Source organism: Grammomys surdaster, unplaced genomic scaffold (genome assembly GCF_004785775.1).
Source record: "Grammomys surdaster isolate TR1022 unplaced genomic scaffold, NIH_TR_1.0 126531, whole genome shotgun sequence".
Classification (NCBI taxonomy): Eukaryota; Metazoa; Chordata; class Mammalia; order Rodentia; family Muridae; genus Grammomys; species Grammomys surdaster.
The window spans coordinates 14,600,282-14,705,648 of NW_021621323.1; the positions used below are offsets into that span (position 1 = coordinate 14,600,282).

Genomic DNA, 105,367 nt, shown 5'->3' on the forward strand with positions numbered 1-105,367 from the left:
AGAGAGAGAGAGAGAGAGAGAGAGAGAGAGAGAGAGAGAGAGAGAGATTGAACATGAAATGGATGGGTAGGAATGTGGTGAGGAATCTGGGAGAACTTGGGGTAAGGAAAATATTATAAAATATATTGTATAAATAAGGCTTAGGGAAGGGAGCAGAAAGACTTAAGAGTCAGACCGGTGAGTTTGTTGTGAGATTGTGTCAGAAGACACACCCATGGAATCTCATACTTCACCGCCTAATCATAAACTGAGCAAAGAAAACATGCCAAATTGGACAGGGACAAGCCCATGAGAGTTCAACCCTACACAAAGAACTACAGGCAACTAAGGAATGATGACAAGTGGGAGGAGGAGTCCCCCACCAATGAACACACCAACTGGTTACTCAATACCAAATAGCTGTAAAAACATACATACTATTACATATCTGTAACATTATACAGACTAAGACAGTTATATTTGGATGTATATGTGTGTGTATACAGATATGCATGTAATAACAATTAGTGACAAAAGAGATTTTGAATTTGAAAAAGAGAAAAGACAGTGTAGAGGAAGATTTGGTGGAAAGAAAGGGAACGGAGAAATATAATCATAATATAACCTAAAAAGTAAAAATAATTAAGAATTTAAAAATAACCAGAAAAAATAAAACCCAACCAAAAAAAATCAACTTCCTTTGGGGAATCTGTTTCTGTCATGGCTGCTTATCTCACTTTTTTAAGTGTGTGTAGGTCAAAGGATAAGTTCCAGGAATTGTATCTTTCCTTCCACTGTGACATCTGAAGATCAAACCACAGGTCAATAGAGTTCACAGCTATTATTTGTATCCACTGAACAACCTCTCCTGGTCCTTGCTGTTCTCTTAGTAGTATGCTAAGGAATTTACTTCCTTTCTTAAAAATTGCCTTATTACATTTATTTATTTATTTGTTTATTTGTTTATTTATTTACTTATGATTTATTTAATGTGTGTGTAGAGGTAGGAGGACAACTTATAAAGTCAGTTCTCTATTCCCACCATGTTGTTCCCAGATACTGAACTCAGATCATCAAGTTTGGAAGCAACTCTTGCATTCACTGAGCCATCACACTGGCCCAAAATTTATTTTCCTTCAAAACTAGTTTAATAGTCTATTCGCTTAGAGTAAAATATTTTAACCAAGTTCTTGAATTTCTTTTTTATACTGAATCCTTAAGGAAAGGGAAATACATTCACACACTGAATCTTTCTATTACAAGTACCATATACACAGGGATTGGTAGACATGGTTCATGTTAGTAACAACCCTCCTTTGCTTGATTTTACTGTTTGTGGGCTCAGGTGGCTTTCTCAGAACTAAACAGTCTTCTTTCACTGAATCATGTCCTGCTGTGAATGATTGTCTTCTCAGCCAAACAATCACTAGCTATGCCCTCTTGCAAAAGGATCATTCCAGGTGGTTTTGTTAACTTTTTTCATCCCCTCATGGAGGGGAGAAAAGAGTCCTAAGAACCTCACTTGAGTGTCCAGGCACTCCCTATCACTAGGAGTACACAATTCTGCCTTAATTGTATGTGGTCTGGAGGATGGGTATATTATATAGGCCAGGGAAGTGGGGGAGAGGACTTCCATCTACGTGACTACATGAGAACCCTCACCCTACTAGGTAAATGGTTTCCAAGTTTAGTCTATAAACGAAGTTAATTCATAGTATATAACCCCTCACCTATGTTCTAAACTCTTGGTTCCCATGAGTAATCTTTAAACAGAATTATACCTCAGTTTGTCATGGACACCTTCAAAGGATGGTTAGACATTGTTTATATCTCCTCCTGGAAAGAAATTCTGGCAATGCATGATTATTGCCTAGCTAATTTAAATGATATGTTTTAAGTCTTTGAGAATGTCACACAATATCTTTATCATATTCACCCTTTGTCTCCCAACTCCTTTCATATCTGTTCTCTACTCTTCCCTTTCCCCTCACCCAACTTGGACTTTCTATATACCCTCTACCCCAATCCATACGATTTGTGTTGACTAACTAGTCTTGGATATGAAACCTGACCTGCAGTGGGCTCAATCTAACAGATGGTCAGATTATTCATTAAAGAACATTGATTCTTCCTCTTTCTGCAGCTATCAAGTGCCGATAAATTGTCAGCTGGTACTGCTGTTCTATCTTATCTTCATCCCTCAGTGCTGGGACATCTTCCATCTTGGGCTTGGACTTTTATATGTTGTCACAATTGCTTTCAGTATCTCTGTGCAACAGGCCTGTCCTACTGTGTCTGGAAAACATCTTTTCCTCAATGTTCCCAAGCATGTTCTGAATCTTAGTATTCTTCTGTTTTCTCTTTCACAAACATCCCCTGAGCCTTGGGAGAAGGTGTGTGATGTGGCTGAGCACTCAAAATCTCTTCTCTTCAAGGGTCTCTGTTCATTTAAATCTGCTGGAGGAGCTTCACTGATGAGCGTTGGGACACACAGTGATGAATCCAAAGCATTCCTTTAAATTTTTTTCTTTCAAATAGTATAAAATATTTTTTCATTATTTAAATTGTGTTCCAGCCTCTTTGGACAGCTCACGTTCCTGTGAACAGTAGGGCCAGGCTGTGCCTGGTCTGAATGACTTCTTAAAACTCAGAATATTTGTGATTGGAAATGTGTATTATATGTACAAAAATGTGCACATAGACAGATTTGAACTTCAGCAGGAAAAATCTATAATTTGAATGTTTATCCAGATACTCCACAAACCTTGGGAAATATTCTAGGTAAAATTTCATGGAGAGAAAAGAATGATCTGGACATTTTTCAACCCCTCCTTTTCCTGTATACTTTTTATCACATTGGTCTCATACTGAATTACCTGGTAGAGGCTACACTGAACTATTACGATGAAAAAGGATTCCCAAACAAAAGATAGCTCATTTTAAAAGTTGCATCATTTGTTATTATGGGCTTTAAAGGCTTTAAAAGTCACAAATGAAGATTGATTGTTTAGTTCAAAATAACAATAGTTACAAGTGAGATTTTAGACAGGCAGGGTTGGCTGGATTTACAAGTTAGGAAGGAAACATTTGAGTGGGTATTCCTTTCCTTATCCCTTAATTCTAACCTTATAGACTAATGTTTCATTTAGAATTCCATTGGGCTCCTCTTCTGGGAGAGCCACCTGACTTCTTTAAGGTGTGTCTGATTACCAGCACTCATTTTAAACCAACTACAAGGAGAGTAGAACCCCACTAGCTCCCAAGATATCCCAAAACTCTGGACAGAAAGAAGAGCCTGTTGCTGAAGAGTTCTTTCAGTAAGTCTATGGGAATTCTGGTTCAGGGTCATATTGGAATATGAAGTTGAAAGTGTCAAGAAAAGGGAACTCATTTATGAGTTTATAATTCAAGAAAGTACATAGATCCATTTAGGGACCAGAATGGGCAGAGAAAAATGAGTTATTTGTGAAAAAACTGTTTTCTTTTGACATTACAGGGAAGCTATTCACTGATTAAAATTAAAAATAACAGTAAAAAAAGATTTAAATAAATGGAAAACATCACTCGATCCTGTTTAAATGCATATATTATATCACTAACTGGGAGTTTATATCAAACAAGATACATTAATTATTAAAACCGCTCATTTTTTTTAAATGGCCATTGACTTGTTGGAGTCCTGAGAGGCAGAAAAGCCCATACATGGAATGAGTTATGTAGGCAGCTCTGCGAGAGGAAACAGGGGAAAAGACTCCAAGCATCTGTTGAGTCTGTTCTCCAGATGTCTAAGAAGCTGCCTGGAGCATGTGCCTTGGTATCTGTAGCCGGGAGATCCTGGGATGGAGACCCATACCCTGCCATGTTTTTGTTTTGTTTTGTTTTGTTTCGTTTCGTTTTGTTTTGTTTGTTTGTTTTTTAAATTCTAGAGTCATGGTGCATGCTGGGTGAAAATGTTGATGATCCACCCTGCTTTTGGTGGGAAGGGGACAGTAAGTTCATCCATTTGTCAGATTGTTGCATTTTTAGCACATGCTAGTTATTCTTGAGATTTACAAATGATAAAAAAGAGGAAAGTTGGTCAGTCAAAGGATACACAGGGAGCTATTCTGAAATTATTACTGTTTAAATTAAGATTTAGGTAGTTCAGAACTACTGGTAACTCCAGTTCCTGAGGATCTGATGCCCTATTCTGACTTCTGTGGATATAGACACACATGAGTACATACATACAGACAGAAATTTACATATAAATAAAAGTAAATTAAATTTTAAAAAATTAAATTTGGGTGATTTAGGAAGATGGGTATAAAGGTGGTTATCAGGTCTAGACTAGAGTGCTCTGAAAGGCTTCTGAGGTAGTATTCATTAACATCAGAGGACACTGGGCTCTTGCAATAGGAAATAACAGGGCAGACAAAAGGTGACTGACGGAGAGCTGCGTTTTTTAAAGTGCCATGCAGATATCTGACAATTGGATGATTAATAGAATTGTTATCATTGCTTCTATTTCTGTTTTTACTTTTCTCTTTCAAAATTTCAGAATGAACTATAACCTAATGTCCGCAAGTGAAAATGGGTAACTTCAAATTGTGTGCATATTAAAATCTAGACCTTAGACTTAAGACCAGCATATTTAAGGACTTTTCTCTTGAGGGACATGCCTCAGGGGACAGCACTTGTGTACCATGTATGTCATTTTACTTTTCATTTCCAGTGCTGCAAACAAACAAGCAAACAAAATGTCTTCCCAGCTCTTAAGCCCTGTTAGTTTATGCATATGATTTATATGAAATTTTCCTGTGATGTGCTGGCATAACTAGAGAATATTAATGACTGTCTTTTTGTGCATTCATTTTTCAGAGACCAATAGCGTATTTTAACCTAATGTCTTATTCTATATGGGGCTAACTTCTAATTATTAAATACATTACATACTGAGCCAAGAATATGTTTAAAACTATGACATATATGACACAAAATATCAAATAGTCCTCCTTTCTACACACTCCTTCCAGTAAACATCACTGTTTTAAGCTCGGTGCTATGTTAGGAGTTGATGCCATACAAAGAATTAAAGACAAAAATTTGCTACTGAAGTAATTTAGAGAGAACAACAGAAATACTAAAAAAAAAAAACCCAAATTTTAAACAAAGTAGGAAGATTCATAGATATATGTTATAATAAAAGTCAGAATATGGCTTCTGAATAGGTGAGTGGATGCCTGGAAATTGAAAATGGTTATGAATCTACCAAAACAGTAAGATTTCTAGGTTAAAAAATAGGTAGAAAAAAAAAAGTAAAATCAGGCAGAAGTGGTACATGTGACCTTACAAGTTGAGAATTGTCTACATATATTCATCATAGTCATTAAAGATTCCAATACTCATAGGAACAATTTTAGGAAGACAGAAACTTGTAATAGAATTTTTTCATAATTTATACAAAATTACCATCAGTGTGAGTGGGGATTCTGGTGAAAGTCTCTTTCTTTTTTTTCTTTCTTTCTTTCTTTCTTTCTTTCTTTCTTTCTTTCTTTCTTTCTTTCTTTCTTTTTTTTTTAAATGAGTGATGTAGCGAATTGGTATTTTAAATGTGCTTTCTTTATGGTGTTTTTTTCACGAAGTAAGTTTATAATAGCGAGAGACTTTTCTTGAAATGTAAATGTTCCATCTTTTATCAAAACCCAACCAAATATAGCTTGTTAAAAAGCTCAGAAAGTATTGACTGGATATGTGAGATGACCCGAGTGTCAATCCATCCAGGGGGCCCAGTTAGACAGTTCTGTGAATGATTGGAGATCCTCTACCAGGAAGCTTGGAGGACACAGAGAAATACAGATTGTTCTTATCAGCTTTTCACATTAAGTTAGCAGTTCCACTGGGATGGGGATTAACTTGGCTTACTACTTCATTAGATCTCCATGGCCCTGCAGCATGGAAGCAGATGGAGAAAATGCTCCCATCATGGTTGGTTTTAGTAGCAATGAAGAGGACTGGTGAATATTTCCTCCAGGAACAGGATTGTTACAGACTTGAAACAAAATCTTTCAAATATCTTCATTACAAAAACAATGAGTACATTTTCCCCCATTCTGTCTCTCTGTCTCTGTCTCCATCTTTCTCTCTCTTTGCATGTGTGCATGTGTGTGCACACGCGTGTGTGTGTGTACATGGATCTGCCTGTTAAAATACAGTTTTAGTGATACCACATAAGGTAATGGATATTTACCATTTATAACTGTTATTACACTTTTGTAAAACCAACTATTGGTGTACATGTCTGTAACGCCCCAGAATCTGCTAAGTGTGTTTGTAAAGCCTGAACATTAGTTGTTGTTCTCTTCCATATTCCCTGGTGTTACTACAATTACAGATGCTAGACCTCAAAGCCTATTCCAAAAGTCCTTTAGGATTCTGATTCCAATGTGACACTCTTCTGAGCTTGTCATTTAGCTTCTTTTCTAAGTTTCTATTTTCTATCTTTGCAGCCTTAAGCAGATTTGCGAAATGAGTGAAGTTGGCAGATATTGAACCTTACTCTACCATTGCACACATGTTATCAGCTTTAAATGTCTCCTTTTGCCTGTCTTAGTTCCTTACCGAACCATCTCATCCAAGGATCTTCTGAGTGTATGCTGTGAGGTGTTTATTCTATTCTTTAAATTACTACAACAATTACCTGGTTAAATATTTCTGAAAAAAACCATGAAACTATATAGTTTAAAATTTGAATCATTTTATATAGAGATGAAAACCTGGTATCTCCAAAGATTTGGGATTCTTTCCCTACATCTATCAAGAATCTTCTAAGTAGTACTACTTTCAGATAACTAAAGATTCTGTAGTTTTGTTAATGTCTGTTTTTTACTGTATAATCTGTCTTACCTCTTTCTACTATTAAATTCATAGAGAGCAGTTACTAGAAATATTTTCCTGGTTTTAGTAATAAGAGATAATATCTTTGTGTTATCTCTTCTGCTCTGGCAACAGTTGAATGAGAGGTGGAACTATTATCTCATCAAGAAAATACTAACAAAGGACAATGATTTTTAAGTAACTTAAAGAGTGATTTAGGAATTTCTTGACAAACAGTTAAATTTAATTTTTAGCAGATAAGCCAGCAACACAAGTGGGAGAAAGATAAAAGAGATAGAGAGTAAATTCTATCCAAGGACAGCATTTATTTAACTTCTGATGGAGTATGATCAAGGATAGAGAATGCAATACACCATAAAAAGTTTTTAATAAATTTAGTAAGATTAAAATTATATCAAATGTCTTTCAACTACAGTGACATACAATCAATAATAGAAGAAAATTTCACAAGATTGTCATCACACAGCACTTTACCAACAACCAATGGGTCAAAAAGAGTTGTTTACAATCTAGAGACAAGGATGACTCATAGCTAAGCAACACAAGACTTATTTCGAGCAATAGATGTTCTACAGGAATATAAAAGGCAATATCTTAGACAACTAGAAGAAGGTAAAGATATTAATCTCAAAATTAGAAGAAAAAATGAAATAACTCAGACAAGAACAGAATTAAATTAAAGAGAAACTAGAAATAATTTAAAATGTATATTTAAACCTATACATAATTTCTTTGAGAAGGTGAAAAGTTGACAAACCTTTAGCTAAACCAAGGACAAAAGATGAAAATACAAATAAAATCAGAGACAAAGGTCCTGATAAAAAGTGATAATAAAATAATTGCAAGTGGTACTGGAAAGATGGCTCAATAGTTAAAAAATCACGGGCTTCTCTTCAAGAAATCTCTTGTTAGATTCTGAGGACCCATATGGAAGCTGGGAGCTGTTTGTAGATCTAGTTCCAAGCAATTCTGGATTCTGATTTCCTTGGGCAGTACATACATATTGTGCAGGCAAAACACCATGTATAAAAACTTTAATAAAAATAATAAATGATTATTGTGGATAATGATGCATCTTCAAATTAGATAATCTAGAAGAAAAAGATAATTCATTAATGCCTAAGAGTCAACTGACATCCATAAGAAATAGAACATCTAACAAACTGACCATGAAGAAGATCAAATCAGCACTCATAAATTTCCCATCAGAAAAGAAAACATAATTAGCAAACAAAGGATTGGTGATTTCAGTGACAAATTCTAGATAACCCATATTCAAACAATAGTTGCTAATCTTCTCTGAACATTAAAAAGAAGTAAACATTTCCAAATTCATTTTGCAATCTAAGAAGCACTTAGATGCCAGTAGCAAAGAGGCCACTAACAAAAACTAATCAAAGGTAAAATTCCTAATAAAACACATATGTAAATATCCCCAGCATAATATCAGGAAACCAAATATAGCATCACATAAAGGATCATAGATGTTTGTCATGTAATATTTGTTTCTGACATATGAAAATTGTTCAACATAAACACAAGGTGGGTAACTATATAAACAGGAAAGAAAAAGGGAAAGAATGAGCCAACTCCTGAAAGTTGCCCTCTGACTTACTTATGTGTTCTGTGATGTGAAGACCACACATTTATCACATGTATGTTATACAGACATACACACACACACATGTACATTAATGTTAATAATAAATAATTAAGTTTAAAAATGAACAACGGCTCTGAATATATACCTTTTAAAGGAAATGTACACACGACCAACAACTTTATAAATAGTATTCTACACCATTAAACACAAAGTGAACATAAATAAAAATACCAGTAAGATATCAACTTAAACCTTTAAGGATGGCTGTGATAAAAATGTAGAATAACAACTTCTGTTTGGAACATAGAGAAAAATGAACCCTTGTATACTACTGATAAAAATGTAAATTTTTATCACAAGCATAGCAAACAACCTATGTTTTACTATATTTTGGGATGGCTTATGATAATAAAACCTGAGCATTTATTCAAAGGAAATAAAATCTCTACTTTGGAAATTCTGGCTACTTCAGTACCTGTGACAGCAGAATTACTGCAAGCTGGAGACCAACAAGAGCTCATGACAGGAGTAGAGGGTGGGTGAGATAAGAAGCTATTGCCCACAAATTTGATATTTTGATAGGCATGAGTCTGAAGACCTATTTTACAGCATGGTGACTATAACTAATAGCCTGTTCTTGAGATTTGCTAAGATGACGCATTGGTTACTCTACTTATGCTGTGGCAAGATGCCCAACAAGAGCAACTTAAGGAAGTACAGATTTACTTTGGCCTATAATTTAAAAGAACATAGTTTACCACAGTGGGAAGTTTTGGGAGTAGGGATATGAGGAAGCTGGTCACATTGTACTTGCATTCAGGAAGCAGGGGTAGACTCTGGGTGCCTAAGGTATCTTTTTTCCAGAACAGGTGACCATTGTAGATCTTTAAATTGGGACCTTTGGAGTCTCAGTGAAGAAGAGAGAGTTAGAATTAGTTAGGCAGAAAAAGTTGGATCTTAGTCTGGAAACAAAAAAAACCAGAATCATAGTAAATAACTGCATTGTTCATGAACTGAAGCAGAAACAGGCCCGATGGTTCCAGCATCGCATCACACAGTGCAGTGTGGTTTACAGATGAGGAACATGAGAGAGTGAACATGAGAGACTCGACACTTGTCCATCAATCCCTGGATTGGCCATGTGCTACTGAAAAAAAGATATCCCTAGAACTGTTGACCCTTCTCACCTCCTCATCAGTTCCTTCCTTCTCCCAGTATGTTACTTACTTCCTGCTACAGAGACTTCAGGCTTCACAGTGCTCCATACATAGAACACCCTTGGCAATGTTTCCTTTCAGCATTCTTGGTGAATCAGAGACAAATTATAGTTTTTATGTTGATTTAATTTTCTGTACTACATGAATGCTTTACATACTCATGGCACTATCCTGCCAGGTTGGACATATGAGTTCACTAAATTCAGGCTCATTATTAACCTTCTGTTGGTTCTCCCCAAATGTTAAATATTAATAAAAGAAGATGATGTAGCCAAAGAACAAGATGACAGTTGTAAGGCTGGACCTCAACTGATTCAGCCTTCATTGCAAACATCAGCTAAAGGACATAGATACTTCTCATCAAAATATAACACTAAAATGTTTCTAGGTGGGAAGAAGATATTTGAAAGAAGCAGAGCGTTTTCAATCTAAATTATTTAAGAATATACAAGAAAGTAGCTTTCACGTGGCCTTTACCCTCCCACTGAGAATATAATTTGGATTTTCTTCAGTGTTTTGATTTTATCAAACTGAAGTTTTGTTCCATTAGTTGAGATATTTGTTTCAACAGGTAATGAATACCACATGGATATATATATATATATATATATATATATATTCCTGAGTTTTAGCTTTTCTGAAGCCCCATTGTTCATTTCACTGATTCCTTAACTAAACGCCTCTGTTTGCATTCCGCTTCACACAAAGGCATGTTTTAGGGACGTACCTCTCACAAAGAAGTATTGATGGGCCAGGAATCAGACTTCAGACAAATGAACATTTCATGATAACACAGCCTAATTGTTAAAGCCTTTCTTACTGAAAAGAATGAAAATTTCATTAGTCATCACTGTAGCTCAGCTCAAAGTCCCCCTCCACTTCCTTACAATGCACAGAAAGAACCAGAAAGAACAGCAGCTTTAAAGTTCAGCACAGAACTTTTAGAAGCTGTGGGTCTTTCTTCTGGTCTATGTGCACATGAATATGTTTTAGTAACAACAGCACCATGACTATAATTAGCATCTTAAATATAATTTAAAGGATTATAGTGCCTTAACAGTGTTAGATATATATGTGCAATTCATCTTAGAAGCAGCCTGGAGTTGAAGCTGATGAATGTCCTTGACCTTAGTTTTCTTCTTTGAAAAGTTAAGAGATTTATAGTTCCAACTCAGGTTATATGAATTTAAAGAAATACAATTTTCATTAGTAACAATTATTTCCATAGACATTTTGATTTTAATATATTTTCTGCATGTAACAAAGCTATATATTGATCACTCAATTAAATGAAAAAAGTGAAGGAAGAGTCTTACAGGCTTCATCTGTAGACAAAAATCTACCAGACAATCAATGACTTCTGAGAGAAGAATAGAGATAAATCTCATAATAGATTTTTCAAATCCAAGTGGTCAGCTCTGAAATTATATATACAAGCAACCCTGAGTGGATTCAGCAAGTAGTACTCATGTATTTATGCATCCAAACACACACACACACACACACACACACACTTAACAATAACAAAGAAGGAGGGGACATGAATTTGAGAGGGGGTGAGGCTGGGAATAAATGATAGGAATTGGAGGGGGGAAAACAAAGAAAGAACATGATGTAGTTATATTTTGATTTAAAAAAGAAAATGTGTTTAAAGAAAACAATAAAGAGAAGATACAGTGAGTATCTAATCAAGATGAAAAATCTTGATGTTAATTAGGTAAGGCTGCTAAATTCATTATGCAGCTGAATAGCATATTGTGTCAAATTAGTAAACTGATAAAAAAAAGAATAGATGAGGCTGGAGAACACATGACAATCGTCAGCATTACATTTAGGCAGGCATGTTAATAGATCCAAGAATTATGTGAAAGAGATGGCACACAAGTTCATGTTCGAGTTGGCTCTTAAACTCACTTAACAGGCTGGGGCTCAGGATAATCTTTTAAGCTTTTTCTTCACACAACAAGGAGCTTTTTTTTTTCTGATTCTAGATAAATCTCCTGATCAAAATTATCTAGCTTACCACCTCATTCTGAAAAATTTGTCAGTCCTTAAACATCGCACTCTCAGTTCTAAATAGTGCTTGTTTCCCAAGTCCTTCACAAACTCAGCCTCCTCCATTGACTTGGTCCAAAGTTTGTTCCTCAAACACAAGCATGCCACTGTCTCTCACTCTTTGCAATTATGAACCCCTCTGCTTAGGATGCTGTGCTCCAGAATTCTATATGTTCACTCTCTTTTGGATGACTACATATAAGTGACATACAAAGCAGTTGACAAAGCCATGAACAAATCTGGACCCATTGCCTGGTACTCTATAGTTCCCAAGCAAAAGTAATGTTTATGATTTTAACTGAAAAAAAGAAAAAGAAAAATCCAAGGGAGAATCACATTCTGGGACACATGAAACTTGAACTTTAGTAGTCATAGATACAATTTTATTTTAATATAGCTGTATGTATTTTCCTTGATTTTTTTCTAGCATTAAGATATACCTTAGCTTGGATAATTTATCAGCAATATAAATCTATTTCTTATAGTTCTGGAGGCTGGAAAGGACTGAAGGTTTATGCCTCACAGATGGTGACTTGTCACTGTAATTAATTAAACCTGGGAGAAAAGGTGGAAGGCTCATGAAGCTTCTACTATAAAGACAGAAACATCTCTAAGGAGAAACCATTATGATCCAACCACCAAGGTTCTACCTGTACATACCATCACTTTGAAGTTTTTGGTAAACATCTGAGTTTTGGCACAGAGGATACTTACATCCCAAATATATCGCCATTTTTTGGAAGAAAGGAATCCTGGGGACTGGGTAGAACTAACATAAGTAAACTCAAAAGGGATCAGACATGGCTAGCTCAAGCAGCAGCACTATATAGTTAGAGAAATGGGAAGAGAAGAAGGCTACAAAATCATAGAAACATTCAAAGTGTAAATTAAATTTTTAGCTCCTTAGTAAAATAATGCTCCAACTAATATTACCATTTCAAAATTAAAGACCTAATGTCCCAAAAATTACAGCTATCTAGTCTACATACTTATATAATTCATTTATTTATTCACTCAATAGATATTTGTGATCAATTTAAAGAGTCAATCATTCAAGAAGTACAGCCCTTGTAATCATGTGCTTTATAGGGTCTACTGCAAGCAGGGAAAAGTTCTTATCTGTCTGAATAAACACAAAGGAAATTCTGTTGTGGGATAGACAGTAAAGCTAGGGGATGTAGATAGGATTTAAATACTTGAAGTGAAATGATATTGAGGAAATCCAACAGACACTCCAAGAATCAGCATGGGTATAATCCTTCAGACAATAATATGCTCTTTGTAATTCTCATCTTTAGGTTAAAAAGATCATTACCAAAGCTATGTTCTGCTTTCTCACACCGTGTTGAATTTCATTTCCTTGGAAGAAATTCTATTAAAATTATACAAGATACATCATAGACCTTGTCCATGCCCTGAGAAGGAAGGGAGATGGTTTGCATGAGCCTTACCGTGAAGCTGCGTCTTCTTGGGGAGTAGAATGTGGTAGAGGAGGAATAACAGTATTGGGATGGGAGCATCTCAAGAACTCCAAGGTTACTAAGAGATGCTAGGGATATAGGTCTTTCCATGGCTTGGTACCCAGATAGACTTAGTAAAGCAAGAAGCAATGCAAAAGCAATGAAAACAGACTGGTTTGTATTAATTTGTTTAAATGGATGTCAGCGGGTAACATAATTTGCATCAGATGGCCTACTTGTGACACACCTGGATTCAAAAATAAAATCACTTGAGTTATGAACTTCACCTATTTCCTTTTACACAATTGAGTTCACCTGCTGACACTTTTATGAACGATCATTCTTAAATTTTTCTTTAATGTTTTTTGAGATACAGTCTCACTACATAGGCCTAGGTGGCCTGAAGCTCATTGTTTGAGATCTGCTTGCCTTTGTCTCAAGAGTGCTAGGATTAAGGAGGTATATAACCACATCTAGAGTGGTCCATGAATCTTAACTCCAGTCTCCATAAAGCCTCCTATTCAGAAGTATTTTCCAAAGTGAGGTCCTTTATGATTATGACAGGTTTATTTTAGAGTTATTGTACGCTTTCAGATTCATGAATTCCCACAGATCAAGGGAATTATAAGGACATAAAGCTCTGGTCATTCACGTGTGAGTGGGACTGAGATGTCTACCACTGGACGCCAATACCGGATCCCTGCAGTCTCATATAGTCAATCACCTTGCTGGTCTAATTCAGAAGAAATGCATGGGTTTTCTGACTAGCTATAATTAACCAAATGATTAACACATACAGGACTGAGATATGAATACCTTTGGACAAGAAAGAGATTTTAAGGTTTAAGCCTCTGGTTTTGTCTCTGGTAGCAGCAATTTTTTTTTCTTTATTGGTCAAGGACTGATGACTATTGGTCTCCTCTGTCTCATCAGCTGTGCTGGAAGTCAGGGAGAAAGCAGAGTCCTGTATCTCTGAACCATAGAAAAGGAACCAAGAACTACAATGACTAGGACATTGCATGGGCTGAAAAATACCAAGCCCAGATCTTGGGTATCAGAGATGGTCTTCCTAGAAGAAATGTTACATACCCTCAGCCACAAATATGCTGGTAGTATGAGCTGATAGGCAAAGATAAGACCCATAGGCATGAAAATATAGATCTTTTTAGGAATGCCATACTCCAATAATGAGAATGGTGATCCAGCCAAAGTAATCATTCAGAATATCTTCTACCCTTCCTATCTAGCACTTAAGATAACATGAGGCTATGTATATGATTTTACATGTGGTATTTAAATTTTTCACCTTACCTACTTCCTCCTATGTTCACACCATGTGACACAAAATAGACATTTAGTGTTTGTTAAATTAAGGGAAGAATGAATGGAAGGAAGGTGAGGCAGAACGGAGAAAAAAAGAGATTCCAATAGCCAGAAAACTAGATGAAGTGTTGTTGGCCATAGGGAGGTGTTTCTAGCATCGTCAGAGAACATTCAGGCAGCAGAGAGATTACAGTTTGCATCTTGGAAAGAGCATACATAATGCATTATGAAGAATGGGTTTGGAAAGCGTAGAGTTAAGCTGTGAACTTATCACTGGGTGTATTCTTGTGGTAGATACAAAAAGAAATGTGTAAAAACTAGTAATCAGTTACATAAGGAGACAGAGAAAACTGAAGCCCTGAAGGCTGATCAGCAGGTCTGTTTGCACACTGGGCAGCTAGATCCACTATATAGAAAAACAATTCTCTTTGTTTCTGGCAAGGCAAGAAGAAATGGTAGGTTTGATTTTAAGAATATTAAATTAATAATGCTCTAGTTCATGTTGGGTACATTTCTGAGAATGTTCTCGTGAAGAGATAAAGGTCTGTGGTCCATCAGAGCACACCCATTGAAAGTACACCTACAAAGCCAGCTTACACCAGGTCTCAAAGGCCTCTCTTGTAAGCCAGTTCTAATCAGTTCATAAACTGAGAAGAAAATCATTGAGGAATAAGTGATAGCTCTGAAAAATCATATTTTCTTCAAAGATTGTTAACGACAAAAGGATGGGGAGAGGACCTAATAAGAAGACAGCTCTACAGGTCTCTATGTCCTGAGTTCATCTTCAGCTAACTGCTAAAATGGTTTGGAAAAACTTTGTGTTGTTTGTTTTCTTTGAGTCTTTTAGAGTAAGAACCACACATAGCAGATAACATGATGTAAGAAGAATGAATTCATCGTGTCATAAGGTTTTACACAGACAATTGCCTTCCACTTCCAATTTAAGTTGGTTCACTGTAGTGGGCAAGACTTAATAACAGACCCTTCTTTCCTTGTGAAGGATACTAATATTTCCAAATAACCATCCAGTGACCTATAGAGAAAGCAGCTCCTGTTCCTTGGGTGTATATTCTTTGGCTACATTAATATTCAAACAATGTTTTAAAAAGAAGTTTAATTACCAAGTGTTTCTTTTAGTTACAGTATAACCTTTGGCATGAATTGCCTTTCATTGTACCTATTTCTGGCATTTTTGTTAAAGAGCAGACCCTTCCTGTAAGTATTTGATAAGTTTCTTTAATCTCTAGTGTTATGATTAACACACACTGGGTAGAGAAGGAGAAAACTGGAAAAATAAAAGAACTGGATTTAAACATTTTAGACATTAGAAGGATGAATATTTTTATCAATCTTTGAAAAATGAGTTGATAATACAAAATCGATTCCCTATTTTGCCAGGTGATAGAGAGAGCTCCATGATCAAATGAAAAATATGATTAAGTAAAACAGTTTTAGGAATGTAAGGTAGTATCAGACTAACTACATTTTCCAGGAAGAGTGGAAAGCTTCCATGTGCTGTGGTAAGGGTCTTGACATATCCAAGACAGCAGGGATTCAAGGAAGTGATACCACAGAAAAATATCTCAACTTTCAGAATGTCTTGGTCACAGTAACATTGCACAGTTGAATAAATTAGGCCAAAAATAAAAATTATGTCATTTTGATGGCAGCAATCTTTTACCCCCATTCAGAACCTGCAATGCCATTGAAACTTTCATTCATTACATATTTGAACAATGCTCCCTGATTCTGTGAATCTCTTAGTAAGTGCAACCCTCACTCTTTGTAGCAGCTTTCTTGCTCAGTCTTTTTTTGTCTAAGGTTATTCTTTGACCATAGATCCAAACCAGCAAAATAGTTAACTCCAATAAAAATACAACTGACTAAACAATATTACCCTGTATTTTTTACTTAGTTATCATCCTGTTGTTACTTACTGCATCTACTATAAATCCTTTCTTCCTCCTAAAGTTAGAGGTATCAGCTCAGGACACCCAAGACCAAGTTCACAGCACAAAGGAGATTTATTTGCCCAGAAGGACAGAGGGCACGGCATAAGAGACAAAGACCAGAGATAGAGGATGAGGGAGAAGGGAAAGGAAACAAGAGAGAGGGGAAGGGACATTTGTCACAGGGTTCTTCCTCTACATAAAGAGGAGACAGACATGGGCTCACAGGAAAATGGTGGTTTATAAAGGGACAAAAGGATACCGGTGCTAGGATGAAGTGTTTCGTTTTAGTTGAGCATGTTAATTGGGTGAGCCAAAGGCAGCTTCTGATTGTTAGACTTCAATACTTTCATAGCTGGCCCTTGGTGGTCAGCCTCAAAAGGAGAAACTGGCCAAATAAGGGAATAGACCTTGGGACCCAGCTTCAGGAATGCAAACGAATGGTTTTTAGCAAGGGAAGGGAATAGGGTAGAAGAGCAAGACTTGCCAGAGCCATGTTCACCATATTCAGACTGACTTGATTCCATTCACTTCCAACATATTGTCTTATGTGGGGATGAAACACTCCTGTGAAGAAATGTGGACTGTAACTGAGCAGTGGGCTTGGATTGCCATTCAAATAGTATAGAATGGATACAATTTGTCTTGGATAATAAAGGATACCTATCATTTGGAACTTTTCTGGCTTACATGAAAGCGTTCCAGTACAAGGATCATATACCATCTTTATGAGGTTTAAACATCACTACGTCTAAGTTTTCTGGCTTAGATGAAAGCGTATCAGTCCAAGGATCATAAATCATCTTTATGAGGTTTAAACATCACTAGGGCTGGGCTAGAAACAAGACAAGCAGAAATAATAAAATTAATTGAATGATAATTTCTTTTACAGTTAGAGAATGTTCATGCTTTCATTTTTGAGACTTGAGACATGTACTGGCTAGCTTTATGTCAATTTGACACAAGCTAGAGTCATCAGAGTAAAGGCCGACACAGTTGAGAAAAATGCCTCCATAAGGCATTTTGTTAATTAGTGATCTATGTGGGAGGGCCCAGCCCATTGTGAATGGTATTATCTCTGGGCTGGTGGTCCTGAGGTCTTTAAGAAAGCAGCCTGAAGAAGCCACAGGAGCAAGCCAGTAAACAGCACCCTTTCATGCCTCTTTATCAACTCTTGCCTCTAGGTTCCAGCCCTACATGAGTTTCTGCCCTCACTGCTTCTGATAATGAACTGCTATATGGAACTGTGAATGAAATAAATCCTTCCTCCATAAGCTTCATGACAACACTAATAACCCTAACATAGGCTTCAGTCTTACTCTCAAAAGCCAAAGACTGGACAGGTGGAAAACTCATTCAAACAATGCAAAGACATTTACTCTGCAGACAAACAACAAAACGTCATCTCCCAGGTAGTATTGTATGTGGCTTTATACAGATCTCAGGAATCATTTACCCAAAGGTGAATACAGAAAGGCATTAAATTGTTACAAATTGCTTGAGTCTCCAGTTTTTAATAGCAGCTAGACTAAATGTGATTTAGGAAAACAACACGAAGAGAAAGGGAATACAGAGAGTTGGTGGGGGTAAAATTCGGGAGGTATCAAAACTAGCCCTTACCTAGTTAAGTGTCTTAACTTAGATCAGTGATGTGTCCTGTGAACAGTCTCCTCCTCTCTCAAACGCACCAGCTGGATCACCTCAAAACAGCATCTCAGTTAGGAGCTAAAGGGGTTTGCAACCCCATAGGAAGAACAGTATCAACCAACCTGACCCCTCAGAGTTCCCAAGGATTAAAACACCAACCAAAGCGTACACATGGAGGGACCCATGGTTCCAGCTATTTAGGTAGCAGAGGATTACCTTATCTGGCATCACTGGGAGGGGAGGCCCTTGGTTCTGTGGAGGCTCCATGTCCCAGCATAGAGTTATGCTAGGGTGGTGAGGCAGGAGTGGGTAGGTGGGAGAGTACCCTCATAGAAGCAGGGGTGAGAAGGGATGGGATAGGGGGTTTGTGGAGGGGAAACTGTGAAGAGGGGTAACATTTGAAATGCAAATAAATAAAATAACCAATTTAAAAAGAGAGAGAAACAAACAAACAAAAAACATGCCTCTGTTGTTCCGATTTATTTAGCAAGTGAGCTGATGGCAGACTGTTGTGGCTGCATTGAAAATAAGGCTTGAGGAATAGAGCCACAGTGTTACTCTAGTGACAGTGTGCTGGGCATCAGTAAAGTGTTTGTCATCCCATGCCCTCCTAGGCAGGTTGAAGATGTAATCTTCCCTGTGCTCTCCACCATTGAGTAGAATGTTTATGATATCCCAGTGTTTGTCTGGAAGATAGGATAAGTACTTTTTCCTGTTGAGAACGAGTTGTTCCACTTTGGAATTTAAAAGATTTTCCAGGTATCGATAGTAACTTAAACCAGGAAATGAAATTTAAGTCCCACACCCTGGATATTATCTTTCAGGTATATAGTAATTCATAGTAAGGTGGTAGTAAAGTAGATTAAAATAATAACTAAGCGTTTGTATGTTACTCATTTCATCATATGAAGTTACAAATTCTCTGGTCTGTGCACATGTACCTACAGATGATACATTTAAAATATAGTAGGGGAATATGCTCACTAAGCCATGTCCTCAGTTTTCCTCAGAATTTTCAAAACACTTAAAACTGAAAGATTTACAGGTTAGGTGACATCAGTGACCATGGGAAAGCCACATCGTTCGGTGGTAAGATTTAGTCACATGCTTCCTTTCCAGCTTTGCAGGGAACTGAATGGGGTGCTGAGTTAATGCAAAGTATAAACTTGCTGGAGAGTGAGATTCTGAGATTCTTCATCATCATGGTACAGGGTATATCTGTATAGTGTGCAGTATAGGAATCGATTGCCATGTCCTGTTTGAGCTCATTGAGATGCTGGCACTGAAAGTCCGATTGCCCCTGGGCCCCTTCGGATCCAGGCATGTTTGTGTCAAGAGTCCCTGGGACTTCTTGACTCAGGATGGGCTGTTTGTTCATCCTAACTGTGAGACAGAGAAGGAAAAGAAGTGCTAAACAATCCAAGAATAAAACACTGAACTTTTGAAAATGGCTAAACTGTTTCCAGTAGTGCTTATCCTAGGATATAAAAATGTCTACCTTGGGAAACAGAAGTAGGAAGTTCTCCCATGGCAAACACATCCATGGACAGAAAGCTGAACTGGGGACTCCAGCTGACTGCCTCAACTTCCCCAGTTGTTTCTGCTGAATGTTGGTGAGGCCGTGATTTGAAAATGTTACCGTTATGTTGTTATTTGTTCTTTCTTTAAAGCCTCACCTAATGCTGTTCTGCTTGTGCAGAACTCTAACGACTAGAAACTTCAGCCGACGGCTTCAATTGTTCATATATAACACACTATGGTATGCTTTCAGAATTCTGCCATATATCACATATACGCAAGCCACGTGCATTATTTATAGCAGATTACTTAACAGCTGTACATTACTACAGCAGTAGCAGCGGGATAAGGCTTCAAACCAGGCTGTACCCTACTCTACCCCTTTTGATTTTTAGCTATAATTATACGTCTTATGTGGCAAAGATGAAAGAACTATTGATATGAACATCTCTGCAGTGAAACACTTCAGTATTATATAGCTCTAGCATGTTATTTCTTTTGCTTCTTTCTCGACTGAAGTGACTTAATTTTGTGTCTTATTTTACATACAATATCACATATATTATAAGCTACTTCACATCACTGGCGGAGGACCTAGCATCTTTGCTCAATTCCAATCCCACACTTACTTATCTCTTATTTTGAGCCATTAAACCATGCCCTGACCCAGACCATCACCATTTTTCTTAGTAAGGTACATGTATTATTTGACATGAGGATACCTTCAGAGATTCTGAAATTAGTGCAATATTGTTTTCAAAGCTGTCTAGGTTTCATTGAGGGCTTGTTTATTAAATAAGAGAATATCTCCATATAAAATGAGAATTAATGACAATGGGTCTTCATACTTTCGGCACTCTTAAGCTCTCAGAAGAAAGCTTAGGCATAGTTTATATCATTTTCTGTGAATAGGGAAATATATCAATATATAAATGCAGATGCACATATGTGTTGAATCACCTGTTGAACAGAAAACAGCGTGGGATGGATAGCTCTAAAACAGAGATTAGACATCTCTTTAATTTAGTAAAGACTTTATAAAACTGCAAAAAAATAACTAATCATGATAGTCTCAGAATATACTTTATTTAATAATCAAATAAATACTCAGAAAGCTGAAGTCATTCTTTTCCAAATTCTCTTAATTAGACAGATGACAGCAAGATGATCATCTCCTAACCGAGAACTACCAACCAATACTCAGCATGTGTTAAACATTCTTTATATGAGTGTAGTGCATGTTCTAGTTCCTTGAGAATGTATAATTTAGCTTCCAAATTTTCACAGTTTTCCACTGTATTATGTGTCCTTGTAACAAAGATACATCATTCTGAGATAGCCAGATATGGTATGCCCTAGTATAAACAGAAAAGCTAAAATAACTATGTAGGATACTAATTAACCATATAATGTAAAGTAAAAGAAGGAACAATTAATAAATGAGAAGGAGAAATTTTAAAGATCTAGTGTAGAAAAATGTTGTGTTAGAATAGAAAAGCATCAGATTAGCATAAGGAATGTATCCAAACACTGCATGCATTCTTATACTTGGCTCCAAAATATCAGATTCGCTTTAACTATGTTACATTCACCTTCTAAATCGTATGTTTAGTTAAGGACAGGAATAGCTTCATATTCTAGGAGGGATACTCAAAGATAGTACTGTTCCTTTCTTTGTGAGTGAGTCTACTTTCTAGCAGATGTAGCTACAACTAAATAGGACAGGGTTCTCAGATACAGTACACTTTCTGTTCCCTGGTAAGCAAACATAGCTGGTGAGAATTGCAAGTGGACACCTAAACTTTTAAGTAGTCATGGACGTCTAATCGCTTGCTACAGTAATTATAACATCTACAGTTTAGAGCGATGGATGAATGTTCTTAACTCCTGAGATCTCTGCTGAGTAAGGCTGTGATTAAATATTCTATTACCTGTTCACTGTTACACTACTCCTGCACGCCAGCTTCATGAACATAAATATAATTACGGATATCTGTGATTTACATTGCTTATAAAAACTTGTGAATCTTCCCACAGAAAAATGAGACTTGGAAAATTCCAGCAGCAGGCAGGATACAACACAGGTTTATTGTAAGTAGGCAATATTTCCTTGCCTGAGTTTCCAAATACTCTTGTTAGTAAAAAGAGTTCATCTTCTTTCAGAAGATATACATTTCTACTTTCAAATAAATACTCTTTAATCTATTGTTTATTTGAGATTGATCATATCATGTAATTACTCAGCGGCCTTTCTCAATCACATATTATATCTCAAACATTTACAACAAATGTCTTTAATAGTTATTTATCTCTCTTCAAGTTTCTATTAAGAAATACAAGTTTTCTGTTTTGTACAAAGCTTATATATAGCAGTAAAAATAGGTTCTGTTTGAATACATACATACATACATATATATATATATATATATATGTATATATATATGATTTCAGATTTTTAAGATTAATTTTTATTATTTTTTACTTATGTGTCTCTCTGTGTGGTATATGCTACATGTGTAGAGGAGCCTGTGGCTGAAAAAAGAAGGTGCTGGATCTTCTGGAGTTGAGGTTTCAGGTAGTTGTGAAGCACCTGACATGTATGCTGGAAACAGAACTTGGGTTCTTTTGAACAAGCATGTTGATTTGCTGAGCCACCTCTGTAGGATTGAAAGTTCCCATTTAGGACACTTTCTAAAACATACTAGTAAACAAATTATGCTAGGCATATAAGATGGTTCTAGTAGTCTTTACATTTTGGCAAAATTACAGCCTTATTCAATTTAACTATTTATTGAGGCTTTTTAAAAAAATTTTACTCATAATGTCATCAATTGCTAATAACCAATTTCACAGACAGAAAGCAGTCTTCTTAGAACAGAGAGATATAAGAATCACACCACAGGCTCTGATGGACAAGCTTCTCCAAGATTAGATTTGATTTTTATTTAAAGTTAAATTTAAAATAATTAAGTATTTTCAGGAACTTTCACTAATTAATGAAATCAAGTTCAACAAATACCTACTGTCTTTATCACAATTATTACAGACACTCTTATTTTATTACTTCAAGGACTTCTTTCCAAGTTACTTATTTTTCAACATTGTCAGCAAAATATTGATTCTGTTTACTGTGAAATGTCAAGTCTAGGGATAGATTTCAACTGATAAAATCACATGGTGGCAATAGCTTTTCTCAACTTCACTGACTGATCTCTTGAGCTCATCTGGCCACTGAAAATTAAAAAGAAATCTACTGAGAAACTTCTAATACAGGCATTCCTGTATTAGAACAACTAAAGGATAAAATGTTGGTTTACATCTGCTTCTTGTATTCTTATTGTTACCATGTATGCAGCGAAGGCAAACATACTGAAACCATGAGAGCAGGAGATATAAAACCCACAATACAGACGGCTTCTGTGAGTCCATGCACAAAGCTACAAACCTCCAGGCGTCCTCTTATAAGAAATAAAATTCTTATTGATTCTGTTATTATTTAATGATAATGTAATATCTGTAGATGAAAAAAATCCTTACTGCAATAAGAGACAGGTAGCATGTTCCATCTTTTAGGAGATCATAATATGTATTTTGATAATCTTCAATGATACTGATTTCTTAGTTATCACAAATATATTTAGTACATTTGACTAGACATGCATCTCCTGGTGTCAGAGATTGTTGTTAAAATTGTGTTATGACTTACATAACACAATTTTAGTATTTGTTGTGTATTTTTTCTAGTTTGCTTTAAACATTTTACATTGTTATAAAGAGTCAAATATCTATAATATTGTATGCATTCTTCACTACTTTGGAAATGTTAAAAATTCTGCTTTTCTTCTAAGAGATTATACTATTAATTCAGCATCCTGTTAATAGAATCTTGCGCCCACCTGTATGTGTATGCAAGGATAAGATGTTATTATTGGTGTTCACAAGGAATTCATATTCTAAACACAAATAATTAATTTAGGAGAAATATCTAGTCAAAGAGTTATCAATACATGAAGGAAGGGAGGGTGCTATAGGAAGGCCATCAAAACACCAGACATTTCAAAGACAGGATTTTAAAAATGGAAACAAAAGTATGTTTTAAAGTTTTTTTTTTATTTCTATCATCCAGCACACGGCCAAGCTTAGACACTTATCTGTGCTGCACAGAACAGTGAACAGTGGGAGACAGTCAGTTCAGGTGATATCTTGGGGGAAATTTAACCAAATGCTAATGAGCTTTTATTTTGTTCATTGTCTTTCTGTCTAACAAAAAATGATAGAAAAAAATGATAGTGATGGAATTTTACCCTCACTGCAAGGCATGCAAATATATACATTTGTGGGGGTTTGGGTGGCAGAAGTGGGTCTACTTACCTTTTCCTCAGTTTTGACGGTCAGTACTATACATTACCTTTTCTTACATTATATACTTTTTATTCCTTAAAATTTTTTCATGGACACCATGGCACATGCAAATGTCTAAGGCTGAAAACAATCTTCTTCATCCCCCTAACTCTGGCTGCACTTGAAATCATGTGAGATTTGTCCTGTGTCAGAAAGATGTTACTCTCTAGGAAGTAAACAGGCCAGTTGTATTTCAGTTTTTCATCCATTTCTTCCACGTTTTAACAGAATATGAACCAGATGGTGTTCTAGGCAATAAAGGTATAACAACAAACATGACCAAATAGTTTGTGAATACACTGTCATCTTTTCTTTAAAGGGAGTTTATAAGACAGTGAATGCAGAGAGTATTTTTTTTTACCAAATTAATTAGTCAAAACTAGAGGCCCTTGATATTACACAAGTGCAGTACTGTATAAATCTCCAAGGATACAAACCAAACGAGACTCTATAGCATGTCACAGACATATGATGGCAGATGTTTAATTAATAATACTACATGTTATAAAACTCTTGAAATAGAATTGCAGGGAGATGTAGCAAAAGGTTCCAAATGTTTTAGAAGGCACACTCAGTACCTGGAGAATTTTCACAACTTCCATGTTCATAATTCCAACACAGAAAATAACAGCAATCTTTTGTGATTATATTGCATCATACTGTTTTATTTTTTTAATTGAGCTTGGGGGTAGAGTATATGGGAAGTACATCAAGGTAGTAGTTTTCGGAGAATGGAATTAAAATTGAGTTACAGAAGAAATAGCAGTCCACTTTCACTTATAAATTTATTGAGGAAGAATAACATCTATGTTCGCAATAACTTCCGCAAAGACTCCAGGTTAAGTATATCCAAAGTTATATAGCATATATGGATCTAGACATCACAATTCCTGCTTTTTCTTTCATGTATTTTGTTATTGGGCCTGTCTGTGTTATTTCTACTTGAAAACTGGAAAAGGGTGATTTTCTCAGAGAATACAAAAGAATCAGTGGGACACTATGTGTAATAATGGATGGGCTTAATTAAGGAGAAAAACTAGAGCAGTCATTCTAGTCAAAAGTGTCCTCTGTGGTTGACCTAGATGTCTCCGTAGTTTAAGAGCACTAACTGCTCTTCCAAAGGTCCTGGTTTCAATTCCCAGCACCCACATGGCAGGCTATAACTCCCTGTTGCTCCAATTCTAATTTGTACTTTAATCTGCAAAAATCCTCAGGACACAAAGAAACTCTGTCTTAAAACCCCATCACCAAAATATCTTTGAAATAAGAACTGCCGGAGAGGTGGCGCAGCGGTTAAGAATTTGTATTCATCACTCACAACAGCTCAACTGTCAAGTGCTTGTGAAACCTTCATGAACATTCTTACCCAATTCTAGCCTTCTCTGAATTCTAGCCTCTCTTCCATGGTTTTGCCATACCTACAGGATGACTTTGTAATTTGATGTTTCAACTGAGGTTTTTGTTTTGTTTGTTTGTTTGTTTCAGGAGATTGTGCTATGTTCACATATGAGCATGAATGCAGGCTCTGCACCTATGGTCACTCACTTCTTCATTAGAACCAAAAGGGTGGAAAGGACATTGGAAAAAAGGAATAGGTTTCAATTTTGAGATATAAAAGTTAGCATTTTATTTTTAGTACTAAGTACTTTAAGGTAGTAGATTTAAAGCAGATTATTCTACTATTCCCATAAAATTCTCTTCAGTTCTTGACAAACTCTCTGTTCTTGCCTTGAGACAGAATCTCTTCCAAGACCACTTATAACAAATCTAGCTCACGCTAATATCTCTCCCCTTCCTTTCGCTTTGTGATTCACCTCATACTTAATTACACTTAAATAATCTATACCTATACAATCAAGTATTTTCTTAAGTGTTTGTAAGCTCCTTCTCCCTCTAAATAAGGGCAGGATCCAGGAAACACCTTGCCAAAGTTTAAGGAGATAAATTGTGTACAGTTCTTATCAAACTTTACGTAAGTTGGTCTATTAACAAATACTAGATAAATAAAACAAATTTAAAGATTGGCTTCAAGACATGCTTGGATGTGGGCTAAAGGAAGACTTAGCTTAAGAGAAACTCAGTCTTATTTTAAAGAACCCAAAAGTACGCAGTCTGCTCTAGTGTTCTGCTTCAAGGACTTGAAAAAAAAATCATTAAATTTGATCTACAGGCTGGTGGTGTAGCTCAATGATAGAACACTTGCCTAGCATGTGTGAGGTCCTAGATGCAATCTCCAGTACTATTAAGATAAAAGAATGTCCTACAAAGCTGATTAATTCTCCACCTGTTGATTATAGAGAGATAGCACCAGATTAATATTTATTAAATGCCAAGCGCTAGGAGCTCTGTCCTGTCTTATTCATGTTTTATGTTTGGTACTTCTCACAATAACTTTATGAAGTAGTTATTGCCACACTCATTTTTAAGATTTATTTTTACTATTTTTAACTATGTATATTATGTTTTGGAGGGGTTGGGGCATGCGCACATAAGTACAGGCCCTCATGAAGCTCTGAGAGATCAGATCTCCATAGAGCTGGCAATCAAACTTAGGTCCTCTTCAAAAGCAGGACATACTCTGAACTTCTGAGCCCTCTCTCCGGCCCAATATCAGAGCCATTATATGGGTAAAGAAATCAAGGCACACAGTAGTTGGCAAACACTGCTAACAAACAGTGAAACTCAGTTCAGCTCTAGGTAGTTGTGTTAAAAAGTTAATAGTTAATGATTACCAGCTAAGATATTATTTCTCACAAGCATCGACATTTTCTATAGAAATAATGTGAGTCCAAGTCTCTAGAATCATAACAAGCCCTTGAAATTAATAGTTCAATGAACTGACAAATGTAGTGTGTGTTAGGCTAGAACCCCTGCTCATCCCCTACACAAGCCAGGAGATCCCTCCTTCCCCTGACACTGCCCCACATAGAACCCTCCTCCCCTTTCTCCTACAGACTTGGAGATACCACCAGGCTAACTTGTCATTATCCTTCTTCTTGTTTGTAGCAACCAAGACTTCCCGCCCGGGGGCTCAGCTTTTGACCACATATAAACACAATCCCAGCTACTAGCTGGGCATGACATCACTCCTCTCCTAAACTCTATAAAACCCCCTTGCTTTAGTCTGGATGTGACTTAACCAGTGAGATGGGTTAAGCCACCTGAGAGCCACCTTCTAGCAAACCTGCCTTTACCTACTTGTAATCTGGTCTAATCTGGCCTATATTTGAGTCACTGAAGGAGAGAACATACCTATCAGTATGCAGCAGTAATAAGGCGAATTTAATTTACCCTGGCTGAAACTTCCTTCACAGACATGTTTTCCAGTGCAACATTTTGTAACCTGAACTGTATGGACGCTTCCTGTTAATCAGAATGGGAACTTAAAGGATGGACTGAACATGAAAACAATGCTCCCTTCTCTGAAAAGAAGTATCAAACATCATTCATTTTATCTAACCATCCTGTTGATAATATTAATATTTAAAAATAGATTGAGATTTACTTTTTTAATTTCTTGGTTTCAATAGCCAAAAGCATAATTCAAATTTAATTTATGAAAGGGCATACTAAACTTAAGTTGCAGAATGCCCTAATAGCCATATCATAGATACAAAAATCATGATCATAACTACATAAAATATTCTTGAATGGATTTTTCAATATCTGCACGTTTGATGAGAATTTTACAGTATGATAAGTTTGTACGATTTTATTAGGCACATAACCATGTGACACAAATTATAGACAAAAATCAAAATTATTTATTAAATTTCTGATGTCATTTTTTATCAAAAAGTTATATATACTTTATTAGGACAATTACTTGCAGCTGGAGCATGATATTTTAGAAAATAAAGTTTTAAAGAAGAAGCTTATATTCTCTATTGATTATCTGTTATGTTTGATACTTGTTTCCACTTTTTCTAGTGCAATTTAAATAAATAAACTATATCTCCTTAGTTCAGCTAAGGAGATTTCTAATTTATAAAAAAAGAAAAGTGCGCTATCTTCTTTGAAATAGGTATGGCCTTTGGGCACTATAATTGTTAAATAAACTTAATAAGGACAGCAATAAGGAGTATATTTTTTCCTTTATCATTACAGAAATTTCTAGTTTTTGAGGGCCAAGTCCCAAACCTGAGTCTCAAGTTGAAGCAAGGAAACAACATTAACGACACCCTGTTTTTCATTTCTGAACATTTACACACAAAATTTGCATGGAGGCCTTTTAGGTTCTGGACTTTAGGCTTGACCTGAATGGTGCCAGAAAGTTAGACCATATTCTGCTCAGTTCATGTATGTACATGTGTATATGTACATTTATGTATATCGTGTGTGTGTGTGTGTGTGTGTGTGTAGAAAAGATTACCTTACATGTTCAGAATTAAAGCAAAGGAACCTTTCCTGTTTTCTAAAGCTGTACCTCTACAGTTGACACTTCAAGGGATCGGCCTCTGATGTCTGGGATACCAGAGGCCTCAAGCTCTTTGGAAAAAGTTGTTCCTTGACCTGGACACCAACTTGTGTAATAAGTGCTGGCAAACACTTCCAGTCAGAATCAGGAAGCTAGGACCCAAGCAGACAAAACTTTAAAAGGCCCATTCATAAGAAGCTCAGGTTGGCTTTTCTGGTGCCCTTGGGCTCTCCACGTGTGCGCGAGCGTGCGCACAGTCCGGCCACTCTCCTCACGGAGCAGCTCTCTCGGGCCAACAGACAGGAAGTGGAAGAAGGGAAACCAGGCGCTCCACAGGCCCTGCTCCTTTCCAGCGCCTGAGGGGGAAAAAAAGCCGCAGACGAGGAGGAGTCTGGGCGCAGGCGCGTCTGGTGCGGCGAGCTCGGCCGCAGGTGCAGCCTCGCAGCATCTCCGCTCGCCGTCGAGGCGCGTGCGCAGCGGTGTCCCGACCGAGGCAGCGCGCGGCCGGGAGGTTTGAGTGACGTCTGGTTGGGGGAGAGCCGGGGGCGCGCGCGGGTCTGGGCGCGCTCCCGCTCCGTCGCGGCGCGCTGAGGGGGAGAGGGGGCGGGGCGCGCGGGCCCCCGCGGAGGAGCAGGCGCGCTGCGGCCCCGAGGGAGGGCACCGTGGAGCATCGCCGGTCCTAGAGCGGCCGTCTTAAGCCGGCAGGTGCGCCGCAGCTTCCCTCACGCCCAGCCTCCGAGGGCGACGACGCGCGCTCCACAGACTCTGTGCCGCGGCCAAGGCGCCCTCCAACTCCCGCGCGGCAGCCGAAGGACGCGGTAAGCGGCGGGAGTCGGCGGGAGCACGGGGACGGGGACCGGGGGCTCCGGGACACGGAGTTGTTCTCTGCCCGAGGTTTGGGGAACGCCCGCGCCCTCTGAGGCGGCCCGCGTGGAAGGCTGTGGAGAGTTCGGTCTTGTCACCCTGCAGGGTTGTCCGGGCGGCGGGAGCGAATCAAGGGGACGCCCCCGCCCATCCGGACGCGGGACCTTGCACTTGACTGAGGCCAGGATGGGCGACTGCAGCCGCCGCCGGGAACTCTCCGGCCCGCCGCGTTCCGGCTGGAGGTGTCTGAGGGGTGTGCACTGGGGAAGGGACGGTCCCGGGCCGCGCGCGCACGCGGGACCTTTCGGTGACCGCAGTAGTGGATAGAAGACCGCGCGGTGGCTCGTGGCGGACGGGAGTGCGGGGCCGGGTGAGAAGGGGACAGGCTGCGGGCAGGCGGGCCGGGGACGGCGCGCGCGGGGCGGTCGCCTGCTGCTGAGGAGCCGTGCGGCCCCCGGAATGGGCGCTGCGGGGCTGCAGGCGGAGAGCGCTGGCGCTGAGCTCTCGAGGGTGCAGTGCGTCCGGGCAAAAGGACGCTCCGAGGTGTCTCTGGTCAGCACCTGACCTGTGCGCTCCCGGGCACTGGCTTTGAGGGCTTCTAAAGTTGAGGACTGAGAACGTGCCACTCCGCAGCACTTAGGGACAGGATCACTGCTTCACCTGTACCAAGATGCTGTCCGTACCAAGGCGCGCAACATCTTTAGAATTCTGAAGGGCACGAAGGGACTGACAGCTCTGAGTCTCAGACACTCAAGAGAAGGTAGAAAGTCCTCTGTTGGGGAGTGGAATTATCACAGGCGTGACTTTCTCAACCCTAACCTGTGTCGAGTCTCCACTGTTGTGACATAGTGTCAGGACAAGGCAAAGGCTTCTATTTCATAAAAATAAAAATTAAAAATTTCCTATTAAAAATTTCCAAGTAAATCACTGGTTTGGCAGGGGGGCGGGAGGCTGGGGGATTGGTCCTCTTAGGATGTCAAGTTGTACAACTTTAAATTAATGACAGGAATGTGTTGCAGTTTGGAAAGGTACCAAATATGCCCTTGTTTCAATCTTTAATGCCACCTCCTCCCCCAAACAAATACCCACTTGAATGCAGGCTTCCTAAGCCTTGAGCCTAGATAAAAAAAGACGTTTGTTAGACAAAGTCTAGAAAGTCTTCCTTAATCAGCATTCTGATAGCATTAAGTGTCACGCATTGTCCCTAGACATTTTTTTCAATTAGTTGAAAAAAATCAGAACTTGTGTTAATCACATTAACTGTGAGTCTGCAGTTTAATTTTTCCTGAAGAAACGGTTTCTTGTTAGCTCGAGGTCCTGTGACCCTGTCTGCTCAGCAACTTAACTCTCCTAGATGGTGAATAGATCAGCATTGTCTGCTTTACCTGTCACTGGCAAGGTTAAATGCAAGTCTAACGTTGTCTGATCCATCACTATGGGAACATTTTTAAACTGTAGGGAAACAGTGTCTTGATGTTTAGAACCACAGCTCAGCTTTGTTTGGCTCATCTAAACAACTGGCCGTTTTCTCTTGTAGATGAGTGAACTCTTTGAGTCCAAACGTTACAGTTTTCGGTTTATACTGGTACTTAGAATACCTGTTATAGTAAATAAATTCAGTAAATATATTTTAAGAGAAGATTTTGTAAGATCTGATTTTGATAAGAGTTATAGTTAAGATTTCTAGTTATTTAAATCGGGACGTTTCAAGACACCCATGAGCAGCCCTGAGTTTAGTTATCATTTAAATATTGCTGTGAAACTTACCATCAGTTCTCAGACACATTTTCAAAATACTTTATAGACCTGCATATCAAATAATGCCATAATTAATTCACAATTTCCAGAGCATACATGAAAATTGCCAAGACACATAGCAGTGGGTACTATTGTTTGCTTATGCAATATATATTATTCTGACAGTATATGAGTTGGTGCTTATTTTCATACAAAAATTTTCTGAGTTACCCTACAGTATTAATAACCAGAGCTTCAAAACAGCCAGCAACAAAAATAAATAACTAAAATAAGCATTTTGCAAACCTTGCTCTGACTACAGAAGTTACTGCATATACTATTTATTTATTTATTTATTTATTTATTATGCTGGGTGTCTTTCTAAGTGTGAATCTATAGAGGAACCAACAATACCATTTGTTGATATATACAGAACCATTTTGCTTGCTTTTCCTGGTCTTAGTCTGTTGGTCTGAAGTACTAGAATGGAGTAGAGGTACCATTCTTCTTTATATGCTTTGTCTGGGTCTTCTTTCTGTTATCAGCTATCACTTTCTGCTGCTGCCAGGCTGGGAGTGGGTCCTGATGCTGTATTATCCATTGCCTTTTTTTTTTTTTTTGTCCTCTCGAAATGGTGTATCTATTGCCAAGTACAAAGCCCACAGATTCTGTGACAGATAAGTTTTGTTCATGTCCTCTTTGTTGTACTATGGGCTGAGTGATTGATATTCTCAGAAAAGTGACCTGTGTATGAAAGATTTTAATGTGTTTATATACAGAAAATTTTGTACAAGAGAACTGTTGAAGAAGAGTATCTTCACTCTAGACAATTTGGCTGGGTTTTTTTGTTTGTTTTTGTTTTTTGGGTTTTTTTTTAAAATTGAATCGGCACTTTAAAATTTTGTTTTACTGTTTTTAAAATGTGGGCTTGGGTTATTTTTCTTTTATGTACTTCTTTCTGCCATTAAAACTCATTAACTTGGTGTGGCATTAATAGTTCCCTATCCTGGAAGCTAAGTAAAAGTGTAATTTGATAATCCTGCTAACCATACTGGATGCTTGTTAAATTATTTAAATGTTACTTTGCATATCTGCCTACATAACCAAATCAGTTTGAAAAGAAAAGTTTATTAGTTTTAAAAACAGTGGTAGTCATATGTTCTTATTGTGAAGCATTTTGTGAACATATATGCTTTCCTCCATCAAGTATTTATTAATAGTATTAACAATCTGTACACTGAGATTATGCAGATTATTCAAACTGAAGTAGTTACTGGTCTAAGGGGGAAGTCTAGAGGTACATGACCAAGGGCTATAGGAACATTTGTTTTTAGTTGTGGGGAAGTACAGTGTCTTGACATTTGAACAACAGCTTAATCCACTATAACATGTTATACACATCTGAGACAACTTAGGAAACTAATATTAATAAAATAGAAGAGCACTGTCATTTAAGTGCTGTGGTATAAGTGTGATCAGAATGCCTGAGTAGGGATTTTGTAATGGTTAGTTATCAATTCAGGAAGACTTGAAAGGATTCCTGCAAGGGGACATGAAGTCCAGAGTAGTACACATAAGATCCTGCATATTTGTTTGACTCCCTGAGGTGTTTGGTTCTCTCTATGCAGAATTGCTTTTAAAGGAGATATGATGTGTTGAGAGGTGAACTATAGCACTCTAGAGTGATGGACCTCAGACAGCTGAGACAGGAACATCTGTTAAGTATTGGGATGACCTTGACAAGAGGACCTCTAACTTTGGAAGTGTTACTAGAATGAAGAAGAGAGAGAACCAGTACCAAGGTAATTACATGGTAGACTCTAGAAGAGTGGGTTGTGGATGTGATGGTGAAATATGGAGGAAGGCTGGGATAAGAAACATGCTTGAGAAGCAAAGGTGTCAGGTTCATCTTGGGCCATATAGAGTCTGAAGTGCTGTAAGTCCATTATAGATGTGCACTCAGTGAGTCATGTAACAAAAATTTTGAGAAGACAGTTTCTAGGTTAGATAGTAAACAGGTAGATTAATGGATGGATGCATGAATAACAGATGTAGTATAATTGTAAACATTGAAAGTTGGTAGACATACCAGGGGAGGTACCAAGATTTGGAAGGAAAATAGACAACTAGGGAGAACCTAAAATTTGACAACTGGTTTGAGAAACATTTATAAGGTGTTCAATTTATAATATTTTACTTGAGAAGCCAATGGATTAACCAACATTGAAAAATTTGAAGGGAGCAGAGAAGTGAGTTCATCTAGGTCCAAGAAGTTGGCTCCAGAGTTCTAGGGGTCTGCTAAGTTTCCAGAACAGTTTCTGTTCGAGCTGTACTGTGTTTAAACACCAACTGTCTCCCAAACCAAGGTTCTTGGTATTTGACATATACCTTGGATGATCTCACAATGTATTGGTTGTTCATTTTAATAAGCCTATAAGCAGAAACAAAAGCGAACATAGATATAAAAACGTAACAAACTATAATGTTGTATCAAATGATTCAGAAGATGTTTTTCAGTTATCCAGGGCTTTAAACTCAACATTGTGAACAAGTAATGATTAACCTGTGTGATCATGGAAGAATGATCATTGAGTTTGTTTTCTTCCCCTCTTCCCCTGAAATTTATTATAGTAATATATAAATACACTTGTTTTCTATCTTAGTTTTTTCTCTACTTGGATGAAGTAGTTATGTTTCATATCCACGATAAACACATACAATTAAATTTGCATTGTACATACATAAATATCATGCTTTGTAACTAGTGAATATTTTAGGAGTAAAATGTTTACATACATAAATTCGTTTGGCAACCAGCCAACACCCGAACACAATAAATCTTGTTTATACATTAACTGGAAAGTATAATGATGATTATTTGTTATATGTAATTATATTTAGCTCAAATTAGTAAATCTTAGTCCATTCTCTCTATGGTTAATTCACATTTTGTGTGTGTGTGTGTGTGTGTGTGTGTGTGTGTGTGTAGCACTCTCAGTAGTATGTGGCTTTAGAACAAATAAATTTAATGAATTTCAATGTTTATTGTTGTAAAGGTAAAGTGAAATTAGCTTTGCTGATGGCTGGCCATACCTCTTTGGAAGTCTCTAGCCACATTTTTTGCTATCAGTACCTTTCTTTTTTTTGGCAGAGTTGACTTCCCATGACTTTTTTTCCCCCACTCTGCTTACCATACAGTACACAGTCCTATTAATTGCAAATAGTAGAGAACTGTGTGATTTCAGTTTAAGATTTTTTTTCTATTCCATATTTTTCACAAACCTATTTCTTCTCACTTCATGCTTATGGTCTTTCTTATTACTACCTTAGAGAGACAGCAAATCCAAATTGAACTTTGCTTAGAGACAAGTGTTACATGTAGGTAGGCGTTAAGCCAAGTTGAAATTTGCTTAGAGAGGAGTGTTAAATGTAGATAGGCTTTAATTATTGTATAGTAGCCAGAACAACAATGCTAGTTTTGAATTGATGAGTTGTATGGTATCTAGGATAGCATATGTCAGTTGCTGGTTTTAGGCTTGGCAGTTGCCGGTTTTAGGCTTGGCAGTTGCCTAAGTTTTAAAATATTTTAGTAGTTGGGAAGACTGTATAGTAGGAACATTTTGGAGATCTTCGCTATGGCCTTAGAATATTTATGCGACTTTTTAATGCATAAAATATTTTAAAGATTCTATCATGTTTTAACTATTACATTAAGTATGACATGTTTTAATAAGAGGAAACTATGGGACTAATATTTCTCCAAGTGAAAAAAATTCATGTGTGTGCCCAGGTATTAAAAAGTAAAATTATGTGTACAAATTTGCTACACCTTCTCTGAGATTTTCTTTATGTTGGGAAAATTGAATCATATGTATTTTAAAACTTAAAAGGACCTGAAGGATATAGGGCAAATATTTAACATTTGTAAAAATACATTTAAGGGCTAGGGAGATAGTTCAGTAAGGTAAGCATTTATTCACAAGCTTCAGCTTGAGTTTAGCTTGAGTTCGGATCTTTAAAATGTACCTATACCCAGAAATGGGAGTGTTTCTGCAAAGCCAACATTCCTATGGTGAGATGGGAAGGAGAGACAAGAGAACCCCTGGATACTCACAGGCTATCAAGCCTGATATACACAGTTAAAAATAACAATACGCAAATCAAGAGACCTTATCTCAGACAAGGTGGAGAGGGTTGAAATCCAAGGTTGTCTTCTGACCTCTGCACATGTGCCAGGAACACAGGCACACATATACTATACTACATATATGCACAACACACAGATTCTTAAAGTAATATAGTTGATATTTTTCTATATTAGTTACATACCTTTTGAATCATATGAATACTGTTTTCAGAAAAAAAATGTAGCTGATGATTTAAAATTTAAATAAATAAACTAAAGGACATTGCTATTCAAAGCAACAACAAAGAACATCCAAGGGAAGGATCCTCTTTGAGTAACCTATTTGAAATTCAAAGCTTGTTATTCAGCTTAAGTACACACATAAAAACAAAAACACTTGGGCATACCTCTATAATTGAATGTAATGCAACCATCAGATTTTTTTTACAGTCTTTTTGTATAGCACACCAATATCAGATTTGTAGTCCTCTAGTCTCGGCTTCCAGAATACTGTGTGTCCCCACACTTAGCTCCATTATAAAATTTAAACACCATTTCAAATATTCTTACTGTTATACTACGCCATTGCCATAACAATATTGATAATGTAGAAGAATAGCAAGAGGCCTTTTTTTCTTTAATTTCTGGCAATGACATAAATGAGTATGTGCTGAGGTCTTAGTATTCTGAAAGACCTGCTCAACATTGCAGGTTTTGTGAAACTTTCCCTAAGAAAAATGGCCTGTGTGCTTTCCATAGCTTTATCTATTGTCCACTTGGTCTTTATACTGAGTAGGGCTTAAGAGCAAACTAGTCAAACAGGTTTGCCTGTTTATTTGACAAGGATTGGGGAAGCAGGGAAAGGATATGCTTTTATGGATAAGGGCAATGCTGAAGCTGTTTTTTAAGGAAATTAATGCTAATCGCTACCTCTGTTTTCTCTTGACTTTGAAAATATTTAAGAATATGTCTTAGTAGAGACATGAATAGGATAAAGGAATCTAGAAGGAGAAATAAGAATCAGCGAATAAGATCTAAGTGAGGATAACAGAGAAAGTGAAAACTGTATTGGAACAAAAAAACATTCAAAGAGAAGCAGTCAGACTTGTGTTATGCTTTCTTTGAGCTGGCTGTGCCACACCAAGAAACCAGAGTATTGATCTGGGGTTGAATGCAATTAAAGCAAAGGCTTGCCTGTGGTATTGTCATCCTATGTGGAGATCTGTCATTCCCAGGTCAAGCTATTACTAGGAATATTTGTAAATGGGATGTAGTTCTGAGTCTAGCCTTATCTTCGGTATGATAATTATATTTTAGAAAATAATAAAATACTATATCACACAGACTTTTGTTTTTGAAACAAGGTTTCATGTAGCTCAGGCTGTTTGAAACTCACTAACTGGTAGAAGATGACCTTGAACTGCTGCTGATCTCTAGTCTCTATTTCCTAGAGAGCTAGGATTAAAGAGTATGTATAACTATTCCAAACTAGCTTGTTTGTCTTTCTGTAGTTTATTAAACTGTTATATGTATGTTCTATCATTGTATTCTTGACCTGCTTCAGGTATCTTGCCAAGAGGTAGTAGAATTTTATTATAAGCATTTTGGGGGGTAACCAGTAAAGTCTTTTGCTGAGAGCTATGTGCTGGAGCTACCAAACACCTTGTTTTCTGAAATCCTTTCATAGTACTGTGGAAATTACATAATAAAGTATTCTTGAGGCCTCACCATCATGTCTGTTCCTTTCTATCTTTCTGAAGGCTCCCACCCCACTCTGTGACAATGTTCTTCATCTGTTTTTCAGGGTATTCCTCTGTATTTTCTGGGCATTTTTCAGAACTTAAATTTCTCAAACCTTAATTGGCAAGGGTTATTCATGCTCAGAGACTAACTTTCTCTTTATGAATACATGATCTGGAGTTCCAGCTATAACATCTTTTCATCTACTATTTGAAAAACTTAAGTGTTCAAACTCAATTTGCAAACTATGACTGGCACTGCTGTCTACATTAGCCAAGTGACTTGATTTTGGAGTTAACTCATGAGTATCCTTCTTTTGTCTCCCTTATTTAGTCTGACTCACTATTTTATTTTATCTTCTTAATAAAGTCCTACCTTGATATTGCTTGAAACTTTCATTCAACTTGTGCTGTCTTCATGTAGTCTCCTCACTTCTCAGCTATAACTCATCACTGCCTTTCTCCCACCTTTGCCTTGGTTCCCATGTAATCACTATCTGCTTACTTGCTGCAAATCCTTTACTTTCTTTCAGGGCCATTTGACTATGCCCTCTGTTTTCATCTGAAAACACCAAGTCTTTAGTCAACATGCCTACACATTGTTTAGCTGTACTCTGAATACCCTTATAAGACTTAATGCATCTGTGCCTTCAGGGATTTGCTTTGGGACATTTCAGTTCTAAAGTGCCCTAGCTTTCTATGGAAAGATAGGCTATAAGGAGAAGAATGAAGTGAGAACTGGGAAGTAGAGAGTAGGAAAGAGACAGAAAGAGACATTTGGGACTATAACCTTTGTGCCAGACACACATTTTACCACTGAACTACATCCCCAGTCTTCTCTCTATAATTTCAAATATTCATCTAACAAGCTTTTGACCTTCAAGTTACACTTCAGATTATTGTATTATTGTATCTTTAAACTTATTTTTTTTAAAACTTTACTCTGCATATGTTGATGAGAGTTTAACATTTACTTCTGTCTACCTTCTCCCTCTTAAGTGAATACAGGTCCGTATACCACCTTGGATAAACATTCTCACCAAAGATACAATATTCATACATCATTGAATGTTATTTTTAGCTCCATACAAGGTACTGAAGGAAGAGAGTTGTCCTAGTTTCTTGTTTATATGTTGATCCTTTTGCTGTTTTCTCCCAGACTAGATCATTCATACCTGAAATGTTTCTTTCTTTGGATTTGGGGACTCAAGTATTTTGAAGACTTCTCTTTTACATAGTCAGTCATAGTGGGAAGGTCTTATTCATAGAAAAGTCATGTCACAGAAGTCTTTATAACGATCGCATTCATGCATGGGTATTTTTCTTTGAATTTATGTGGTACTTCTTGTAGATCAGTGTGTATTTCCAAATAATTCTGAGTGAGGTTAATTACAAGAAGTAATTAGCAGTATTTAAATGGACTTGGTTTTTGTTTCATATATATGTTTGAGAGTAAGTGTGTCCAGTGCCATAAAATGGTAGTTGGGTGTACATTAATTACATAGACCAGAAAGAAGACTTGGAAGCCTTCTAATTCCCTCACCTGGACTTTTATAATTGCTACAGATGTTTAAAAGGTTATCCAGCTGGATTGTTTTGTTTTTTACCCTCTTCCTTTTTTCCAAGTTTCTCCTTTGGTAATTATCAAAATTCTTGCTTAAAATAACTCCCCTTCCATTTCTTTCTGGGCAGGGCAGTAGGAAAAGGGATAAGATTAAAGATATAGTTTAAGATTAGGATAAAATTTTAATATATTTTAGCCCAGAATAAAAAGGAATAAAAAGAAAAAAACATGAAATATGAAGACTATTAAAACTTTTATATAAATTACCTGTCTATGAATCAGGAAGGTCCCATAGGACCTGAAAACAATCTAGGTTATTGGTACTGTTCTTAGTTGCCTACAATAGATAGATGGCAGAGCACTATTGCTAAAGATACCACAGAGTTTGATTGTGGAACATAGAGAAATCAAGCTGGAAGTAACTAGGAAACTCCCTCCAGACTAGCTTCTATAATTCTAGAAGTTAGTATTCAGGCTATTAAGAGAAAGAAGACATTAGTGGTTTCATACTGGTCCCTGTGCACTTATACAGTAATGAGAGTCCTGTAACTAGACTAACCAAGAGCTCTCTTAATTGAATCAGTTTGAGGTCAGTTCCACAGGAGGCAATTCATACTTGTTACTATAAACATACTTAAAACCTATGATTAGGGAAGTTATAGGCTCCAGCAGGAACCTACTATTGCTGTTTTGATAAATGGTTACTTCTGTCATACTGCTTTCTAAATACTTTATGCCCATAAATTTGTACTATAAATTTGTGCTACTCTCAACCTTAGCCAGAGAAGCTTCTTATTGAATTGGGAAATGGTTAATGCAGAGATTAAAAGCTATCCAAAGTATTGATAATAATGACTGCAAATTCTTAGGCATAGTTGGGGCATTTATATGAATTCCTTATCCCCAGGGCTCAGGGAACAGGGTGGAAGAGGTAACAGAGGTAGAGAATGAGAAAGAATGCTATATCCTTTGATCATGATATGGCTGTAGCTCATGTGAACTTACCAGTTTACCTGTGTAAGATCTGCTCAAGATAAAGCCATTAAAAATTCCAAAACGGATGGTAGAGGGCCTACCAAGACTCCAGCTGTAGCTGAGGAGCTCTTCGAAGTTGATAGCTATTGGGTGGAGAGTAACTTTTCTTTGGGAAAAGGAAATAGCTATTGGTAGGTTGTTCATGCCCCAGTGGATTGTACATATAGCCAATACTAATTGGACTAAGTGATTTTAAACAATAACAAAAGCAAAGAATGTTATGTGTCATTTTGATCATCCATAAAGGCTGATCAAAGGGTATGTATTACTTAAATGTTATCTTTTAAATAAGTCCATTTTGGAATGTTGTTCCAATGTTTTAAACTGTGCACAATACATTCAAACAAGTTTTCTGGGTATCATTGCTTTGCTCCCTTCTTTTTAATCTGTGTATTGTCCTTTTGGAGATAAAGTTCTTCTCTTTCTTAGGGAGTCCTTATGCCAGATCCTACCGATGGATCTACAGCTGGGTAGTAGGGCCAAGAACATGGCCTGATACCTGTTGTTGGATCCTTTGTGGTAGTTATTCAGCCTTTATGGGCCCTGAACACTTTTTGCTTTCTAAATACATACATACATACATACATACATACTACATACCTACATACTTACATACTTACATATCTACCTACATACATATGTATAGTGAATACACACATATGTAATATATGTATTATATATATGTAAGTACTTTTTAGAGACATTGTTCCTTTTTCTATAAAGGCAAGAATTTGGACTCATTTATATTTAGTACTTAAATTGGGACTCCAGTTGATTTTTAGATGAAAATACTATTAAATGGGTTTCTAATCACTTTACATGAAATATTTTAATTACTGTGTTTAAGAATGCTTACATTAGTTTTACAAAACCAGTAGTCAAAGCAGTGGTATACAAAAGACTGCTCAGTATATGTTCATTGTGGATATATTTGTATTATCTTAGATGCATAGAAGACACAAAAACTGTACATGTTTCCCTGGTTTGTATATGTTCATTGTGGATATATTTGTATTATCTTAGATGCATAGAAGACACAAAAACTGTACATGTTTCCCTGGTTTGTAAAGGAGCATCAGAGAAGTGCATTGTGTCTTTTGAATAACCTGCCCAAGTCTTAAGCCCCTGGGGAACAAGTTTGTCATTTTTCAATCAATTTAAGAAGTATATAAGGAACTTCTCACACTGCATGAGTTGGGATTTTATGAAAATAGGCAAGTTTGTTATTTGTTTACTAATAAGACTTTCATGGAATAAAATACAGAAATACCTAGAATTCAGGTTTTAGGTCAATGAAAACCTATTTAGTAATAGGAATTAAAGGATATTTTTGAGAAGTAGAAGAAAGGGTCCCATGCATTTCAAGACATTTCTGTAACATTAAGAATTTCCGGGAGGCAGAGACAGGCGTATTTCTGAGTTCCAGGCCAGCCTGGTCTACAAAAACCCTGTCTGGAAAAACCAAAAAACCAAAATCAAAAACAAAAACAAAAAACATATAAAAGCTTTAGCCGGGCTGTGGTGGTGCACGCCTTTAATCCCAGCACTTGGGAGGCAGAGGCAGGCGAATTTCTGAGTTCGAGGCCAGCCTGGTCTACAGAGTGAGTTCCAGGACAGCCAGGGCTACACAGAGAAACCCTGTCTCGAAAAACCAAAATAAATAAATAAATAAAAGAATTTCCAAGTAATTGTGAATTGGAAAGACTTTACATGTGTAGAACTGCACTATGGAAGATTAAAGTTTGACCTAGATTTCCTTCGGATTTACCTGATGTATTCCACTAAAAACAAACAAACAAACAAACAAAGAGGTACTAATGTATAGAATTCCAGGCTACACTGGGCTAATATGTGAAAACTTGTCTCAAAACAAAATTATTGTGGACTATTAGATTGAAAAAGAGCAAAGTTACATTAATCCCCAGGGTTCAAGGACTCGAATAGGTTCTTCAGAAGACCCAATGTATTTCTCTGAGTCTCATTTATTTACAGGGAATAATTTTGTGACTTTTATGCATCTGATTATAATATCAACAAAATCCTAATTACAGAACTGTAAAATGTTACGCCACAGCATTTTAAAACATAAAGCATACTTTAAAAAGTTATAAATACTTGTTAGGAGTTTAAACCTTAGTCTCAGTTAAGACTTTGCTGATGTTTAAGAATGGAGTCAGACTCAAAGAATTTCTGTGTTTGCTGGATGTTGATCACATGCAGAGGCATGGAAATAATTAACACAAAGCTTGTCTGGTCTTAGAAATCTGTAGTAAAGAAACCTAAGTCTTTACGATGTGTGTGTGGGTGATGAGTTAGTTATAACTAAGACATGATAAGCATTCAAAGTGATTTAATTACATCTCTTTTTTTTAAATGAAAAGGAACATTACTTTTAACTGTGTTTTTATCGTTACCACTGATTGTCAGAAAATGGTTCTTGAGTCAGTACTTTCAACATCTCCTGTGAGCTTGCTAAAAACATAATCTGTGGCTCATCCCAGATCTGTGAAGTTATACCTTGTGAGGACAAACCTGGTATCTGTTTGCATAAGCTTTCCTGTTGCTTTTGATGCTGGCTACTTTTGAGGCTCACTAACTAATAACAGATGCCTAGTTGGTTCATATCCCCAAGTGGTGAAAAATGGTGTTCATTTTGAGATGAACTGCTTGGCTCAGATTTTAAGACTGTATTGATCAACAGTTCCCTGTTAATTTTTATAACTTAAACTTATGATATAATACTTTCACTTATTTAATTGGTTGTGTAGTTTTAGTTCAATTAATACATGCATACTCATTATTATGTCTAAAACCTGAGATTCGTTGTCATTTTGTAGACTTTGCTCTTTTAGTTACCCAGTAGAGGTAGTTGTTCTCAGCTTCATCACAGGATAACAGGAGCAGAACAAAATGTTAAATCCTGAACCTCAGATGGGCATGATGGTCCCTGTCTTAATCCCAGGACTTGGGAGGCAGAGACAGGAATATCTATGTGTGTTCTTAGCCAGCCTGATCTACAAAACAATTCCAGGACAGCCAGGGATCCCTATCAAGGAAAAACAAATAAACAAACTCTAGGGGGGGACCTGGTCTCTAGAATTTCTGTGAACTTGATTATGGCAACAATCAAGTTTTTAGCCATCTTTAGCTTTTAAAAGCATCCCAGTGTACACTTAGAGTTGAACTGTAGCAACATGCTTAAAGATTGGGTATTTATCAAGCCAGTTAAAACATTACATATTAAGTCCATTAGATATTTACATTATTTTAAGCATATTGGCCTCTGTGTATTTGTGATTGAAAAATAATCTGCTTCCTTGTAGGTTTGCATTGCTGACTGCTTGACTGTGATCTTGCCTTGACTGTTTTAGGACTGTTAACATGTAGAGTAGATCCTGGCCTATGTTGACAGTATATTTACTTTATATAAGTTACCAGCAGTCTCATGTCCCTAGAGAGCTTATCTTAGAACTACATAGATTGGGATTCCCACTCCTGTTTTTTTAAAAGCATAATTTGTCTTTTAACATGTCTTATGAAGTGTGTGTTCATACTGAAGAGTCTATGTAACCTAAATTTGGAAGTCAACTTGAATTCATTTCTCATTTGAAAATTTAGTATTACATTGATTTGATCTTAGCTGTTTTATGAATCAAATGATAGCATATCAATTTTGTTAAACTTATACATTTCCTTCTTTTATACCCACTGACCCCTAATGCATGTTGTAAGTTATTTTCCTATATCTTTCAAAATTTATTCATAAATCAGGTTTGGGCAAGTTTTATAATAGTAAAGTATGCTCAAGATCTTCCAATCTGATAGTGTCACTTAGATAATTAAGCTCAAAGAAATAAAAATACTTAGTTTAATTTAAAAGTTTGCTAATGACAAGATTTATGGGTACATGCTATTTTTATTTATTTCATAATAATTGATTAGAAAACTATTTCCATACTTCAAATATGAACTAACTAAAAAGAAAGTTTGGGTCCTGGAATATTCTTCCATGCCAAAATCCGTAGTCATTTACAACTATTTTAATTACATTTCTAAATGGGTGTTGATATATTTTATTAAGAAATTTCACTTTAGTAATACACTAACAACATTAGCTAATATGAATTTATTAGATGAGATCAGGAAAACTCAGTCTAAAAGAATGACAATGACAGGATGGCCAAGTGTTAACTGTTGTAGCAGTACTAAAAGCATTATTAATGTACCCTTGGAGACTGCAGGAAGAAGCTCATAAATGTTTTGTGATTGGTCAACTGTTTATTCTGTATTTCTTAAGATTCAAGATGTACATTGTACTTTTTTGAATTCCTCAAGAGCTATATTTTAACTCAGCCCTTGCTAGTTTGCACCTACAGTTTCTTCAATTGTGTCACTTGTATAACTCTGCACTGCAGTGTTAGGTGCTAGATTGTTACCAGTCAGTCTGATAGAGAATGGCATAGCAGTCTTCAGCTGCTTATTTAAAATAGGCCACAGCTTATTTGCTGAAGAGACCTTGGAATCTGTGTTTTTAGTTAGCACTTGAGGTGTGTCTTTCGGGCCCTAAAATTTGAGGATAATTTCACCTAGGTGATTAAAATTTGACTTTTAAGTAGATAAATTTACTATGATCTGGCATAAGTGGATATGAGGTCTCAAGTACAGTGCTTGTTGATATTCATATTGTCCTGTCTTCCTGTCCTCTCTATAGCCTTGCTTCTATTTTTTCTTCCACTTGTTGGTTGAGGAAAAACTGTCCCTGTGGACAGGAGCCAGCTACTACCGATAAAGGAAACGGGTTGAGTTTCTCATTACAGCTTTGCCACCTGTACTGTAGATGTAAGGAAGGAGATAACTGAGGGTAGTTATAGTGAGGAGTGGTGAGTATGTCTTACTTGGGTTGTTACAAAGGCAATAGTAATACTGCATTCCTTACAACTTTTTAAAAAGTTACTGACAGTGTTTAATTTTTTTGGCATTTCATTTTATACAAAACAAGATCTGCCAGTTTGTAGCACTTCCAAACAGCTATATCATTCTGACTTTCTATAATGGAATGTTAGCATAAAGGATAATACAATATGAATATAATATTTTTATCATGACCTTCAAATTAGTTCTTAATCACAGAAAAGTTTTTTTTTAATGACTGTGTTAGAAATTTTGACCAGAAACTTAAGTCAGGGAAACTCAAAATCACTTATTTTTTACATTTGTGAAATACACTACATTCTTTCTTTTTATCCAGAGTTTTTGTCTCATATCTGTAGATAAATTGTGTATACCTGGAAATTATATACAAACAAGCATACAAATATTCTGTTTTTTTTTGTTTTCTGAGTAAATAAAAACAAAAACTTAGAAAAGTGGTACATTTTGAAAATCTAGTTATCTATTCATTACTTACTGATGGTCAACCTGAGATTTGTCAGTGTATGACTTTCATTCAGATTGCAGTTCAGTTATTTCAGAGTTCCCAGCATATATTTTTCATTTTAATTTAATTTAATTTTTATGTGTATGGGTGCTTTGCTTTCATGTTTCTCTAAAAACCACAGTATGGTCATGGTGCTCTAGAAATGTAGAAGAGGGTGTCAGATCTCCCTGGAACTGGAGTTATAGACAGTTGTGAGCTGCCACATGGATGCTGAGAATCAGACTTGGGTCCTTTGGAAGGACAAGCAGTGTTGCTAACCACTGAGCAATCTTTCTAGACCTTCCTCCCCACTTCTTTTCTTTAAGGTGGGAGCTAACTGATAGTACAGGCAATACCCTTCTAAATGGTGTGTTCTCTTCCACCCCAAGCTGAGAAGCTGCTACTCTGTGACAGGATATTTACTTTCAGTGGCTTATTTGCAGATAGCTACCCATAATTTACTTTACTTTAGAACACCAGGTATTATTTTCTTGTGAAAGTAATAACCATAGAAATACAGCTGGGTTTTATCCATTATGTGAGTGGTGTGTATGTGTGTGTATGTGTGTGTGTGAGTTAGTGTGAGTGTATGAATTGGATGGATTTATGCATGAGTGTGAACCTTTACCCTCTCTTTATGTAGCAGGATAAAGTGGATTCATTTACTAGGTGTTAGCCTTTGTCAAGTTCTTACCTTCTCAACCTTATTTCATAAAACCAGAGCAACTGTCTTAGTGTACATGAAGTAATGCATATATATGTGTATATATACATACACACATGATGTATGAATGTATGTATGTATGTATGTATGTATGTATGTATAGGAATTACAAGGTCAGAGTTATAAGGTGAGCCACTTGCTTGATTTGCTCTGGATTTCCCAGTTTTAGCATTGAAATGTCCATCCCTTGGGGACTCCCTTAATTCTGGGAAGACCTTGATGATTCATCACCCTGGTGCTATAGACAGAGACAGTACAGTGGCTTGAGAGGGCAGCTTAGCTCCTCATAGACAGTAACCTGGCATAACCAGAGAGGTATGGCATTTCTGGCTCTAAGCATCTTTGTAGTTACACTTTTCCAGGTTTACTCGTTGGAGTGCATTTGTCTGGAGTACTAATAATTACCACAATCTCATTCCACATAGGAGGCATGTAAGAGTGATAACTATTAAGGCAAAAATTGGAAATAGCACACAGTGTTTATACTCCTGTAACCAGAGCTCTTAGGGAAGAAATCTGGATGCTAAAAGCCCCAACATGCTGGACCTGGCCAATGGTCCCGATACACTAGTTACAGAAACAGAATTTTAAAGCAGCAATATGTTCAATGTAGTTATGTTGAGAAGAGAAACTAGTAAGAGGGTACAGTGACCCTCTTTTTTGAAGAAGCTCACAGGAGCATTAGATTTAGAGAACAAGGTTCTTGCCCAGCATTGTCTCTGATCAGGTCTTGAAAGTTGATCTCAGAAAGAAGCTAAAGGGATTCAGGTAATGATTACTTCCATTTTGGGCTGAGACTGTCAGTCCTAGACCATTGCTTCCACTTTATTTGCGAGGGGCCTTTATTTTATACAGGGATAAAATGACCAAAAGATAGCAATTTAGCCAAAATAAGGGAGACAGACAAAACAATAGTAAGAATATTGGTTTTTCTTCTAGTTTCACTACTTGTGGGCTCCAGTGAGGAGTCAATAATTTTTAGCATTAGAGGTTTCTAGACCTTTGCTTCACTATATCTCCTGTAGGAAAACTACATGACTATGTGACTGAAACTAGATACTGAGAAATACTCACTTTCATTGTTCTGTCCATGAGCCAAGTTGAAGTAGAGAATGTTATTCCTTGAAAAGAGAACAAAGGCCATGGTCGTTCTCTTATGTCTCAGTACAGCATCTAGCACATCTCAGAATGTTTTAGTGAATTTTCTGCTGTTGTGATTGAGTGTAATGGTTATTCTCTTGGCTGTTTATAGCAGTGCTGTGATTATTGTAGTTACTTAAGAAAGAAAAGTAGAGCCTCTAAACTCAAGGAAAAGCTCTTAATTGTCAGCAACAATGTGACTACTGGCTACAGTCACAGCTCTACACTGCTTCGCTGGAGTAGCCTTAGGAGTTGTCTTCAGAAATATTTAGTCCGGTGAAGCTCGGCTATTTGACTTTGCCACAGAAAATAAATTTAGGACCAGTCAACATGAAGTAGGGTTAGAGTTTATTAGAAAAAGATTTTAATATGATATAAGCACATGATTTAATAGGTGCCAGAGAAAGGGTAAGACAAACCCAAGTGTGGGTATGGGCTTTTGGGGGAGGCATGTTTAAATGCCTTTACAATAATCATATATATGATTTGAGTGGCTTCTTAAGTTATCAGTTTTGCTTTACAGCTCCATTCAAACATGGTCTGGTATAATTGTTTGCTTGCTGTTTTGCCTGATGTAAAATAAATCACTATTCTTTTCAATATAAAATGTCAAGGGCTGTCATATGTCATTGGATTTGTTGTATCATAGTTAATCTAGAATCATGGTAATTCTAAAATCCTCTGAAAATGATCTGAAATCATCAATTCTAATGCATGAATCAACCAATACTTAACTCAAGGTGTTTTGAGGAACATGAAATTTGTAAATGCCTATAGATATGGGATTTAGTACCACATCATGTTTTGTAAATAAAACCTACCTATAAAGTTTTATTTAAAAATGAACCTTAAATTATTATTATTTATTCCTGTCTCTTATATCTGAAGTGAGGCCATGGTAGATGAAGGGAATGGGAGAGGGGGGAAATGGTGACCCTCACTAAGGCACCGAGTGGGAAAGCCATAAATAGAGAGAGTAGAGGCCATATTATCCCCTCTCTCTGGGACTAAGCCTCAGATTTCTCCAACCCTGAGGTCCCCTATCACCTGAAGTCCCTAAGATGAGGCCCAGGGCCCCTTACCTTCCTCCTAACATATTATATCATCACTTTAAAAATAGATATAGGATCTTGCCATCCCTTCTTGTTTGGCTCTTCCTGACACTGTTGAAAGTACCTGGGCAGCTGTGCAAATGGCCATGAGAGGTATATGAAGTGAGGAGAGCACTGGGCCCCTGAACCCAGTTTTAAGGAGGAGGAGGCCCCTGAACTCAGTTTTAAGGAGGAGGAGGGGTCCAGGCCAAGAAGGGGAAATAGTGCAAGGCAGAGCCCAAGCTGCATTGGGGGTTCAGCATTCAGCAAGGAAGGGGTGAGGAGTAAAGATTCTTCCCCACCTCAGGAGTGGCTGTGTACATAATGGAGGTGGACTCAGTCCTAGGCAAGGTTGGAGGCAACTCCTTTTCCCCAGGGGCGAGTTGCCTAGCCATGTTCCCATGATGGCTGAACACACATAATGTGCTTATTTTCAGTAATGTGGAGAAAGACTTTGTACTTACCCTGTTAACTAGAAAGGGTAGGAGAAATGTCTGTCTTAAAGTGTACATCCCTCTGACTTGAGGTTGACACTCTGTTTGAAGGTGGCACATATACAGTATGGTCTAGGACATATTCATTCACCAAACCCTTCTTCAGTATGCTCTTGGACTTTTCTTTTGAGAGTCATTCATTTGAATGATGCCTGAATTAACACAATGCATAACAAATAAGATGTTATGTAAATACAGACCATCAGAATATTTGGTGTACTTAGAAATAAAAAAAATATATACTAAAGGTCATTTTACCTGTGACGTAAAATTCTACAGAATTTTTGAACTACTACTTAATGTTTTTTGAAGTGTGACCCCTCTTGGAAACCTTTAATCACAATTGAGAATACTACCATTAAATTAAAATGATTTAAGTAACAATTGTGTTCAGATACACCTGGAAATTAAAAATTGCCACTCTTCCTGGAATTAACATGACATTTATTAAGAATAAGAATTTATTATTACTATTTTATAAGTAGTATTCAAAGAAGTAATATCAAGTGTCTTTAGGCTTTCCAGAAGTTATTGTCTGAGTAAAAATTTTTTACTTTACTGATAAAGTTATATATTTTCAAATTGGTCTTAATATGTATTATGTTTCAATTTCTTCCAATTCTGTACATAATAATATTGTTATTTTAAGTGAAGGCTTTTTTGAAACACATATTAGGCTAATGTTTTAAAAGAATTAGATCATTAGAAATTTTGGAAAATACAGTATCTGTGATTGTTTTGAATGGCAAGCCTCTCTATGATGTTTTAAGTCATTTTCTGGTTGTCTTTGCAGCTATGAAGTCTTACACACCATATTTCATGCTCCTGTGGAGTGCTGTTGGAATAGCAAGGGCTGCTAAAATCATCATTGTGCCGCCAATTATGTTTGAAAGCCATTTGTACATTTTCAAGACGTTAGCATCAGCCTTGCACGAGAGAGGCCATCACACTGTGTTCCTCCTCTCAGAAGGCAGAGACATTGCCCCATCTAATCACTACAGCCTCCAGCGATACCCAGGGATCTTCAACAGTACCACCTCAGATGCTTTCCTGCAGTCTAAAATGCGGAATATTTTCTCTGGGAGATTGACAGCAGTTGAACTGGTTGACATACTGGATCACTATACTAAGAATTGTGACATGATGGTTGGCAACCAAGTCCTAATCCAGGGTTTGAAAAAAGAAAAGTTTGACCTACTACTGGTTGACCCCAATGATATGTGTGGATTTGTGATCGCTCATCTTTTAGGCGTTAAATATGCTGTATTTTCTACTGGCCTTTGGTATCCTGCTGAAGTAGGAGCGCCTGCTCCTTTAGCTTATGTCCCAGAGTTTAACTCACTTCTCACAGACCGCATGAACTTCCTGGAAAGGATGAAAAATACTGGCGTTTACCTCATATCCAGAATGGGGGTTAGCTTTCTGGTTCTTCCGAAATATGAGAGGATAATGCAGAAGTACAACCTGCTGCCTGCAAAGTCTATGTATGACTTGGTTCATGGATCCAGCCTATGGATGTTGTGTACTGACATAGCACTGGAGTTTCCAAGACCCACCCTGCCTAACGTTGTATATGTTGGAGGAATCCTAACAAAGCCGGCCAGCCCATTGCCAGAAGTAAGGTTTGCTGAACTCCTTGGTAATTTTTTTTTTTTTAACTACAAGGGTCAATTTTTATTCTGATAGAAAAAGTATTGGTTAGTATCACATTAAGAGCCCTCTTTATCTGTGGATCCTTCACTCCGTAGGATTCACATGCTTTGAGTGAGTGTATCTGTAATATCAAGAGGCTCTCTGTCCTGTGGAGTCAACATACTACATAGGAACTAGATTTTTTAAGCAATAATATAGTCGATGAGTTGAATATACTTAGCTGTGTAGTTTTAACAAGCATAATTTATTTTGCTTTTAATTAAACACTCTGTTCCTCACAAATAGTATGCTGAAGACTATGTTTAGTAAACTCAGTAAAAATTGAAAGAATAAAGGTACTTCTCTGGCGTTCAGAATTACTGATTTTTGTACAGCATTAAAGAGAGCAGTAAAACATATTTATAATATTGTTTTTACCTTTCATCTGGAAGGTAGTTAGTAAATGTTTTCATTGTAGTTTTTAAGATAAACAAGTCAGAGCAAGCTAAAGTATATTTTCTCTGAAAAGCACCTGTTGGGAATTTATAACTAGAACATTTCTATCCTATAGTTGAAATGACTATTAATTTCAAAGTAGGAAAACAGCTGATTTAAATTAGTAACAAATGTAACATGCCCTAATGTAGTTTAATTTCAAAGACAAAATTAATGGTACTTTAAAAGCATCCATCTCCTCAAGCCTGCATTTTTTGCATGTCAAACCATCAACAAAATTCATTGTTCTTTAGAAATTTCTATTCCATCCTACTTTGTTTTAATTAGCTACTTAAACTAGAATAGGTCACTTACATATGAATTAAAAATTTTTCTAAGTTCAGAGTAGCTCAGTGTTTGCTACCACTTATAACAGTATTAGAGCTTATATAATTTTTTGGTCTCATACCTGAAAATAGACACCTGCACAAATGATTAGTTTCCACTGTAGACTGTAATATAAGTCTCTCAGGCCCTCAATGAAGAGAAAACCCAGATTGTCTCCTGTAGGGATTACATAGAAATGATCCCTAGGTAGTATTTTCTTACAGTGTAATCAAGTAACCGGAATGTAGATGTGAGATTTTCTGATACAACCATTTGAGTGATACTTAAGAGATTACATGGTATAGTCCATGTGACATGGAAGCCCAGAAATATTGGCTTCCTGTACAGTAGAGTGTTAGCACCTTGAATTGCTGAAGCCACTGGAGTGTCAAGGGCAAAGCTGCACTCTTTAACAACTGTAGAGGATGAGAATTAACCTTAGCTTATCTCAGCCATTCATGAATTTGTTTGACTCTGATTTCAGTCCTTAAACATTCCCCTGCCAGAGTCACTTTGTGACCTATCACTCTTCTTCCTAATGATAAAGTCAGGTCTTAGAAGTAGCTTCTTGAGGATTTAGTGAGCAAATCTGTCTTTACCTTAAGATGGTCATTTATAATGTCACAGATGTTGCTTTGCTCTTTCCAGAGCTTCATCATTTCCCAGTGAGAACAGCCCATCACTTTTGGTCTGAGTACTTTCTCTCTTTGTCTCCTCACTCTCTTGATTAGAGAAAGATCTGCTGATTGTTCTTCCCCCTCTTTCAGTTTCTGTGCATATTTCTAGAGTTGCATCACATTTAACAACCAACTATAGGTATGCAAGACTATTTTATGCTGCCTTTTTTGTGTGCATTCTGTATTTATTAAAATATGTACATTTTTCAATAGTCTTATTGTTACTACCTTGGTTCCCTCTGTTCATTCATATCTTACTAGCTTGAATATTGCATTTCTTTTTAAACTTAAAATAAAATTACTTATTTTATGTGTATGAATGTTTTGGCTGCATATATGTCTGTGTACTATATGCATTAATTACAGATGATTTTGGGAATTGACTATGGTCCTTTAGAAGAGTAGTCAGCACTTTTAACCACTATCCCTAGGCCATCTTGTTTCTTTTCAAAACCAATTTGACTGGATTTTTTGAACCTTATTAACATATTAGTCAAAATGTTTTTAGACTTAACTTGTTAACATTAGCTGATCTACTTTATGAGCTCATCGCTTCTTTTTTTCCTCATTGAGTTTTCTGCAATGATTATCGTGAAATTGTGCTTCTATTTAGCAGCAGCTTCTTGTATCTACTGGTTTGGTTACACATACAGTTGAACATACACAGTGTACATTATATACTGTTACATGATTAGTAGCATGGAAGGTTTAGATTCTAAATGCTGGATTAGTTTTTCAGTGTACCATCTATAGTATGAATATTTTGACAAATATATATCTTACTCTTTTTGGTTCTCCTACTCTGTTGAAATTTTATATGGGTATAGAATATGTCTTCCTACTGAGCTTTCTGTAGTTATGTCTGAGATAAGCTATATAATAGTGTTGTAAAAGTTAATGAGATTTTCAGGTGTTTTTAGGGTTACAGGACATGTTTATGACACTAAAACAAGAGGGTCCAGCAAACAGCTGGTGAGAAATGTTATCTAATAATAACTCTCCAGCTGTTGATTGCCTTAGTATTTTAGATTGAGAACATATTTGATTTTCTAGTTGTCTGGAAATGACTTGACACTAAAATTTGAATTTTGTAACATGAGAGGAAGAAATAGAAAAAAAACTTCTAAAAGATGTTATTCAAAACTTCTATTATGTTTGAGTATGTAGAAATTATTGTGAATGGACCAGTTCCATTCAGTAAATTTTTCTGTCTTCAAAATACAGAGAAAAGACAGAATAATTTATTAATATGTCAGAGAGATTTTAAGAGTTTGAATGGCTCATTGAAAGTCAGAATCTGGCAATCCACTTGTAGTGTCAATTGCTGTGTTATTGATTAGTTTGTCAAGATGACTATACCCTTTGTGACTCACATTATTATTCCTTTACAGATGTAATTGTGTATATAGATATATACACAAGTGTGTATACAGATATATGTATATCTGTATATAGATAGGTGTTCTTCTGTCTTATTTGATATCAATGGTTTTGAGTGCTTAGTATGAGAATCAGTTGAAAATATTTGTACTCCTACATTTTAGAGATTCTATTTTGATTGTAGATACAAAATTTTAATAATAAAATGTTGTGTTGATATAGTATGAAGAAATTGTTGACCTGGAAATCCAAGTTATTCAGAAAGTTAGAAATGTGGCCAGAGAAACCACTTCTGATATACCATCAATGCCTGGCTGTCCACAGTAAGGTTGTAAAAATCTGGATTAAGGGGAAGACCATCTGGGTTAGGTCACATCCTCGCCCAGGGTTATCTACTGTTATTATGAGTCAGTAGAAAACACGGATGCCAATTTTCTAAAAGATAGTTTACGTTTGCCTAGAAAGAGGTCTTTGAAGAGAACTCTACTTAACTGGGCACTTTAATATTAAGTATAAATGAAATAATGACATATGGAGTGGGTACAGCTTGTAGTATTTTTATTGGGTGCTATAGATACGTTTATTTAGGGAGTCTATTATTAACTTGAAATGTTTCCTATGACAACTTTATATATGTTTTATCATTGGAAGCAGTTGTTTAGCTCTGCCAGGCTACTAATATTTGTCAATTTTCAGTTTCTACCATACTGAATTCTAGTAGCATCTAACTATTCGACCTTTACTGTTAGTTTGACAAATTTTGTGTTTCTTTAACATGAAAGTGAATACTTCAAATGGTGTCATTTTTGTACCCTGAATATGTGAACAGTATCAGACTCTCAATAAATGTTTTATATTAGGTGAAGCCAGTAGAAGTAGCTGCCAAAAGATAAGATTATTCATCTGATGACTCAGTGTTAAAGAGTAAAACCACTGTCTGTTCCAAATTTAATACCTACATATTATTCTGCAAAGCAATTAAAACTTCCAGACCAATTTATTTTAGTGAACAAAAATAGATGTACTAATGATTTTGATTGATAACACTCAACTGATGAACTAAAATGCTTCTCTGCTCATTTGGGATACACTCAGAAAGAGGGTTGGTAATGAAAGAGACCTTTACTTCCTGTCTGGAAGGCTGACTTTAGCTGGTATGCTGCACTTTAGGTACACCACAGCATTATTTTATCTCCAGTTAAAGAATATTACTGTCATCTTCATTTGACCAGTTCTGTGGATATTTTTAAGTTATAGAAATACAATCATGGAGAGGGCTACAGGAAAGAGATAAGAACGGAATGTCAAAGACAGGATCACGATGCTCCCCTTATTGTTGGCACCATATGCTTGCTCTATTTTTCATATATCCTCATACCAAGCCAAAGATTTCTAATTTTAAATTAAACTAGCCACTGTCAGTCAGTTTGATACATTTATTTCTTATTGTATGTTCTTAAATGAAAAGAATACTTTATTTTTTACTTTACATATTAAATAACATAATAGAATATTGCAATAGAGTTTGACACACAAGATAATGATATATTTTAAAATTTGGTTACAAAAACACAAAGCAAGTATTTTCTAAATTTTCTTAAATAGGTCAGTGTGACAACTGTACTTAGTAACCAGTCTTGTCTAATTTCTACTGTACTCATATTCGATCCAATTAAAGAAAGCCCAAATTTACAATGACTGCCTCACAGAAATAACACATATTTGATTATTTTAGAATGCAAAGTGGTTGTTTTGCTGCTTCAGTACCAGAAAGTTGGCTTCACATATCCACCAAAGAAAGGAAGGAAGGAAATGATAGAGTTGAAACTAGGAAGAATAGCTTTAGACTCTCTTTCATAGCTTTTTTCATTTCCTTTCTAAATTTTAGACTAATGTGTGTCCTTCACCTTCAGCTCATATTTTAACAGAGAGAATAGAGTAAGTGTGGGCTCGTGAAAGATGGGTACTACCAAAGGCTAACAACCTGCCTTTTGACTGTGTTTGAGGAGTGCTTTATACTAAGTATCCAAGTACTATTCAACAATATTGTACCAAACATAAAAGTGCAAAACATGAAGTTTTCAGTAGGTGATGGTCCATTGTTTTAATGCCATTGTTGCCATGTCTTCAGCTTTTTTAGTGTAAAGACAGCAGTATCAAACTAATGGACTTTGGTGGTTGACCACCACCCATGGCGGTACTTGATGGTGATACTGATGTTCTTACTATTGCTTTACTAAGTTGTAAATACTGAAGCATTAATTACTTCCTTTTTCCCCATGGTAAATAGCAGAATTCATCTTAGGATAGCAATGGAATTGCAGGGTAAAGTGTACATTTCTATGGCTTTATTTTTATGCAGTCTCTCTGATAACCTATATCAGTTTTCTTACTGAAGTAGAAGGGAAAAATACCAGTAAATAGGAGTCATTGTCCTTAGGCTCTCCAGAAGTGACTTCATAATGAGCAGAAACTAAAACTTACTAGAATAACTTTATGGGAAAGTAATGGCACTGTGCTTCAGGGAGCTAGAGTCTTTAGCTTCTGAGGCTTGATCTGTGGTTTTTAAGGCTCCTCTCTTCTGGCTCACACATGTCCATTTTCCCCTTTCTGTGCCTCTCAGTCTTGACGGAGCTGAGGTAAATTTTATGTGGGTTAATTATGCCTTCATTGTAGATAGGAATCCTACCCAGATTCTCTATTATATTCAAACTCTGATTATTCTAGTCCAGAAACCTTAGAAATAGCAAATATAGTTCTTTTTACTAAGTTTAAGGTTGCAGGCACATTAGCCAGTCCAAATTTACATTATGAATTCTGGCATCCATATCACATGTGGTTTTGTGGTTTTGTACTCTTTGTATTCTCATTAACTCTTAAGTATTGGTCCCTCAGAATTCTTTGATGTTAATGTCAGTACACTAGTGTAGGCAACTTACTAAGTATGGGGAGTTCAAAAAAATTGTTCAGGTTCCCTGGTGGTCAAAAGCTGTTGGTAGGGGAAGACAAGCTACTCCTTGAGAACCACTAGTTCTCAATCCATGTAATCTCTGTATTTTAGGCATTATACTGATTTTGTATTTAGCATTATTTCTGCTACAGATTTTCTTTGCTTTCCTATACCAAAATATTTATATATATATATATCTAAATGTCAACACCGTAACCCCTTATTTTATTTATTTATTTATTTATTTATTTATTTATTTATTATTTTTTTACTGCACTCTAAGCTTCTGACCTTAAATTCTACTTTACAGGGCAAAGTGTAAATTTTTATGGCTTTATTTTTATTCAGTCTATGTAGATCCCTATATCTGTTTTCTTTCTGAAGTAGAGGGGGGAAAAGGCCTATAGTTGACTTAGAACTTATTGTGTAGCCCAAGGCAGTCTCAACATTGTGATCCATTTGCCTCAGCTTCTCGAATGCTGGGTATATGGGCAGGAACAAGCATACCTGGCTTGCCAAAGTATAATTTATAAAGCAGCGTAGGTAGCTATGTTGGAATCCTTTTTATTGGGAGATTTGAGTATTCTGATTCAGCCAGAGTTTAGTTAATTACTTGGTTAACAGAGTATACATTATAGAAAGTGCTATGAGAAGTGAGTGTTGAGATCATAGTAAGACAAATAAGCATGTCTTTCCTTGTTGTGAGAGAGGCCACTGGCTTAAATGTAGTGTCTCTTATGGCTTGGTTTTGATAGGAACCTAAGGAGAATTAATATGTTCAGTTATAAGAGGGAAACCAATTGTCCTTCATAGATACTATTTTCCCTTTATTTCCTTCTAATTTTTTTACTTAACTACTTGGATCCATAATATAGTAAAATAAACTTACTGACGTTGACCTGATTTTATAGTTCAGTGAATATAGCAACTGCTAAATAAATACCTCTGGAATGGAATAGCTTTGTATACAATTAGAGAAAGGTCCATTTTATAATAGTTAAAGATTTTATTTATATCACCTTTTAAGAAAACACTAGAATCTATCTTTTTTTAATTTTCCGGAAAGAATAATGGATAATAAAAATCAGTTTACATTTGTGGACTGAATTATTTTATCTCATTTATTTTAATTGCATAATTATATATATGTATGTGTTCTTATGTGGGCGTGTATGCACATGCTGTGCTGTATGTGTGAAGGTGAGAGGACAACTTGTATGACTTGTTCTCCCCTTCCATTGTGTGTATCCAGGTGAATAAGCTCTGATTACCAGGGTAGGTAGCAGATGCCATTACCTGCTGAGTTGTCTCACCCAGGCCTGATTTATTCATCATCATCAAATTGTAAATGAGTCAGTAGTGAGGCTTGAATTATTGTTTTGTCTGTTTTTCTTAGTTTATGATTTGTACAAGACAGTGACATGTTTACAACATCTCCATATGTCATATATGTAAGAACTCCCCAGTCTTAGCCCATTGTTACCCACTCCCCCCCATCCTCTGTCTTCTTTTTCTAATTACTTTTTCTTGTCTATATTTTTGAAGCTTTTTCCACTTTAAATAAGATGTAAAAAAGAACATTTTGAGCACCTTCCATACATTCTTATTTCTGGTAGTGTATTGTTGGCAAGGCAAAATTATGGATAGCTTCAATAGTTTTAGTCATAAAAAAGCTTGGAAGTGATAAAGAGAATGGAAAACCACTGCTTTATAATTTGTATATTAATGAAGCATATATTATATATATATATATATATATATATATACATATATATATATATACACACACACACAATAATTAGAAATGGCATTGATTTGTTAAAAACTAATAATCATTTATTAATTGATCAACATCTAGGCTGTTTTCAATATCTGGCTATTATGAATAGAGCAGCAATGAACATAGATGAGCAAGTATCTCTCTGGTAAGATATAGAGTTTTTTGGGTATTTACCCATGAACAGTATAGGCGAATCTTATGGTCAGTTCAGCTTATGGTATAATTTGTTTTATTGATCTAGGCCACCCTGAGTAGGGTAAGATGAAATCTCCAAGTGTTTTTTATTTATATTTTCCTAGTGACTAAAGATGTAGAGCCATTGTTTAAGTGCTATCTTGGCCATTTGTGTTTCAACTTTTGACAAGACTCTCTTGGTTTACTTCAGTACACCATTTTTACATTGGATTGTTTGTTTCCTTGATGGTCAGATTTTTGTTGTTTTTTGTTTGTTTGTTTGTTTGTTTATTTTATATACTAACCCTCTGTCAGATGTAAATTATAAAGATTGCCCCTGCTTTCTCTATGCTACTTTTCTGATCAAATTATGGTGTCCTTTGCCGTGCCAAAGCTTTTGAGCTTCATGGGATCCAGTTTATTAACTGTTCGTCTTAATGCCTGTTCTACTAGGATCCTGTTCAGAATGTCCATTTCTTTGACAATGAATTCAAGCCTATATACCCTACATTTTCTTTTGCCAAATTCAGGATGAACTCAGAAAGTGATAGTGCACACAGTCTGCACAGGCTCCAACCAGACAAAAATCCTATCACTGAGAAGGAGGCGTGGACACCAAATTTCACCTACAACCTAGAACTTACTTGCAATTAAAACCTGCAAGGAAAGGGAGAATCCATTTTCTCCAGAGGGTATACCTAAATCACCTTCCAGGGCAGGCTCCATGTCCAGGAGTAGTTGGCTAGCTTAAAATTTTCTCCATGGTTATTTGTATGCTTTTGTTTTGTTTGTCTTATTTTTGTATTTTTTTTCTCTTTTTGTCTTTCTTTGAGAAAAGGAAAAAAGAACCTGAAATTGGATGGATGAGGTTGGATGAGTTGGGGGAGGAGAAGAATATGATAAAAATATATTGTATACATTTTTTAAAATAGAAAATAAAGTAATTTTTAAACCTCTAATTACAAGCTGAAACCCCTAAGTTAACTAAGAAGACATTACATTTGGAAAAACAGGTATGCACCAAATTCTAGAAAACAATTTCATAATCTAAGTGTTTTACTGGACTTCAAGACAGAGGGTAATCCAATTCAGTAACAGTGAGTGATTTCAGTACCTCACTTTCCCCCATAAACAATAATAAATGGAGAAACAGAACTAAAGAACGTAATACATCAAATGGACCTAACGGGTACCAATTGAATATTAAACCTTAAGCTAAAGAGTATACATGTTACTAGAGCCCATAAAAGTTTCTCTAAAACAGACAATATATTACAACATAAAACAAATCTCAACAAATTTAGAGAATTTGAAATAACTGAGTGCATTTTCTGTGACCACTATGCAATTAAAGAAAATCAATAGCAAAAGAATCCCTAGTACACTGATGTCCATAGGTTTATGGGCATCCTACATATCAGATATATACATTACAGTCCTTAACAATGCCCAAATTACATTTATGAAGTAGCAACAAAATATTGGTTGGGATCATCACAACATGAGGAACTGTGTTAGAAGGTTGCAGCATTAGGAAAGTTGAGAACTACTACTTTGTAGTTTCACAAACTCAGAGAGATACAAACCAAAGCACAGAATGACGGATGTGGTAAAGTGATAATAAAGAAAGAAATAATTTTATTTTTTTTACAACACAAAGGAGTGTTTCTGAGTTTTTTACTGAAATTAGATCTTAAACAAAATTTTAGAGGAGCTGGAGAGATAACTCAGTGATTAAGAATAGGTACTACTCTCAGAGAGAACCCAGATGGATTTCCAGCACCCACTTAGTAAAACATCCCGTAACTTCAGCTTCAGAGAATCCAGTGTCCTCTTCTGGTCTTCAAGGGCACCTGTACACACATTCTGCATACTCACAAAGACACACAGATATACAAATAAATAAAAATAAAGATCATTCTTCTTAAAAGAGAATTTTAAAACATGAGAACACATATGAAATTTAGTTTTTTCTTAAAAAAATTATATCTCATCTTTGCTTAATAGAGGTTTTTTAAAATAAGATTTTGTAAAATACTCACGTTTTTCTTTTTAAAGCCAAATTTCAGAATATAGGGAAATGCTTCTAACTTTTTTAAAATTTTATTTTATTTTGGTAAATTTTAGATGCATATGTAATTTTTCTAGTAGTTATTTATATTTAGTTTTCAGTAAAAAGCTTGTCTATGAGATTATTTTATTTTTAGAACAGTAATTAATGTGATGTGTAATTTGGAACCACTTGCTATTGTAAAGATACTATTTTTAACAGCTGAAATGTGGTAGCCATTACAAAGAAGAAAGATAAAGAGAAAAGAACTCACTTCTGTACTAACACATGTATGGCTTTTTTTTCCCTTTCAGTTGAATGCCCAAGCCCCTACTCTTATTTTTCAAAGTAACAATGATGTTTTAATATAAATGATATAGTTCATCACACTAGATTTGCTTAGGAATAAATTTAAGAAACACTTTAAAATTATGATCTAATGGAATTCATACTGTGATTTTGTTTATTTGCAATGTCAACAGAGTAAGTTTTTAAGCAGAAGTTATATTCTATTTATCCCACATAAGTTTTTAACTGAGATGAAAAGTATTACATTAGCTTTATTCACATATTGTATATATAATCTGTACTTACATTCAAAACCCCAGGTCTTTCAGCTGAATGGGGCCTTAAAGCTTGTACATCCAGTATTTGACTATATTGTTATTCCTTTAAGACAGCAGTATTAGGCACCACTGGTTACTACCAGTTGAGGCTTCACACAGCTGTGTACTTAGCATTTAATCATGCAAAGAATTGCTAATGAGAAAATCAGACTGGACAAAGCACACCCAGTGAATCTGATACAATACCATTTTTGTTTGAGAAACATAAATAAATAATCTTCACACATTAGGGGTTTCATTAGTAAGTATTTGTGCCTGGTGTGTAAAGTAGACAAATGTTAACAATTTATTTTAACCTGCTATTAATAATTTATCACTATAATCCTTTCATAGAAATCCATGTTCTCTTTAAAACAGAACTAACCTTAGCCGTATTTCTGTCTGTATTTGACCTTTACCTTTAATATTCTAATTTTCCTTTCAATGGTGTGCTCCTTTCAATGCATGTAAAGTATCTACTGGTCTTCTCCCTTCCATTCTGTCACTCCTAGAGAGAGCCGTGATCCAATAATCCCAGAGTAGCAACCTCACTCTAGTACCTTTACTGTGTCTCAGCAGCCAACTGCTGCATTGTCCTTTCCTTTCATCAAAAGCACATCTCTACCCTTGAATGCAGTAAGTTACAGCAAAAGGAATGGCAGTTAAATTCATGATTGCAATATGGTAAGGGCTCAAAACAACCTAATGTATTACCTTTCTAGAAGTAGTAAATATTTTATGCTGAAATTTGAGTTTGAATGACAGTGAGGTGTTGAGTCAGAACAATCAATACCAGCATCGTAATTAGGCTGAAAGGTAAATGGTAGGCGATGGTGGTTCAGGAAGATTAGGTAGAATTCTTAAGGTGTCCTCGATGCTGGTGTTTCTCTGGCTGATTACAGGTGAGATTATCCCTGCAGTAATTGGAATTTATTGGAGGAAGTAAATTCTCAATTTATGCAGTTCATACTTGAATCATTATACATAGATACAGTGCATTTGACCAGTGGGGCTGACTTTCCGTTTAAGACTTGAGAAAAAAATAAGCCAAATACATGAGAAGTTAATGTCTGCAGAAAAGACTGTTGTTAGGAGTTTTTCTGGAACTTGGCCTTTGTAGACTAGCTGTGCTTCATTAATTGATACTGCCTGACCTGTGTTTTATAAACAAGAGTGGGATTAACTTGGGATGCATGAGTTTGAGTATCAGGCCTGCTACCAAGAACTACTTTCATTTTCTTAAAAGTTTCTAGACCAAGTGGTCTTCATAATAAAAAAAATGCTGATTTTGTCAATATTTAAAGCATTAGTTGTAGATCAGTTGACGTGTTTGTACTTAGAAGTTTTATCGCATTGTTATAAGAATGAAGGAGTACCATAGTGCTCTAATGGCAATCAACATTATTATTTAAATGAATATATAGTATATGCTCAATGCAGATAAGCTGTATTTTAAACAACATTTAGTGGAAAATAATCTAGAATTTAGGTACATTTCTCCTACTAAGTCCAATAACAAACCTTTGTTTAGAACTCTTATTTGGATTACAACTAAGAGCTAAAAAGTATGTCTAAACAATATTGCAAAGGCTAGAATAAATGTTACAATATTCAGGAACTAGAATTGATATCCTTGACTCACAATAACCACATTAAGCCTTTTCACTGAATTAGTTTGCCTTAATTATATATATTCTAAAGATGTAAGCTATTTTATTGTGAAACCCAGGAAAGATTAAAACAGCAACGATAAAAGGTGATATGATGAAGGCAGAAAAGGGGACAACTTGGATTCAGTTTAACTGTCAGAGAAGGAGAGAAGCTCCTCTAGAAAAACAAAGAAAAAATATACATGATTTGAAGAGACAAAGGCCCTTGGGCCATTTAGTATCATTTAGTATCATAGACCCAGAGCAAAGCATTAACCACAGGTTATATCCTTAACCTTGGAACTCTGGGCAATCCAGGAAGAGAGCACAACACACTTTCTCCAGGGCCTCCTTCAATAATAGGTTGTAGTAGTTACTTTTTTGGGTTAATGTGGCAAAATATCTGACAAAAACAACTTCTAGAAAGAAGGGTTTGTTTTTACTCATATTTTGGAAGTAGACACCACTGTGGTGGCTATTGGCTTTATGGCACCAGTTTGAAGCAGCTGACCACATTGATTCTATTGTCAGGAGAGGAGAGGTGAATGCTTCTACTCAGCCTAATTTCTCCATTCTCCTCCAGTCTGAAGCCTCAGGCCATGCAATGGCACCACTCCCCATTTAGAGTGGATATTCCCAGCCCAACTAACAAAATATAGAAACCCCAACACAGACCTTACCAAGATGCCTGTTTCCACTTTATGATTCTAATTCTCATCAGATCAAGGTTACTGATCACACAAGCTTCATGGAAACTGAAGGATCTAGATTGTAGCAATCCATAGAGGCTTCATACTTAGATGAAGAAATCCAGACTCACTCATCAAAACAGGTCCAGAGTATTCATCTGCAAACTGAAACTAGCCTTTAGAATGTTTCAATCCTTTTTATGTATATGGCCATTTTGCCTACGTGTATGTCTGTGCAGTATATTTATGCAATGCTTGTGGAGACCAGACAAGGGCGAGGGATCCCTGGGACTGGAGTTACAGATGATTGTGAGCTGCCAAGTGGGTGTGCAAACCAAACATGGGTCCTTAGCAAGTGCTCTCAACTACTGAGCCATTTCTCAGCTCCCTCAACAAATTATTTTAATGCCAACTTTATCCAGCAAAATATTTTAATACCTATGAAAGTAAATATTTTATGATTTTTTCAAATATCCCCCTATTCATAAGCAAAGCAAATGGTAACGATGATAACTGTTTAATTATTTGTTTATTATGGTGGTTCTTTCTTAGAAAAAAATATGTGCTAATAGGTTAGAGAGTGGTTTAAGGTTTAAGATATTTTCTGGAATAAATTCTTGGTGGAGGACTATTACAAATGCAAGTATAATTTTTAAGTATCATCTTTATATTTTTTCATACATTGTAAGAAATTGAAACAATTTTTAAAAAGAATAATAAGCTAAAATATATAGCCTTGTACATTCTTTGTACAAGATTAATAATATATATATCTTAAACCTCTAACATTTTTCCTGAGATCATTGAGTATGCATATGCATAAAATGATACATAATTCTTGCTTTAAACAGTAAAAAACAGCCTCCAGGTATGCTTTTGATTATGGTAATTAAGCCATACAATAACATTTAGAAGATCTGAAATAATTTGTTTATTCAGTACACAAGCTCTATTGAAACAAATTAGTTTTGTTCTGAAGAATTTTAATTCTGATGAACAGGACAAACAGTGGACTACTAACATTAACTGAAGTTTGGAAGCTATGTGACATGTTAATCATGAGCAACTGAGAATAAGCAGGGATTATGATGTTTTTTGTGAGGGTCCCAGGATGTTCTCAGTAATACTTGTGTCCTTGACTTCTGGATCTGAATGGTAGACAAGCATACTAGGCTAGACAACCTTATCACAAGATCTCAAGTAGAATAGTAAGGTCTTTGTAGGGAGTTGTAACAAAAATAATCCAGCCTGAGCGGGTCTTCGGGATGTTGCTATATCCTAACTCATTCCATCTTCTCTATAGTAATTCATTGAAGTCCCCATGTACAACATTCAGCCATTTAAAAACTCTCTCCCATGACAAAGAGTAAGGGATTTTTCCTGCTCCTCTCACGGCTGACATCTTAGTTCATTCTAACCTTTTTCATGCTGAATAGTTTCTATTTTATTAGAAAGTGCATCTTTCTCAGTAGCTGATATTTGGATTTTAATGCTGTTATTTGGAAGATCTTAGTTGGTTTCGGCTTCAATGTTTCCCATCTTTCTCTGGTCTAGTGTTCTCCTCATGTATCTCTTATTGTAAATTTTCTAGCTTCCAATCCATGGTCACTGAGGAGTTCCAAGCTCTATGTTGAAGGTGATCGTCCTCAGGCTTCTACATATACAAGAAAATAGCTAGTCCTTGTATACATCCTTGCAATAGTCTGTCTCTTTCAATGTTTGCTGAAGGCTTCCATATGAAAGACTGCTAGATATTGAGAATACAGAATAAGATGCCTTAGTGCCTGAAGTTTCCAGAATGTGATCTAAACAGTTTCTAACACTCTAGGATTCAAATGCTGGCCTACTTTGTAAAGAGAAACAAGAGAAAATAAAAGGTAGCTGGCTCTAGCTCTCTTCTACCTTCTTTACTAGACTCTACTCATTTCAACCATCCATTAACGATCAGCAGATACATATTCATTGTCAGCCAACAGTCCAGATGCCTTGGCTGAGCGAGGAATTACCTACACTCCTCAGAAAGGTCTGGGGACAGCCTACTATCTCCAAGCTTGGCTTTATGGACATTCTAATGGCCATGGCTCTCTTGGTTAACACAATGCCACTTACTAAACCTGAAAAAGGTAGCTTCTGGGATTTTATTAATTTTTAATGAATTTGTGTCATGAACTTCCCCCATTTTTTTCGCTTTATATTTCTGCTCTTTTAATATCTCTTATCCTCCCACCCCCAGCCCTCAGCATCTGATTTATTTTTAGAATTTCTATGAACAGAGACTGCTTGGTGCCAGCGTGAGCATAGACTGACACAGCTCACCATGAGCTTTAACAGTAATCTCACTGTTACTAGTTGTACATCATTGCAAGGATATTTTATTTTCTTGGTCTACAACGCGTTTATCACTGAAGTTAGAAAAACAATTCTGTTGTAAAAATAGAGAAGATGAGTTCTGTTGAGTGACTGGCATGGTGAGTGTTCTTTCTATGACTGACAAGTAGCTTCTTTCCAAAACAGAGCAGGACAGTCACTTAGAAGAAGAAAGCTGGCATAGGACTGTGTTCTGCTGGGTTTATTCATGCACATCATACTATTGCATTTTCCATGTCACTGTTAAAACATCATAGATTGATAGTTCTTAGAGGAGAATTCCTTATGGTCCTAATTCCAAAATAGGCTTGGGAATGGAGGGTATACATTTATAGTAACTGACCTAGTAACATCAAAAATTAAAAATTTAAGTGTTAAAAATATAACTTTACTCCAGGTTATATATTGACAAAATTTCTTTAAGTTGAAAATATATCTCAGAAAATATAACTAAAAAATAGGCTATACACATCTTGAAAGCAAAGCCCTGGATGTTGTGACAGTTTATTCATTGATCTCACTATTAGAGTAATTTATTTTCAAGAGTTCTGATAAATATTAGAATGTTATTCAAAGAACCTGACAGGCAAAATCATAAATTTAATAGATGGTAGTACTTGAGGTAAATTAATTTGTAATAAATTTTGTCAGTTGATAATCATGGTACAACCCTCACCCACTACCCACTTTTGGGCAGTATAGCGTTATAAATAATGTTACTTCAAAACACAATGTGGTCCCTCTTGTTTCAGTCCAGATCCATAACTTAACTTATATTGTATAAATCATAGATTCCAATTTGCAGGGTAAGGAGAAAGTTACTTTATAATTTAAAATATTAGACTTGGAAAGTTATACTATTTTAAACACAGAAAAATAGTCTCTAGTACCTTCACATCTCAATGGATGTCAGATTCAAGTTTCTTCTTACAACAATTTTAAACAATTAATTGTATTCTATGTTTCTATAACTTTTCTGCCCCCTTAAGAGCCTTGAAAACAATATATGCCTTTTGAACTAAAATAAATATTTTCTTTATCATACACTAACATAAGTCAAGCAGTAACTTTAATCCAGTTGCTTACAAGCTAAATAGTTGTGACAGGATGGGCAAGTAAATTGAAGTTCTACTTACTGAAAGGAGGTGCTGAGTTTACTCAGCTGCCGATGCTGGGTAGGTGATTCAACAGCATGCAGCTGCTCAGTCAAGTGAAAGTAGAGGAAGCAAAATATTTACAGCTCAAGATGATATAATGATAGAATTAGTAGAATAGCCTTATACTGAAGAGAAAACATCAGTAAACTTCCACACACTAAATTATAATCATATGTACATCATAATATTATGATACTAATATGTATTGGCCATACCATTACATATTTTGGTTATAACTTACTCTATTTTGTTATGTAAACTGCAAAGCATTACCATAAAGTAGACTTTCTCTTTAAAGGATGGGAATAACACCTTTTTTTGTGCTTGTTATTTCAGTGTTATTTTATTTTGTGTGTTTGGTCAGAATCTGAGGTTAGAAACTGTCAAGAAATTGCTAAGAGACATATTTTTTTCTGATTTGTTTATATAAAATAATAAAAATGATGTTTGGATACAAAATTATGACAATAGCTTTGTATACCATTAGACTTTCATATTCAAAAGGATCAAAATCAATGGTTAAAATATATTTTGGAATCTAATAATTATTAAGTAGTAGCCAGTGATAAAACCTATGAATCACTTGACTTTATTTGGAATAGGCAAGAGTGTCATTGACAAACAGCACTAAACTCTGCAATGGCAAGAGGTTGTAATGTCTCTGCCTCCTATGTGGTTCTAATAAACAGAGAGCATATGAAGCTTAGAGGAAAATATTATACTACATGTGAAGTTAATAATATTGAAGGGCTTTTAGGTAACATTAATTTAGAGTATGATTCTCTATTCCCTTGTGTATTTCTGAACTCTGTTCACATACATACCATGTACTCAGTAAAATCCTATTAGTGAGTGGATACATTTATAATTTTTGCCAGTGTGTCAGATAGAGAAACATTGCAAGAGTTTATCAATTTCTTCCTGTGAGTTATAGCTTCACAGGGTTTGAGGGACAGAAGAGAGAATAGTACATTTCCTCCAAAGAACACTTTACGGGAGAATTGAGTGTAAACACTCATGAATGCAAAGATAATGTTCTTTGTCTTATTTAATATGAATAATAAGAAATATTTCAGGAGATTCACAGTGGATCTCAAAAAGAGAATTAGCTCAGAGATGCCTTTAGTAGATGCACTTACATTTTACTGTTTGGCAAAATATATAGGTAAGGTCCTAGAGTGTCAGCCATGTGCTCATTGTCCCCATGCAGTGTATTCTAATCATTCTTACTGCTATACTTTAAAGTTTCCTTGCTACTTTTGAAGAAATAAACATGTAATGTGATCCTTAAAAAGAGCTTTCCACTACCCAGTTTCAGTGGCACATACCTATAATCCTGGCACTCAGCAGGCTGAGGCAGTAAGGCTGTGAATCTAAGGCTAGTATGGCCAACAAGGTAACTGTAAGACATTGTATAATAAATTAAAAGTAAAATTAAGTAGAGATTCTCATGAAGTTTATTAGTGACTTAAAACAAATGTGCCATTTAGTGTGAAAACGTCCATTTATTTTTCTTTTTACTAGTAATAAAAGTTGATAAAAAGAAAACTATGTGAAATTTACTAGGAAAATGGTAGCTCTTCATTTAATTGCAGTGAATGCATGCATACACTATTTGTGTTGTACAAAACACCTCAGCTCCGCTTGGCTGTGAGATAAAAGGTGCAGAGCACAGCAGAACTGCTGTCCTCCACAGCAACAGTACAAAACACCATTGCTGCTTTAATAGTAGTTTCCTAGCAATATTTTTTATCACTTAGGGTTCTATGTGGGGAGGGGGAGGGAGGGGAAAAAGAAGGGAGAGGGAGACAGGTCCTAAGTACATAAATATAATCTGCTCAGTCTTTATAATATTGCTTATATATATGTTTTCAGGGCTGACCACGTGGCATTAGCTAGCCAGTTAGTGTGCTGTTATTACCTGGAGAAAACTACTTCTCCAGTTCCTACTTCTTTCTTTGTTTTTGTATGTTAATCCTCAGATGGTAGAAAACATTTTATGGTTCTTAATAAATTAGCTTAACTATAACAGTAGACTTTCTTTCGTTTAATTTTTAAATTTTATTTTATGCCTAGATATTTTGCCTGTGTGTATTTATGTACACTAGATGCATGTCTGGTGTTTGTGAAGGTCAAAAGAGGGAATCATATATCGTGGAAAGGAGACAACATGTACAAGCTCCAAAACAAACTTGGGTATTGTGTAAAAACAACAAGTAATCTTTACTGCTGAAGCATCTGAGAGGACATTTTAAATAGAATAGCTAGTAGATACTAGTTTTGCTTGCCTTTTTTCATTCTGGGAAGAGTCTGTAGCATCAACTTAATGGTACCTTTCATTTGAGGCCTTTCCCTGACTAGTCTGAGATTTTCCTTGTTCTAGTCCCTCTATTCTTCATTATGTAAGTAGGATGGAATGCCATTGCTACATATTTGAATCTACTTTGAACAGATCAAAGTGACACATCTATGTGCAAGGAAGATAATGTATATCTTGTCTGTCTGTAATAAGGAAGTAGTATTTAAATGATTTATATGCATTTTATAGAGCAAAGGTCTATATAAAATAGTTTGTTCTTCCTCATCCCTCCCCTCTTGTTAAGTCAGATCCAGAGTGTATAATGAGATTTTTTATTCAGGTTTTGTGTAGTAGTTTAAAGGAAAGATATTAGTTTTTAAATCTTGCCATTATGGCACAAAAGTGAGAATTACCTATGTATAACTTAGTTCATCATTTCATGCATCTTTAAAAAATACTTAGAAGGAACAAATTTTTAAACTCCAGTAGCAGTGTAGAAAGTAAAATAATATATATGGATTAAAGCAGGACAAAAACACAACAAAATAAGTCAACTAACCAAAAACAAACAAACAAAAAACAAAAAAAAACCAAAACAAACAACAAAAAATAACCAACCAACCACCACCACCAAAAAAAAAAAAAATGCAACCAGTAAGTAGAAAAAGAATATAAATGCATTATAGGAAACAGTGGTCGTCACTCACTGCAGCAGTGGCAGAGTTCCTCCTGTACAGCATTGTTCTTTCTTCATTATTGTCGGTAGGGAACTTTATTCTGATGAGAATTTTTAAATGGTCTTTAGATTGTAGAGTATATGCTCACACCAGCATTTTATAAATAAAGGCCATTGTCAAGAATTTAAGAGATGTACATCTTCTAATGGCCTCTTTTTAGTTGCTGACTTGCGTTGATCAGATGGAAGGGAGTAATGGATGGATAAGCCAGACACCATGGCTGGGAGAATCTTGCATCTCTGACTGACTAGCAACCAGGATGTTTCTTTATTTTTACAGATTCTACAAAAGAGACCACCTTCATTTCAAAAGAAATACCGATCATATAATTTTGTTGCTAGATAAGTGTTACAAGTACAGGGAGAATAGGTATTATCAATCTCAAATCATTTTAGACTGTGTGAGTATTTATGACATATGACATTCTATTCTTCAGGAAAGATAACCATTAAATAGATAGAAAAATATCCGACTCCATCTAGATGAGTTTCCAAGCCTTGAACAATGCACAGTGGTTGAAGTACAACTTGTGAGAGCCTGGCTTAAGAGTTTGAGCTCTCCCAGGCCGCAGGCTGACTCCTTCTAGTAGTCATTTGTTTTCTCTTTGGTTTTTAGTTTAAAGACCTCACTGGAGCTTGCTAGTGTTTGTATGATTGGCAAATTTTTATGTTTTATATTTTGTATCTTTTATATATATTATCAAATGTTGTTTTAGGCAAACTAACTTTATTATTAAGTTTTTATATTTTGGGACAGTGTCCTATGGACTACATCAAGGAGAAAGCCTGTAATCTGATCTTTTGCAAAATCTCTTGTTTCTGAATTTACTTAGAGGCAGGTGTGCCAAAAATTTTGGGGTATTCAATGGGTGTGTGTGTGTGCTTTTCACAGTGCCAATGGCAAGGGAGACTCCTGAGTAGAGCCAGATAACGTTACTTTTCTGATAGCAGAAATAATTGTCTGAGGAAAAACCATAAATGAATCACAAGGTAAAATGTTCCCCATAAATGCAACTTGTAGAGATCAGAAACCCAAAGTGAAGGACAGTGGCAAAATCAACATTGGGCTCATCTTTGCTGGACTGTATCAACAGCTGTGCTGGCTTCATGGTTCTCTCTGTGTTGTACTAGTCATGGCTACATGAAAACATGCTGTTTTTCCTCCTCTTTGAGAACTGTTTTATATACAGTTACTTAAATTCTATGAACAGTGATTTATGCAGTGGGTAATGGTTCAAAATTGTGAGCTATTCATTTAATGCAATAGTGTTTTGGACCAGTGGGTTTTTAAACTGCACTTGATTGGTATGCAGAGATTTTCCCAAGATGAGTTCACAGCAGAGATTATACCCAGAGGAATTAGGCATTAGGATCATTGATTTCCCCTGCCCAGGGGGCCAAAAGATTTGTAATGATTAGCTGAGTGGTTACACTGACTGCTTTTGGAATTGTGTCATACCAAAGTAGACTATAATGTCACCTGCATGGTGTCCTCTGGGACCATTGCAGTTCAACATCCAAACCCTTATTTGTATGATATATATTTTAAAAGCATACATTCTCTGAAACATTCTCATTGTTGCTCCCTATTACAAATTTATGAAGTCATTTTTACATTAAAATATATGCTCTTAACTTTTAATGAAAAGCATACCTAATATTATGATTGGGTTTTTTTAGTTCTATTGCAGTTGTTGTCCTGGTGGTACTTTCTACTTCTGTTAGTAGAGTTTTAAATCTATTTTGAGGATTACTCAGTTTTCAGAACGTGTTTGTCAAGTAAGGGGGTCCAAAATGAACTCATTTAATAAATTCAGGGATTTTTAAAAATTTTTAAATTCTCTATAAACTGCTTTTTCACTAGTCATGCTTATTTCTTTCTTTGGTATAGCAAAACAGTTTTCATGGATATGTGCATTTTCTTTCTATTTTACAGCTCTTCCTACAGTTGTACATTGTACATACTTTTCTTTTCTAAATAGTTCTTTTAAAAAAATCTACCACCACTTCTATTCTAGTGGCATAAATTTCCCTGCTTAAAATGAACCTCTCTAAAACTTGTAAGTTTGTTTATCCTGAGGACTATGCCTCTGTCAGAACTTGACAAGACCTTTAGATCTTTACTCACTTATATTTTTATCATAGATATTAATTTAGAGGAAAATGGTGCTTATTCTTTTTTTCTAATTTTACATTCTAGTGGATACTCTCCTGAAATGAGGTATATCAGGAAAATTTATGAACATTTAGTGCTATAGAGATTTTCAGGTTTTGATGGATTTAACCTGTCTTAAATGAGAATATCTAAAATGTTCTTCCAGAAATGTTGCTAAAACTATTTTTCTCTAGTCATGTTTCTCTGGTACCAATGATGCCAATTCATTTCTTGGGAAATGTGACACAATTTCAAGATCAGAAACAATTAAAGATAAGTGCGTAGGTACATAGATATAAAATGTCTGTTCTCCCATTGTAATGCTCCAGTTAGTAGTAGGCATACCTCAGACCCTCAGATGCTTGCTGCTAAAAAAGGAATTTGTCTAGTGATGCAGAGAATGTGTTTGTCACTGGTGCCTTGGAATGTGGTAGAGAGAATATGATTTGATGTCTAAATCTCTCGTGTCCTTTGAATTATCAGTTAGCTTCCAGTAATACCTGAAATACTGGAATATAACTTAAATTATCTTAAATTACCAGATATAGCAGTATTATATGGGGTAAATGAATGTTGATTTCTGGGGGAAGGGGAAAGCTTCAAGCAGAACTTTAGAATGAATTCTTTAATTAGTTGGTAATGTATATCCATCTACAAAAATAGATGTTCTATATAAAAGTTAAGAAAATATAAGACAGAAGACACATTTCGGATTAAATTTATTCTTAATGCCTTGAATTCAAGAAAAATATAGTCTCCAAAAGGATATGATGTATGTAAATACTATATAAGCAGTTCATGTCTGAATAGTGTCATATGTAGCAAAGAGGAGAAATGAAGAATGCATGATTAATCTTGGCAAAATCAGGTAAGCACTGATACAGTAGGTAACATGAGAGCTGACCTTGAATGATCTGTTGAATCTGGATAGATGAAAGTCCTCTCATGTGCAGAGAAGCTGTGAGCAGAGCACTCACGTTAGCAAAACCAGAATAAGCTAAGAGAGTGGACGGTATGTAGAATAAGGTGTACAGATTGTGATCTTTGGATGACCATCAGAGCTTTAAGTGTTCCTATGAAATAAAAAGAAGTATTGAGAACTTGAGCATCAGATGAGGATTAAAGATTGATAAAACTTTCGAACATAATGTTTTAGATTGGGAAGTGAACTTTCATGAGACGGCCCAGGAATAAGTTAAGGAAATAGGTGAGAGTACCCATCATTATAATCTGCTCAAAGATTTCTCCCATAGAGTTCTCTGCCTTTGGTAATAGAATATAAGAAGAGACTAATTCACATTTTAGTGCTATAGAATTGGTAGTGTAGTACATACTGATGGGAAGTTCTTTCCAGCCATTTACCTAAGGGATCTAGCATTACTGGTTGGGGTTACAGTGATGTTAGATAACTGAAGTTCATCCTTCATTTATATAGCCAGGATTGAATGCAGATAGAATTATTCTCTTCACCTGATCATCCTATTATTTTTCCAATAGAGTGAGATTTACTATTTTCTTTACATAAGATTATACATGGAAAAATATACAGTCTTAGCAGGCTGTTACTGTTGTTCAGCATGTTTCTACCCAAGGCACACATGCTTTTCCTGAGATGATTAGCTAATATTCCTGAGATCAATGTATTATTACTTCTGGGTCATTAACTTTATTGTGTAAGATAGTTTACTTCCTGTATAATTGGGGAAAGCTATTATCTATGTGTGGAATAAGAGTGAGAAGGGCATATATTACATTGTCACTCATGCCAAAAATTGAACCAAAGCTTTCTCCAGCTTTCTTCAGTTTATACAGTGTTCAGCTGATTAGACAGAAACAGTGGAGCTAGTGGAGAGATCCATGAAGCCTTCGTATAGCAGAAGATGGACTATTTTCATAAAGCATTTGAGAGCAACTGACTTACGTGTTACCATCAAACTGAAAAGATCTGTTTGAGTGGTTTACCTTGGTAATTTTGTGTTAGACTTAGTCTTAAACAAGTTCTCACTTTTCTGTTTTCCTCTATCCTGGCTTATAATTTAGAAACACTAAATACCAATGTCATAATACTAGAAAAAGAATTTCTAATATTTATGATGACGTTGTTATGCTTCCAGTGTGTTTTTACTATTTTATTTAATTTACCTCTAAATGTGTTTCTAATGGATTCTAGAAAGATTTAGCCTACAGCCTAGAATAGATTGTCATCAAATTATTTCTCTGGCAATACAACTCTGAAATCAGTAGAAAAGTAATATATAACTCCCAGGTGTTTAATGTAAATGAGCTTTCTACAATGAAAATTTCTTATTTCCAAGGAATCCATTTGGTCAGCACAGGGAGTAATACAGCAAAGGCAGTGTTAATTCTCTGTGGTGAAGGCCAGGAATCTGGGTTGGACTTTGAACTCCCAGGCAGGAAACTATATCTTGCTCTTTTATATTCCTGGCGTATAGTCTTACGCACATAAAATGTGGCCGATACAAGTTTGTTTAACAGTGATTGCATCATTGATGAAATGAATATACCTGGAGAGCAAATAAGTGATACACATGTCTGTGGCTTTACAGCATGATTTTGCTGTTTACCATGACAGGAGATTAAGGAATGTGTTTCAGGCTGCAGAGCTGTACTCTGCACTCATTCAGGAAGAAAACTACCTCCTATGCATCTTGGACTCTTCTCTCTTGTGCACATGCTCATTTCAAATCTGTTTCCAGATCACTAGCCTTCTTACATCTCTGGATTCTTCGTTTACTCCTGTAACATAAGAAAGATTTACATATCATTCTGAGATCCTTTCTTTTCTAGTCAGTTTTCTTTTCATTTGTTGGTATCTGCTCTTTTGTTTACCCAGCGTACTTTCCACAGCATCCCTGCACCTTGCTGTGCTCATATCCTTGGGATGTCAGAAATGCTTGTCTGCAGTTTGTTGAAGGTCTGAAGAACCTTGAAAATCTAGCTTTCCTCAAAAGGTTTCAAATTTTGCTTACTTCTAATTGTAACTGGGGTGGTAAAAATTAAAAGCTTACTGGAAAGGAAAAAAGATACTTCAGTATCGCGGTGGGAATGAATGTGTCTTTCAGGGTTTTTTCATTCTCCCAATTGCTCAGTGTTAGGAAGACTTAGCCATCACCTTGACATTGATCTCTCTAATGCGTCTTTAAGTTAGTTGCTGCTTCAATTCCTGGAGAAACCTGGAAAGCGTTTGAATTTTTTAGAAAACTTGACAACTTTATACTGTATGAAAAACATTGTACTATTTTTCCTCTATGTATTTATTATAACTAGCTCTATTCTGAGTAATATAAAATATGGTAACAAAATGTAAAGAAAGTATCATGTTTTAAGAGGACTGTCTTTTTTTATCTTTCCTTTCCGTGAGGTGCATGTCTTTTTATTCCCTTAATTTGTTTATTACTTACTAGACATCTCAGCTAGGAAAAAAAATAAGCTTGTTTTTAGCTGGCAGAGTACTTTAAAAATATGTGATCCTATTTGATCTCCATGTCCCGTGATGTATTACTTTCACTTATGGGGGTGAAGAAGCCAGGCTTCTAGTGACTTGATTGACATCACATAGCAAGTGGTGGAAATGGGCTTTGAGGGAAACACATTTTGAGTAGTTACTTTTATATTTTCTTTTTTCTCTTTTCCTGTGCATTCATATCTCTCTCTCTCTCTCTCTCTCTCTCTCTCTCTCTCTCTCTCTCTCTCTCTCTCTCTCTCTCTCTCTCTCTCTGTGTGTGTGTGTGTGTGTGTGTGTGTTGTATGTACTTATTGGTGCTGGTATGTGGAGATCAGAGATTGACATCCAGTGCCTTTTGTTTTATGATACATGGTCTCTTAGAGATACAGAGCTAAGAGATCACCGTCTTGGCAAGGCTCACTGCCATGATTTACCTGCCTCTATCCCCCAGCTCTGGCTTCACTGCCAGGTCCTGCCACGTCTGACTTTTGCATGGGTGCAGAGACTCTGAACTCAGTTCCTCATGCAGCAAGCACTTTATCTCATGCTCTCTACCTAGCCCTAACTTTTATTATTTTTAATTGATTGATTTTTATTTAGTAAGTTTTGTTAAACTGTTTTGGGAAATACTCAAAAATCATATGATGCCTGAAGCTCTTTTAAAAAGATTTCTGTATCAAAATATTTGCTGTTATTCTAGTTGCTGAATTTTACAAAATAAATATTTCAATTATTTACAGCCCACCTGATCTAAGTAGAACATTCTTTATATCAAACATGGTAAAAGAGAGAAAAAAAGCCCTATTGATGTTGGTGTTGGTAAGAACAAAAGTGCCCTGGACTCCCTCCCCCTTTTCTTCTATTGCCATCTTTGTGTAGGACTCTCTCACAGTCCAGGCATTCTTTCCCTCAGAATGCATGGGGCTGACAAAGGATGCAGTGTTAATGTTTTCCTGCCTGTGCTGACCCTCTCTCCAGGCTCCCAGTTTTGGGTGGAGAAAGAGGTATAGGTTTGGATCACTGTGTTCCAGCAGGACATACCTAGAGCTAGCTACCTACTGCAATCCAGTTTGTTCCTGGGTATCAAACTTGAATATCCTTTCTATGTTTGGAAGATTCTGATACCATCAGAATGAAGCCTTAGCAAAGATGGAGACAGAACTGCATCATCCAGTCTTCAGTTAGTCTTCTGGTTCAGGAACAGTTATCTGGGGGTTTATTTTATTTATTATTTGTTTGTTTGTTTAATATATTTGATGAGTATACTGTCGCTGTCTTCAGACACACCAGAAGAGGATCTTGGATTTCATAACAGATGGTTGTGAGCCACCATGTGGTTACTGGGAATTGAACTCAGGACCTCCGTAACAGTAGTCAGTGCTCTTAGCCACTGAGCCATCTCTACAGCCCCCAATCTGGGGATTTAAATGATCTAAAATTAATAGGAGTCTTCTGTTTGCTTTTGGATAGAGAGCGAACATTAATTATTCAGTAATGGTCTCTGAAAAGTTGAAGAACTAGCTAGATTTTTATACCGTCAATGACTTCTCAACATCCATCATGTAGAAGTATTACCAAAAAATACTGAAATTGTTATACTTTTAGATCACTACTCTGTTATATTCTTTAATTTCCATTGTACCTAGTCTTTTGTCACAAAGTCCAGGTACTGTACTCCTCCATGCTGAACTACATAGAGTATATGGACTAGTAAGAGGACAGCATGCACAGCTACCTGCTTTCTGTTTCTTATGGCCAAGTCAAGTCATTTGGTATATAATTGATCCAGAAAAGTGAATCTGCCAGATAGAAAACAAATCACTACCTAGTTATGGTGTAGCTGTTAAGGAAGGCAGAAATTTTAACATACAGAAATGATTACTATAAATGTCAAACATAAATACTTTCCTTATGTTTTCTTTACTGTATAAGATTAAAGGAAACTTACTTAACACTGCAAGAAGACAATATGATTACTTTTATTTTGAGGTTTTCTTTCTGAAATGTTCATATACAGAGGGAGGAAAGGGAGGGAGAGAGGGGGTAGCACAGATATGGCAATTAAACTGTGTAAACATGAAAGTATCCACATGTAGTAGGGTAACATCTAACATCTGTGTTACTATGCTTATGTAGAATATTTGGTGCATTGTTTTGATCATTGGCTTTCATTTCCATTTAGAAGATTGGAAAGCTATTCCCTTGGGGGTTTGCTTTCCAGAACCCTTAGGTATGAGTATCAGTCTTGGACATGGTGATGTTTGAAGCCAGGCAGCTCTGCTCTATGCCTGCCACGCCACCTGGTGGTATAAAGTAGAGTGCTATACTATACATAAAGTATACTATATATAAAGTATACTATACTATACATAAAGGAATGGTTAGGATTTCTAAATTTACATTTTGTGTGAAATAGAATACTTATTCTATGCATATATGTATAAATATCCACAATGCATACAAGTAACATTGTTTTGAGTTTAAAAAGTAATTAAAATGTATCAAATGTAAAAAAATAACATAATTGAAAAATAAATGCAATGAGAAAATTTGAACCATGCAAACATTAAAGTATATTATAAAATAATAATAAATTTCAGAATTTGCAGGGATGACAGATAAGTGGAACAGTAGAATTCAGAAAGCAACTAAGGTGATGACCTTTGAATCCCTGAAGAGTTGATGACTGTTTTAATCATTGAGAAGATGAAATAGTCAATACATTGTACTGAGCAAGCAGACTAGCTGGATGATTACAAATAATGATGGAGGCAGGCATGATGTTGCACTTGGAAGGCGGAGGCATGGGGATTGCTGTAGATTGAGAATAGACATAGCTACATGACTAGTGTCAGAGTTGCAGGAACTACATAGCAAGATCATGTGTCAAAGCAAAACTGACTATAGAACTCAGTCTCATTATTCTAGATCCGTGGAAATTAAATTCTCTTAAGTTCTAGATGGATGGAAAGTTAATACACTAAAGAGTACATACTGCTGAATTATGGAAAGAAAATACCACTTGAGTGATAATCTTAAGTGGGAAAAGATTGCTGAAAACCCTAGAGCCGCTTAAGAGATTGTATTCTTCCTTAATAAAAAAAAGGAAGTTGAAAGAAAATTACAAAACTGTAATACTTAGTAAGTGAACATGCAATCATGTCTTTTAATGTTAAAGGTTGAATGAATTACATTGTGATGTCTTAGCATCTAATAGAGGGCTTGGAGATGATACAAACATTTTGAGTTTGTATTCCTCTGAAGTAAAGTGAAACATTTTTCGGGAATGTTTGTGCAATTTAACATTCCCTGGGGGTACTTTTCCCAAGTCATTCATGTGTATTTCTGTTTATTTGGTGTTCTCACTAACCCTTTATAATATGATCTAAATTCTTTCTAGTATATTGTTTTGTTTCTTCTATTCTCTGTAGTGTGTTTGATCTTTAGTGAGCTCCACCTCTTTCTTTTGTGACTTCTGTTGTCTCTGACTCAGGAAGACCATTCTAGAATAAGATAAACAGATTCTTTTGTGTCTACAGATAAATCATCTGTTTAATTCAGTTTAACATTTTTTATCCTTCTGTGATTCATGATCTGTGAAAGTATAGAAACTCATGTTTTCCTAGACCTATATTTTTATAACTCCTTTACTCTCTGATGAAAATCTTCAGCTGATATCTGACAGTAATTTATCTCCGTCAGCCATCTTCATTGCTCTGTTCTATTTGCTAACAACATCAAGAGACATAATAGTTATAGGCACTGGGGACACATTACTACCTAGAAAAGTAAACTGCCTGTGCCTTTCTAAAGTTTCTTAGTCTTTTGGTGTATTTTCATATTTAAATGAGTTCATTTGTGTGATACACATGTGTTTATTTGTCCATGTGTGTACAGGTATTGTGCAGTACACATGCATGTGTTTGCATGCATGTAAAGAACAGTTGCAGACAAATCATGCCTCACCATATTTTTTGAGACAGGGTCTTTGGCTGACTTGGCTACATAGGCAGCTAGCCTATACCCAGGGTCATTCTTTCTACACTGTCCCAACACAGGGATTGTAGTGGATCTGTGCTCAGCTCTGGATCTGAATTTAGGTTTTCATGTTTGCACAGCAAGAGATTTATCAATTCACATCTCCCCAGCCTCTTATTTTGTTTTCTGAAGTTTTAACATTCTTTTAATATTTAATAAATTCTCTCTGAAAATGTAGATACACACAATTTTTTTTATAAAGATTGGCATCATTTTTAACATCAATATTTACTACTCAGGCATATTGTTACTCTTTTTAGTCAGATATTTTTGTCCCCTCTTAAAGTTTTCATGTTTACTTCAAGTGTTTTTTAAACATTTCAGTTTAATTACTTATTATATATTATTGATATTGTACTGCAAATGGATGAACTATTAGTCAATTTTTGTTGTTGATTTGGTATTTTCTTAGAGGGAGGAATTTTAAGTACTTTCATATTTTAGAATAATAAGTTTTTCAGTCAGTTTTTTTATGTTACACATTATTCTGAAATTAATTTTCTTAAAAAATCTTCACAGAATCATTTAATCATATCAATGAATTCTTATGTTCTGAAAGATATTGTCAGTGTATACGTAGAAGAGGTTTTAGCTAGAGCTTCCCAACCGATTGAAGATAAAGACACTTTTTTTTTTTTCCTTCATGAAATCCCAGTTTATGTCTTTGCTGTGGGCTTAGCAGCCTTAATCTCTCAGTCACTTCTAACTCAAATGTGTTTCCTGGGTATCTTTCTACCAGATCCAAGTTTCAGTCCCTTCAGTGTCCCCATTGTACATCTGTCAAGTCAATATTCTGTGTACTTTTGAGGATCAGAAACCATGGGAAAAGGAGGGTTCCATCGAGTCCAAGTTAAGTGTCTACTCATTCCCCATCTGTTCTCAGGTCATTCTTTTGTGTGTGTTCATTTCACTTCATGCCAAATAATAACTGGAGAACTGACTTTTAAACACTTAATTAAACATTAAACTAAAGTTTGCTAAAACTCTGGGACATTTCAAATCTTCCTGAAAGAAATGACATCATTTCTGTGAAGCTTCCTGCATCTGTATAAACTTTTTTCAAATAGTATTGATCCAAAAATTGAATGGTTGTTGGTAAATTACAGGAAGGCAAGACAGGGAAAAGATGCCATGTTTCCTGCATACATGAAGCATTTGTACATGTCTCAGAAATGTCAGCCTCAAAACTGTGCATAAAATTTAAATTGTAGATTTGCTTCTCATTCTTACTTAGAATCTAGAGATATCATGCTTAAGTTTTCAACATGTGAAGTAAGGCTTGGTAAATGTAACAAAATAATAGTTTTAATCTAAAATTGAGGTAGGCTCTGTTTCTTTTATACAATTATAATCAAGATTCCTAGAAAATAACGTTAAGCTAGGTGTCTATCCAACAATCAAAATGTGATTACTTCACTGGCTACAGGGCTCTACCTTCTTACCACTCGTTCTCCCTCTTACAGTGTTTTGATTCTCTAATTCATTTGGGATATAAAGTATGGTCCTTCCCTTCCTTCTCTAGGAATGAAATGTCATAAAGCACCTCTATACAAGTATCATTAAATAAAGAAAATGTATGTCACATGTTTATATAGGCAAGCTGAACTGTGGTACCAGTGTGACATGATTCTTAACATGTAGTATTCCTTGGCTGTGGGTCAATGTGTTCTAAAAAGTGGTATGAAACTGTAAAACCACAGCAACACAGGATAGCAATCCACTGATACTGAACAGAAAGGCAGGGTCTGTGTAATGGCATTAACAGCAGGCTCTGCATCACAAATACTACTACAAAACTGAGTCACACGCTGTTTTGATGACTGCCAGTGGTGTACCATTCATTAGACAGCAGGGTTGTCCTTAAGGGAGTTTTGTGTCCTCAAATGTTGCTGGACCTATTACTGTTCAAAAGTAAACAGCTTCTATATCTTTGAGAAAGATTCATTTCAGCTGGATGACCTGACATTAACCTAGAACTTGTGCTTACAGAACACAACTGACAGGAGTGGTACCCGTATAGGAGACTGCTTTTATTTTTGTGCATATCATCCACTCCAGAGTTTAAAAGACTCACTGAGGAGTATAGCTGGAGGAGTTGACACATAGTCAGTCTGAATCTCTTGGTCATAGTCTCACATTTCTAACCAGTGATGGGTCAACTATTAGAATGTTCTGATCTTTGAGATCTGATACTCTCTCTCTTAGCTACTGTTTTTTGAGTTGATACTCAGTGAAAAAGGACAGAGAGGGCAGGGAAAGAGGGAAAAAGGGAGGGAGTGAGGGAGGGAGGGAGAGAGAGAGAGAGAGAGAGAGAGAGAGAGAGAGAGAGAGAGAGAGAGAAACACAAAAACATATGCCACCCTAGTTCATTGAGTATTGTTAGAAGAAATACTTTTTAAAATTTTATTTATTTTATGTCTATGAGTGTTTTTCTTACATGTATGTATGCACAGTCTGCACATACATCTTATGGGCATAGATCAGAAAGGATTGCCATATTCCTAGAAACTACAGTTACAGACAGTTGTATGTGTGTATTAGAAACTGAAACCAAGTTCTTTGAAAGAGTGGTAAGTGTCATTAATGACTGAAAATTTTTTCTGTCCCTGGACATAAACCTTTTAATGCAGTCTGTAGTTTTTAGAGGAAAATCCCATGTGCTGTTCTTACTTTTTTGTTGTTTGTTTAAGGAAATTATATGAAGATTTTTCAAAATACTTTTTAATGGGACTGACTTGTATTGGTCTTCATAAAGCTGTTTTCCATGTTTCTCTTACAGGATCTGCAGAGGTGGGTAAATGGTGCTCAGGAACATGGCTTTGTCCTGGTGTCTTTTGGAGCTGGTGTCAAGTATTTGTCAGAAGACATTGCTAACAAACTGGCAGGAGCTCTGGGGAGACTGCCTCAAAAAGTGATTTGGAGGTAAGGTCATGATAATTCAGACTGGTTTTTACTGTTGAAACCCAGTATCTCCTTATTTAATCTTAATGTCCTTGTGGAGCATGACATATTGATTGACTGGCTAAGTGATCTTGAGTTTTTATTTTGTTTCTACTGCATTGAGATCCAAAGCTTATTCATAAAGGTCTGTAATTGATAAAGATAACTGCATAGAATGTATTCATAATATATTGTGGAATGAGATATTCTGCATTGGGCTCAGTTTTATGTTTCCTCCAGCTTAACACACCCCCCCATTTTTTTATTGTAAGATTTAGTTGTAATTTCACACCTGTCTATATAATTTTTTCAAATTAGTTTGGAATAAGGTAGTGAATGATGACTGAGTAAACGACTTAAGTGCTTATTAACCCAGGTACTTTGCACTCTCCCTTTAGTATATTTCCAGATTCTTGATCTTAGAGCCTGAGCTTCTAAAACTCTCAGTACCTTACCAGCTAATTAATATTGGTTAAGATAAACTCTGAGGAACATTCCAGCTTCCACCGAAGGCCCTGCAGCATGGAAACAAGCCTGCATACTTCACTGAGCATGCATTGATTTGCACTCTTGGAGCTCAGGAGGTATATTAGTGAATACAACTCCACAGAAAGGAAAAAAGTGTCTCCCAAGACATTATGTATACTTTGGATTGTCTAGGTTTTTAACACTGCATAAGGCTGGGCTAGGAAATGGGCATTGACTTTATTCTGAGCAGAACTTCCCTCATCTTACTTGAGTTCCATTGGGATTTCTCTATCAGGGTTGTTAATTCAGGGCATCCTTGTACCTTATTGAGAACTCTTGTCATCCTCATAATTGTGAGATACATTTGAGGTTCACCACATAGGAAACAGCCTAACTATGTGTTTTGCTCTGCCAATCTTTCTGGACCAAAGGGAATGAAGCATATTTTCTGCTGCCTTTTAGTGTTGGCACTGGCTTGCAAGGACGGAGGTTAGTGACAGCTCAGTGGGGATTGTTTCTCTCCTCTCTGAGTACTTGTGTAGAATTAAATTTAGCAAATATTCATTTGGGTCCCCACATCTCTTATATATGTATTTAGAATTATTAGAAGAGTAAATAGACTTATGAGAAAATGTATCTGTCTATATGTGGAATATTTCTATTGGTACTAAGCCAAAACTTTACTCAGAAGAATATCAGTAATTTATCATATAACATAACACTCATAAGTCTACAAAATTAATGCATGTTATAAAGCTTCATTTCTGAAATACCCATTGTCTGGTATCTATTTTAGATTTTCTGGAACCAAACCAAAGAACCTAGGAAACAACACTAAGCTTATAGAATGGTTGCCTCAAAATGACCTGCTTGGTAAGTCAGTAGCTGCACTTACTTGACTGATACATAAACATGATGCTAGTACAGGAGTGGTTTGGAAAGTGTGTGTGGTGTAATTCTTACCTAGCACTTCAATTCTCAAAATTCAGATCACTGATCTTAATTTTGATTGTTGTAAAATCATTTGTAAAATGTAGCTACTGAAATCTGTAATGAAATACTTTAAACAATCACCCAATTTTAATGACCATAAAACTTACATTAAATTGTATAAGCTAATAGCAATATATAAAGCAATATTAGGTTAGTTGATAACAGCAGTTAAATTACAAACAAACACAAGCTGATGTTATATTCAGTTACAGATGTATCTAACTCTGAGATAATTTGGGAGTTATTCACTTCTCTGAAACAACAAAAAAACAGCTGAAAATAAGGGGAATATTTAAGTTTAATTTGATCATTTGCCTTAATTATTCCTAAATTACTATATAGTTTTGATAAAGAAACATTTGTTTTAAATTTTTATTTGTTGTGATTTTGGTCTTCAACATAAAATTAAAGTAACATTGATTACATGCTTATCTTTTAAGTATGCCTAAGTATAAATTATTTTACTTTGTTTAATGAGTATAGACAGTAAAAATGAAAATTTCCATTTATTAAATTTATTCATTAAATACCATGTAAGCCCTTACTATGAAATGATAATAAAGATGTTGATCTGAGCAGTATTGACTCACACTTATGCATAATCAATACTAAATATCAAGTAAAGTAACTTATTTTAAAATTATCTTAAAATGCTAGTAACAACCTTAAAGATACTTTAAACTTTTCTAGAAATATACTTTCTAGATGCTACAATGACCTTTAGGGCAAGATACTTTTTTATTTTATTTTTATTATTATTATTATTATTATTATTATTATTATATTTTAAAACAGTTTAGTACTTGTACGCAACTATATAGCTTTGAAGTCTTGCCTCTAGCTCCCAAGTACTGGAATCATAGTTGTATGCCACCAAAAAGTTAAATAATTGGAGTGTGTGTGTTCAGTCACTGAGGATTGAATACAGGACCTCACATGATTAGCAAGCACTCTACCCGTCTCCACTTACAAATCCAGCTATTTCAATTTTTCACTGTAAAATGGTGAAAAACTTTTATATATACTTCCTTTCTACCTAACTCATTCTACACCTAAATAAATGAAACTAAGCAAAAATAAACACAATTTTCTTTTCCCAATGCTTTCCTTCTTTTCTATGTCTTTGTTATTGTGACTTTAGAATCTATATAATGTAGGGAGAAGCAAGTAAAAAAATCCATAGCAAAGTTGACCATCAGCTATCTCAGTGCAAGGTGTGATGCTCTTACCTAGGAGCATCTGACCTTTCCATGTGGAACCAACAGCAAACCGCAGCTGTTTAATATCCTGTGAGAAAGACCTCCTCAAGGTTCCCCAGCTTCTCCTTGTCTCAGTGTTCTGACTTTCCCAAGAACAGTCCTTTCATAGTACATTGAGCAACACTTCTGCAGGTGCTGTGATGAATCCTGTAGTCAAAGATTCACTCAGGACTAGAAGTAGGCACTAAACTACTGTCTTCTCCCTTCACCCTAAGTCCCCCTTTCATTCGTATACCAGCTCTGCTTGATGTTTTCAATGCTGGACTTGGTAGTACAGGTTTTGTTCAAATAGGAATCCTGCTACTAATACAATTTTTAAATTTAATCCTTTGTCTGAGGTAAGAGTTAGGCACGCTCTATACAATACTAGGAGAGACAAATGCATTGAGAGTCTATTAGTATGACAGCTTGTCCACAGTTTTGTGCCTGGTAAGTGTATTTAATAGATTTGAATTTCTGCACCCTATAATTATTTACTGGCCAACAACATATTTCTTTCACTTCTTATGCAAATTTTTCATCTCTGTAATGAAATACAACCCACTTACCAGAAGGGATACCTCATTAACATTTTGACCAGCTGAAATTTCCATTCCTGTGACAACTAAATATTACAATACTGCATCTCTTATAGATGATGTCCTCACTTTCTGTTCATTTTTAGCAATTAGAGTGTGTATTGCTAGTTATGTGAAATCTGTGCTTGAAAGAATGTCTTATATTTCATGATTAATGTTATGTGTTTAAATTACCTAAAATGGCTTTTAGTTGATATATGTAACAATCATTTTAATTGGTATAAAGAATGGATCAATGAAATTGCACTTACTAAATTGTAACTTACTATTTTGTTTGTCTTGTAAGAAGTTCTGGATAAATCTGGAGTAATAATATAAGTTGTTTCCTTTTTATCCCTTAGGTCATTCAAACATCAGAGCCTTCCTAAGCCATGGTGGTTTGAACAGTATATTTGAAACCATGTATCATGGTGTCCCTGTAGTGGGAATTCCGCTTTTTGGAGACCATTATGATACTATGACTAGAGTACAGGCAAAAGGCATGGGGATTTTATTAGAATGGAATACGGTTACTGAAGGAGAACTGTATGATGCACTGGTGAAAGTTATCAATAATCCCAGGTAAGGTTTCAGCTCATATAAGGCAGACAGATGATAGTATGTGTATATACATTTATCACATTTATCCACATACACACATGTATTTAATTATACAGTATATTGCCAGTAAGATTTCTGTGATTCCAGCATGGAGAGAGATATCTCTTATATCATTGTTATTTCTTATGTTTGTTTTCCTAAAATTTGAAGTTAAATGGAACAGTCATTTAGCCATTCATGATGTGACCCTGAGGTTTTTGCCACCAAGATTTGTCAGACAGAGAAACAAAGGTGAGAACAATCATTTGAATCTCTCTGGTGTATCAGACTTTGCATCTGTTATTTACCTTCCATACCCATTGAACTAGTTACATCTGTCATAGCTGTGACCAAGTCCTTGACAAGATGTGACATGGAAGAGGAAGGATTGATTTTGGCCCTTGGTTTGAAGGTATAACCTGCTGGCAGTGAGGAAGGCCTGACCGCAGGAGTGCCTACAGCAGTGATCATGGGAGCTTCCTCACGTCTTGATAGGAAAACAGACTGGGAATAGGGCTGCCATTCTGACTTTCTGCTTTTTCCTCAGCCCAAGCCATAGAACAGTGCTTTCATATTCATAGTTTGCCTCCTCAGTTGCCTCCTGGAACTGTTCTCACACACATACAGAGAAGCATGTTTCTCTGGGAATTCTAAATCCTCCCAAGCCGACAGTGCTAATCAGCCATCGCTGGCTGCTGACTTATGTCAGAGGTTTTGCTATTACTGTAGAAATGAGGCAGTTGAAACTTAAAGAACATCAGTAATTTGCCTACAGTCACACAGCTATTCAAACACGAACAGAAGACAGACCTATCTGGTTGTTAATCAGAACTCTCCATCCTGCCTGGCTTTCCCAGAACTAGCTATTGCTAAGATGTATTTGCTCATGTGAATGATGAATTAGAATCTTTATTTTGCCTTTTAAATTCTTGATGTGTCCTGAATTAACCCACTTCACAAGTGAGTCTCAGTGGGCAGCTGGCCTGGGTACTTTTAAACAAAGCAGTGATTTTCTTCATGTAAAGGCATGACATTTGGTTTATCATGTTCTTCAAATGGCATTAAATAACTGAAGAGCTCAATCTAATTTCTGATTATACCTAGGTTATATGGCTGAACACTGTCCTGAGAGTCATTGCTATATTATAAGAAATGTCAATGGAAAAATGATTGCTTAAAAAAATAATGAAGCTTACATATAAAATTTTTTGATTCATCCAAGTTTCATTATGCTGCCTTTTGTAGGCTTGGAGATGGCCCTCATCTATTAGCTAGTGTCTTGGACACAATTGTGGCACATGGAACAGTATGTTCTGTGCCTCAGGCACCTGCATACTATCCCTTCTATAATTTTTAATTTCTCTTGTTAGATCTCATGTATTTTGAAGCATGAATATTTTTACACAGACCTTTGAAATCTAAAGGAAAGATTCAGGATGGTAAAATTGGAGAGCTATTAACTTTGGGTCATTATAGAAGAACATTTACAAAAAATTGTTCAGCAAGGTAATTTGTTTTGATTGTGGAACTAGAGATTGAGCCCAGGGACATGCACATGCCAGGCAAGCACTCTTCAATGAGCTCTGTTCCCAGCTCAGTTTAGCTGTGTTCTCAGAGATGTGAGCCAGCATAAATTAGAGAAGGATCTGGCTACACTCATTACATTCCACTGAAATCCTAAGCACAGTCCTGAGGTACACATAGATATGTTAATTTTGCCATTCCCTAAAAGCCATTATATAAACTCAAGAGATGTACCTAAAATATATGGCAAATGTTCCACTTCTGATGTGAAATCATTATTTTAAAGGCTAAATTTGCCTCATTAACATTATATTCACGATATTCTAGTTTAAGCCAAGTAATCAATGTTGCTAAACAAAGGTTTTTGTTGGTTGGTTGGTTGGTTGGTTGGTTGGTTGGTTGGTTGGCTGGCTGGCTACTTTTGCCTTTTTAAATGTAAACTTTGGTTTGGTTTAATGAAAACCTATTACTTTCTTATAAGGAAACCAGTAAACAAAGGTGAGCTGATCCTTATAATACTACTTGTCTAAGTCATGGTCAGCTTTTACTATGGAAGGTTTTTTTTTTTCATAAATTCATAAAAGATAATGTAGTTTAATTTCAATCAAGAAGGAAAATGTGTAAAATATTCTACTTCATTTTTCTGTTTTAAGGAAAATCATTTATCCATATATCTTTTTTAAAATAAAATAGATTAAGAAGGAATCTTTCACTTTCTTTTGCCATCAGCCAGAAAGTGTGATATAATGTAATACAAGATGTGGGTGGGCTCATAAAATTTGGGTGAAAATTTTAAGTCATTTTCATCAGGATTTGTTATAGTCATAGCAGAGTAAATGTGCCTCTAAAAGCTCATAGCATGGATATAGAAACAGCCTACAAAGGATTATCATGGCTTGCTACTGACCCCAGTCCTAATTCCCTTCCATTCATTTCCCTAACTTGTTACCATGTCCATTACGGGCTAATTATTTAAAGCCACAGCTACATCATAAAAGGAACATCGCATCAATTCATATAGCACTGTACACTGATGATTGTACTGTAGAGGTGTAGTCATCGCATAGCGCGTCCTGTGCTCTGGACTCTCCTTTCATCACACCCCATGCTGTTACCCTATGGCTAGTGCTCTTCACCTCGGGATACTTTCTGTTCACCAGATCTGCCGTAGTCCTGCAGCTTGCTAGCATTATAATTGCTTCTGACTTCCCTTTACTTACTTTCTCATATAATCAAGGATCTTAACCAACTCATACCGACTCTTTCACTCTAACTTCAACCCCTTTTCTTCTGTATAAAAATAACATTCCCACACCACCAATTATTATGGCTTTAAGTTAAAGAACTGAATGACACTACTTTTTTTAAGAACTGGTAGGAAAAATGTTCCTGCTTTTCTCTATCCTTTTTGTAGAATTTTAAAGTGTCTCTTTCCTGAAGAGATACTTAGCTTAACAGCTTTTAGAAGCATCTGATGGGGAGAGTGTACAATGTGGTATGGACAGGGCGTGGGTCAGAAAATATAAATCTGCCTCTCATCTGTGGAATGATTTCATGTTACTAGGTTTACTTGTTCTCACCAGCTTGAAATATATGAGATGCAAGTATATAAAGCATTTAACCCAGTGCCTGGAACACACTTACATGCTTAGACAGGAGTGTCAGTCATTTTCCACATTTCTAAATTGAGCTATATATCAGTATAGAAGCTCTGTATACATGATCATATCACGTTTGTCCCCACTGCAGTTATCGGCAGAGGGCTCAGAAGTTATCGGAAATTCATAAGGATCAACCTGGCCACCCTGTCAATCGGACTACCTATTGGATAGACTACATTCTTCGCCATGATGGAGCCCATCACCTCCGTTCAGCTGTCCATCAGATCTCTTTCTGTCAGTATTTTCTACTGGATATTGCCTTTGTGCTTCTGCTTGGTGCTACCTCGCTCTACTTCATATTGTCCTATGTGACAAAATTTATCTATAGAAAAGTCAAATGTCTATGGTCTAGAAATAAGCATAGCACAGTTAATGGACATTACCAAAATGGAATCCCCAATGGCAAATACAAAGGAAATGGTCATATTAAACATGAAAAGAAGGTAAAATGAGTGGACAGCCCAGGCAATGGGATCAGGTTTGTAGTGCTATGCTTTAGTCTAACAGCTACTAAAAGTAAATGTCAGCAAACAATCCTAACACGCCCCCATCAGACCTTATTAATGAAATTCCATGGATAAAATGTCTGTAAAGAGCACAACCCTAAATGCAGAAATGTATTTTATTCTAATACTGATGCAGAAAGTTGGCAGTGAACCATTTAGAAGCCTTAATTATTTAAATCAATTACGTGATTGCGTCAGACCTTAGTTTTAAATGTTATGTATGGATTACAGGTGAGGGATGGTGTTTTCTCTTGATAAGATGTGTGTTTGTTTCCTGTGTCATTGAGTTTTAGATTCTATTTGTATTTAGCTTGTAACAGTATTTCAAAGACTGTTTCCTAAACTCTGTGTAAAGAGGCAAGTGAAAAGATGGCTGGCACAATTTTTGTATTTTTGTTTATTAGAGACATTTTTATTTGTTTCTTTTGTATATGCTTTTTTCTTAATAACTGTGGATACTTGTGAAGAAAAACATGTAATGAAGTAAATGAGTGAAAAGGTTTTCAGATTTTGCTAATATTTTTCTCCTATCAATATTTTTTCTCTGGAAGAATTTTCTAATTAGAACAGAGCAACAAAGCTCTTACTTTTGCTAAAAGTGCTGAAGATGATTGCTCAAATAGTGCTTGGAAGCAGAGCCATGTATAAATGCTTATGGAACTTGGATCTTCCATAATTTGAGTTTTGAACATTCAGGTATCACTTCTAAAATTTTAACTTTAAAAATAATCACCTCTCACTCATTTTATTAACTGGGTCACAATATAGTACATAGGTGCCAACATATAATTCTTTTAAGCAAAACATTTGCGATTATCCTCCTTGATACCTGCTTTGGCTGCAGGAGTTTGAGGTTTGTTAGCAAATAAGATTTTACATGCTGCACAGAAGTGACAGAAATTGTACCACCCGTTTGTGCATGAGTTCCCATTCCCTTCTCACTACATCAGCACAACTCAGTAGCCTTTTTGGTCATTGTTCTTGAGATGGGACAGTGACAGTATCTATTTGGAACAGGTAGACAAGTCACAACTTTCATAAATTCAGGACCTCCCTGTTGAACCACTAACTAAATGGCGACTGTAAGCTTATTCTATGTCACTCTGTTTACTGAGCATTTGCACTACACATGCGGAGTGTATGCTTTATTTATTTGTGTTTGGAAATCCCATATTTGACATTTGAGAGTAAAGAAGTGAAATATTTACTTAATGTCACTCACTAACATGGCAGAGTTGTGAAAAATCTAGAATGCTGTAAATCCTTGTCATACACTGTGACATACAACTTCGTGACACTCCCACTAGGAGCCAGTCTCATATACTTAGATTTAATGTCAATAGTTTTTTAATGCACAATGCGTCCAGCATACTGCTTTCTGAATACTTGAAATGGTATCTATACAAACCTGTTAGTTACACCTTTTCACAATCTTATCACAATGTTGCCGTTCAAAAAGGAAAATGATGAGGCAATGAATGGTGGGATGGTTAACAGAGCATAGAGTGTATGAACCAGTTGATTTTACTTTTGGCATTTGATAAAGTTGACATAGGCACTAACTGGATGATTAAGCATAAGTTAATTTCCACTGTGATTTCAAAAAAAAAAAAACTTAAAACAATAAACAAAGTTGAAAATAGAGAAATGTTGTTGGAATAAAATTTTTATTCAGATTTTATTTCACAGTATTATATAAAGGTATATTTAAATTATAAACATGTTTCTAAGGCCTCCGAACTTTTATATGTATATATGAATGTGAAAACAATGTATTAAATGTGAGAACATATTTAATAAAAATTAAATGCAGGGATTTATCCTTTTAAGTACATCAACATGGATCTTTAAATTATATCCAAGAATTAAGAATGTTAAGTACAACTCTTATCATTGTTTCTTTGTTTTATTTTGTTTTGTTTAGCATTTTGTTGTTCTTCTCTACCAGTCCTCTGTCCTGGACTCTGAGGAAGCTTATTAGCCAGCTTTAGTAAATAGGATGATTTAAAATTTTCTATGCTTAGGCTAAATTTTCAAATGAAGTAAAGTTTTCAAGAAGGCATTTATTCATTTACTTTTCAGAAAGAGTCTCTGTAGCAGCAAGTGCTTCCATAGCTGGTTTATCAAATGAAAACTGGGATTTTTTTTCCTTCTCAGTTGGTAATATGTAATATCTCATTAATTGCAAAAGGCAAGAATTTTGATAAGCCAGATTGTAATGAGCTTATGTTAGTGGCAAGTGGTACTATATTACTGAACTTGAAGGAAAGTAGACATTTCCCTCAAATCTCAGACTTTCACAAAATCCTAAATTACTACTGTTCATACTGGGGCCTTCGGTTGATCCCCAGAATATCTCATCCCCCAATGTCTCCCCAAAGAAGAACCAAGGTAAGTTGCAAAATACCCTTAACTAACAATTTAGTGATCTGTTTTATTGAAAGTATAAGCAACTCATTTCTCAGCTGCAGTAATTAAACAAGTTTGTAGGTGTCATATTTGACAGTGTTTATCATTATCAATAGTAACATTAAGGTGAAAACTTTCAAAATCTTGTAAGTTGAAATGGGGAATTATAAGAAATCTATGTTTAAAAACTCCTCAATATATGCCTTAAAGAATTTCTTGTTCCGCTTTCAAGAAGACCACTTTACCCAGCTTTTAAAGAAATATACTTACTATCTGTAGATATTCTCTTTGCATTTTTGGCAGAATTAGGTATTTTATCCTGACATATTTTAGTAAGAAGTTCTTGAAGCTCATACAGGTAAACCATCAACATGGTTGTCTAGCTGAAACTTCTCCAAACTCTGGTAGGTTTCCAGCTACTTGGGAGTTTGTGCAATGGACTTAGGGATGTTAGCAGTAGGAGATAGCACAAATCTGTAGGTATAGAAACTAAAAGTCACATGATAGTGTTATTGCATCTTTTCATTGAGGTCATTCAGATAGGTTTTAAAGAAAGAATTCACATTGTCTGCAAACTTTCTGATAATATAGTCTATAAAACAAGAGTTCTTTTTTTTCTTTTTTTTTTCTTGGATATTTTCTTTATTTACATTTCAAATGTTATCCCTTTTCCCAGTTTTCCTCCCCGGAAACTCCCTATTCCGTCCCCCCTACCCTGCTTCTGTGAGCCACCCTCAAATTCCCCTACACTGGGGCATCAAGCCTTCACAGGACCAAGGCCCTCTTCCCCCATTGATGCCCAACAAGGCCATCATCTGCTACATATGCAGCTGGAGCCATGGATCCCTCCATGTGTACTCTTTGGTTGGTGGTTTAGTCCCTGGGAGCTCTGGGGTGTCTGGTTGGTTGATATTGTTGTTCTTCCTATGATATTGCAAACCCCTTCAGCTCTTCAGTCCTTTCTCTAACTCCTCCATTGGGGACACTATTGGGGACCCCGTACTCCAATGGTTGGCTGCGAGCATCCCCTCTGTATTTGTCAGTCTCTGGCAGAGCCTCTCAGGAGACAGCTATATCAGGCTCCTGTCAGCATGCACTTCTTGGTATTCACAGTAGTGTCTGGTTTGGTGACTATATGGGATGTATGCCCATGTGGGGCAGTCTCTAGATAATCTTTCCTTCTGTCTCTGCTCCACACTTTGTCTACCTGCATATTTGATCTTGTGAGCATTTTGTTTCCCTTTCTAGGAAGTATGGAAGCACCCACACTTTTGTCTTCCTTCTTCTTGAGCTTTGTGTGGTTGTGAATTGTATCTTGGGTATTCCAAGATTTGGGGCTAATATCCATTTATCAGTGACTGCATACCATGTGGGTTCTTTTGTGATTGGGTTATCTCACTCAGGATGATATTTTCTAATTCCATCCATTTGCCTAAGAATTTCATGAAGTCATTGTTTTTAATAGCTGAGTAGTACTCCATTGTGTAAATGTACTACATTTTTCTGTATCCATTCCTCTATTGAAGGACATCTGGGTTCTTTCCAGCTTCTGGCTATTATAAATAAGACTGCTATGAACATAGTGGAGCATATGTCCTTCTTTTAGGCTGGAGCATATTTTGGTTATATGCCTAGGAGTGGTATAGCTGGATCCTCAGGTAATACTATGTCCAATTTTCTGAGGAACTGCCAGACTGATTTCCAGAGTGATTGTACTAGCTTGCAATCCCACCAACAATGGAGGAGTGTTCCTCTTTCTCCACATCCTTGCCAGCATCTGCTGTCACCTGAATTTTTGATCTTAGCCATTCTGACTGGTGTGAGGTGGAATCTCAGGGTTGTTTTGATTTGCATTTCCCCGGTGACTAAGGATGTTGAACACTTCTTTAGGTGCTACACTTCTTTAGGTGCTTCTTGGCCATTCAGTATTTCTCAGTTGAGAATTCTTTGTTTAGCTCTGTACCCAATTTTTAATAGGGCTATTTGATTCTCTGGAGTCTTAACTTCTTGAGTTCTTGTATATATTGGATATTGGCCCTCTATTGGATGTAGGATTGGTAAGGATCTTTTCCTAATCTGTTGGTTGCTGTTTTGTCCTATTGACAGTGTTCTTTGCCTTACAGAAGGTTTTCAATTTTATGAGATCCCATTTGTCTATTGTTGATCTTAGAGCATAAGCCATTGGTGTTCTGTTCAGGAAATTTTCTCCTGTGCCCATATGTTCAAGGCTCTTCCCCACCTTCTCTTCTGTTAGATTCATTGTATCTGGTTTTATGTGGAGGTCCTTGATCCACTTTGACTTGAGCTTAGTACAAGGACATAAGAATGGGTTGATTTGCATTTTTCTACATGCTGACTGCCAGTTGAACCAGCACCATTTGTTGAAAATGCTGTCTTTTTTCCACTGGATGTTTTAGCTCCTTTGTCAAAGATCAAGTGACCATAGGTGTGTGGGTTCATTTCTGGATTTTCAATTCTATTCTATTGATCTACCTGCCTGACTCTGTACCAGTACCATGATTTTTAACATGATTGCTCTGTAATACAGCTTTTAGGTAAGGGATATAATCCAAGCTTGGACTGACGAATCAACTACATGCAAAATTATACTATGATTTAAATAAGAATAAGTTAATGAAAATAAGTCCAATACCAACATTAGTCTCGTGGAATTACAATACTTTTGATATTACAGAGGAATTTCATGTATGAAAATTGTTTCATTTATGAACTAATATAGAATTTTCCACTGACTTATAGAAAATTAGTAGTATTATATTCCTACTTAGCTTCTAATATCACATTTACTTTTTCATATGCTATTTTGTGTAAGTGATAATTCTCAATTGCTATGAGCAGAACTGAGTTAGATTTCATTGAACCAGTATTAATTGCCCAGTTTGAAATGGTACCTTCTGTGGTACCATTCCTTGGTTTCAGTATTGGTATTATATTTCTATTTAAGGCAAAGGTAAAATTTAAAAATCCGTGCAATAAAGACAAGTTTTGTTGTTGATATCCTTTATGCAAATAGTAACTCTTTAGTTTCTGGAGCTACTATCATGTTGTGAAGCATAGAATGTAGAGTTGATAAAGTATAGTGTCTAACCTACTGCAGACATGCATTCTATAGTATCAGGAAAATTGTGCTTCAGTTTTTCTCATAATTTTGTCTAAAAGTACACATAATTCTATGTTTTTGTAGAAAATGAGAACAATAGGACTTAAAAGGCATTGGTAAATTGCAAGTAGTATTCAACTCATCAGTTGTTTGTGCTGAGGTACCTCTGAATGGCAATCCCCAATGGCATGTTAGAAACCATCAGTTGTACTTCTAATCTTGATTCTGTCTTCTAGTTCAATAAAAAGATTGAACTTACAAATGCCAGGGCAATGAGAACAGTCTGAACAATTAGAGAAAGGCTTATGAGCATCAGGAAGACAAAACATGCAAGCTCATGAAAATTACAAGGTTTGTAAGATGCTCCTCAATGTATGTAAGCAACAACAATTGCTACGGTCAAGAGATTTACCCACTAAGCTGTCTGTAAGCTACACAGGGAATGTAGATTTGTGGGCTGTCAGCCATATTAGGGTGAGCTTCGGATGATGCCTTTGTTTTACCATGCTGTTGTTAGTAGCCCCAACAAATTCACTGGTTGATTAAATCATACATCAGTGCCCTACCTGAGGTGAATTGACATCTTATTATATCTCTCCAGGAAAAGTTACACAATATATATCCAAAGAAGTAAAATACTTATATAAATTTATTGTTGGTTAATGCTGGAGTCCAGCCCTGTTGAAGTTGAAAATCCAAAGAAGGGTATATGGAGTCAGCAAAAGAAGATTTGAACCAAGAAGTGCAGTGCACACATACTGGCACTGAGACAACTCAGGCTGCCTTTATTTATACATTTATTTTTTTTTCATAGCTGAAAAGATTTTACATTAGTTTTCTCATTTTCTCATGTGCAGTCTCTTTTAAGAATTTCCTACATTTAACAATAATGTAGAGTCTCTCTGTTTTTTTCTTCCTTCTCAATCCCTGTGTTTTTCTACTAACACATGAACTATATCAAGAAAGAGGAAACATAGCTTCAGCTAGCAGTTAATATCTAACACAGTACATTGGTGCATAACCATTTGACAGTTTTTGGCAACAATTGCTGTTATAGTATAGAGAGGCAGTAAACTACTACCCAGAAAATTAGACTGTAAACCATATGTAGATTCTAGACATTTGTAACATTTCTGTAACTGAATTTAAATGGTAATGAGATCTAGACCACTGGCTGTTTTGCAGAAAATTAAGAGAAGGGAATCACTTATTTGGATGCCTTAACAAATTTCATAAATGTAAGGGGATGGAAATGGCAGTTTGTGCTGCTTTAGAAGGCAGTGCTGAGGCTTTCATAGGCATTGGGTGATCTAGCTCAGATCCTGTACTGTTGGTTGACAGTGTCCAGTCCTCCCATTCTGTTTACTCTCATTTTTCTGCTTCCAGATTTTCTGTTTTCTTCCTTAGCTCTTTACTTCTGCAAGTTAAAAGTTTTGTAACTCACTAGCAATCTGAAGTGTAGGATGCATAGATTGTATTTGTGTGTGTGTGTGTGTGTGTGTGTGCATGCACATGCAAGCATATCTAAAGACAATACTTTGAAAACAATGTCTTAAGACAACTAGAAATTAAAACATTCAAAAAGTCAGATGTCCATGTATTTTAAAATGTGCAATCTAAACATCTAATGTAAACATTCTAAGGTCCATAATATGAGGGAGAGAGTAGTGCTCATATGGTCACTGGGAGGAAGGTGACCAGTCTGTGAACGCTTCTTTCCTTTCGATCTTCATGGTACCCTCTGTGGCACTGTGCCAGTTCTGTAGGGGCATAGCTCCATGATTTCTAAGCAGTCATGAACTATGCACAGCCCTGTTTTGCCTTCCACTTGATCAGTTATTATTCTGACATCGCTATCTTGGTTTTCCTTCCTTCTCCAGTGAGGATACTATCAACCATTAATTATGTTTTTATAAAAGAATCTTGTACTATGCAATGTGTTCAGTTCCGAGAATGTAACTGTCCTCTAGCTTCACTCATATCTTTAGTGTTTACTGTCAGTGCTAGAAGTGCGTCCAGCTGTCTGGAGAGCCCCAGAAAATCCTAGATAAGATGCAGCCATTCAAAACGTACCCAAACTTTGTAGTTCACGAGGATAAACTTGTGTGTAAAGAGGAATAGAAAGATATAGGTAGGAAAGACCTTGGAAAAGAAGTAACATTAAAAAGATTTCAGACCTAATCCCTCTCAGTACACTTCACATTTCTTCTTTTGCACTAGAATGAAAATGGGAAATTGGGCAAATCAAGTAGAGATTTAAAGGTGAATATGGGATCCAGGAAGCTACAGGAATTTATCAAATGAAGGCATTTCTATGTAGACATATGGGCCCTGTTACATAGTGCGTGTCATTGATATGATGTTCACAATGTTTGATGATGTAATACATGAGAAATTCATTAACATAACTCTAAGAGAGGCATGTAGAAGCCCTTCGTGTATTTGTGAATGTTATAATGGAATGACGTATGAATTTTGGCTTCATGTGACTTCAAACTGAGGGAAACACTAATTTAATAAATTTAAGTTTAATTTTAAAATAAATTAAGCATTTGCTTATTTTATGCCACATGTATTATTATTACTCTGCCAGCTTTCTGATGCAAACCCAGTATATCCATTATTCCTCATGTCACTGGCTCTAAAAGAAGAGTTACAGCCAGAAGTCCTACTCAGCTCTAATGTCTGTGAACCACATTAGCTACCAGCATGGTACAATAACCCTCTGGGTGCAGTAGTAGTATGCATACCTTGTCAATAATCAAAAGCTCTCTAATTGGACTTATGAATGTTCAACAAGAGAGAAGACATGCCTGTGACTGAAAACCTAGTTAACTAATCAATACTTCTGAAGGCATGGTTTTTGAAGGAGAATCTACAACTACTAATTTACTAAGCCAGCATAATCTCACAACAATCTATTTGCATTTGTCCTTAAACCCACAGATAAGTGTAGTCTTCATCCATGACTCTCACTTTTGTTCCTGCTCCAGAATCCCTGTACAATTAGAATCTAATTACTTGCATGAGTTCACAGTAGAAGTACTTCTGCATGTGATCGATATGGAATACCTCTTGTTCTTGTTCTGGTGTCTCCTAGAAATATCTTAGATTTAATCGTGTGTTAAATACCACTTACATTGGTGTCAGCACATAGAAAAACATTTAAAGATCTACAGCAATGGAAACCTTTGTATGTTTCAACTCAAGTTGGAACATCAACCTGAATGTTTACAACCACTAGAATACCATTTGCCCTCATTAAGTGGACCTTTATTTTTCTAAGACATGTCAAGGTCACCTACAATGCTAGCTTTTACTGTCCATTCCTCTTGACATGAGTCGAGGTCCAATTTTTATCCTTGTCTGCCTGATCAGTCACATCAGTAAGTTTCTTTGAGGTATTCTTGTGGTGACTTAATATCAAGCCACAGTGTTGTATTGTTTCCCTGTTTCCTTAAGGGTAAGGAAATAAATGTCCCTTATTAATATGAAGATTTTAACAAAACATTATCCATTCACATTGCAAATTTGACATGTTCATCAGCTCTTCTTAAACAGAAAAGTTGCCAGTAGCTGGTTTTTCATGTCCTTTCTATTCAAGCCTTTGACTTGCCACCATTCATTTTCTACCATTCATCTTTGTAAGTGCCTTTTAATTTTACAAGGACTATTTAGGAAAAAGGGAATCCACCGATTTGAAAGGAGAAATGAATTAGAGAAAGTAATGAGGGGGGGATGAAATTGCAATATGTTGTAATCAAGTACAACACACACAGAGAAATAATGCCTACTCATTTTGTTATCGATTTTAAACATATTAACACAGTGTATGCTCTTATGTTGGATGTCATTTGTACTATTTATTTTAGGTCACAGATACTCAAATCTTACTTCTTAATTTATAAAACCACCAAATAATATTCCTTTGTCAGTATTGTTATCCATTTGGCCTCACTGCTGTAAGTACAGCCTTTATTAAACCACAAACAAACATTGTTTTCTGTTTCTAAAGTGCCAGGCACTGTATGTGATACTAGGGATGTGAGGATGAGGTATCCATAGTCCCTGCCTTCACGAGGCCAACCCCTTTTCAATAAGCAATGGAATATTTGTTGTAATATGGGTATAGACAGTGAGCTTTTGAGAAAGGAAGAAAGTGAAGGGAGTTTCCACATGGGAATTGTTTCAGGCAAATCATGGAGCAATCATGGAAATTCACAAAGCTGAAAATGGGTGGAGGGGATCCTAGAATAGCATGCCCCACAGTCAGAGGCACTGGGTTATGGAATACTGTTACACACTGTAACCTGCAGGTTGTTTGGTCTGACTCGAGAGTGGATGATGATGAGGAAGTGACCATTCCACCAGGACAAAAGCCAGTTTTCTCATGGACTTCAACGTGCCTTTGGGCTTTGTTTTTTCCACTGTTTAGTCTTGCACAAGCTGTTTGGTAACTTTCCCCAGGAGGCCCAGTTTTGGTGTCTATGTCCCATGCATACTCATATGTCATATAATGTTTAAAGACTGTTGGTACCAACATTCTTGAATTACAGGATGAGATCACATAAATGCCTTTTACTCAATCTACACTGGATTAATAAAAGAATAATACTGTTTTGTTTTATTTTGTTTTGTGTTGTTTCATGTGAAAACATGAAAGGGTAAGTTTTGGTAATGTAAGGTTTCTACAGAAGCAATTTGTTTAAGGTCTCATGTATCCCTGGCTGGTCTCAAACTTGTTGGGTAACTGAGAAGAACCTTGAACCTTCATGCCCCTGCCTCCACCTCCAGTACTACAAATTTTATATGGTGTTGCAGACCAAAAAGGGTCTCCTGCATACTAGGTGAATACTCTACCAACTGAATTACATTCCCAGACAGAAAACTTAATTTATGAAACCTTTTTTTTTCTCCCACTTAACATGTCTATAATAAAATACCTGGGAATATTGACTGCCACCAGGTTCAAGAAGAGTAGCAACATAAAGAGAGCATGATGTCTCATACCTGGTACCCGCCAGCTCAGCACTTGGAAAACTGATACCAGAAGATCAAGCCAAAGCCAGCCTGGGCTAAATAGAGCCTGCCAAATCAAAACAAGGCCACTGAGATGGTTTAGTTGGTAAAGGCACTTGTTTACAAGCCTTTTGATAACTTGAGTTCAATCCTTGGAAACCCTATACAGATAAAAATAGAGAATTAACTCCACTATAGTCTTCTAAATTCTATAAATATGTGTATGGCACAGATCTCTCCACACTCATGTCATGCCTACAAACTCTCTCTGTCTCTGTCTCTGTCTGTCTCTGTCTCTCTCTCTGTCTCTCTCTCTGTCTCTGTCTCTCTCTCTCTCTCTCTCTCGTGTGTGTGTGTGTGTGTGTGTGTGTGTGTGTTAAAGTTTTAAGACGGGGCTTCTCTGTGTAGCTGTGTAGCCCTGGCTATCCTAGAACTCTTTCTGTCGACCAGGCTGACCTCCAACTTACAGAGATCCACCTGCCTCAGTCTCCTGAATGCTGAGATATATGTCACCACAAAAACATGTATGTAGAGTTGTCAAAATGAAAAATTACAGCTTCCTGGAAGCAAGTGGTAATATATTAACCTCTACATAATATCTTTCGGGGGAAGACAAATTACCATGGTAATCACTTCCTATACAGAAAATAGACTAATAGGATTGGACATATAACAATACTTAACTATTTTAAAGCCTAATTCCATACATTATACAATTGACATTTGTTTCTTCTTATAAGGTTTGGGTTGGTTTTCACAGTTATTGCTCTGTTTTAGTTTTTTTTTTTTTCAGCACAGGACATATCCAAACTTCAAACCCAAGTCATAAGTCACAGGTACCTTCAGATGCTTTCCAAAAGAGTGGAGGAGAAGGACAGGTAGAGAACCCTCAGCACTGCTGGGGAAGCCCAGTGCAAAGCAAAGTGTAAATTAGGCAAGCCTGGCTGGCATGGGACTGCTCAGGACATGGTTCTCAGACTCAGGAGTTTATTGATGGATGGAGAACACAGGCTGGGATACAAAGCTAAGAAAATTTGAGGTTCAAATGCCTACTAAGTAGCTCCCTTTGCAAGGGTTGGATCCTGTTGTCTGTAACTCATTGAGCCTGTTACATCCTCAGAGCCAATGATAACTGACACTTCCTCCTTTAGGATGAAAGGGTTTTTGTTTTTTGTTTTTTTGTTTTTGGTTTTGTTTTGTTTTGTAAAGAGGCTTTTTTACTAGAAGTTGATGCTAGGATAACAGATGGAGCAGACATGGCAATTCCCAGGTGTAGTTCTTGATACTTGTAAATTATGTTTCATCCCATAATAAACCCCAAACTCCATTAACATGAGGGTTATAGCAGTTTTTAGGTGGAGAACTAGGAAGCGAGGGTAATGGAGCAACCCCAGGTAATGTAGATAAAACCACAGGCTTTATGCTAAGCTATGAAAAGTGAGTTAAAGAGTTGTCATGAAGACAGTGTTCTTTATATTCTTTATTCTTCCTCTAAGAAGTTCAGTCACCTGTGTTTATCTAAGAGAAAATCAAAGTATCCTCTGCTTGTCAACTCCTTTTTCGTCATCTGGAATAAAATTTTAAAAAAGAATTACAAATAACCATTGCCTAAATATAAAACACCACTGACATTTTTCAGGCCTGCTTTATAGAATTTGCAATAAGTGGTTCGATTTTAGGTGAGTGATTCTATTATGATGACAGCTCTTTGGCCAAGATTGATCACGATTGAGTTTGTATTAGGGCCTTTAAAGATCTTCTAGAGAGTTTGTGCAGACCTTGCTCAAATTAGTGTTTCGTTTCCTTGGAGTTGTCAAGGCAATTGAGCTTTCCTCCATTCTTTCTTGACCATGAGCCTCATGCCAAATCTACTTCTTATAGGTCAGAATCTTCATTTCTGAACAGCTCTATGCTCTATCTCAGTCTCTATTTCAGCTTCCTAACTTCCCAGCACCCATTGCCTCTACTGATTGATGCCCACTCCTATAACCCCTGTTTAACTCAGTTGACAAGACCTGCCATTATTTGGTATTCAGGGCTCATGTTCCTTAAACAATTCTGTTGTCTATACACATAAACCTTTCCTTCACTCTCTTGCCATACTCATATGTCAAAAGACAGATCCTAGATCAGACCAGCCACCTCTGAGATCAAGCTAATATCCAGATTCATAGGCAATTTTTGTAAGAATTTAAAACACAATGCAAGGCTCTATCTAAAAGCAAGTTCTGAAACAGAGAGTAGCTTTCAGATAAACACTTGACTGGTGTGACTGAGTCCCTGGGTGCATTCATTCCTCAGGACTAATATAAATCAAACAAAATAGGAATCAAGGCCCTTTTCTTTGCTGCCTGGTACTAGTCTTACATTTTATCTGTGCCACTGAAGCTCCTTTTTCTTATTTTCCAGAACTTTTTCACATTGTCACCAGTCTCCTTCGGTTTTTATTTTTATGTGTCCCTGATATTGATTCCTGCTGCTGATCTATTATTTACAGAGAATGATAATGCCAATGTACATGTATTCCTTCTGCCACTTCTCCTAACACACTTGTGTCTACATTCATTTTTTCTTCTTTACTAGAGTACCAGTGAAAATATATTCTAACAACAACAATATAACAACATGTGCATTAGTTTCCAGTATCCAAGTCACTAAGTATTGAGATTCCACTTTGCAATTCTTTAGTGTTGTGAAATCATCAAGCCATCCAAAAGGAAAGATCCAGAAGGGATTGTGGAATACCAATCAAGACCTTTGGGGTTGACATTGATTATTAGGATAGAGTTTCAGATAAAGAATTTAACCAGTGGTAGAAAACAAATGCCTGGTACTAAGTACTCCACAATAATTGTATACACTGTACAATGCCAGGAAACAATCCACAATGCTAGTAAACACCTTTCACTTTGGTTCTGCTGACTTTTCTTTCTCTGCCTCTACATCTTTAAAATAAGAGTGGTGTGTGTGTGTGTGTGTGTGTGTGTGTGTGTGTGTGTGTGTGCAGCTGCACATCTGCCACAAATACATGGTGTGGATGTCATAGAATAACTGAATGTCCTTGCCTTCCTTGTTTTGGACTACTGATACTCCAGTGGCCACTCTTGTGTGATGAAAAAAAATACTATTCTCATTGTTCACTTTTCACTTGCTCTCTGCTCCTCAACTTCTTGAAGTTCTTGAAGGGGAAATTGACTGTCTTGCCTGCAATCTGTTTTCCTTGCACTCACAGACTGGTTTATCTAAACACAATTAATTGATCATGCTATCTCTTCTTCGTTCTTTATGCAGCTCCTTAACAGGCATGCAAGCCTTCCTTCTGCTCTGCTTGGCAGCATTCTCAAACCCTTCTTTTCTCTTATGCTACCACCCCCTCAACTAGATGGAACTATTTGCATCTTCTCATTCACATTTTACTCTTTGGTGATGATAAGAGAAAGCTTTAGGGTTTCCCCCTTCTGATAATCTCACTGCACTGGACTCTTTCTTCACTCCTCTCGTGTATTTCCTTTGTCCTTTCCTAAGCTATAGCTTCTCATCTTGGCCTCAGAGCTCTAAACGTCATCTTTCAGAGAAAGATTTGTCAGTCTTTTATGCCTGCTACTGTACTCATGGCTATTCACCAAGCTCCTTTGTATATTCACTTCTCAGCTAATTACCTGTGTCTTTCATCTGCGTCCTTAGCACTCAGCACAATCATGAGACAAAAAATAAACACATAAAATCATCATCTGAAAAACTAAAAGAAGCATTCTATTTCTTTTAATGTATTATTGCTCACATGTTAGCACATGTTGAGAAATAGGATGATAACTAGGTGTATAAATAAGCCCAAATTTGTATGTGATAAAACAAAATATATTTCTGTCATACTTTGACCACCTCAACTCAAGGAAAACCCACTCACTAGCTTTCTCTGGCTCAGTGATTGTGTGCTCTCCTGTCTCCTCTGAAGGGCTTTGAGTCACTGCCACATGGAATGTGTCGGTCTGGTTCACTGATGTGCAGTCAGTGTCTGGCGCAGAACTTTCAGCAGAAGCTGAGGAATTTATTACCTAATTAACCAGTTTCCTCTCAAGGAGGTTTGGGGGAAGAGAGGGTGAGCTTCTGCTTCTTTCCTGTCTTCATGACAATCTTGATCCTTTAAGGATAATCTTGTTTCTGAGGCCCTTCAGTCCTGTTCTCTTTCTTCCTGGCTTCTCAATAAATAGTATTTGGATGTTACTCACTAAAACTTGAATACACTGCTTTTCTATACTTATTTTCACACACATTCTAAATACTTTACACATAGTGATATAAAACACCTACCTATTCGTGTGTACATATGGTTGTCAAATGTAGGTCACTGAAGATGTTATTTATAAAACATAAATTTGTATAAACTCATAACTTTACCCTAATTAAAAATTTAAAATAATCCTAACCTAGATCCCTGTGAAATTCAGCTAATTAGTGTTTCTTAATCAATGTTTCCATGTTTGAAGGCTTCTTATGTTTGATGTGTTAATACTGACATGTTATACATGAGTTTCTAAATAGTGTAAGATTCACCAGGAATTTATAAATAGGCAATTTTTCCCCTTATCCTCAGCTAACTTTGATTTCCATGCCTCTAGAACTAAAGGTTATGTGGTGGTTGTTTTCTCTTTATAGAATAAACGGTACAAATTAGGAGAACTGCAGAATATCTCTTACAGGTGTTCCCACTGTTTCTGGGTTGTAGTTCATTCCAGATGTAGGCAAGTTGACAACCAAGAGGAGTCATCACACTATTGATTGCACAGCACCCCAGTTTTACTAGGGAACCCATGTTGACAGGCCTTTTGTCACATATAAGGACTTCTACCTTATTGGCCTCTCAATGTGACTTCTCTAACCTTCTTAGTAAGATTATTATTTTCGGCATTCTTTTTATAACTTTCTCTACAGACCCTCCTTTCCTTTGGATTCAGATGATGACTATACACTATACTTCTTTAAGAAGACAGAGACCAGGGAGATGGCTCAGGTGGCAATGTGCTTTGCACACTTTTGAGGACAAGCATCAGAGCAATATCTGTAACCCAATTTGTGCTGAGGAAGTGTCAGAGACCAGTGGTCCCTGAGCTCACTGACCAGTCTACCTGAATTGGTGAGCTCCACTCCTGTGAGAGACCGTGTCTCAAAAAATTAAGGTGACGAACAACCAAAAAGAACAGACACTGATTTCTAGCCTCTAGCCTCCATCTACACAAGCATGTTCATTTATGCCTGTGAGAACACACACACACACACACACACACACACACACACACACACACACACAC

General features: G+C 36.2%; 1 protein-coding gene across 1 annotated transcript; it reads left to right on the forward strand.

Moving 5' to 3' along the window:
• The first annotated feature begins 29,064 nt into the window (after nucleotides 1-29,064).
• Nucleotides 29,065-91,391, forward strand: Ugt8 (UDP glycosyltransferase 8). Its single transcript, XM_028760491.1, has 6 exons — nucleotides 29,065-29,263; nucleotides 49,169-49,992; nucleotides 81,781-81,923; nucleotides 83,206-83,282; nucleotides 85,581-85,800; nucleotides 89,092-91,391. Exons 2-6 carry the CDS (start codon nucleotides 49,171-49,173, stop codon nucleotides 89,453-89,455), a joined length of 1,626 nt encoding a protein of 541 aa, XP_028616324.1. The 5' UTR covers nucleotides 29,065-29,263; nucleotides 49,169-49,170; the 3' UTR covers nucleotides 89,456-91,391.
• The last annotated feature ends 13,976 nt before the right edge of the window (nucleotides 91,392-105,367 follow it).

Bases quoted from the DNA above. Each gene is read 5' to 3' on its own strand.
- Ugt8 (XM_028760491.1), top strand. From the start codon at position 49,171: ATGAAGTCTTACACACCATATTTCATGCTCCTGTGGAGTGCTGTTGGA. The intron at 81,924-83,205 runs GTAAGGTCATGA...TATCTATTTTAG, and splicing joins CCTCAAAAAGTGATTTGGAG to ATTTTCTGGAACCAAACCAA. The intron at 85,801-89,091 runs GTAAGGTTTCAG...TCCCCACTGCAG, and splicing joins AAAGTTATCAATAATCCCAG to TTATCGGCAGAGGGCTCAGA.